This window comes from Pseudophryne corroboree, chromosome 3, assembly GCF_028390025.1.
Source record: "Pseudophryne corroboree isolate aPseCor3 chromosome 3, aPseCor3.hap2, whole genome shotgun sequence".
NCBI classification, from domain to species: domain Eukaryota; kingdom Metazoa; phylum Chordata; class Amphibia; order Anura; family Myobatrachidae; genus Pseudophryne; species Pseudophryne corroboree.
This window is the reverse complement of record NC_086446.1, coordinates 570,929,986-571,074,164: the sequence shown is the minus strand read 5'-3', so window position 1 is coordinate 571,074,164 and position 144,179 is coordinate 570,929,986. Positions and strand designations below refer to the sequence as shown.

The 144,179-nt window shown below is 45.7% G+C and overlaps 1 long non-coding RNA gene across 1 annotated transcript; it reads right to left on the bottom strand.

Moving 5' to 3' along the window:
- Window positions 1-34,639: 34,639 nt before the first annotated feature.
- Window positions 34,640-129,732, bottom strand: LOC135058030 (uncharacterized). Its single transcript, XR_010244545.1, has 4 exons — window positions 129,597-129,732; window positions 60,848-60,956; window positions 35,204-35,267; window positions 34,640-34,804 (listed from the first exon to the last, which is right to left on the bottom strand). It is a non-coding gene; the product is annotated as an uncharacterized LOC135058030 (long non-coding RNA).
- Between the last annotated feature and the right edge of the window lie 14,447 nt (window positions 129,733-144,179).

Sequence of the window (144,179 nt, the reverse complement as noted above, 5' to 3'; positions counted from 1 at the left end):
CAATAATTTGACCTCGAAGGACAGCCTTCGCTGCACCCCAGAGAATATTTGGGCGATCCCAGTGCTCGAGGTTATCGTCTAAGAAGTTAGCCCAATTAGTTATCAAGAATTTCCGAAAGTCATCGCAATTATAAAGATAACTCGGAAATCTCCAGTGTCTGGAGCCCCCTGACTGAAGAGTTCTCTGTAGCTTCAGTGTCACCGGAGCGTGATCCGAAATCAAAATATTATGGATATCCGCATGCGCGACCCGCGTGACAAGAGAGTCCGCAATCAAGATCGAGTCAATCCTGGACCAGGATCGATGAACCCCGGAGAAAAAAGTAAATGATTTGTCGGATGGGTTTAAGAGACGCCACGCATCAGTAAGCTGGAGGGAAACCATTAAAGTTTGAAGGTGTGACCAAGAAGGAGATTGGGAAGTGCGTGGGACAGGAGACTTGTCAACAGTGGGATCATCCACAGTGTTCCAGTCCCCCCCCAGGACAAGCTGGAAATTGTCGCATTGCAACAGCCTAGAACTCAATTCCCGGAGGAAGGCAGCAGTTTCGACATTGGGTGCGTAGACATTCACTAATGTATATTTAGTACCCCAAACTTCCACATCTAAAATTATATAGCGTCCCTGTGGGTCCCTAATAGAGTCCAAAATAGTGTAGTGTAAATTTTTACTAAATAGAATCGCAACCCCCCTGGTCTTCCGTATATTGTCAGCGGAAATACAGTCATCTAACCAAGGTGCCCGGAGAGCAGAGGAGGCGCCCGACATCCAGTGGGTCTCTTGGAGAAATATAATCTGTGGTTTAAACCTTTTTAGGTGCGTTAGAACCCGTTTACGTTTAATCGGGGAGTTGAGGCCGCCCACATTCCAGGACAGAATCTTAAAAACAGCATCCGATGAGGAGGTTTCTGTATCGAAGGTGGTCATTAGTCTGTTAACCTACACCCACCCGAGGGTGGCCAGCCAGAAGGAACATTATATCCCACAATTGCCCTCCCCCGTCCCAGTGAGCGGAGAGGGACAATCTGAACCACGGTGAACCATAGAGCTCAGCAACGGATCTGGTGAGGGAGGCACGGACCGGGTAAAACAAAACAAAACAAAACAAAAAAACACACATTGCTTCATATAACAATTTTCACCTTTTCCAACCCAAACTAGCAACAACGCAAGTGCTAAACCATCCCGTAGCACTGGCGAGGAACACATCAATAATAACTGTAGTAATTGACGTAGAGAAAAATTAACTTAAGCTGAGCAGCAGATAATGAGGCCTAATGCCCCAGTCATGTGTACATAAAACCAACCCAGTATATTAGGCAGGGCATACGAACACGCTGTGGCATAATGCCTAACACTTGTTTTACGGGTTCTCAGGAGTCAACATACTTCTGACATGGGCTTTGGCGGTAACAGGATCAGCAAATATCAGTGTGCGGCCATTGTCATGTACCCTCAACTTAGCTGGATACATTAACGCAAATTTAGTATTGCTCTCGTGAAGCATCCTGCAAACGTCAGAGAACTCCCTCCTCTTTTGCGCCACAGAGGCAGAGAAGTCCTGAAAGATTAAAATACGTTTACCATTTACTAGCAATTGCGGGACTTTCCGGTAAGAGCGCAAAACATGTTCTTTCATGCGGAAATCCAGAAATCTCGCAATTACAGGCCGTGGTCGCACATCAACATCAGGGCGAGAGGGACCGATTCTATGCGCTCTTTCAATATGCATTAGTCATGGGGGGTCTGAGATAGCTAGCGCTGAGAACAAGTCATGCAATAGAAAATCGGCCAACTGCCCATCTCTAATTGATTCGGGGATGCCCACGAAGCGCAAATTCGATCTCCTATCTCTGTTCTCAAGATCATCTATCTTTGCCTGCAGAGCAGCAATAGATGAATCCTGGGTGGCAGTGGATCGTTGGAGAGCATGCATCTGATCCTCCCCGTCGCTAACCCTTTGCTCTAAGGAGTTTATCCGTGAGGTGTTGTGATCGATCTTTATAAGTGTGGAATCTAGTAGTGTTTGTATCTGTTCCAATCTTTTGTCAATTAAAGGTATATTTTCAAGTTTCTTGTCAATTTGAGGCATGAGGAGTCGCGAGATCTCCTGTGCCATATGTAGTAAAGAGGGCTGTTCAGGCAAAGCTTCTGTTTCTTGAGGCCGAGCCTGAGAATTACCCACCCCCGGTGGAGAGGGGGGGTAAAGCTTCCCCGCATTATTTTTGTTTTTACTCATTCTTGTATTCACTGAGGATTGAGATGGTCTAACCGCCGTAGTTTTTTGGACAAATTTATCCATCACCCGGTCGTCAGACCGCTAAACAGAAAGGGTAGCAGGCTCTGATGCGAACACACGGTGGTATATGATAATGAAACACCTCACAGAAGAGCACAAGTTGGAAGAAATATCAGAGCTGCTCAGCGAAAAATAAAAAAATAAAAACATCAAGTTACATCTTAAGCATAATAAAGCACGTCATAGCCATGGCGTCCTGGATCCATCTAGTGGAAATTAAACTCAAAGCCGTACCCTATCCAGTTGGATATAAATAATCCTGTGGGATTAACCAGAGATAGTACAGCACAGCAAAAACCTAAAATATGTTAAAGTAATAACGATTTTCAGGCCTAAACAGTAAATCAATGGAACAATTAGAAGCAACAATGACTACGTTAGTAATAACAGATGTTTCACAGAATAAGGAACCTTGCAGCGCGCACTCAGCAGCAGAGAAATTATGTCAGCAGAGATATATTGCACAGCCGTAAACAGGCACCAGGTGGCAGCGGAGATCAGGATACACCGCAACTCAAAGATGGACCCAAGTGCAACCCACACCAATATATTGTCAATCCACGTATAGTATGGCCCCAGCAGCAGAGTCCCGCAACCCGCCACACAGTCAAAGTTATTATTGGTAGGTCTGTCAGCCGCCAATCAAGTGTAACTGCTGCGAGGGATACAGAATAGCAGGCTCTCTTAGCAAAGTTCCCCAGACCCAAACACCCCAAATGCTGTTCCCCACCTCACTCGTTTGGATGGCCGCTAGTAATCAACCTCCATTAACAGATGGAGTCGGCAGCTACCGCATAGTAGCCAGCAGGTGTCTCCCCAAAACCCTCGTCTCCGCACCCCCAACCCCAAGCGCGGAAGCTATTTTCCTTTCCGCTGTCACAGAACCGATCCCGGGTCCGGTAGCACCCGGGGAACAAGGGCCAGGGAGGTCGGGCCGGGTCCAGGTGTCTCTCAGCCACGGGTTACCTTCGGCCAGGATTTATGGGGGGACCAGAGGAGAGGGAAAGTCAAGAGGGATCAAGGAGTGGGGAGGGAGAGCAAGGAAGGGGGGGGGGACGGGAAACACACAAGGGGGGAACGGGCTAAAGAATAGGGAGAGTGTATGCAGTGTTAAGAGCTGTTAATGGAAAAGGGAGGGGAAAGACAAACAAAGTTAGTACCTGGGGGGAGAACAAGCAGCGCGAGCCGCGGGTGTCCGGATCAGGAAGGTGAGTTGTAATGAGCCTCATACATTCAGGCGCCTTGTGCTCGTATTCACGGAGACCAGGCTGATCCTCTCCGCAGAAGTCCTTGCATGTGGCCAGGTAACTATGCCGCCCAGCGCCGCTGTCTGTGGCCGTTCTGAAGCTCCCCCAGGACAGGATCGATGTCAGTCGGGTCGTGGCGCCGAAAGCCAGAAGGCAGTCACTCGATCTGAGCACTCCACCCGAACTCTGTCTCCAGCATGCGGTGCACAAGTGGTAAGGCCCGCAAGCAGGGAAGCCAACTCTGTGAGTAACGCCGCAGGGGCCACGTCCTCCGCCCGGGATTCCCTCAGCTCGTCCCGATCTGCATCCCGTTCCACAGCTCCGCCGCTCACAGCAGCGCTCTCTCCCGAGGCAACAGCCGCCGTACGGCAAGACAGTTATGTATCCAGCTAGCGATGGGTATCCTCAGGCCGTGTGTGTCCCGCTACACAGCCGACATTATCTTTCGCGCCAACGCCATGCTGGCCGTCTCTATCGATGGCCTGACTCCGGGGTAATCTTTTGTCCTCCACCACAATTTTAATATCCCCGTGGTCCCCAAGACATAGGCAACCTGAATATAATGTCCAGGTTATGAAATCAGTGCCCAAATTAGGGGATTGTGGAGGATTCTGCATCAGCTCAGTGAGCTGTATTAAAAGGCAGCCATACTCGCTGGCTCCACCCCCGGAAGTCCCAAGATATGTGTTTCTTCCGTAGTTGGGGAGTGACAAATGTTTCCCTGCAGGAGGTTGTAGACGAGTGGAGGCAAAAACTTTTGCATCTAGAATGGGGTGTGTTTGAGGAGGTTCTTCAGATTCAATGGAAGTAGTGGACCGTGACAGAGCATCTGCTTTTAGATTCTGTGAACCGGGCCTATAAGTCAGGATGAACGAAAAGCGGGAGAAGAACATGGTCCAACGAGCAAGATGCAGACTCGGACATTGTAGATCTTTCAGGAAGGTTAAGTTCCGATGATCTGTATAAATGGTAATAGGGAAGTTAGCTCCTTCCAGGAGGTATCGCCATTCCTCTAGGGCTAGCGTGACTGCCAACAACTCCTGCTCCCCGATAGTGTAGTTCTTCTCGGCAGGGAGAAACTTCTTCGAGAAGTAACCACAAGGATGGAGCTTATGATCTTTATACCTTTGAGAGAGTACCACTCCTACCGCTTCCGAGGAGGCGTTCACTTTGAGAAAAAAGGGGTTATTTATATCTGGTTGCCTTAATACTGGTGCTGATATGAATTCTTGTTTAAGCAGATGGAAAGCGGATTCTGCTTCTGGGACCAATGAGACAGGTCTGCTCCTTTTCGAGTAAGAGCGGTGATGGGGGCTACCAAGGCAGAGAATCCTCTAATAAATTTCCGATAGTAGTTAGAGAACCCTAGAAAACGCTGCACTGCTTTAAGAGAGGAAGGTCTTGACCAATTCAATATGGCTTGTACTTTCTCTGGAACCATCTGTAATCCGGAGCCCGAAATGATATACCCTAGAAAGGGAACTGAAACCTGCTCGAAGATGCATTTCTCTAGCTTGCAATACAGAGGATTCTCCCGCAGTCTACGTAGAACCTCTAGGATGTGTCGTCGATGTGTTCCAAGGTCTGGGGAAAAGATTAAGATGTCATCCAGATAGACCACGACAGATTGATATAGAAGGTCTCGGAAAATTTAGTTGACGAAATTTTGGAATACGGCAGGGGCATTACTCAGACCAAATGGCATGACGAGATATTCAAAATGACCATCCCTGGTATTGAACTTGGTCTTCCATTTGTCGCCTGCTCGTATCCTGATCAGATTGTAGGCTCCTCTTAGGTCTAGTTTGGAGAAGATGGTCGCTCCCTTGACTCGATCAAATAATTTGGAAATGAGGGGTAGAGGGTAATGATTTTTTACCGTGATGTTATTCAGGCCCCGGTAATCTATACAAGGTCTTAACCCCCCCCCATCTTTTTTCTGGACAAAGAAGAAACCAGCTCCGGCTGGTGAGGTAGATGACCAAATGAACCCCTTGGCCAAGTTTTCTCAGATATACTCGGACATAGCCTTAGTTTCAGGAATTGATAAGGGGTAGGTCCAACCTCTGGGTAGAGCTTTCCCTGGTTCGAGGTCTATAGGACAGTCCCATTTCCTATGGGGTGGCAAGATATCTGCTCCCTGTTTACTGAAGATGTTGGAGAAGGAAGCGTACTGAGGCTGAATCTGCGGGGGTGATGTGACAAGGGTTTATTGAGTGGTTTGATACACGGCAAACGAGGTCAAACAAGTCTTCCTAAAGGATAAGATTTGCATAGAGTACCAATCGATATGTGGGTTATGCCTACTAAACCAAGGGTAACCCAGCACAATTTCATGTGATTCCCTGGGTATAACTAAAAGTTCCAATTGCTCTTTATGAAGAGCACTGATACCAACTGAAATAGGAAGAGTCCGTTGAGAAATTACTCCACCAGGAATACGGCTTCCATCAACCGCAGATAATGAAATGGAATGGGACAAATCTCGCACAGGGATCTGAAGCTGCTGACCCAGATGGACTGTGATGAAATTCTCTGCTGCTCCTGTATCTAAAAGAGAGAGAATGGACTTAGTACCTTGCGAGAGTTCAATAGTGACTGGTAGAGTAGGTTCAGAGGAATTTTGAGACCGAGACAAGTCTCCTAACCTGGTGTCTCCTAGCCCAGTTAGGAGCGGGAGTTTCCCGGACGCTGTGGGCATGATGCCACCATGTGTCCCGGTGCCCCACAATAAAGACACAAATTTTCTCGCCACCATTTCTGGCGCTCCTCAGGAGTAAGTCAGGCCCAGTTCAGCTGCATGGGTTCGTCAGGTGAATCTACTGCTAGCGGAGGGGGTGCCAGAGGTACAGGGCGGAAACGATAGCGATCGCCCTTGCTTTTTTCGGCCTGCCTCTCCCGGAATCGTAAATCGACTGTTACATAATGAAATGAGATCATCCAGTTTTGGTGGTAAGTCTCGAGTCGTTAGATCATCCTTCAAACTGTCAGAAAGGCCACTCCAAAACGCTGCAACCAAGGCTTCCTCATTCCATTGTAGTTCAGAGGCATAGGTTTGAAACGGATTGATATACTGGCCGACTGGCCTATTCCCTTGGCGTAGACGCATAATCTCAATGGATGCTGATGTCGAGCATCCCGGGTTCATCAAAGATCTTTCTAAAAGTAGCTAGGAATTTTGGATAGTCACTCAGCAGAGCATCATCTCTTTCCCAGAGTGGTGAGACCCATTCCAGGGCTGCCCCTGAGAGTAAGGAGACTATGTACGCCACCTTTGCCTTTTGCGTTGGGAAATTGGCTGACTGTAACGTAAAGTGCACATCGCACTGATTAAGGAATCCACAACAGAGTTTAGAGTTCCCGTCAAACTTGTTGTGGGATGGCAAATGGAGAGAGGATGGTGATGACCCCAATGACGCCAGGACGGGCTGAGAAATTTGTGACTCCGGTCGACGGGCAGGAGTAGTATTCGCTAGGGAGGCTTGGATGGAATCCTGCTGAGTGGATATTTTTTGGAGGCACTGCGCCAAATGTCACTGTGAATTTTCCAATCCCTCCAGACGCCTTGCTATGCTGTGTAGGAGATCTGAGCCAGAATCCTGTCCGGCTCCTGGATCGATGTGGCCAGTGCAAACTGTCACATCTGAGGATTCTTGTGGATCCGGATTTGGGGAAGATGATTCTGGTGCACTTGGATCTCTGAATAACAAACGAGCGGGACGATGAAGGTCTTGCGCATTTATTACTTGGAGTAGTTTAACAGGGTTCGCCAAAGACAGTTGAATAGAGATACGATTGTAGGTTAGTGGTTGGCTGAGGATACCGGAACCATGACCAAGTACTTCAAAGGAGGAATGCCGAAGGCTGGTTACTGCAGCGTCCGGAACAGGTAGCTATGTAGGACACGGGAACAGAGTCAGCAGTCTGCGTAAGGCTATATTAGGAGGCTTGGGTAATTTGCTGTAACAAGAACCTGACACTGGAGACGCTGCGGGAGCACAGAGAACTAGCTTCACAGATACTGTGAAAGACGTTGCACTGGCAAATTCCCTTCTCCAGGCCTTCCTGTATTATAACAGCTGCTCGGAGCTAATTGGCCACAGGAAAGTGATAAATTGGTGAAGTGTGGGCAAGACAGGCTTTTTGCCCACATCCAAGATGGCTACCTGGAACACAGCCCAGCCTGTTCACAGAAGCCCTGGCTCCACAGCAGCACTGCTAAACCCTGCCGGAGGGACATGCTGCCAGTCTGCTGAGCTGCCAACTAGTGCCCCTGCCTGTCCTGCCAGCGCACCCTGCTCGGCGCCAGCAGCCCGCACCTCCGCCAGCTGGACCTCTCCAAAGGGACCGGACAGGTAAGAGCCGGCTCCCCTGCACAGTCTCCGACAGACCATAACAGTGGGTTATTGCTCATTAAAGACATCTGTCTAACACAATATTGTATGGGCCCTAGTAACAATGAGATAACATGGTTAAATCAAGGAGGTATGGTGGTGAAAATAGGATTTTAATTACCTACCGGTAAATCCTTTTCTCGTAATCCATAGAGGATGCTGAGGTCCAATTTAGGGCCTAATTCTGAATTGATCGCAGCAGCAAATTTGTTAGCAGTTGGGCAAAACCATGTGCACTGCAGGTGGGGTAGATGTAACATGTGCAGAGAGAGTTAGATTTAGGTGGGGTGTGTTCAAACTGAAATCTAAATTGCAGTGTAAAAATAAAGCAGACAATATTTACCCTGCACAGAAACAAAATAACCCACCCAAATCTAACTCTCTCTGCATGTTACATCTCCCCCCTTGCAGTGCACATGGTTTTGCCCAATTGCTAACAAACTTGCTGCTGCGATCAACTCAAAATTACCCCCTTAGTACCATGGGGTATAGACGGGTCCACTAGGAGCCATGGGCACTTTAAGAGTTTAATAGTGTGGGCTGGCTCCTCCCTCTATGCCCCTCCTACCACACTCAGGCTAGAAACTGCACCCGAGGAGACAGACATACTTCAAGAGAAGGAAATACACAGATAGTGGTGAGATTCACACCAGCTCACACATAACAAAAAGGAAAGCCAAGCTAACCAACTTGGAACGATTCAGCAACGGCTGAACCAACAAACTTAACCAAGTAAGAATGCAGGAATACGAAGCACTGGGCGGGCACCCAGCATCCTCTACGGACTACGAGAAAAGGATTTACCGGGAGATAATTAAAATCCTATTTTCTCTTACGTCCTAGAGGATGCTGGGGTCCAATTTAGTACCATGGGGATGTACCAAAGCTCCCAGAACGGGAGGGAGAGTGCTGAGGTTTCTGCAGAACTAATTGACCAAACTTTAGGTCCCCAGAGGCCAAAGTATCGAACTTGTAGAACATAGCAACCGTGTTCGACCCTGACCAAGTAGCTGCTCGGCAAAGCTGTAAAGCCGAGACACCCCGGGCAGCTACCCAGGAAGAACCCACTTTACGAGTAGAGTGGGCCTTAACAGATTTTAGACATGGCAAGCATGCTGGATAGTAAACCTGATCCAGCAAGAAATTGTCTGCTTAGAAGCAGGACACCCAACCTTGTTGGGATCATAAAGGACAAACATCCGACTTCCTGTGATGAGAAGTTCTCTTCACCTATATTTTCAAAGCCCTCACAACATCCAAGGACTTTCAGGTAATGGAGGAGTCAGTAGCCACTGGCACCACAATAGGTTGGTTGATATGAAAAGCTTACACAACCTTTGGAAGAAACTGCTGACGCGTACGGAGCTCAGCTCTATCCTCATGGAAAATCTTACATGACAGTGCCCCCAGTTCAGACACACGTCTAGCAGATGCCAATGCCAACAGTGTGACCGCCTTCCAAGTAAGAAACTTGACATCCACCTCCTGTAAAGGCTCAAAACAATCCGATTGCAGGAACTGCAGCACCACATTAAGATCCCACGGTGCCGAAGGAGGCACAAAAGGTGGTTGGATGTGCAGAACCCCTTTCAAGAAAGTCTGAGCCTCCAGGAGAGCAGCCAATTGCTTCTGGAAGAAAATGGACAAGGCCGAAATCTGGACCTTGATGGAACTCAAACGTAGACCCACATCCACACCTGCTTGCAGAAAGAGGAGAAACCGTCCCAGTTGAAACTCCACCATAGGAAACTTCTTGGATTCACACCAAGACACATACTTTTTCCAAATTCGATGGTAATGTTTAGACGTTACTCCCTTCCTAGCCTGTATCAGGGTAGGAATGACCCTTGTTAGAATACCCTTCCAAGCTAAGATCTGGCATTCAACCTCCATGCTGTCAAACGTATCCACGGTAAGTCTTGATAGGCGAACAGCCCCTGTCGAAGAAAGTCCTCTCGAAGAGGAAGAGGCCTCGGACCCTCTAGCAGTAATTCCAGAAGATCCGCGTACCAAGCCCTTCATGGCCAGTCCGGAGCAATGAGGATCCTTTGAACTCTTGTTCTTTTTATTAGCTTGAGAATCCTTGGGATGAGTGGAAGTGGAGGGAACACATACACTGACTGGAACACCCACGGAGTTACCAGGGCGTCCACAGCCACTGCTTGTGGGTCTCGTGACCTGGAACAGTACCTCCGAACCTTCTTGTTGAGGAGAGAGACCATCATGTCTATCTGAGGGACACCCCATTGGCTTGTCACTTCTGCGAACACCTTCGGGTGGAGGCCCATTCTCCCGGATGGAGATCGTGTCTGCTGAGGAAGTCCGCTTCCCAGTTGTCCACTCCCAGAATGAAGATCGCTGACAACGCCACCGCATGCTTTTCTGCCCAGAGGAGGATTCTTGTTACCTCTGACATTACCGCTCTTCTCTTCGTTCTGCCCTGTTGGTTTATGTAAACCTGCCATTACATTGTCCGACTGAACCTGAATGGCCTGATCCTGAAGAAGATGTGTTGCTTGTAGAAGGCCATTGTATATGGCCCTTAGTTCCAGAATGTTTATCGGGAGGGTGGATTCCAGACTTCATCACTTTCCTTGGAAATTTTCCCCTTGGGTGACTGCTCCCCAACCTCTGAGACTTGCATTCATGGTTAGAAGGATCCAATTCTGAATCCCGAACCTGCGGTCCTCGAGTAGGTGAGAAGTTTGTAGCTACCAGAGTAGTGAAATTCTGGCTTTCGGCGATATAGGCGTATCCCCTGGTGCATGTGAAGATGAGAACCTCGCATGGAATCTTCCGTACTGTAGAGCCTCGTAGGAGGCTACCATCTTCCCCAGAAGGCAAATGCACTGATGAACCGATACCCGGGCTGGTTTCAGGACATCCCGTACCATCGATTGGATCACCAACATTTTCTCCACCAGTAGAAACACCCTTTGCACCTCTGTGTCGAGTATCATCTCCAGGAAGGGCAGTCTCCTTGTTGGCTCCAAATGTGACTTTGGAAGGTTGAGGATCCACCCATGATCCTGGAGTAGTCGAGTTGAGAGAGCAATACTCTGCAACAACATCTCCCTGGAAGATGCTTTTATCAGCAGATCGTCCAGATATGGAATTGTGTTCACTACCCGCCTGCGGAGGAGTAGCATCATCTCTGCCATGACCTTGGTGAACAGATGTGACTGAAATCTTTTAGACTTGCTCCCACCTGCCTGACCTACAGGCTGGGAGGTACACCATCATGCAGAAGATTTTGAGGAAGCAGAACTTGGTTTCTGTTCCTGAGATCCTGTTGGTGCAGGTTTTCTGGATTTTCCCCGACCTCCCCTGAAGAAGGTGGAGGGGGGGGTTTGGATTTTTTAAATTTTGCGGTCCGAAAGGACTGCAGTGTAGACGTAGGATAAGATTTCCTAGTCAGTGGTGCTGCTGAGGGAAGAAAGGTCGACTTACCCGCAGTTGCCGCGGAAATCCACGCTTCCAGTGCGTCCCCAAACAGAGCCTGACCTGTGAAGGGTAGGTTCTCCACACTTTTCTTGGATTCTGTATCCGCAGGCCATTGGCGTAACTAGAGTCCTCTGCGTGCCGAGACCGCCATGGACGTAGCCCTCGCATTCAGCATGCCAATGTCTTTCATGGCTTCCACCATGAAACCTGCAGAATCCTGTATGTGACGCAAAAACAATTCAATGTCACACTTATCCATAGTATCTGTGTCCTTGAGTAATGTGCCTGACCACTTTACTATGGCTTTAGAAATCCACGCACAAGCAATGGTGGGCCTTAAAGCTACGGCATTAGCTGTGTTTAGTGATTTGAGCGTAGTCTCAATCTTGCGGTCAGCCGGCTCTTTCAAAGCGTTTGAGCCAGGGACAGGTAAAACCACCTTTTTTGACAACCTAGATACAGAAGTGTCTGCTATAGGGGGGTTTCCCCACTTTTTTCTTTCCTCTTTAGGGAAAGGGAAAGCAATAAGAACCCTTTTTGGGATCTGGAATTTTTTCTCTGGGCTTTGCCAGGAATTTTCAAACAAAGAGTTTAACTCCTTAGAAGGAAGGTAAGCGAGGATTTCTTACTTTCAGTAAAATAATATTCCTCTACCTGCTGAGGTACCTTCTCAGTAATATGTAAAATATCCTTAATGGCTTCAATCATTAGTTGCACCCTCTTAGCAAGTGATCCATCTCCCCCCTGCATATCCCCGTCACCGTCCCCTGTATCAGAGTCGGTATCAGTGTCAACTTGCATTATCTGGGCAAGTGTATGTTTTTGTGGGTATGTAGCAGGGACGTGCAGGCAGGGGAGGCAGTGCCTCCCCTGTCATTTATGATTAAAATAATACAAAGAAGATACTTATGACACATATTCTGTCATAAGTATCTGCTTTAGCCTTCATATTATTTAAATCATTTTTATCATGTAAAAAAAAAGTTTTAAATGTGTTCAGAGGCACCACTCTCGGTGCCTCCTGCTGTCAATATGGAAGGGCCGTAAACAGGGGGCGGGGCCAAACATCGGGCAGTAAAAGCCCATTGAAAAAAGCCCTGTAAGCGGCACCTCTAGAAGTACCTCTGTGACAGGGACGTGCTTTCAGCACAAATGAAACTACTCCCCTGTCACTAAGGCTGATGTGATTGGGTAGTGGGCAGGGACGGACTGGCAACCCTACTTCCCAGGGCTCACTGACACTGACTACTCCCCGAGCTGATACCTGCGGCAGCCAATGATGTCCGTCCCCTGCTCTCTTTACCTGGATGGCTGCTGGTGGTGCTTTCATGGCTGGCTGCATGATAAGGATTTTTTATTGTTTATGGGGGCTTGGCCACGGGTCCGTGATTAGGCCATGCCCCCGACCATGTCTAGGCTCCCCTGCCTGTCTGTTCTTTGCCTGCCTACTCCTGCGGAGTCCTTTGGGCCTGGGCTCTCTACCTCACTCCACACACCTCCTACCTATCAGTAGCAGCCGAACCTAAACCCCCCCTCTTCCTTGATGCTGCTGTTGGAAATCTCCCGTGGCCACTGAAAGCCGACCTCCCCGCGATCACCCCCTCCTGATACATTGCAACCGCAGGCAGCTTCCAGTCCATCCGTGTATCTCCACCCCCATGCAGGCATGAACTTTCCATGGGGCTTACCCGGCTTAGGCAGCTCCTGGCTGGCCAGGTGATGGGTCGTGTTCCTCCTTCATCCCCAACTCCTGACAACCGCAGCCACAGCCTGCAGGTAAGCTATACACCTACCACCTACCACTCCTGTAGCCAGTCCTCACCCCCATAGTCAGCCTGCAGCCATCTTCTGTAGCCAGTGTAGCCCCCTGTAGCCAGCCTCCATACCTCCTCCCCATAGTGTGCTCCCCTGTAGCCAACCTCAACACCCCCCCTCCCCATAGTGTGCTCCCCTGTAGCCAGCCTCCATACCCCCCCTCCCCATAGTGTGCTCCCCTGTAGCCAGCCTCAATACCCCCCTCCCCATAGTGTGCTCCCCTGTAGCCAGCCTCCATACCCCCCTCCCCATAGTGTGCTCCCCTGTAGCCAGCCTCCATACCCCCCTCCCCATAGTGTGCTCCCCTGTAGCCAGCCTCCATACCCCCTCCCCAAAGTGTGCTCCCCTGTAGCCAGCCTACAGCCCCCTCCCCATAGTGTGCTCCCTTGTAGTTAGCTTCCAGCCCCCTCCCCATAGTGTGCTCCCCTGTAGTTAGCCTCCATACCCCCCTCCACCAGGGGGGTCTTTAAATGTATTATAAAACCTGTGTTTTTTAAAAGATAATGGGGGTCATTCTGACCCGTTCGCACGCTGCGGTTCATCGCAGCGATGCAAACGGGTTGGAACTGCACATGCGCGGTGCACGCATTGTGCAGGCGTGTTGTTGCCTGGTGACGGCCATCGCTGGGCAGCGACGCCGCGTACGAGGAAAGTGGTTGCAGCGATTGACAGGAGGAAGGCGTTCCGGTGCGTCAACTCACCGTTTTCCGGGCGTGGAGATCCGAACGCAGGCGTGTCCAGGCGTTTGGAGGGCGGATATCTGTCGTCAAATCCAGGACCTTCATCGCTGGATCCGTCGCATAGGGTAACTGCAGGGCTACTCTTGTTTTACACAAAACTTTTTTAGCATAGCAGGGCTGCACAAGCGATCGCAGCCCTGCTATGCTATAATACACTCCCCCATAGGCGGCAACTAGTTGATCGCACAAACAGGAAAAAGTTGCTACGTGCGATCAACTCGGAATGACCCCCCATTGTGTGCTATTGCATATTTGTCTTGGTGTACCCTTTTATGAGCTATTTGAGCTCTTCCAAATATATGAAAGGGAGACACCATTTATTGCAGGTCCTACTGAAAAAGAAGTAAAATACAATCTATTTGAGCCGATTTGTATTCTTGTGAAAAAACTGAAAAACGGTACTTCATAAAATATTTTGTTCACCTATTGGTGTGTAATGGTGGAATTGCTAATTATTGGAGCACTTGAAATCTATGTATCTTTTTTTTAACATGATTTGTTAATGTTGGTTCGGTGGGATATGCACTAAGAGACACTGATTTTTAGCTGCACCTTTAATTTGTGTGCAAATTCTCTTATCCTTCTATTATATATTTTCTATTCCCCCATTTGTAACTGCATGTAGTCCCTTTTCCTTGCATTAACTAGTTCAGATTTTTACTTACAGTACATACTGGCTTATTGCTATATTTAGTGGTCTCCCCCTATTCCTCCTCCTTCTCCTTCCTTCTCGCTCATCTCTCCAGTCACCACCTATTCCACCTCTCTGCCATCTCCCTCTATTCCTCGCTCTCTCACTCCCATCTTCCTCTATTCCTTCTCCCTCTTCCTTCTCCCTCTATTCCTTCTTTCACTTCCGTCTCCCTCTATTCACTCTCTCTTCCTTCTCCCCCTATTCCTCTCTCTCTGCCGTCTCCCTCATTCCTCCTCTCTCCCTTTGCGTTGTCTCCCCCTAGTCCACTCTCCCTGTCTGCCGTCTCCCCCCCCATTCCTCCTTTCTCCCATCTCCCCATATTCCTCCTCTCTCTTTCCCATAAATTTATAAAAGTTGTCAATATATTAGCCTCCAGCTCATCACAAGTTTGATTAGCAGGGAGGCTGCGAGCATTGGCAGGGGCGGCGGCAGTAGCGGGCATTGACTCGGCAGCGGTAGGAGTCATCGCCGATACTCGAAGGACATTATGGCTGCAGTGCCTCACCAGCCACTAACCTCACCGCATGCCACTGGTATGTAGATGAAACAGTGGGGACTGAGTATGTCAAACCCTCCACAGATTTTCTCAAAACCTGCGTCTCTTTTTCATTATGTGACATCCTAGTTGAAATCTGGGATATCATTCCTCTTAAATAATCCACCCACGGGGTTCGGATTCGGAAAGCTGAGAAAGCATATTGCAGTCCTGAGTACATGGAAGAGACTCTTCAGGAGAAGATAAACACACTGCAGCACAGGACACAGAGTCCTTAGGCATGTTAATGTAAGATACACACCTACACACACACACAGGAAAATGTCAGACACAGTTTCCCCCCAGGAGTATCTTCAGAGAGTCACAGAGTATAAGGAGCCAGCCACAAAGCGCCCCAGTGGGCAGGTATTATGATAAAAGACCGGCGCTGACTAACCAACCTTAATAGATCAATTAGCACTACCAACACACTCCCCCCCTGTCTATAACACCCTGGTACCGCAGAGGATAGCTGGAGTTATGTGGAGTGCAGCGCTGCCTGTCAGCATTCTGTTCCTCAGATCTGCAGGGAGAAAATGGCACTGGTGAGTGCTGGATCCACTCTGAGGAGAAGCCCCGCCCCCTGTAATGGCGCATGGCTTCCCGCATAAATTATATTATACTGGCCTGAAGATTTTATTGCTAACAGTGGGATTAGCCTGTTAGCTGACTGACCAGTGTAGGGTATCAGCGCTGGCTCAGGACACCCCTCAAGCACTTACAGCATGTGTTGCTGAGGCTGCATTGGAGCGCAGCCGGTTAGAGCTGCGCTCCCACCCTTGTGCCACCATTCCCACTGGCGACCTGCTAACCGGGCTGCCGGCGCTGTACTCACCACTCTTCTTCTGGCTCTGTTAGGGGGTGGTGGCCGTGTTGTGGGAGTGAGCGGTCACCTCATGGGCTTGCGATCAGCAGCCTCAGGAGCTCAGTGGCCTGTCAGCGGAGATAGAGAACCATTAACTTCAAGAGTTGGTTCCTACTCCCCCCCCCCCAAGTCCCACGAAGCAGGGAGGCTGTTGCCAGCAGCCTCCCTGTAACCTAATAACTCTATTAAAACAAAAACAAAAAAATAAGAAAACTTCTAGGAGCTCCCCTAGCTGTGACCGGCTCCACATTTTCTAAACTGAGTCTGGTAGGAGGGGCATAGAGGGAGGAGCCAGCCCACACTATTAAACTCTTAAAGTACCCATGGCTCCTAGTGGACCCGTCTATACCATATGGTACTAAATTGGACCCCAGCATCCTCTAGGACGTAAGAGAAATAAAAAATTGGTACAGTATTTGTTTTATATATATTGGCCCTCATTCCGAGTTGTTCGCTCGGTAAAAATCTTCGCATCGCAGCGATTTTCCGCTTAATGCGCATGCGCAATGTTCGCACTGCGACTGCGCCAAGTAAATTTGCTATGCACTTAGTAATTTTACTCACGGCTTTTTCATCGTTCTGGCGATCGTAATGTGATTGACAGGAAATGGGTGTTACTGGGCGGAAACAGGCCGTTTTATGGGCGTGTGGGAAAAAACGCTACCGTTTCCGGAAAAAACGCAGGAGTGGCCGGAGAAACGGAGGAGTGTCTGGGCGAACGCTGGGAGTGTTTGTGACGTCAAACCAGGAACGACAAGCACTGAACTGATCGCAGATGCCGAGTAAGTCTGAAGCTACTCAGAAACTGCTACGAGGTGTGTAATCGCAATATTGCGAATACATCGTTCGCATTTTTAAGATGCTAAGATTCACTCCCAGTAGGCGGCGGCTTAGCGTGAGCAACTCTGCTAAAATCGCTTTGCGAGCGAACAACTCGGAATGACCTCCATTATTTTACAAAAATGTACCAAGAACTCTGTGAAGAGCAAAGTGAAAAGTAATGTCAGAATTGAGATGTCTTGTTATATTAAGCATAAGATCTGATTATGTTCTTAATCTTACCATTTGTCCCAAGTGTAGCAGATGGGGTGCATAGGAAGATTCGCTTTTTGTCTTTTTATTGAAACAAATTAAAGCCCATTATTCCCTATCCATCCCTTATAGTTTTGTGTGCTCTTCACTGATTCTGCATACCATTTGCTGAAATCTTCTGCATGAGTTCCTGACCAAATGGTGTATTGTTTTTTGGAGGTGTTTTTAGAGGTACTTTATTAGCATAATATTTACTCAGAACAGTGGAAGAGTAACAGGCTCACCCGATTGAACAGGAGAGATTATCCCACTTACTTGAAGTGGGAACTCTATTTCCCAATACACTGTATAGCCAAGTTGTTGAATACACTCTAAGTTAGAATGGCCCAGGCTAGATACTGCTGGCATTTCAAGTTATTTAACAGTTCAAGGAGGAGTCCACGTGGGAAAACCTATTCTGATGACATAAGATTTTTGATATGCTTGTACATTTGTCTGGGCTCTAAATTCAACTTTTTGTGATTTTTGCTACTTTGTAAGATAGGATCATTTGGATGCAACGGTTTACTATGTAAGCATGTCTGTGATGTTCAGTGTCTTGCTCATTTGGGAGGTATGTAAATGTCTATTTCTATGTCATATGCTAATGAGAGAGGGTAAGCACTTGGACAGTCCTCAGCCTGATTAAAAAAAAAAAAAGAACATTACAGTTTATCCTCCTGATCTCAATGATAATAGTAAAAGCATTAGGGCTAAAGTAATGCACTGAAGCATGTCTCAAGCTTAGCAGTCTGACACAAATACTAAGACCCAAGCCCTCCAAAGCTTTATTGAGAGAAGGACCTGTCTAGTTCAAGCTTGAATCCTTGGAGCTGTTTTACATAGCAGAATACATTTTGCTCGTGTGTGCCCTCTGATTGTTTGTGGATTAACGTTGTTTAATGTGAGCTTTAGAGAATGATGACCACTGGACTGTACAAGACCCTTCTTTTCCTATAGATTTGGAAGGAGTAAAGCCATGGCTAGGTTTTAAAAGTTGGACACTTTTTGGTGTCTAATGGTAATCATAATCTGCAAGAGATGTAAAATTGCTAATCTTGGGTCATAACCTAGTATTGTTAAGGGTTACAATAGAGCCAAATGCTTATTTTTAAACACATGGCGTTTAAAATAAATTAGCAAAATATTCTTTGTATCTTTTAGTTATATCTTATTGTTCAACTTTTTATTTATTGTGTAATGTGATACATGCTCGGACTGAGAACCTAACTAATTTTCGCATGATGTGCTGGAGATATAGCTCTGCCCCAATATCACTTGGGAAAAAAATAAAAAGGAATGGATGTTAAAAATTATTAAAATAAATTTCACTCTAAAAAGCCGTACTCATAAATTTCCATTTGCTACTTACCGTAGTTTGCTGGTATGGAATCATTATGTGGACTTGTGTAAACGTGGACCACTTTCTTTTATTCAGATTCTAAAGGGTATATTTACTATAGTGCGTCTTTACAAAAATGGATCTGTTGCCCATAGCATCCAATCTGATTCTATCTTCTAGAAGGTGCTTGATAAATGATAAGTAGAATCTGATTGGTTGCTAAGGGAATCTTCTCCACTTCTATAAAACTGCACTAGTAAATACATAATATAGATATATATTATATATAATTAGCTTTAATTTAAAGCTATGCATTATAGCTTTTTATTTTTGTTTGAATCATGATTAGACTATACACAAACTGGTTTAAAGGCATTTAGACGCTTGCATGAGGTAACGATCAATAGCCCCAAAATGGGATATGTCTGGTAAAAATGCACTCTAAATGAGAAACTGATAAAGACGGAACCTTAATTAATACCCCTTTCACCCCGCACAAATAACCCGGTATCGACCCGGCATATTGCATATTGCATTGCATATTGCATTGCATATTGCATTGGTTATAAGCAGTGTTATTCCCATGTTGAATACCGGTTCAGTGGCTCTGTTAACGGATTCCCGGGTCGAGCTGATCTGGGACCCGTTTACAAGATAGGGAGAGGCGGCGCTGAGATGAGCTCATCTCCCAGCGCCGCCTCCGCCCGATGCTGGCTCCGCCCCCCGCCGCTATGGCAACCGATACTGGTCTGGAAGCCATCAGAAAGAGATAGGAGAGTCTCCAATGCCGGATCCCACCCGGAAATGACCCGTTTCCAATTCCCGGGTGGGATCCAGCATTGGAGATGTGAAAGGGATATAAATTGTTGACTGGAACTCAGTCTGTGTGGGTCCTGGATCTACCATCATTGGAAAGCTAGTCAGGAGTCCTTACCAAGATAATATAATTATGAGTCATATTATCTTGGTAAGGTCTGGACCATCTTCTTTCTTTTACTGCCATTTTTATAAACACTGTGGGGTATATTTACTAAAGTGTGGGTTTTTAGAAGTGGAGATATTTCCCATAGCAACCAATCAGATTCTAGCTATTATCTTCTAGTAAGTGCTAGATACATGGTTAGTGCAATCTGATTGGTTGTCATGGGCAACATTTCCATTTCTAAAAACCTGCATGTTAGTAAATATACCCCAGTGAGCCATATCCCTGTCAGCAAAGTTCTCTATCTTCAGGGCCGAAGCAAAAAGCAAAGCCTTGTAGAGGATTAAAGCACAGCAAAGAATAGATGACTTGTCCAAGGTGGTGCTTTTCAACTTAAGGAATCCTAGAAGGCAATTTGGGTTCAAAAAAGGCTAACTATCCAATCACAAGGGGAACCAACACTGCAACTGTAGGAAAAGAATAAAATAACTCCAGTGTTAGTTTCCATCAAGCATCTTCATTATTCATGCTAAACAGATGACTAGGAAAGCTAGAATAGCTACAGTTGTCTTCAGTTATGATTTCTGCATACACTCTCACCTACATTTTGATTGCCAGTTACCCAATTTGTAACTTATTGGCTGCTAATCTCTGCATAATGTATATAATAATTTTATTTATATAGCACTTTTTTCCAGGATCACTCAGAGGTAGATGTTTTTTTACCTGCACGGATTGTGCGGGTACAGCGCGTCCTGCTTACCGAGGCGAAACAGGAAGCAATACCGACGAGATGTATAAACATCTTGTTTGCCAAGGTGGGGGCGTGAAAAGTCCCCTCTCCAACAATCCCTGCTAGAGGCCACAGCGCATCAGTCTAGCGCTGGTACACTGTGGGGGTTATTCAATTTGTCCCGTGGGTGCCGGGTGATAATTATCAGCGCCGGGGGCTATTTAATTGGCCCTGATAAGCCAGCGCGTGCAGCGGCTTATTGGAGGTTTTGCTTCGCCTGCCGCAAAATGCCCGATAACAGCCCTGTTTTCATTCGAAAACGGGGCTATTTCACCCGAATACACACAGGTTTCACTGAACCTGTGTGTTTACGGATGAAAAAGCAGGTTTTACCGGCCGAGCAAATTAAATAACCCGACCGCAGCACCCGAAGAAACATCGGGGGTTTTTACTCCCGATATCTCTTCGGGCCAAATTGAATACCCCCCTGTGTCTCTCATCTCAGCCAGCTCCAGTGCGCATGCGTGAGATCTCACATGCAACCCAGAGCCCAGCAGAGTGTCTGGGAATGGGCAATGACACCTGCAGAACTGATGTGTGCACGGATACCGCTTCTCCCTCATGTATTACTGTGCCACTTGTCCCCCATAACTGTAGATAATACATCTACCCTTCAAAGCTTTATGGATCCAAAAAGATCACATATTCTAGTTTGCATGACCTATCTCTATATAGAAAAGTTCCCATACCTTCATGGAACTGGAGATGTCTGATATACTGCTTACAGTAATATGCAGTTGAGTGCTACGTTTTCCACGTTATCAGCCCTTGAAAGGAAATCCAGGAGAATGTCTCCGTCCATGATAACGACTTGAATGGAGATAAAGTCGCTGGAGATAAAGTAACAGCCAATCAGCTCCTAACTACCATGTCACAGGCTGGGTTTTGAAAAATGACAGTTAGGAGCTGGCTGATTGGCTGGTACTTTATCTCCATCCACTTTATCTCCATCCACTTTATCTCCATCCAAGGCTTAGTAAATAGACCTATCTATTATCTACCATTCTGATAGGCTTCTACGGTGTGCATTTCTAAATCTTGTAAGTGCTGTAGCTCTGTTTCATAAGCGGAGTGTGTGAACAGTATAATAGGCTGAAGAAGAATTATCAGGTCATTTGGATGGATTTCAGTCTGACTTTTGTAATCATACAGACTCATCACAGACCGACCAGAGTTATTAAGAAAGACTCTCTGTTGTTGCCTCTCACGACTAGCAGTATTATTACATTTAATTATGCATCTTGGATGCTTTTTGTCACATGTACTATATGTTTTCCCCATTATTATTCTAGTTACTGATTGGCGTTAGCTGCTGTATATAGCAGCCTTCAGCAGGAGTATCTAGCCAGTTACAACATTTTCACGCTAGTGTTCCCATGCTTACTGTGTCTGCTGCTCTGCTTATGACCTAGACTCTGCACTTAAATACCACCATGATCAGCTTCTGCTCGTAGCCCTGACCTGCCCTGATCTCTGCACATGACCATAATTCTACTTTTGAATGAAACCAGAACCAACCTCTGCTTTTAACTAGCTCCCCATACTATAAAGAATCAAACTCAAACTACGCTCTCCTACAAAGCCCTCTTCATACTACTTCTCACTTCACCCTCATTTCCTCTCACTTTCCCTCCCACCATCTCTGCTTTGCCAATGAATGCCATCTCTATTCCTCTCTGATCACCACCTCCCATTCTTTCCTATAGGGTTTCTCGTGGGCTGCTCCCAACCTCTCAATGCCATTCCCAGGCTCAATTAGCCCTTCATCCAGCCTTCAAACATTTTTTTTAATTGCAACTTAGAGCCCCTCCAACTAACTCTTCAGCCCCTGCCTGCTTCTCCATTTCACATCTACCCTTATCCTCTATAAATTCTAAGATCTTGTGAGTAGGTCTCTTCCCCTCTCTGTTTTCACTACATAATTATTTTAACTGTATATTGCAATTATGTATAATTTTCTATGTACAGTATTTGTACTTATACTACATGTTCTATCCGTTTTGTACCATACTATGAAACACTTGTGCACCTTTTATATAATTGTCTGGGAGTTATGGTTCTAATAAGCTATAGCTCCACTTATTGGCTGATCCCACAATGCTGTAACACTTTTAATAGAATATGCAAGTCATTGCTGTAAATCAGCTTCTCAGCTGCTGGTAGTACCTTCCACTACACTTTCCTCCAGAGGAGGGACTAGGGGAGCAATCTCCATCCTAAGCGGTGTCAATAGAATCGGTGCTGTAACTGTATTACTGTGTGAGGAATATTATCAATCAAGGTGCAGCTTACTGTATGTTATAATCAACTTCTGCACTAGGGGTCCCAGTGACTGGCTATTGTGGTTGTCTGACAGTGGACCGGAATGTTTGTATGGAACTGGATAGTGCAAGGAAGCTGCTGTGCAATTCTAATTAAGCAGGATGCGTCTGTATGAGATAGACGCCTCCTGTTAGCTTTAGCGAGGATCCGAGTGCTGTGTCTGAGGACATAGCCTCGGATCACCATCGCAATCATCAGTCACGATTCACGATGGTTACAGGCACTGGCCTGCCTGCGTAAGCTGAAACGTATGCAGGCTGGCTGTAGGAACCAAACACCAGGGTCCATGAAGTCTATGTCCAGCGACGCAGACCATAGACTCATCAAACCTTCAAATCGATACAGGGTTCTGCCCCCCCAATGCTGATGGGACTGCGAGCGACATTGCAAGACCTGTTCTGCACATGCGTAGAACGGGTCTTGAGCCCTCGCAAACCTCCAAACATTGTATTTTTACTCAAACCATCAGGTTTGCTTACAGATATGTACTGAGCCCAGTGTACAGATCTCAATTTGGCTCAGGCTTGTCAGCAGTAGTCAGGAATGACTCCGATCACTCCTATGGATCCGCACTACTGGGGACATTTAGGGGCAGTTGTTCTTCCTACTCCTGTTGCAATGAATCGCTGTGTGCAATTGCGATTATATGCTAATATGGGCATAAGCTAACCCGTGCAAAAGAGCACCTATTGGGATTGCATCATTTGCCTATGGAGAGTAATAAAGTGGACAGAGGAAAATGTACCAACCAAACAGCTCTTGACTGTCTCTTTTCAACCCCAGTCTGTAACATGACAGGAGCTGATTGCTTGGTAGTTTCTCGCGTCCCTTTATCACTCCCCAAGCCATCTATCCCTGTGACTGTGTAGCTGCTGCTACAGGGGCCAGAGCTGTGCTCTGATTGGCTCCCAGAGTCAATAAAAAACAATCAGAGCTAAGATTCTGCTCTGTTGTCTAGCAACATCCAGGGAGAGGAGAGAGACCCTAAAAGAGGGCGTGGTCTCAACAAAAGGGGCATGGTTTCAAGGGAATACAGTACTCGAGCGCTTTACCTCTGGTTTTCATCACTCTGGAGGCATGCCCAATGCTTTGTGAGCCACTGGCATGCACCCAGTCCCTCTGTCTACTGGGGTTAGGTAACAGACTGCTCACCAAAAGGGCTATTGCAGTCACATCCAGGACAGGAGATGACTTGTACAGAAGATTTGGTGTTTGGGATCTGAAGAGACAGACCTCTATTTCCGGGGGTCATGCAGTTAGACGTAAACAATCTTTTACCAACACAGACCTCCTGTTATAAAAGAGAGAGTGATCCTGATTGGTCCTAGAGCACAGGCCAGTGACCATACTTTTTTTTTTTAGTCCAGTAATTAACTATACATTTATAAAAGGCCACCATAGGTAGGTTACATATAGATTAATAATACACATTGAACATCCACCAGGATTTGAAATAGCATATTTTGTGAGTGGGTGACCCAATTATCCTCACTATTCCCCTCAGTTTCTTATTGACATCCTTATTTATTGGGCCATTCCAGTGCCGGATACCCCCTACACACGTGCACATACACACCCTCCGTAAAATCTGCCATACACAGTGAGCCAGTGAATATTCTGGCAGTGAAAGTGGCTTCCTATTGGAAGTTCAAACTGCTAATCAAACGCCAGACAGGCAGTCTCCAGGGAAGGGGTGGAGATGGCGGGGGAGGAAGGGGGGTGTATTTGTATTAGCAGAGAGAGACTCTTTGCCCTTTCCGTCAGTCTGAAGTTCTTTACATTTGCATTTAAAAAGCACAAGATTCAAAATAAGCTTAACAGAAAAGAGATAAGTATTTGGGTTGTAATGAATTAGGAACTAAAGGTATGTCAGTGAAATGCTTGAGTAAACAGGTAAGTCTTGAGTATGTTTTTGAAAGATTCTATAGTGGGGGCCACTTGAACTGTGCGAGGAAGCAAAGCTGAAAGCTCAACTACCAGATGAATTCAGGGAGATTCTAATTGACAAAATTGCTGTGACCAAAGAAGCTGATGTGTAAGGTAAACCAATGTTTTCTTGTTTAGTTAACCAATTTAATTTTTAGTTTAGCGCCATGACTTATTTTTGGTGTAAACACATCCTCCCAATCTATGATGAGGGTCAAGTTTCCTCATTGTCTTGACGTACATAGGGCTCAGTGCTGTAGGTCCACATTATTGGGTATAGTGATGGAAGTAATCCTGTGAATAGTAATTATTCCTGATATTGCTGAGGGAGGAAGCACTGGGCAAAAGCTAATGATGTCAGGAAGGGAGGCTGAACAGCTCTTGGAGATTTCAAGGCATTAACAGGAGATGTGCTAATCTCCTGGCCTAATCTTTTCTCAGCATAATGTGCTGGTGTCAGTTTGCATTTACAGCTTGGATGCTCTCATAGCGAGCATTGTACGGATGTCTCTGTAGCAGCCAAACATAGTTTATAAATAAGTTACTAATTGCAATACAATTACTATTCAAGATTTTGCAAGAAGCTGAGGTCAGAAATGTTTGGGAAAGGTTTAGCAAAATTTTAGATCTGACGCTGAAGGATCATTCTTAGGAGACTAAATATGACTGTTTTTAAGTGTATAAATTGTAATAGACACAGCGTATAATACAAAGGAACAAATACTCAAAACATGCAAAACACATGTGCTGACCTTAGGATTCATTGCTTCGTAGACCCTAGAGAGATGGTATAAGCAGGATTCAGCATTAAAGCATATGCCCATCGAATTTCACTGTAACCATGCACCCAAAAGGACTATAGGTCAACAGTGAAAGAGAGCTAAAGGTACATTAAAACACTTCTGATAAATAACAATCTTTTAGGGTGCCCTAAAACAAAAAATAATGAGCATTGAGCCATAAATAAAGAACATGTGGTTCTTTGTCCCTTAAACTGCATGCTGTGGCCGCAGCTCTAGTAATTGGATTTTATACTATAGCGTTTGTTTTCATAATTTGAGCCACTGTCCAAGAAGAAGAGGGGCTAGAATCTATGTAAAAAAAAAAACGGCCACACTGGGTGCGCCACCCATCAGTAAGTTCCAATATATATAATTTATACTTGCCTAAATGTAATTACTTCTAAACCCTATGACAGCCACACTCCTTCTCTAGCTAGGGCCCACTACTAAAATTAAAACCTTCTCATACCCCCCTATTTAGTATTTTCATGGTAAGCTGCACATGAGATGATCATTACTAGACCTGTCACTTATAGAGTGGATATTTACATATTGTGGGCTGAACTAATGTGCACTTGGCAGTAACATCTGAGTCTGACTAGTATTCATTTGGTCTGACTACTACTCCCATGAATATTAGTTCAACATGTGACATTCCTGCTGACTTTAAGGGCTCTAGTTAAGAATGAGCACTCGCTAAAGGGATTATAACATTCTTTCAGTATTTAGCAAATAGCGGTAAGCATAGCTTACTGCTGTTGATGGATGTTCCATTTACACCATCTAAAGATAGCGTTAGTAGCATGGTCCCCATTGCCAGCAATGGAGACCCAGATTTCCAGACTTTGCTGAGTCCCTGCTTAGTGGAATTGCCATGCGCATGTGCAAATGGACATTGTGCATTAGGTAGCAGACCGTCAATGGCACCAGTAGGCTTTCCACAATACAGCAGAGTACACCACCACAGAGGTGGTCACCGGTGGGACCTTGCCAGACAGGTAAAATACCAGTAGCATATATGTTAGTATCACAGTTATACTAAACAAAATAGCAAAATGTGCCCCTGGCAAGAAGGTTTGTTATTAAATGGAGCCCTGAATCTTCTGCCTTCAAGAGGCTTCCCAGAGGCAAGCTAGAGATGGCAACTGAGTGGGGGTGGGGAGTGAAATCATGGTGAGGTGCAGAGGGGGGCGGAGCAATGAGGACCTGCTTGGCAGAGAATCTTCCCATCACTCCCCTCCCCCCAACCCCACCCTGTCCACGTCCTACCTGTTTTGCTAGAAAGTGGGTGGGATGCAGAAGGAAACCCTTCTAGATCTCAGGGGTCTTCAAGACATTCTAGGAGAATGTCCAAGAAAGGCCAGCAATGTTGGAATTAACGCCACCAGCACCTTTTTCATAGAGTGGAGTAGACACACTGTTACTCAGAGGCCTCTAGGTCTTTATGTGTGTCAGTATAGGTTTAATCAGTGGAGGATTTCCCACTAGGCATGTGAGGGATGCCACCTGCTGGGGGCGGCACGGCAATGAGTAAACCCCCCCCCCTCATCAGAAATGCTGGCTATCTCTCAGAGGGCAAGACCACAAATGGGCATTGCTACGACTGCCCCCCACCTCTTCTCGATCAGTCCTTGAAGCCTGAAGGGTCTTGTTCCTACAGTTTGCAGAGGTGTGGTTAGAGCTGCGGGGTTGCTGCACCGTCATAATGTCTGTTTCATCTTCAGCGCTCAGGGATCTCCCGGATAGTATTACACTTTTCCCTTGCAAAGCCGGCAAGAATAACACATTGGAAACACCCCATACACCAACCCCGTACCTGATCCAGAAGCCAGCGCCCGGCACTTGACGCGCAGGAGAATGGATGCCTACAGCATCTAACACTTCCCCGGCAAGAGCTCTGCTGGTGGCAAATACAAAGTGAACAATCAGTGCAACCTCATACTGCCATCCTGAACCGAATAACGTATTAAAATAATAATTATTTTATTTAATTATATATATTTATATATATATATATATATATATATATATATATATAAAAGACTCTGTGATAGTGTAGGACCTGCTTGAAGGTGGGGTACCTTGGCAATCGGTTTGCAGGCTTCCATGCATTGGCCAATCCACTAACTAAACCCCCATCATTTATTTATTGAATTGTTGAGGATAAGTGAGCTTACTTTGGTGAGTGCTGGGTTTTCTGTTTGTATATATGTGTGTGTATATATATATATATATATATATATATATATATGTATACACTTCTTTCTCCAATAGGACTCAAGGTGCTTGAGAAATAGTGTGAGCATAATACAATTCAGAAACTATGAACAAAATAAAGAGGTTTTGCTTTGCATGTAATACAGAGACCTTGGGGATAATACAAAGGGCGTGGCAGCCATTCTGGGTCATCAGTTGCAAGGATTATTCATCCTACTCATGAATGATCCAGATAAGGCAGCCATTTTAGGCACACTACATAGGATTATTCTAGGCAGAATAGGCAATGTTGGGACTGATGACACAAAATGGGAAATATTAAAATACTAAGCAAGATTCTTGCAAGTTTATCAGAAACATGCATTTGTACATGTAATTCTACATAGAGGTACCAGACAAGTCAGCCATGCTGGGTGCACTACATTAGTTACAATGTGTGAATCAGCAATATATGGAATAAAGAATAAAAAGATAAAATGAACAGTCAACTTACGTAGTCACTGCATAAAAAATTCAGTGTGTTGCTCACCCTGCCCTTGAAAGTACCAGGCAAGGTAGCCATCTAGAGTAGGACCCACTACATATGTTACAGTGGGCAGAATGAGTAATTAATAGAAGTGGAGCATGCAGTGGGTAATCAAAGAGAAAAGAAAAAGAACAGTTTATGTGGAGTCCATGATGTGATAGTAAGGAGAGTCAGTGGGGCTAATTCAGACCTGATTGCTGCTGTGCGTTTTTTCGCACAGCAGCGATTAGGTCTGAACTGCGCATGCATCGGCGCTGCAGTGCGCCGGCGCATGCCAGACAGCCGATGGCTGTCTCAGCCCTGCGATCGCCTCTGCCTGATTGACAGGCAGAGGTAGTCGCTGGGCAGGCCGGCGGCCATTTTAGGGGCGCGGTCTGGGCAACGCAGGCATGCCCGGACCGTGCGGGGGGTGGGTCAAGGCAGCTTTGTGACGTCACACGAAGCCGCTGCGTAGCTCCCTGCCAGCGCACAGGAACTGGGCTGGCTGGGAGCTACTCTTCAACTACAAAAGCATCGCCGATGTGCAATGCTTTTGTACTTGTGCGGGGGGAGGGGGGGTCAGGCCTGACATACGGGGCGGACTAGCCCTCGCATGTCAGGGAAGCTGATCATGGATGTGTTAAATTTAGCACATCTACTTATATCAGACTCCTCCTGCGGCATTACCATGCCAGTGCATGGCGGCTGCTTCCATGTATGCACCTCAAGCCACATCTGAATCTGATCCAGTGGCTACATGCTGTAGTTTGGAAATTTTTTCACGTTAAAAAAAAAAAAAAAAAAATGGACACATTTGCTCAGCAGATAGCCAAAAAAGCAACGTAAACTGTGTGTTTCTTTTAACACCTTCCTAATAAAGTACAAATTAAGTTTAAGTTTTGACTTAGGGTCATATTTATTAAACATGTGTCCAGCCCCGGAATATAAAGAATCTTTATTGTGGCAGTAAGGATTTTTTTATTTATTTACTGAAATGTGCCATACACACTGGGCGATTTTGAGCTGAAAGCAGCTCACTTTTGGTTTCAGCTCAAAACTGCCCAGTGTGTATGCCCCAGCGATGAGCGATAAGCGCTGATGCGCGCCCCTGCTTCATCGCCGGCGGCCGCCGTTCATCTGCTGGTATTACCAGCAGATGAACGGTGGGGTGAACGGCTTTCCATGGTGTCCTACTATGGAAAGCCGTTCACCCTCGCTGACATCGCTGGGCAGCGGGGAAAATCGTTCAGTGTGTATGCACTAGGCGATTTTCAGCCCAGCGATGTCAGCGATCATCGTTGTGCATAAACGCTGAGCAAAAACGCCCATTGTGTATGCACCTTTAGGTCCATATATGTTTGGCCACTGACACAATTTTCTTAATTTTGTCTCTGTACCCCACCACACTGGATTTGAAATGAATCAATGGAGATGCAATTGAAGGGCAGCTTTCAGCTTTAATTCAAGGGGTTAATAATAATTTATGAAAGGTTTAGGAAATGCAACCATTTTTACACACAGTCCTATATTTTCAGGGGCTCAAATGTAATTGGAGAAATTACCATAATTTTAAATAAAATGTTAATTTTTAATACTTTGTTGAGAACCCTTTGCAGGCAATGACTGTCTGATGTCTGAAACCCATGGACCAAATGCTGGGTATGCTCCTTTGTTATGCTTTGCCAGGCCTTTACTGCACCTGTCTCCAGTTCATGGGTCTTTTAGCCTTTAGTTTTGTCTTCAGCAAGTGAAATGCATGCTCAATTGGGATGAAATCAGGTGATTGACTTGCCCATTGCATAAGATTACACTTCTTTACCTGGGTTGCTTTTGCAGTCGAAGACACAGATTTCCTGGCTCTACAAGCAGGCAGGAGGCGGCCAGTCTGACTAAGCTTCGGCTTACTCATCTGGCAAATGATGGAAACATTGCGACCATCACGCTGGTGATTAGATGCTGCATCTTTGGACGTCTGCGTAGCTGGCAGGAGGCATCTTTTCTCTGCAGACACATCCTGCAGGATTAGCATAATAGTTGTACGATACTCCACAGCTACTTCTCTGCGGCTGTGTGATACTGTACAACTATGAATCAGGCCCTATCTACATTAGCAGGTGCTTGTCTTTTTCCATTTTTCACAGACATAGCACTCCATAGATACTCCATCTGAGATACTAAAGGGGGGTACTCACGGAGCGATCGCTGCTTAAAATCTAAGCAATCTGACTAGATTGCTTAGATTTTAAGCACGATCGCTCCGTGTGTAGCCCCCTTAGCGATAGCGATGCGCAGCCCCGCGCATCGCTATCGCTGCTGCTAGATTGGCCTGCATGCAGGCCAATCTAGCGGGTCGCTCACTTCACCCGCTGGGTGAAGTGAGCGGCCCCCCCGTCTCCCCCCGCCCGCTCAGCACAGATCGCGCTGTGCTGAGCGCCGGGAGAGATGTGTGCTGAGCGGTTCGCTCAGCACACATCTCTCTGCCATCGGCCAGTGAGTACTGGCCTTAACAGACAGACATCCTGTACTCCATTACAGAGAAAGGAGAACCAACTGAAGTTCAGGGGCTCCTGTAGCATACTTGTCGACCGGGCTGCCCCTTTGTCTGGGAGGGGGCAGCCTGGTCGGTGCATAGGGGGCGTGGCCGGAGGGTGCTGGGCTTGCCAGGGGCGTGGTTGGCAGGACAATGGGTGTGCCAGGGGTGTGGCCTTGAGAATGTGTCATTGTGGCTTGGCCTCCAGCTCTACATTGCTGTGGGAACAGGCCCTGTAGAGCCGCAGCGGAGCTATGATGACGCAATTCAGTGCAAATCGCGTCATTGCCTCCCACCGCCCACTTTTACTGAAAAGTGTGTGGGGGGGGGGCAGATTCAGGACACTTTCCTGCCTTCCCATGGGACCAGGAGGGTCACCCAATTTTCGTGAGCCTCCCAGTCATTCCAGGAGAGTAGGCAAGTCTGTCCTGTACGCACAGGTTAAGCAGCATCTCTCCTTACTGCTGAGCCAAAAACATGGACGATGCAATGATAGCTACTATCTGAGGAAGGCATGTGACTATCTTGTTGTACCACTCTGGGACATGGTGGAAATATAAAGGAAGGATAAAGGAAAATATAATGTAAAGACTTTTATTCTTAGATTGGAAATGTTCAGATTAATAAGCTGTATAAAAGCTGTAACTTCATATAAAACAAAGACCCACTGTACACAACAGCAACTGTGCTTTGGGTTAAATCAGCCCCTAATACGATTGGCTTTGACCATATTTGTTCCCTCTTTTTGTCACCAGTGAATTTCCAGTCTTGTTGCTCTGAACGTTTCTCCTGAAGTGTTGTCCCTTCACGGCTGGACCAGGGTTAAGTTGCTTTGGGTAATAATCTAACTAATGTCTGGTCTCCCTTATTGAAATGAGTTGGCCCGAAGGTTAGCAGTGCTTGGGAAGAGCATGCAGCCACAGTGTGCTCTGTAAACATGAAAAGCTTCCTTCTCCTTGCAGCTGCCTGTCGAGTGAAAGGTTCCACAGCTCACCCAAGAGACAACTGGGATTTTATTTGAGCTGAATAGGCGCCCACCAATATAGATGACATTTTCATTGCTGTCTAACAAGGGGAGAAATCCAATTACATTACAAAGGGGACTCACTAATAGACTATTTTCTGTGTGTGGGACTGTGTTTGTTGAGTAGAAGGCTTTCTAAAAAAAAAAATTAGATGCTGATAGCACATTGCAAAAGTAATCCATCAGAGGCACAAAATAGAAATAGAGAAATACTCTCACTCTGTATTGTGATGGTTTCGAATAAAAGATCAACATTGTAACATTTCAGGGACAAAGGGAGATATAAACTGATTATGGAAAACAAAAATCCTCAAAACATTGTTTTCGGTTATGTCATTTTTGGATTTCCCCCCCCCTTTGCTTATGTGTTGTAAATTATTATTGAAATTTGTACTCGTGAAGTAAATGTGTGCATGCTTTGACAGCAGATTTCTCTCTTATAGTAGACCAAGGCCCTCATTCCGAGTTGATCGCTCGCTAGCTGCTTTCAGCAGCAGTGCAAACGCTAGGCTATCACCCTCTGGGAGTGTATCTTAGCTTAGCAGAAGTGCGAACGTAAGGTTAGCAGAACTGCTCGTAAAAATTTTCATGGAGTTCCTGAGCAGCTCAAAACCTACTCCTACTGTACCTTGCGATCACTTCACCCAGTTTAGTTCCTGCTTTGACGTCACAAACACGCCCTGCGTTCGGCCAGCCACTCCGCTGTTTCCCCAGGCACGCCTGCGTTTTTACCTGTCACGCCTGCGTTTTTTAGCACACTCCCTGAAAACGAACAGTTACCACCCAGAAACACCCACTTCCTGTCAATCACTCACCGATCAACAGAGTGACAGAAAAGCGTTGCTCGACCTTGTGTAAAACTGCATAGTTTTGTGTGAAAGTACTCCGCGCGTGCGTACTGCGGCCTGTACGCATGCGCAGAAATGCCGCTTTTTCACCTAATCGCCGCGCTGCAACCGAAAGCCTTGTCCTTCTTTACACATCATTGACCTTTTGCAGGGTTGAATAGAAGTCAGGAGTAGTATATGTGGCAAAAATATATACAGTATATGCACCCATATGCAATGTTGTGCGCATCTTGTGGAGCGTCTGCCCCCTATCTCTATGCCTGATTTGCCACTAATCATCTTCAGCACGCACGTGCACTAGGCTTTACCAAGTGCAAGAACTTATATACTTATGCTAGTGTTCAGTTTCATTGACATGCCCTCACTAAGCCTTTTTTCCCATTACAATAACACTTCCTTCAGTCTAAGGGGTCAATCCAATTAGGTGTGAGTCTGAGGATGCGAGTCTGAGGATGCAAATTTATTTCATGAAACTCACAGAATTGTACAAAAACGGTCACCCAAGAATTTGCTAATCCAACTGGAAATGCCAAGGCGTGGTACTCGCTGTGAGGGTGTGCGAATCCTCTACAAAATGCGATCTGGGAGATGTGCATGAAAAAGTGGGTAGACCTTCCTGTGACAATTTTGTTAGCAGAATCATACAGAAGGCTGTTAGTGAGCATAATGCATGCTTCTAAAAGGTGATGCAGTCAGCATCCCGATGGATGGGATGCCGGCAGTCATGTGACCGACGTAGGAATCCCAACATCACTCAGAAGGCAAGCGCCATCCCAAAGGTAAGTATTGGGTAGTGTGTTAAGGTTAGGCACAAGTAGGGATTAGGATTAGGCACTGGGGTGGGGTGGGTGGGGGGGTTAGACCTAGTCGCCACCCCTCGAGGGTAAACCCTAGCCGCCATTCCCAGAGGGTTAGAGTCAGGGTAAGGGAGTGTTGGGGGGAGACTGCTTACCCTCTCCGTCCTCTGGATCTTCAGTGTCGGGATACCGGTGTCTGTCATGTGACCGTCAGCATCTCGACTACTGGGATAGCATACTTAACCCCCTAAAAGGTGTTAAATTATTATAATTATTATTATTATTATTATTATTATTATTATTATTTTTATTATAATTTTTTTTTTAAGTAATACAATGTCAAAAGCTTTTGAATTTGGATTAATTACAAAGGAATTAAATGAAAAATGCTTTTTGGGTAATTTGAGGCGACTCATTTTTTTCAATCAAAATGATAAAAAGCTATTCTTTTTTGTTGAAATTAATACTTTAATTAAATTTGGGGTGCATGATTTAACACAAAACTTGGTTTTAGGGTAATGTGCAGCCATTTTTTTTTAATCCCAAAAATGACATGTAATTATTGGACCAATTAAGCTAATTGAAATCTTCCAAGTACTTAAATAGTCATTGCGGGGTTGTCGTCCCTCTGTATTTGGCAGCAGCTATCACAATGAGAAGTCCAACCTCCTTCGAGGTTAATAATCAGATGATACTTGAGTGCTATACCTGTAGGTATTTCTAATGTGTTGACATGATTGTCTATGTGTGGGTTGAATGTATGTGCTATATTGTATTAAGATTAATCCATATGTTTATATAAGAGGGTGCTAAACGGTCCCTAAAGTTGAGTGTAAAACTTGAGGATTAATGGTTCCCATGTATACAGAGGAATAAGAGTATATACAAATGTGTGTAAGGGATCTCAGAAAGATATTAGCTGTTACGGATATCTATACTTAAAATTATGTTGTAATGGTTGTATCTGTACATAGAATATATATATATTTTTTATAAATGTACTACTTGGGACTGTATGAACTAGGGAGACAAAAAATATAGATTTTTTCGGAATATATGTTATTCTTACTGTTCATTCTGGAATCACACAAAAACTACTGGATACATTTGCATTGTGTTTTCAGTATTTTAAAGCTTAGTCACCTGGAAAGTAACTGAGTTGGGTATTTTCTCAATGTGACATCAGGGAGAGAAGAAATTAAGGAAAAACCAGACACTTGACACTCAGCTCATGTAGTGTGAAGGCTCCTCAAGCCAAAAATTACTATATGTATATAAAATATACTTCTAGGGACTGCTTATGAACTACTGTATGAAGACAAAAAAAAATTCATAGATGGGGTACAGTGTAAGAAATGCAATTGTGAAAGGTTCCCAAGGGAGCTAAGGAATGATTGGTATGTATATATCTCCAACCGCCTAACTTTTTAGGAGTTAATCACAACCATTTAGATAATAAAAATGTATTCACACAATGAACAATGTATAAACATAAAAATATGAATGACAGTCTGTGTGTCATCAATATTACATATTAAGATTACATTAGAATCTTTGACATTATTAAAACAGTTGTACTGATAATATTTGATTGTGGAGGATGTCACTTCTGGTTCAGTCTTTTTTCAGAAGTCTATTAAATCTGCTGATAACAGTCCAATGCGTTTCGTCCATAAGACTTCATCAGGGGTCTAGTATCAGGATGGTAAATAGAAGGTCAGTATAATTTAACCCGACATGTGGATAGTATATGATACCAAACTGTACATACATACCAATACATAGAATAAAATATTTCTATCGTAGATCTCAAATGTGGTCTATATAATATAAGTGTCCAACAAATGGAATATCTAAAAGATCATATAATTAAAAATGAGACCAATCGTTTAAACGCGGAAGAAGAGGATAATCAAGTAAAAATTACTTGACATTAATAATTAGTCATAATGTAACAGGCAGGTTACAGAGATTAAATAGACTACAGAAAAAAGAAATAAATTACAGAAAAAAGAGGAATAATGGGGGTAGGGTGATGTTAAACAGAATAGTACATATTACGTGATACATACATATTAAATGATACATACCAGTACATCTACTTTGAAGCATATAGAACAAAGTATAGTTCAAAACAAGTTGCTGTAGAAATGCCTATAACAGGAAATACACGGAATGACATAATAGATCAACTATTGATATTTTTACTCAGACGTACTAAAATGAGAACACTATGGTTCACAATATTATTAACATAGTAATTAAGCTTACAATAGATCAGTTCAAACCACTCTATTATTACAGCCATATTGCATAAAAGAACCCACTTGTATAGTAAGGACATGATACAAAGTCAACTTCTAATGCTGTCCAAAATATGGCAACAATTCCGTAGGGTGTGTACCATACTATCGTTACAATGTGACTACTTAATAATCGCATAAATGGTAACAAACCATAACATCAGTTTTAAGCGAAGGCATTAGTAAAACATAAGTATAGCAACAGTATATCAAACAGTATAAGGGACCATAAATGTAATGTACTCACATCAGTGATGCAATACCTGAGGGGTATATATACATCAGTCCCCAAAGGACTCCTCACCATTGCTGTTTGGAGGATATACACTGCTGGATGCCACCTGTTTCATGTCACACTGGGAACATTCTTTTCACTTCAACATACACCTTGCCTGTATGATGGTTTCTTGCAATATGGAACCGCTGAAGAAATATATCCTCTAAAGCAAATGTGTCACATACTGCCCTCTTCGTCTCTCAGGCACACTATCTTCTTTTCCTTGTGTTGTCTCTCAGTTACACCATCACCTCCCCCTGCATCATCTCTCAGCCACACCATCACCTCCTCTTGCGACGTCTCTCAGCACACCATCACCTTCCCCCATGTATTGTCTATCAGAACATCATCTCCCACCATGTGTCATCCCTCAGTGCACTATCACCTCCCACCCTACGTTGTCACTCAACACGCCATCACCTCCGCCTGCGTCGTCTCTCTGCACATAATCTCCCACCCTGCATCATCACTCAACAAGCCATCACCTACCCCTGCGTCGTCTTTCTGCACATCATCTCCCACCCTGCATCATCACTCGGCACACCATCACCTCACCCTGTAATGTCTCTTAGCACACCATCACCTACCCCCTGTGTCGTCTCTCAGTACACCATCATCTCCACCGGTGTCGTCTCTCTGCATATTAGGACTAATTTTATCTGTTGTGAATGTCGGCTGTTCTGTTTATTCCTCTTTTTTTTTTTTTTTTTTTAACTAGAGTGCATGATCTACCCACCATAACCCTTTATATCCTTAGCCATTGGGAATTTATGTAGCCCATTCTTAAAAGTAATGACAGAGTCCGCCATTACTACTCTCTCAGGCAGGGAATTCCAAATACATATTGTCCTTACTGTGAAGAAACCTTTCCGTTTCTGTGTGCGAAATCTCCTCTCCTCTAACCTAAGCGGATGTCCACGTGTCCTTTGTGTTGATCTTACAAAAAACGAATCCTCTGCAAGCTCTGTGTATTGACCCCTTATATATTTGTAAATTTTAATCATGTCCCCTCTTAATCTCCTCTTTTCCAGTGCCTAGCCTAGCAAGCCTTTCCTCGTATTCTAGCGTCTCCATCCCCTTAATCCAGGGATGGGGAACCTCAGGCCCACAGGCCGTATAAGGCCCGCGAAGTCACTTGATCCGGCCCGGCCAGGCTCACCTAACCAAGGGAGATGCCGGGCGCCCACTGAGATTTTGTTACCACCCCTCAGCTCCGGCTTCCGGCTCAGGCAGTGTACATGTGCGGCGCTATGGGAGAGACATCATGACGTCTCTCCCTTAGTTCCGTGGAGCAGGCGGCCAGGTAGAGGGCAGCGGTCCAGAAGCAGGAGCTTGGCTGGTGAGTAATGTGTTTTTTTTTCTTTTAATGTTTGTGTGTGTGTGTGTGTAAGCAGCGCTACTCGGGGGCACATCTAATGGGGCATAACAACTGACTGGGGTCATATATAATGGGGCATAACAACTGACTGGAGGCATATCTAATGGGGCATAACAAGTGACTGGGGGCATATGTAAAGGGGGCATATCTACTGGGGGCAGGCTAATTTTTAAGTTGATAATTTTTGTATGGCCCCCGAAGGATTTTATAAATATCCAAATGGCCCGTCGTAGAAAAAAGGTTCCCCACCCCTGCCTTAATCAATTTGGTCACCCGTCTCTGAACCTTTTCTAGTTCCAGGATATCCTTTTTGAAGTATGGTGCCCAAAATTGTGCACAGTACTCGAGATGTGGCCTCACTAGGGATTTATATAATGGGAGTATAACACATTCATCCCTTGCATCAATTCCCCGCTTTATGCATTCTAATACCTTGTTTGCCCTCTTTGCTGCAATTCTATTGTGGGTACTACAACTAAGTTTGTTATCTATGTGAACACTTAAATCTTTTTCCAGTACAGAATCCCCTAATTTTACCCCATTTAGTATGTAGGTGGTATTTTTGTTCTTGCTACCAAAGTGTATTACCTTACACTTGTCTGTATTGAACCTCATTCCCCATTTTGCTGTCCATGCTTCCAGTTTAAATAAGTCATCCCTGTCAGGTTGTCAGGATTCTGATTTAGTCCTGCGCATATGCGCTAATGTTTAATAAACATAAAAGTCACAGAGAAATGATATAGCAGTGGATGATAACTTAGAACCGGCAGTACAGATGAAATAATAAGCAGTAACTGAATCCAAGGTAATAATCAAAAGTCTCTGGCAACACAAATATAGAAGATAACTTGATGACTGAATGCAAATGGTTTCAAGCAAAACAAAGTCTCTGATAACACAAATGAGGAATGAAGATAACCTGATAACTGAATGCAAACGGGTTTGAAAAGTATAAGGTCACTGGTAACTGTGATTGATGCAAACAGAACTTCGGTATTTGTAAGAAGCACACAGTCTCTGTAACATAAAAGTTCTTTTAGCCAAGCAAGGCCCAGGCAGGAGACAGTCCTAACTCAGCATGTTTGTTAAGTGCTGGATGCAATACACAGAATGGAATGCTGGTAACAAGGTGCATAGATTAGGCAATGAATAACACCTGAGGAGAGTCTCTTACTGCTGATGAACTGTGGCTGGAGTCTGGAGCAAGCAGGAGAAATGCAGAATGATGTATGGAATGAAATGATGAGAGGAACCATGGGGAACCACTGGAGACAGGAACACGGGCAACCACTGGAGACAGGAACACGGGGAACCACTGGAGACTGGAACACGGGGAACCACTGGAGACTGGAACACGGGGAACCACTGGAGACTGGAACACGGGGAACCACTGGAGACTTGACACACCAAATGTGACTCGTTGTCCGTGGCGAGGAGAATGAGCCAGGAACTGGAGTTTATACCCCTTGCTCTGTGATGATTGGATGAATCTCTGTGAGAACACACCCTCCAGGATTGGGTGCCCAGATCAGCTGAGAGTTAACTGGAGCTGGTGATTAACCGAGAGAATAATTCTGTAGACAGTTAATGCAATGCACTGCTGGTTGCTGGCTGGGATCAGTAGTGCCTCGGGAGTTAATGCTGTTTAACTAGAATCACTGTGTACTCCAGGCTGCTGGCTGAAACCAGTGGTTACCAAAAGATAGAACTGGTTAGGTGGAGCACAGTGAGCTGCAGGAGACTGAAGACTGGAAATGCTGGGACCTGTAGTTCCACAGGTCCAATTCACAGGAATACTCTGAAAACAGAGGACTGAAGCCAGGAGACGCCTGTTCACTGGAAGTGATGCAATGGAGAATGTGGATTCCTGACAGTACCCCCCCTTTTATGGGTGGGCACCGAACACCCACGCTGGAACTTGGAGGATCCTTGAAAAAGAACTTAGGAATACACAAAAGCAGAGGTCCTCAAAAGTCTTCCCAACTTTCATCTTCAGAACAAGTAGACCATTCATGGTCATTTGAGACAGAATTTACTTCCTGGGAGAAGGCATAGCTCGGAAGGATAGAACCCCCCATAAAGTAACTTGAGTCGTCATCAACAAACTCACTTTCAGAGTCAGAGTCCAGGTCTAGTGTGGTCATGGGAGCCTTTTGTTTAGGAACAATAGAATCTGAGACAACCTGTGGACCAGTGAATTTGAAGCTATATGAGACACCAGGACTAGGGTTAACGGCAGCATAGCCAACACTTACGTCAACAGATGGTAGACTTTGAACTGGTTCTGGAGCTCTCCAATTCCTGTAATTCTTGAAATCTCTGTATCACTGACCTGGTTGAAGGGTGTTGTGGACTCGGGGCTTCTTCCGGTGACAGGGAAGAGAAACCGCTACTGGGTCGCAATAGAGATGGCCGGATGTAGGTCTTCTTCATACAGGATGAAGACGGTAAGCAGGAAGCACGGAGGAATGATGAAGGTCTCCTGAAAAACAAGACTAGTAAAAGTGCTAAGTGCTGAGGTACAGAGGTGCTGGTATTATTGAGGTACTGAAGGCACTGAGGTGCTGAGACACCGAGGTACTGAGGTGCTGAGGTTCTGTGGTACTAAGGTGCCGGAGTGCTGAGGTTCTGAGGCACTGAGGTACTGAGGTGCCGAGGCACTGAGGTGCTGATGGCGCTTAGGCGCCTTGGTGGCACGGAGGTGCGTGATGGCGCTCGGGCGCTTGGAGGCACGAAGGTGCGAGATGGCGCTCGGGCGCTTGGAGGCACGGAGGTGCTTGATGGTGCTCGGGCGCCTTGGTGGCACGGAGGTGCGTGATGGCGCTCGGGCGCTTGGAGGCACGGAGGTGCGTGATGGCGCTCGGGCGCTTGGAGGCACGGAGGTGCGTGATGGCGCTCGGGCGCTTGGAGGCACGGAGGTGCGTGATGGCGCTCGGGCGCTTGGAGGCGTGAGGAAACACTGAGACACTGGAGACACTGGGGACACTGGGGACACTGGAGACACTGGAGACACTGGAGACACTGGTATACTGGAAAGCACAGCGGAAACAGGAACAAGGGAGCTCTGGAGATCACTGCTTCTGACAAGCAGAATGATGATACACAGGCGCCGGCTCCCTGCAGATGACGTCAGCCCCGCTCCGCCTACCTAATCTAGAGCAGCATGGCGGCGCCCTCGCTCCGGGAGCCGCCGGAGAGACCCGCCGACCCGACGCCGGACCCCCGAGGCCGCCGGAGGGGAGAGACGCCAGGCCATCCAGGACACCCGCAGAGGCAAGCGCGGCCGCCGCTGCCCGCGGGGTGTGACACTCTGATACACTGATTCAACAGAACCTGATCATGTTTGGAAAGAGTTGAGTCGAAAAACTGAGAACTGGAAGACTGATCAGAAGACTGAGCAGATGTTGAATCCGGGGTGTGACAGTACCCCCTCCTCCAGGAGTGGCCCCTGGACACTTTCCGGGTTTAGTTGGATGTCTGGAATGGAAGATTCGAACCAGTCAGGGAGCCATTACCTCAGTAGCATTGATCCAACTTCTCTCTTCAGGACCATAACCTTTCCACTCTACCAAGTACTGTAATTTTTTATGAAAATAACGAGAGTCAAGAATAGCTTTGATTTCAAATTCTGTCCCAGCTTCAGACACTGTAGTAGTTGGCCTAGGAGATGCTGAGTGGAACCGATTTAGAATGAGGGGGCGGCGGAGAGAGACGTGGAAGGAGTTTGGAATTCGAAGGTGGGAAGGCAACTCCAATTTTCAAACGACCGGGTTCAAGACTTGCCGCACTGAGAAAGGACCAATGAACCTTGGGGCAAATTTCATGGTGGGTACTTTCAAACGAAGATTGCGGGTAGAGAGCCATACCTTGTCACCAACCTTATATTGAGGAGCTGCTCGTCGTTTCCTATCCGCAAAGAATTTATAGCGACCGGAAACCCTCTTAAGATTGGCATGAACTCGGCTCCAAATTTGAGTGAAATGTCGGAGAGTTGAGGCTGCAGCAGGAACTTCTTCTGGAGGACAAATGGGCAACTCCGGAACTTGGGGATGAAATCCATAATTAATAAAGAATGGAGACTCACCAGTAGAAGAATGATAAAGATGGTTGTGGGCAAACTCAGCCCACGGCAACAACTCCACCCAGTTATCTTGAGAAGGGGAAAGGTAAATACGGAGAAAAGTCTCTAGATCCTGATTGACGCGTTCAGTTTGCCCATTAGTCTGTGGATGGTAAGCAGAAGAGAATTTGAGCTTAATTTGTAGAGTTGAACAGAGGGCTCTCCAGAATCTCGCTGTAAACTGTACTCCCCGATCTGAGACTATTTCCAGAGGTAACCCGTGCAGGCGGAAATGCTCTTGGATAAATAACAGGGCCAACTTGGAAGCGGAGGGTAATCCGGTCAACGGAATAAAATGTGCCATCTTAGAGAATCGGTCAATGATCACCCAAATGGTGTTATGACCCTTAGAGAGCGGTAATTCAGTAACAAAGTCCATCGAGATATGAGTCCAAGGCCTTTTAGGAATGGATAAAGGATGCAACAAACCCGCAGGCGGCAGATGTGGAGTTTTGTGCTGAGCACATTGAGGACACGAATTGACATACTCTTGAACATCTTTTTTCATAGTGTCCCAGCAGTATGATCTTCGCAGAAATTCCCACATTTTCTGAACTCCCGGATGACCAGAAAACTTAGAAGTGTGTGCCCACTGCAACAGTTTCGGTCAAAATTTAACTGGTACCGACATTCTTCCAGGAGGAGGACCCAACCTAGTGGGAGCTGCAGAAATAGAGATGGGACTGAGGATTAATGCCTTCCCCATCGTATTCTCCTCATCGGAAGCCATCACTGAACGGGATAGGGCATCCGCCTTGGTATTTAGAGTTCCAGCCCGATACTTGATGATAAAGGAAAATCTGGTAAAGAAGAGCGCCCATCTTGCCTGACGGGGGTTCAAACATTGGGCCGTCTTTAGATACAGTAAATTCTTGTGGTCCGTAAAAATTGTAATTAAGTGTTTAGCACCCTCCAGAAGATACCTCCATTCTTCCAACGCAGATTTAATTGCCAGTAGCTCTTTGTCTCCGATGGTGTAATTTAGTTCAGCAGGGGAGAACTTGCGAGAATGAAACCCACACGGATGCAACTCCCATCTGAGGCGTATTGCGAGAGTACAGCACCTATGCCAACCGTGGAAGCATCAACCTCCAAAAAGAATGGTTTTAGGAAATCTGGCTGCTGAAGTACGGGAGCAGATATAAAGGCGGTCTTCAACTGTTTGAACGCTGCTACTGCTTCAGAAGGCCAATTGCTTGGGTCAGCCCCTTTTTTAGTCAGAGCCGTAATAGGTGCCACGATGGTAGAGAAACCTCTTATAAATTTCCGATAATAATTTGCGAATCCTAGAAATCGTTGCACTGCTTTTAAAGGAAAGAGGTTGAGTCCAATCCCGGATGGCCGAAAGTTTCTCCGGATCCATACGCAATTCAGTTCCAGAAATAATGTAGCCCAAAAATGAAATAGAAGGAACCTCAAAGGTGCACTTGGAGATCTTGCCATAAAGATGATTCTTGCGCAACCGAAGGAGTACTTCCTTAACCTGTAGTCGGTGCTCAGAAAGATTCTTTGAAAAAATCAAAATGTCATCCAAATAGACTACTACATTCAGATACAACATATCCCGAAAGACTTCATTAATGAATCCTTGAAAGACAGCGGGGGCGTTGCTGAGGCCAAATGGCATTACCAGGTACTCATAATGCCCGTCTCTCGTATTGAAAGCCGTCTTCCACTCATCTCCTTGACGAATACGTATCAAGTTGTATGCTCTTCTTAAGTCAAGCTTAGTAAATACTCGAGCTCCACGCACTCTATCGAAAAGCTCTGTGATGAGCGGCAGAGGATACTTGTTTTTAATGGTGACTTCATTTAAACCACGATAGTCAATGCATGGTCTCAGCCCTCCATCTTTTTTCTTTACAAAGAAGAAGCAAGCTCCCGCTGGAGAAGTGGAGGGACGGATGAAGCCCTTCTGCAAATTCGACTTAATGTACTCAGACATAGCTTGTGTCTCTGGAACCGACAAAGGATAAGTGCGACCTCGGGGCGGTATTTTCCCAGGAATAAGCTCAATGGGACAGTCCCAAGCCCTATGCGGAGGTAATTTATCAGCCGCCTGTTCCGAGAAGACATCCAAAAACTCTCGATAAGCCTCAGGAACTAACTCCACGTCCAACTTGGCCGATGCACGGAGTGGAACGACAGGAGTAAGACAATTCAATCGGCAGAAAGGACTCCAAGAAATTATTTGTGTCGACCCCCAGTCGACATGAGGGTTGTGTAGCCTGAGCCAGGGAAGACCCAAAACGAGATCATGAGACATTTCCTGAATAACTAGAAACTTCAGTTGTTCATGATGTAAAGCTCCCACTTGTAGCTGAATTGACTCAGACTGACTCGTAATCAAGGCGTTAGGAATTTGAACCCCGTTAATGGCTGTAATAGTAATAGGTCGCTCGACCAACTGTAATTTCAAACCCAAACTCTGGGCACAGGAAAGAGAAATAAAATTCCCAGCAGCACCTGAATCCAAAAGAGCCATAACGGTCTTGACTTTTGTTTTAGTAGACAAAGATACTGAGAGTAAACAGTCCACTTCTGGAGAAGATTGAGAAACCACACCCAGCTTGACTTCCCCGGAACAGGCTAGGATTGCCCGTTTCCCGGGCGAGCTTTGCAAGACTTGAGGAAGTGATCCGCGGCTCCACAGTAGAGGCAAAGTTTGTTCTCACGCCGACGCTGTCGCTCCTCTGGAGACAGTCGAGACCGATTAATCTGCATGGGTTCGTCTGGAGCTGTCGTAACCGATGGTTTAGATGGAGGAGCCCGGAATCTGCACCGATCAGACCGAGAACGTTCGCCAACTCGTTCCTGCATGCGGAGATCCACTTTCACACAGAGCGAGATCAACTGTTCCAAATAATCTGGCAAATCTCTTGTAATCAATTCGTCTTTAAGACGGTCGGACAGCCCGTTCCAGAAAGCGGCCCGTAAGGCATCATTATCCCAGCGCAATTCGGAAGCTATGGTCTGAAAATGAATCACATACTGACCCACTGAACGAGAGCCTTGTCGAACTCTGAGAAGATCTGAAGAGGCAGCGGCCGTTCTGCCAGGCTCATCAAAGATCCTGCGGAAAGATGAGATGAAATTAGTGTAGTTGGAAACCAAAGGATCAGATCGCTCCCATAAAGGAGACACCCATTCCAACGCTGAACCCTCAAGCAAGGAAATAATGTATGCTACTTTGGATCGATCCGTGGGAAAATTGTGTGCGAGGAGTTCAAACTGCACCTCGCACTGGTTAAGAAAACCACGGCAATTCTTCGGGTTGCCGTTGTAGCGAGAGGGAGTGGGAAGCTGAAGGCGTGACCTGGTACAGGACACTGCGTGAGCATTAACAGGAACGACTACCGGAGAGGGTACTGGAGCTGGAACTGGAACTACTGAAGCCAGGGAAACCTGAATTTGATCCAACCTGCCGGATAGTTCTGGGAGATACCGCATCACCTGGTTTTGCGCCGCTTCCTGACTCTGAACACGGGAAACCAGATCTTGGATGGCACTTGCTTCTGGGTTCCGATTCCCCGGGTCCATGGCGCCTGTGTATACTATCACTGACCTGGTCGAAGGGTGTTGTGGACTCTGGGCTTCTTCCGGTAACAGGGAAGAGGAACCGCTACTGGGTCACAATAGAGATGGCCGGATGTAGGTCTTCTTCATACAGGATGAAGACGGTAAGCAGGAAGCACGGAGGAATGATGAAGGTCTCCTGAAAAACAAGACTAGTAAAAGTGCTAAGTGCTGAGGTACAGAGGTGCTGGTATTATTGAGGTACTGAAGGCACTGAGGTGCTGAGACACCGAGGTACTGAGGTGCTGAGGTTCTGTGGTACTAAGGTGCCGGAGTGCTGAGGTTCTGAGGCACTGAGGTACTGAGGTGCCGAGGCACTGAGGTGCTGATGGCGCTCAGGCGCCTTGGTGGCACGGAGGTGCGTGATGGCGCTCGGGCGCTTGGAGGCACGAAGGTGCGAGATGGCGCTCGGGCGCTTGGAGGCACGGAGATGCTTGATGGCGCTCGGGCGCCTTGGTGGCACGGAGGTGCGTGATGGCGCTCGGGCGCTTGGAGGCACGGAGGTGCGTGATGGCGCTCGGGCGCTTGGAGGCACGGAGGTGCGTTATGGCGCTCGGGCGCTTGGAGGCACGGAAGTGCGTGATGGCGCTCGGGCGCTTGGAGGCACGGAGGTGCGTGATGGCGCTCGGGCGCTTGGAGGCACGGAAGTGCGTGATGGCGCTCGGGCGCTTGGAGGCACGGAGGTGCGTGATGGCGCTCGGGCGCTTGGAGGCATGGAGGTGCGTGATGGCGCTCGGGCGCTTGGAGGCGTGAGGAAACACTGAGACACTGGAGACACTGGGGACACTGGAGACACTGGAGACACTGGAGACACTGAAGACACTGGTATACTGGAAAGCACAGCGGAAACAGGAACAAGGGAGCTCTGGAGATCACTGCTTCTGACAAGCAGAATGATGATACACAGGCGCCGGCTCCCTGCTCGGCGTCTGGCTTTGAACCTCCCGCCTTAGTCTGATTGGCGGAGCGGGCAGATGACGTCAGCCCCGCTCCGCCTACCTAATCTAGAGCAGCATGGCGGCGCCCTCGCTCCGGGAGCCGCCGGAGAGACCCGCTGACCCGACGCCGGACCCCCGAGGCTGCCGGAGGGGAGAGACGCCAGGCCATCCAGGACACCCGCAGAGGCAAGCGTGGCCGCCGCTGCCCGCGGGGTGTGACACTCTGATACACTGATTCAAGAGAACCTGATCATGTTTGGAAAGAGTTGAGTCGAAAAACTGAGAACTGGAAGACTGTTTAGAAGACTGAGCAGATGTTGAATCCGGGGAGTTAATACTTTCAGAAGTGTTGCTGTAGGATGGAGACACAGAAGTATATGCAACTTTCAAATCTAAAGTCTGAGAACCTTGACTTGAATTTGCAGCTTGGAAATCTTTAATAACTTGGTCTAATGTATCCTGATTTTGCACAGACAGAGATGTTGGAGAGAATTTAGCAGTAGACAGACTGTTGACAAATTGGCCACAATGCCCAGATGACTTTGAATGCATTACTTTTGGAGCAAACTCCTGTTTTACTGCTTTGCAGAAGGCGGGAAGATCACTCAGTAGTGGATCTTTAGATTCAATGAGAGGATTCGCCCAGTCCAGTGCTCTACCTTTGAAGAACAGGAGGAAGTATCTGATTGCATTGGCTGGAGTAATACTCACTGAAGATTCTGACTCAGTAAAAGCGAGGTATTGGCATGGAACTGAGCATAGTCACCATCAAAGTAGACTGGAGCTTGTGTATCTAGTGGACACTTGGAAGGCTGAATGTCAGTTGAAGTCTCGGAAGACCATATAGGACACTTGAGAGTAGAGAACTGGAATAAGCATTCAGAAGCAGGAGTAGAATCAACTTGAAATGCTCTAGGATGGAGAGAGGACGTCATCTTCTGGATTGACTGACGGGAATTCTCAGCTGAGGTTGACTGAACGCTAGAAGCTTCATCTTGGGGCGAGATGCTTAGAGCCTCCATCTGGGTTGAGGCAACTGCAATATCTGCAAGAACTGTAGACTCTGGACATAGCGACAGGAGTTGCTTACTTGAAACACTGGAGAGAACCACACCGGGTTCAGAGGAACTGGAATTGGCAGGGACAGATGGCAACTTTGGACAAACGGATGGAACCGGGATTTGTACAGGACTACTTGAATTGACTTGAACTGAAGGAGGCTGATCTGGACAGACGGATGGGACCGGATTGGGTCCAGAAAAGCTTGAACTGGCTGGAACCGGAGGAGTCTTCGGACTGACGAATAGGACCGGATTTGATCCGAAGAGACTGGAATCGGCTGGAACCGAAGGAGACTGATCCGGACAGACGGATGGGACCGGATTGGGTCCGGAAGAGCTTGAACCGGCTGGAACTGGTGGAGTCCTCGGACTGACGGATAGGACCGGATTTGATCCGAGGATGCTGGAATCGGCTGGAACCGAAGGAGGTAGCCCATCATTGGAGCCACTCAGGCTGGCTGGAACCAGTGGAGACTTTGGACCGATGGCTGGAACTGGGCTAGGTCCATTGACACTTGACTCTGTATAGACAGAATCCGGATGTTCTGATGATCCCTCTTGGAGTGGTATTGAGCTGGTAGCACTCTCTGAAGTTGGCAAACAAAAGTTCATGTCTGTATCTGTGGCTTTAAGAATTCCTCCTGGGATCTTGGCCCTGGATTCCTCTCTTGAGGCTGAAACTCCAAAGACCCCTCCTGGGGTTAATAGATCAGACACACTTCTTTGAGTTGCATGCCCGGATGCCACTTCTGGAAACTGAACATCAGATACCCCTTCTGGGGTCACAACATCAGATGCCCCACCTGGGGCTGTAGACACAGATGCCCCTTCTTGGGCTGTAGACACAGATGCCCCTTCTCGGGCTGTAGACACAGACGCCCCTTCTCGGGCTGTAGACACAGACGCCCCTTCTCGGGCTGTAGACGCAGATGCCCCTTCTCGGGCTGTAGACGCAGATGCCCCTTCTCGGGCTGTAGACACAGATGCCCCTTCTCGGGCTATAGACACAGATGCCCCTTTTCGGGCTGTAGACACAGATGCCCCTTCTCGGGCTGTAGACACAGATGCCCCTTCTCGGGCTGTAGACACAGATGCCCTTTCTCGGGCTGTAGACACAGATGCCCCTTCTCGGGCTGTAAACACAGAAACTACTTTAGTTATGGGTAACAGATAGTCTCTGTTGATTTCTGAACTTGGGATTGGGTCTATTTGTCACAGGACCCCAATCGTAGACTTTTTGGACACTCCTGTCCGGGGTAAAGGAACTTGAAACTGTAGAGGATACGTTGGAAGGTTTGCAGGTGAAAACACTGTGATGTTGGGACCTGTCACCAACTTTTGAGTTGCGGAAGGAACAGTCCTTAATAAGATGACTAGAACTCCCACAGTAAAAGCAGAGGTGAAGCTGCTTGCGATGTCGGCGTTCAGCTTCCGTGAGTTTGGAGCGCGGGTAGCTCTGGAATCTTCCCTCTCTTTGCACAGGAGGAGAGACTTTAGTATTAAGGAAGCTTGACACGGAGGTCGCAGTAGTCTCAATAGATTGAGCAGGACTCTTCACTGTGTTTAAAGCACCACCCAGGATTTCCAGCATTATCGGAATGATTTTTGATAGAAGACTTTGAAGTTGTTCTAATAGCTGATAAAGAGTGCTTATTGGTTCTGATTTCACAGCAGACAACAGAGGAGTCCTGAAACTTTCAAAAGAGGGAGTCGCTCTCTCAGGAGAATTAGTTGTGAAGGAAGTGCCATAGGATTGACTTGAGCAAGGTCCATCCACAGGAACGTATTGTGCAGGGGAAATTGGAATGACTGAAGCAGGAGTGATTTGAACAGGAACTGGAGGAACAACAGAAGTTGGAAGGGATTGCTGCAAGGTATCCAAGCGGGTAGAAATTCCCTTTAGACACAGGATCACTTGCTGTTGTGCAGCATCGTAGCCATTGAGTCGTGACACAAAACTCTGGAGTGACCCTGACCCCACACTCTGACCACCATCCGGGTCCATGGGCCTCGGAAAAACTGTCAGGTTGTCAAGATTCTGATTTAGTCTGTTCCCGGAGGGGGCACTAGTGGGTCAGTGTTGGAATGACGTATGAAACGTGGAGACTGAATAAAGTCCTGCGCATATGCGCTAATGTTTAATAAACATAAAAGTCACAGAGAAATGATATAGCAGTGGATGATAACTTAGAACCGGCAGTACAGATGAAATAATAAGCAGTAACTGAATCCAAGGTAATAATCAAAAGTCTCTGGCAACACAAATATAGAAGATAACTTGATGACTGAATGCAAATGGTTTCAAGCAAAACAAAGTCGCTGATAACACAAATGAGGAATGAAGATAACCTGATAACTGAATGCAAACGGGTTTGAAAAGTATAAGGTCACTGGTAACTGTGATTGATGCAAACAGAACTTCGGTATTTGTAAGAAGCACACAGTCTCTGTAACATAAAAGTTCTTTTAGCCAAGCAAGGCCCAGGCAGGAGACAGTCCTAACTCAGCATGTTTGTTAAGTGCTGGATGCAATACACAGAATGGAATGCTGGTAACAAGGGTGGTCATTCCGAGTTGTTCGCTCGCAAGCTGCTTTTAGCAGCATTGCACACGCTAAGCCGCCGCCTACTGGGAGTGAATCTTAGCTTAGCAAAATTGCGAACGAAAGATTCTCAAAATTGCGAATAGAAATTTCTTAGCAGTTTCTGAGTAGCTCGACACTTACTCTGCCACTGCGATCAGTTCAGTCAGTTTAGTTCCTGGTTTGACATCACAAACACACCCAGCGTTCGCCCAGACACTCCCCCGTTTCTCCAGCCACTCCAGCGTTTTCCCCAGAAACGGCAGCGTTTTTTCACACACACCCATAAAACGGACAGTTTCCGCCCAGAAACACCCACTTCCTGTCAATCACATTACGATCACCAGAACGAAGAAAAAACCTCGTAATGCCGTGAGTAAATTACCAAACTTCTTAGCAAATTTACTTGGCGCAGTCGCAGTGCGAACATTGCGCATGCGCAATTAGCGGAAAATCACTGCGATGCGAAGAAAATTACCGAGCGAACAACTCGGAATGAGGGCCAAGGTGCATAGATTAGGCAATGAATAACACCTGAGGAGAGTCTCTTACTGCTGATGAACTGTGGCTGGAGTCTGGAGCAAGCAGGAGAAATGCAGAATGATGTATGGAATGAAATGATGAGAGGAACCATGGGGAACCACTGGAAACAGGAACACGGGTGTCAGGTTCGGTCTGGTTTGTGTCCCCGGAGGGGGCGCTAGTGAGTCAGTGGAGGTAGGATGGAAGAAGTGAGGAGACTGGATTGGATTCCCGCGCATGTGCGCAATGTTATTTATTAACATAAAAGTTCACACAATAAGGCAGCAGAATAACGTGCAGGAATAAACAATAAAAAGTATGTAATGGAAATGGTGCAGCTTGGAAGCTGAGAGTCTATGGAAGGAATGGTAATATGATAGTATGATGGATAAGTCCACTGGTGTGGAAACCAGAGTGGTTTAAAACCTGGTAGCAGATGCAGGAGACTCACGTGAATGTTCACAGTGCAGTTCGTTAAGCACAGGCAGCTAGCAAGCTGCTTCACAGGTGAGATGATGGAATGCACCTGGAGAAAGTCTCTACTGCTGAGGCTGAAGCACACTGTGGTTGTAGATAGGTGTGGAGCCAAATACAGATGCAGGGGTTGCTGATGCTTGTAGTTCCACGGAGATGTAGGAAGGTAACCAGGAACACGGAGGAACAGGAAGGTAACCAGGAACACGGAGGATCCAGGAAGGAAACCAGGAACACGGAGGATCCAGGAAGGTAACCAGGAACACGGAGGATCCAGGAAGGTAACCAGGAACACGGAGGATTCAGGAAGGTAACCAGGAACACGGAGGATCCAGGAAGGTAACCAGGAACACAGGGGAACTGGAGACTGGAACACAGGAACTTGCACACTGAATGTCGCAGGAGAGCTGGAGTGGTTGCTGGAACTTGTAGTTCCACAGGAACACTGGAACAGCTGGAAACTGGAACGGAACTGGAACAGCTGGAAACTGTAACGGAACTGGAACAGCTGGGACCTGTAGTTCCACAGGTCCAATACACAAGGATATCTCTGTAGACAGAGGATTGCAAACAGGAGCCGCCTGTTCACAGAATGTGACGTGTTGTCCAAGGCAAAGAGACTGAGCCAGGAACTGGAGTTTAAACACCTTGGTCTGTGATGATTGGATGATCTCTATGAGAACACACCCTGCTGGATTGGGTGTTCAGATCAGCTGTGAGTTAACTGGAGCTGGTGATTAACCGGGAGAATAACACTGTAGACAGTTAATGCTATGCACTGCTGGTTGCTGGCTGGGACCAGTAGTGCACCGGGAGTTAATGCTGTTTAACTAGAAGCACTGTGTACTCCAGGCTGCTGGCTGAAACCAGTGGTTACCAAAAGATAGAACTGGTTAGGTGGAGCACAGTGAGCTGTGGGCTGCAGGAGACTGAAGACTGGAACTGCTGGGACCTGTAGTTCCACAGGTCCAATTCACAGAGAATACTCTGAAAACAGAGGACTGAAGCCAGGAGACTCCTGTTCACTGGAAGTGATGCAATGGAGACTGCGGATTCCTGACAACGGGGAACCACTTTAGACTGGAACACGGGGAACCACTGGAGACAGGAATACGGGGAACCACTGGAGACAGGAACACGGGGAACCACTGGAGACTGGAACACGGGGAACCACTGGAGACTGGAACACGGGGAACCACTGGAGACTTGACACACCAAATGTGACTCGTTGTCCGAGGCGATGAGAATGAGCCAGGAACTGGAGTTTATACCCCTTGCTCTGTGATGATTGGATGAATCTCTGTGAGAACACACCCTCCAGGATTGGGTGCCCAGATCAGCTGAGAGTTAACTGGAGCTGGTGATTAACCAAGAGAATAATTCTGTAGACAGTTAATGCAATGCACTGCTGGTTGCTGGCTGGGATCAGTAGTGCACCGGGAGTTAATGCTGTTTAACTAGAATCACTGTGTACTCCAGGCTGCTGGCTGAAACCAGTGGTTACCAAAAGATAGAACTGGTTAGGTGGAGCACAGTGAGCTGCAGGAGACTGAAGACTGGAAGTGCTGGGACCTGTAGTTCCACAGGTCCAATTCACAGGAATACTCTGAAAACAGAGGACTGAAGCCAGGAGACACCTGTTCACTGGAAGTGATGCAATGGAGAATGCGGATTCCTGACAATCCCCCTCCAAATTTATAACCTTACACAGTTTGGTATTGTCTGCAAAAATTGACACTATGCTCTCAAGACCTACTTTTAGATCATTTATGAAAATGTTGAACGATAATGGTCCAAGTAACATACCCTTGTGGAATGCCACTTAGTACTTTAGTCCAATTCCAAAAAGTACCATTTACCACAACTCACTGCTCCCTATTATCCAATCAATTTCTAACCCAAGTGCATATTGTGCTTCCCAGCCCCAGTTTTTGTAGCTTTTACTTAAGTCTCATGTGCTGTACTGTGTCAAAAACTTTAGCAAACTCTATTAAGATTTCATCCACCTCCTTACCATGATCTAGGTTTGAGCTGTTTCATAAAAGCCTAATAAGTTTGTTTGGCATGATCTATCCTTCACAAATCCATGTTGGTTCCTGTTAATAACCTTATTGGCTTCAAGGAACTTCTGTATACAATCCCTTAAAATACCTTCCAGTACTTTCCCCGCTATAGATGTAAGACTTACTGGTCTATAATTACCCAGTCCAGATTTACTTCCCTTTTTGCATATCGGCACAACTTCAGCTATATGTCATTGAGAACCATGCCTGATGTAAGTGAGTCAACCTCCCCCCTTGTGTGTCACCTCCCCTCTTGTAATCCTATCACTGTGACACCTCTCCCATTCCTTCCCCCTTACCATCTGGGAGGCAGGAGCTAGGAACCGGGAGCAGTTGGGGACTGTGTGCGTGGTCCCGTGCTGAAATGAATGCATAGCCCAGGGAGGTACAGACACCTCTCTCCCATCCTGGCACAGAAGGGGTCAGTGGTCTCTCCCACAACATGTTCCACCACTGGCTCCCTCCTCCCCAGACTCCACCGTCTACTCCCCATCTCTTCTCCCATGCGTTGGGAGCTGATGCTGCTGCTGTCAGGTAGACTGCACCACACCTGAGCACACTGTGCTGGCATGTGTGACTCCCAGACACCTGGAACCTGGACTGCAGCCCCGGCACAGCAATACGTCCACACCTGGTTTGGCGCTCTGTTCATTAGAAAGGAAGCATGCTCCAGGCAGCAAGCAGACATGGTGGAGGGCTGGCGGGTGGACGGCTTGGGGGCACCGCGATTGTGGCAAGTGGGGAGTACAGACGGAGTTCCGGTGGCAGCGGTCACAGTGGTGTGAGTGAGCCGTGCAGGTGCCGGTGGCTCCCCCCTTTGCTGGGCCTACCATGGTGCCCAGGGCATGTGCCCTGCTCTCAGCCCCTAGTTACGCTACTGGTGGATGGCATCAATATTTATTGGTGGGGTCCCTTACAAATATGTTGCCCTGGGGCCCCCATAAGCCTTAATCTGGCCCTATTCTTCATTGCAAGCCAGGAGCAGGGACTGCTTGAGGCTGGCCAAGCAGCGGGGTGCTCAGGGAGCGTGACACTGGTTTCCGGGGTCACGCTCCCTCCCAGCAGCAACACATATATTGGGACGGAGGCTGGGAGCTGCTGCTGCACGTAAGGGTGGGCGGGCGGAGCAGGTACGATGCGCTGGCCGGTGGCACACCCCTCTGCTGGGCCTGCCACAGTGCCCGGGCACATGCCCTGCTTGACCCCCCTTAGTTACTCCTTTGACTATAATAAGTAAAAACTACTAAATAAAATATTTATAAAAAGTGATCAGGTAGCCAAGATACAATTAAAATCATGTGCATTTTTTTTTATAGATAATAGTATATAAGTCTTAAAATTGCAGTATATCATATATCTTGAGACAATTTTTTTTTATAATTTATACATAAAAATAATATATAAAAGATGTTAGTGAATAAAAAAATCAAGGATGAGTAAAAAGTTAGGAGTTTGTTTAACTTTGTACAGAAGGTCAGTGAGGCACACCCAAAGCGTTTTGTCAATGAGACTTCATCAAGGTGTCTTGATGAAGTCTTATTGACAAAATGTGTTGGTAAATATGTACACAAAAATTTAAAAGTTATAAAAAAAATTATAAAGTCTGCATAGATGAAACGCATTGGCCATTCCCCATTTATCTCCTGCATTACAGATAAGCTACCTCTAGATTCCTTTATATGTTGTTCCTGTTTCATATAACTTTTTATAAATTATATAATTTTTCATAATATTTACATTTTACATTTTTATGTACACATTTACAGAATAAAGAAATTTTGTGAAAAATTTGTACAATATAAAATATACAATATTAGATGGCACTACTGTCTTTGTAAAATTAGTTCCCTTGAGCAATAACAGACATCCACAGTCAAAAGCTAGTGTACCAATACGGAAAGTGGTTCCTGTCTATTCCAGTGGTTCCTGTCTGTCCCAATCCTGTGCACCAAATAAAGTATACTACAATATAAAAGGAGTCTTGGCACACTGCTGTATGGTGTTTAGATGGTTATCCCAGAAGCACTATGGGCAGGATGTACTGTGCATTGCATTATGGATGTGATACTGTATTTCACGCCACTTAATGGGTACGTACTGGCGGTATTAATTAGAATCCGATGAGCTGTCCTTTACGATACAAGGATGAGTTTATTACCTAGGAATCCTCCTGCCAATGCACCGTGGGTGACCATGGGAGAGATCTGATTGGATCCCTCTCAGAGGAAAATGCGAAGAGAAGCCCATAGGCTTCAACTGGGCAACGTTTATCTATAGATGTCGTTGCCTACTGGGCCCAATCTCCGTAAAGATTTACATTCCAGAATTGATACAAATAGGAAATGTGTCCAGAACTCCCCAAAACATCAGTTTTCAGAGTTTTGGCTGCATTTTCCATTTAGTACATTCTGCCCACAATCAGGAAGTGGTCCTAAAGTTGATATTACTGCGGTGCAAGTACAATATACCTCGTTACTTATTGCTCCTTAGTATTGCATTGCTCCTTAATATAGATGTACTGTATGCAGGTGAACTCATAGAACTTGCTCATTGCACTTTCAAGTCAACCCCTGTGGTTATTGCTCATGTCCCTTCAGTGGCGGTATTCCATGCATGCCTACCATTGTATTTACCCACCATACCGTTCAAGCCCCAGTCTGATGCTACCCTTTTCACTTCAACTTGTGTTTATGTGCTGGCCCTGAGGCACTTCAGTACAGGGTGTGGGAATGCTGTAGCACATACTTGCTCTGGTCGCCATGGCTCGCACACACCTCAGGATGGGATGACATATTTATTGGGGTGTGGGTCATTAGATCGACAGTGTCTAGGTCGACCACTATAGGTCGACAGTCACTAGGTCAACAGGGCTGGAAGGGTGACAGGGTTTCTAGGTCGACATGTGCTAGGTCGACAGGTCAAAAGGTCGACATGAGTTGTTTGTTGTTGTTTTTTGTGTTGTTTTCTTCGTAGAGTGACCGGGAACCCCAATTAGTGCACCATGTCCCCTCGCATGGCTCGCTTCACTCGCCATGTTTCGGGCAAGGTGCCTCGCTCCGCTACCGCTTCGCTTGGCACAGATTACCGTTCCAATCGTAGTCCACGAGGATCGTTAAGTATGAAAAAGTTCAAAATAAGAAAAAAAATGTGAAAACCGCATGTCGACCTTTTGACCTGTCGACCTAGCACATGTTGACCTAGAAACCCTGTCGCCCTTCCAGCCCTGTCGACCTAGTGACTGTCGACTTATAGTGGTCGACCTAAACATTGTCGACCTAGACAGTGTCGATCTTCAGACCGGATCCCATTTATTGAGAGGTATTTTGGATTTATCTTCATTGATTTTTAAAGTTTTTTGTCATTTCCAAATATACTAGGTTTCTTCAGAAGCGGCAGTAACAAATATTGAGGTTTAATTAAAGTAAGAAGAATATTATCTTCATACACAGAGATTTTATATACTTCAGAGCCTGTTTGGATTCCAGTTTTATATTGACATTTTTGCGAGTTCTCACAGCTAGTGTCTCCAAACTCTCCAGCTTCTTATCTGCGAAACTCTGGAGAATTTAATGTTATATTGTAAGCTAGTTAGTTGGACCCGGGAATGCGGTGTGAAAGGGGGTATTAGCGTATCTTACTCCTGCAGGTAATAAAAACTTTAAACATGCCACTTACCGACATGCTTAAATTATAACGCCTGCACACATGACTGGTGACATTGTCAGTGTCGACCACCTGAGCACAATCCTGTGACCTAATATAACATTTTTACAAAAATCTGTTTTACATTTTCACCATAATTACATTATTTTGCTTGTTGTTATTATATTATTACTGTTTAGTGCATTGCATATATTTACGTATAGCTAACGACAAATATTGCTAACATCATAACTATTCTACTGGCGCCCTCATGTGGCAGCAGAGGAATACGGCTCAATATTACAGAAAATACAGTATTAAGGCTTTTCTCTAATAAAAATTGCTTGGCATAGCTCAATTTATGGTTTAAATACTGCAAGTGCTGAGTGGGTGATTGCGAAGGCATATACAGGTTGAGTATCCCTTATCCAAAATGCTTGGGACCAGAAGTATTTTGGATATCGGATTTTTCCGTATTTTGGAATCATCGCATACTATATTGAGATATCATGGCGCTAGGACCCAAGTCTAAGCACAGAGTGAACTTATGTTTCATATACACCTTATACACACAGCCTGAAGTTCATTTAATACAAATTTTTTAATAACTTTGTGTATTAAACAAAGTTTGTGTACATTGAGCCATCAGAAAACAAAGGTTTCACTATTTCACTCTCACTCAAATAATTCTGTATTTCGGAATATTCTATATTTCGGAATATTTGGATATGGGATACTCAACCTGTATATAATTTGAAGGGGACCTGATTGGAAGAGAAGGACAGTTGCAGTTACCACCTTTTTATATTGGGCCTTATATCTTCAAGGAAAGATAATGGCTCTGCACTGACCAGCCAGTCTCGTGTTCCTTATAGCAAGAGGAACCCAAAGTGTGTGGCCTCCCTGTTGTAATCTCATTACAATAATCTCACTGCAGAATAAAACCTTGCTTTGTACTGCTTCGCAAAATGAAGGGCACAATTGCCTCTTTTCTAAAATGTTAGCGGAAATGCATTCAACCCAACTCTTACTCTTCGTCTGTGCAAACTTCTGGTGGTCCACAAATTTGTTTCACAAATCTTGGTTGTACAATATGTGAGTAAACAGATCACTCAAATAAAATTTGTCCACACTAACCTTTCTAATAATGTGTACAAGTTCCGAAAAATTATATCAGTCTCTAAAAGCTAATACAGTGTTTCCAGATACAGGTTAAGTATCCCTTATCCAAATATTCCGAAATACGGAATATTCCGAAATACAGACTTTTTTTGAGTGAGAGTGAGATAGTGAAACCTTTGTTTTTTGATGGCTCAATGTGCACAAACTTTGTTTAATACACAAAGTTATTAAAAATATTGTATTAAATGGCCTTTAGTCTGTGTGTATTAGGTGTATATGAAACATAAATGAATTGTGTGAATGTAGACACACTTTGTTTAATGCACAAAGTTATCAAAAATATTGTCTATAATTACCTTCAGGCAGTGTGTATAAGGAGTATATGTAACATAAATGCATTCTGTGCTTAGATTTAGGTCCCATCACCATGATATCTCATCATGGTATGCAATTATTCCAAAATACGGAAAAATCCAATATCCAAAATACCTCTGGTCCCAAGCATTTTGGATAAGGGATACTCAACCTGTAATTAAAAAAAGGTTCCCACCTTAAGTAATAAAAAATGATCAAAAAGTCAGACTGTTTTGCTGCTGAACTCCTCTAATGGACAGATAAGCGTTTGAACTTTTAAATTCCTGACGCATGTTTTTTGGCTATTTTATATTTATTGGGACGGTTTGCTGCTGTGTCCCCTTTTAGATGGACAGATAAGTCTTCAAATACTTTTTATCTTGTACGTGTGTTGTCTAGCCATTGTATGTCTTTTGTATATTAAATTGTTACTATGTTTTACTTCTAAATGTCTGGGCTATCAAATATGTCTAATTGGGAATAAGCATGTTCCCTAATTTATTGCCCTCCACTACTAAATTACATTTTTTTGTGAGAACGGTACACACTATGTTTTGTTATGTTTTTTCTTTACATGTAAATCCTAAATGATGAACATCTGTTGGAAATTCTTGTAAAACCAGATAAGTGCTCTTGGTTATAATCATACCCACCTGGTCATTTCCCTTTTTATCTGTTATTGCACTCACAAGCGCTTATTTTCTCCACTACCTATCTTTGTTTATGTGTATACCATACACAAATTTTGTATTATGAGCGGCTACTCTTAAAAGAGTTGAGGAGTGTTGTCCATAACGTCCTATCACTATACATCGGTACTAAAGCGCCTAGGTCTCTGCTATTCTATATATATACATATATATATATATATATATATATATATATGCAGCAGTACTCAGGGATGAATAAAGAGACAAACTCCGATTCTGATGACAGAACAAGAGAGTTTTGGGTATATTTTCTAAGGTGCAGGTTTTTAAAAGTGGAGAAGCTTATCTAGCACCTTCTAGATTGGTTGATATGGTCAACATCTCCACTTCTAAAAGCACACACTTCAGTAAATATACCCCTTTGTCTCTTTGTTTAACCCTGAGTACCATCTTAACCCCTCCCGTACAAGCCACGGCGTCCTAGGTTGAGCCTGAAAATGGGCTTTTTGGATGCATTTACCCTTTAGTACATCCCACCCACAACGTGCACTCATTTGAACAGGGTGTCACTACTATTCAAACTTTCGGCACCTTCAAAATGCTGTTTTATTATTATTCCGATTCACACAGCATATAATGTAAAACAGTCTGGGGCTGATTCAGAGCTGGACGCAATGCCGATGTTAGCAGAGTTGAGTCATTTTCTTGTATACTGCACATGCATCAGAGGTACACTGCGTACGCACTGCGATTGATTACCTATGGCTATCTCAGGGAGGATATATGTATACCTATTTCACCATTGGTTTGGTGTTTTGTATAAAGACTCTGCTACATACTTACCGACAGCTGAAGTCTTCTATCCGGTAGAAAGCCTGCAGAGGGGATGCAGGTGGGGGTGGCGGGGCAGTTCTGGGCTAGTCATGTCATTAGGCCCCACCCCCTCATGGTAAAAACCAGCTATTTGCGCATATTTCAACAGGAGACAGTATAAGCAAAGATTGAGAATATTTGTGAAGCTAATAAAGTTCTTGTTATGGACAAGTTCTACCCAAAAGTTACTCAACAATCTTGTCAGAACCTGTTCCTATCATTTTCAGTTAATAATGAGAAGCTGGAAATGAAGCGTGATAGTGCCATGCACAGAGGAGTAACCAACCTCTCTCTGTCACATTACAGCTGCATGCTGTACAGATGTCTGAAAGAATATATACCATTTAATAATCAAAGTTACTTTTTGTTACACTTTCAGGATCTTATTAAATATTTCTTATTTTTATTCTGTACAAGCAAGCTAACCTGTCTTTCCCAAGCATTTATCGTGCTTTCCCTTAATAGTATTATTAGGAGAAATAATAGCTCTGGGAAAAAAATACCTGCGTCTCGCTAAGGGCCCAGGCTTTCGGCAGATGCATATGCGCACCCAAACTTTATGCACAAGGCTCCTGGCTGCCCGTGTCCCCTGACGACACCACACTATTATTTATTTATACATGTAAATATACATACCTCCTAACTTTCCCGATTTTTGCGGGACAGCGTCCAGTTTTTTTTGGGACTGTCCCACCCGCAGGCCACAGTGTCCTGCGGTGTGTGTGTGTGTGTGGGGGGGGGGGGGGGGGGGGAATCACAAGCCTGTGATCCGACTTGTGACATCTTTTGACTTATTTCTTTAGTTTGATTTGGTGCTGGTGTGTTTGGTTTTGTTAATTTGTCACTGTATTGACTCTCATTTTGGTTGTATATTTTTTTAGAGCATCTCCTAGTAACAAGCACATAGACGCCTGGTCGCTTGTCTGATGCCGCTGAATGACGTCATGACTTGGAGCCCAGGCTTAGGGAGTAATTCAGATCTGATCATTGGGCTGCGTTTTTCGCTGTCCTGCGATCAGATAGTCGCCGCCTACAGGGGGAGTGTATTTTCGCTGTGCGTTCCTATGTGTTAGCAGAGCTGCTAAAAATCAGTTTATGCAGTCTCAGCGCAGCCCAGGACTTACTCTTCCAGTGCGACTGAATCCTGCTAATCGTGACCGGAGTCGATGTCAGACACCCTCCCTCAAAACGATTGGACACGCCTGCATTATCCAGACACACTCTGTAAATGGTCAGTTGCCACTCACAAATGGTCTGTTCCTGTCAATCACCTTGCGTACGCCCGTGCAAATGGATCCTTCGTATCATCCCCTCGCTGACCGGCGATGCCCATTGTAGCTGTCCGACACGCCTTCGCATTGCGGTGCATGCACAGTTTGGAACTGATCGCCCGCTATGTATACACAGCAGCATTCAGATCTGTATTACCCCCCTTAGTCAGTACAGAACAGGCGGGTATCGGAGGCGCCGGATAGGCGAGTATTATTATTGAATTGCTAATGAACCAATTGTCTTTGCTGTTATATAAGTGTTGTTTGTGAAGTGTTTATGTGAAACGCCGTAGGACTTAATAAAGGAAGCTATTTTAAAACTACTACAAAGCCTGTTTGAGTGCCACTGGAATTTCTTACCTGTATGGGGTCTGCCAGTCAGTCTCACGGAGGGCACCGCAGCAAGCTCTATAGGAATCTACATCAGAATGCCGGGTGTTGGACTCAACTCAGTCTGTGTATATCGACGTTTCAATGTTTATATTAAAACATTTTCATCAGCGCAAAGACAAAATTACATACAGCTTACCTTATTACCCCCGCCAAACTGTCCATGTTGCCCAGCGTCCACCACACCCGCTCAGTAAAGATGACGTCATCACAGGTTGCCAGCCCACGGCGTCACGGAGAATCCCCACCTGTTAGGTGATTGAAACAAAAAACAAAACCTTTACAAAAGTGCAAACAAATACATAGTATCAAAACTATGTTACACAGTAACACACTATCCTCTGCTGGTGCATCAGTTAATACAGTTGCAATAAAGAAACCAGCAAGATGTATGTATAAGGAACTGACTATGGCAAAAAATTCTCATCTATATACAAAGGAATACATTGTCTCACAAAGTACAGGTTACATTAAAAAAATGCACCTATAATGAATGAAGAATTCAATAATTTCATATAAATAATCCAACATGCGTATCATCTGAGATGACAACACATAAAAACAATCAGATATCCCTTCATGGTGACTAAATTTATAATCTCATACAAATATTGTATAAGAGACCAGTATCATGATTCAGTAATCTTAATTCAATAGCATCATGATAACTTGTCACAAACATGCTCCTCATAAACCCTCACAAGAAACATGAAAGTCCAGACTGTTCCTTTAAACCTCTAGGTTATAGTGTATCTAATAACAAAATCCATTTTGCCTCAGCTTTTAATAAAAGTAATCCTCGATTTCCTCCACGTGTTAAAGGAGGAATGTGATCGATAATGCAGTGTTTAAGTACCACCAAGGTATGTCAGGCATTTAGAAAATGTCGGGCAACGGGCTGATCACTATGCCCCATCGCCAACGCTGCCCTAATGGATGTTTGATGTCCCGCCATCATCTCTTTGAAAGTTCCATCGGTCTTCCCCACATAGTAGAGACCGCAGCTAACCCAGTGTTTGATCTTAAAACGTTTCCCAATGTATGGGTGACAAAAACTGTCGCCGGCAAGCATATGGCTACAGGTTGTGCACCCGAAACACAGAAAACAGCCTGGTTTGGATGTATTGAGAAAATCCTCCACAGAGGTGCTGTTGGTTAAGGGAAAACATACATTGGTTTTTACCAAATGATCTTGGAGCTTCTTGCCCCGTTTGTATGCTGGCATTAATCTAGTATTAGATAAGGATGAGAGATGTTTGTCGGATTGCACAATTGGTCAGAATTTCTTACTAATACATCTTATATTGTTGCTTTGGGTATTAAATCTGTTAACCCAAATTAATCTATCCTTATCTGACTTTTGTTCTGATGTACATAAAGTAACTGAGCATGGCATCTAGAGTTTTTTTTTTTTTTTTTAAACTTCTAGTTCAGCTAATGAATAACCCCTTGCAGTAAATTTGGTAATAATGGTGTCCAAAGTAGACTCAGTTTTTGACTCATCGCTTACAATACGTCTCGCTCTCAACATCTGCGAGTACGGAAGTCCCTTCCGTAAGGGTAAGGGATAGTGACTGGATGCAAGAAGGATATTATTCCTGTCAGTGGCCTTAAGAAATAAATATGTACAGATTTTATTATTACTGATTTCAGTGTGTACATCAAGACAGTCAACCATAACTGCGTCAATGTGGCACGTAAATTTAACTGGTGAAGGTGACTCATTGTGTTCATTGAGCAGTTTTTCCAAACACTCCTGTGGTCTTGTCCAAAATAACAGTAAATCATCTATGTATCTAAAATGAACCAAAATTTTAGAACTGATGTCTGTTGATGAAAAAAATAATTGATCTTCTACCTGATACATAAAAGAATTAGCAAATGACGGTGACACATTACTGCCCATAGAGCATCCTTGAAGCTGTAAAAAATAATTGTTGTTAAACAAAAAATAATTACGTTCCAGGGTTAATTTTAATAAATGTAGAAACTATTCAATATCTGGGCCAACATATGCATCATTGTTGGTAATAAGTGATCTCACAGTCACAGTAAACCCGCCTCATGGGGGATGCAGGTGTAGAGATTACTTACATCAATGGTGGCCACATACAACCTGAGGGAACAAAATCAATAGTTGATAAATTATTAAGCAATGTAGTGGTGTCTTTAAGGCAACTGCTTCTAGCCTGAACACCAGGCTGTAAAAAGTGATCTAAAGGGGGCGTGGTCTGGGTGCTGAAGGAGACAGACGTGCCTAGTGTGAGCTCCTGAGAACCATAGCCCAAACTGCTTTTTTTTCAGCCTTCTGCACCTCCCAAGCCACCCTATTCTCACTGCCGCCCTCCTTGCACCCCCCAGCTGGGACCCCTGAAGTGCCGCGGAATCGGGGAGCAGTTTTAACTGCTCCCGCGGATTGCGGCCTACGGGGCTAGGAGAAGCCGGGACCTCGAGTTGGGCCTTGGGCCGGAAGCGGCTCCGGGACCCACTACACAGGCCGCGGACGTCACCTGGAGCTCCGTCCTCTCCGCGGACGTTGGCCGCCGGCCACGACTAGCAGTGCCTCCCTGTCCCCGGCCCCAACAGATGTATACTCGCCCGGCGGAGACCCAGCAACCCGGCGAGCGAGACGGCGCGGGAAGACGTCCGGCGGCCATATTGGATGCACCAAAAGGTACTGAGATTTCACTGCTGCCAGGCCACTGAACAGAGCTACGGCCCCTGGACTGAATCTCTGAGGTGCCTAAGTTTGAGGGGAGGAGGGGAGACCCATGAGGCTGGGCCAGACAGGCCTTAGTGCACAATAAAATTAATCATAGTGCTCCCTTCACCCATCCATCAATCAATCCATCCATCCATCCAGCCATCCATACATCAAATTAGGCATCTGCGGTGGCTGATACCTTGCTTGGTGGCCTGGGGTCACGCAGATACACCCCCATTGGGCCATATCGGATATACTACCACTGCAAGTGGACAAATGGGTCCCTAACCTCATACATGCCTACCTGATGCCACCCTAAGACCACGTGGGGGCTTTTGCACGGCGACGACCCTCATGCTTCATAGTGCCGAGGATATATGAAAGGGTAATTCTATACCGCTTTATTTAAAGACCGATCTCATGGTGAGAGGGATAAAGAAAAAGAAAAAGGCAAAGACCAAGCCGGACGCGATTCCACTCCCCGCGAACCGACGCTCATCAGATTTACGTCAATTCCTAACTTCCCCAACCTCATCCCCCGCTGCTTCTTCTACTGTCCCGACCTCCCCGAGTTTACACGATCCGGTGGACAACATGGCCTTTCCTGGGACTCCGGTGCCCCCACAGACCCTCTCTCTGACTGCAGAGATAAGCTAAATATTGTCTCATGTACGGACACTTCCTACGAAACAAGATTTCTCAGCCTTGGAGACTCGCCTACTTTCCACCATTACTCAGGAAGTGACAGCGCTCCGACAAGATATGTCTCAAATCGCGACACGAGTGGATGTCCTGGAACGCCATGAATCGTCTGCAGTGGACTCTCTGATCAAATTTCGGGAAGCGCTATTTCACCAACGGGACGATATCTCTTTCCTAAAATCACGCATTGAGGACATGAATAATCGCGGACGGCGAAATAATATTAGAGTCAGGGGCCTGCCTGAGAGCGTCCAGCAAACGGACCTGGTAGCCGCCTTATCTAAGATATTTGGGGAACTTATTGACCTGGATCTGAACAAGGACATAATATTCGATAGAGCTCACAGAGCCCTCCGTCCTCGAAGCTTACCCTCCGACAGACCACGGGACGTGATTTGTAGGCTCCATTATTATGTCCAAAAAGAGGAAATATTGAGGTCGGCCCGTCAACTGGACAGCATTGACTTTCAAGGCGACAAGATTCAGATATTTCCTGACCTTGCCTGGTCGACCTTACAACAACGTCGCGCCTTGAAACCTCTCACAGACTCTCTCAGGAAACTCGAGCTGAAATACAGATGGGGCTTCCCTTTCTCCCTCCAGGTCTCTCATGGCGGTAAAATCGCAAGTCTCTCTAGACCGTCGGACTTACAGGCTTTCTTCACGATCCTGGGAATCCCTCCGGTTCCAGTGCCAGACTGGGACGCCTTTCACCACCTTCCGGACTTGCCTGTTGTACTCCCTCCAGATGACGCGTGGCAGCAAGTTCGTTCCCCACGGATGCGGGGATCCACTCTTGGCCCACGTCCTTCGAAACCTCCTTGAATGAGAAGCCTCGTCCCGAGTGGACGTAAATTTGCTTGTTATTTATGTTATAAATTGAGTCTTTCTCTCTCTTAAAAGTGCAATGTGTTGCTCACGGACGAGATCGTTTTTTTTGTTTTGTTTTTTTTTGTTTTTTTGTTTATGTAGATGGATAATAGTGTACAGATGCTATAGTTTCATGAAACCCGGTTTGATAATTTGAGGATTATCTGTACGCTCTTATACCAATATATATACTTATATATTTGTATGCTCTATTTTGCATGTTTCGCATGTGCCTAGTGCACACCTCGGTATATTTATCTAGTTTCTACCTTGGGAGTGGTCGCTGTCCTGAGCCCCCCGCAAGACCCCACTATGCTGCATCCCCTGTTTCTTTGGATCGGGAGTTGGCAGGATTCCGCTCCTGTCCTTTTTGCAGCAGTTCTTTTTGTAGTAACACCACTTCTGTTTAATGTCAAAGTACTTTTTGGCGGGGATTCCCACGCCGCAGCTTTCTCTTTCTATTTCCTTGCCTTTCCTTTTTTCCTATCTCCCCCCCCTGTTATTCTTCCCTCACCTTTTCCAGGGTCTGCCGAAGAGAAGACTAATGTGAAGCGATTAGATCCGTCTGATAATGGGGGTGAGTGATCTACACGTAACTACCCTTAACGTCAAAGGGCTGAATGTCCCTGAAAAAAGGTCTAAACTTCTCAAATGGCTTAGAGATGAGAAAATAGACGTTGCTTTTATTCAGGAAACACACTTCAAGATAGGACACGTGCCGTCCCTAAAATGTCACTATTACCCGCATGTAATAATTCGGCTGGTAAGACACTAGGCGTAGCCATATTACTTGCCCGCCACCTGCCTGTCCTCAATGTTGCCTCCCACAGAATAGCTGAGGGTAGGGGGTTGTTGGTGAAATGCGACATATATGGCCAACGTTTCTCTTTTTTGAATATATATGCCCCTAACGCTAAACAACCTTCCTTTATATCCTCAGTTCTAGAAGCCGCGGAACCTCTTTTAGAAGGGGTGGTAGTGATGGGAGGTGATCTAAATTGGACCCGGGATCCCCACCAGGACAATTCTAAAAAGATTTCCTGCAGGCCAGAGGGGGAGCATAGGGGAATGAGACGTGCCCTGCTCGACCACCAGCTGATCGACACATGGAGATTGACACACCCTACTGATATAGACTACACCTATTTCTCACACCCACACCAGACTTATTCCAGGATTGATTACTTATTTTTGAGTCACCGACACTTACACCTTCTGTCTGATGCCTCTATAGGACAGATTGTATGGTCCGACCATGCCCCAGTTAACCTCACCCTACGCTTACCTCCCAACGCACATCGCCAATGGTCCTGGCGTTTTAACGACACTTTCCTGCAAGACGCAGACTGTAAGTCCCGAATTGACAACGCTTTGGACTCTTACATTTGTACCAACGACTTAGATGACATTTCCAAAGTCTCAGTATGGGAAGCTCATAAATGTGTCATCAGGGGGGTTTGTGTTCAAATAGGATCCTTCCGCAAAAAGCAGAGAGAGAAACTCCGAGAGGATTTACTGTCTAAGATACAATCTCTCGAGCTTCTACATAAAAAATCCCAAACCCCACAACACTACGCCGATCTCGAAACTGCTAGGGCGGCTCTGAATAAGTTACTCTCTGATAGAGTCAAGTTTTCTTATCGGAAGTGCCGCAGCAGATACTATCAATGGGACAATAAGCCTGGAAAATTACTGGCCAAAGCACTTAGAGAACAACGGGCTCTTACTTTTATTCATACAATTAAAAACAATCATGGCCAACCCCAACACCAGACACCCCACATAGCCAGGGCCTTCAGGACATATTACTCCACTCTGTATAACCTCTCCGGCCCAACCGGTAGAATTGACAGGTCGTCCCATCAAAAAGCCATAGCTGACTACTTACGGACCTTACATTTCCCCACACTAACCGCAACGGACGTAGAAGATCTAGATGCCCCGTTTTCTGCTGAGGAGGTTCAGAAAGTTATTGAATCCTCTCCTAATGGCAAGAGTCCCGGCCCCGATGGATATACTATTGCCTATTACAAAGCTTTTAAAGAGAAATTAATACCTATACTCACAAGAGCCTTTAACACCATATCAGATCAATCGCCCTTCTCCCCACAATCTCTCGAAGCCCATATTGCAGTTCTACCCAAAGAGGGTAAAGACCCCAGTCTTTGCTCCAGCTACCGGCCAATCTCACTATTAAATATAGATATAAAGCTTTTCGCTAAATTGATTGCAAATCGCCTTAAACTATTGTTACCTTGCTTGATACATGGAGATCAAGCTGGATTTGTTTTAGGCCGAGAAGCTAGGGACAATACCTCTAAAGCAGAGGCGTAACTAGGGTTTTTGGAGCCCAGGGCAAGATCAATAATGGCGCCCCCCCCCCCCCCCCCCCAAAAAAAAAAAAAAAATTTCTAATAAAAAGAATAAATTAATAAAATGATAATAAAAAAAAAAAAAAAATACAAAAGGAAAGTATGTGCAGACGCCACCGGTGTCACTGCATATAAAGATGTCAGGGTGTGTATGTATGTGTATGTAGGTGCAGTGGTCGAAGTAGAATTTTGAAGGTGGAATGAAAAAGTTTAGATAGCAATTATGCGCGCGCCGAAGGCACGCGCGCGCTCCGGAAAAGGGGCGCGGTCACTCAAAAGGGGCGTGTCCTTTAGTGCATTAGGACCCCTTATACTATCTAGTACTGGTGCCCCTTTCACATTATAGCACACGGTATGAGCCGAAATTCACATTATAGCACACAGTATGAGCCGAAATTCACATTGCCCCACACGACATGAGCTGAAATTCACATTATGGCACACAGTATGAGCCGAAATTCACATTACCCCACATGGTATGAGCCAAAATTCACATTACTCCACATGGTATGAGCCAAAATTCACATTACCCCACATGGTATGAGCCGAAATTCACATTACAGCACACGGTATGAGCCGTAATTCACATTACAGCACACGGAATGAGCCAAAATTCACATTACCCCACATAGTATGAGCCGAAATTCACATTATAGCACACGGTATGAGCCAAAATTCACGTTACAGCACATGATATGAGCCAAAATTCCCATTATAGAGTTAGGGGATCCTACCCCCAGAATTAACATGGCCTGTGGGGCACTATGATGAGGGAGCCCACCCCCTTAATAGACTAATTGCAGAGTTTGGCAGCGGAAGGGCTGCAGCGGTTTCTCACCCCAAGCTGCGGCGCTTCTGCCACCTCCGACACTCCACATCTTCGGCACCACCCGGGATGCAGAGCACCGCACCGGGTATGCACCCTTTTCAGTGTGGTCTGCTGCGCTCTGAAGGGGTTCTTGTTTCATTCTGCAGGATTCCGATGTGCACCTTCCTCCCCGCTGTTACTGTCACGGTAAGCATTAGTATCGTTTACCGCAGAGGCCATTTTCTGAGGCATATGTGTTAAACCTCAGGAACTGAGATGCCCTTCTCACCATACAGCTGTGTGGCCGAGCCGGGCGGGGGGACAACCAGCAGCAGCATGCCGGATATCAGCAGCAGAGGGTGCGGGCTGTACATACTTGAGGCAGCTGGATATTCAACAGTGCTGAAAGCCTCCGGAGCCCGCACCCCCGGAGCTGCAGTACACCGGCAGAGGACACCCATCCTCCGAACCCTGCGTAGCCCAAAGCCGGACATCAGCAGCATGTTGAACGCGGAAGCAGAAGCTGCTTATTGCCGGTCAACGTGCTGCTGATCTCCGGCTTTGGGCTCCGCACGTGCATTACAGCCCCCACCCTTGGCTGCTGATATCTGGCATACTGCCCCTGCTGCTGGCTTTCCACCCGCCCGGCTCGCCCACCCAGCTGGATGGTGAGTGAGAAGGGCATCTCAGTGCCCGTGGTTTAATACATATCTCTCTTCGGTAAATGGCCATTAGTACATCCCACACACACTGATTACACACACACAGACTGGCCACCCCCAAATCCTACACACACCCACTCAGACTACACACACACACATTCTCATACTTTCCTCTCCCCCACACACACACACACTGGACTGCAAAAATTTACACACACTGACACTGTTCCACACACACACAATTAACACACACTCACACTGTCCCACACACACAATTAACACACACGCACACTGTCCCACACACACAATTAACACACACGCACACTGTCCCACACACCAGTGGCGTGCGGTGAGGTCAGTGGCGTGCGGTGAGGCACTACAGCATAATGTCTGCCGAATCCTGCCAATGAGCCCTACCGCCACCGAGCCAATGCCCGCCACTGCCTCTAAGCCGATGCCCACTGCCACCACCAATGGCTTACAAACTGGCCCACCATCAACTGACCCAGCCCTCCGCCACTAATTTGCAACTCAGTCCAAAGCCGCCAATGCCCGCTGCATGCCTGCTCATCATACTTGTGATATATTGTACAATTTTATAGAAAAAAATAATAATTAGTGTTTGGGACTGGGAAGGGAGTGGGAGGAGGACATGAATGCAATTTTGTTGTCCAGGGCTTCCATTAACTTAATGGAGAAGGGTCTGAATGGGTTAAAAATGTCCAAAAAAAACTGCGTGAGGTCCCCCCTCCTAAGTATAACCAGCCTCGGGCTCTTTGAGCCGGTCCTGGTTGTTTAAATACTGGGAAAAAATTGGACAGGGGTTCCCCGTATTTAGACAACCAGCATCGGGCTCTTAGTCCGGTCCTGGTCCCAAAAATACGGGGGACAAAAGATGTAGGGGTCCCCCATATTTTTAAAACCAGCACCGGGCTCCACTAGCCAGGGACATAATGCCACAGCCGGGGGACACATTTATGTAGGTCCCTGCGGCCGTGGCATTACCCCCCCAACTAGTCACCACTGGCCGGGGTTCCCTGGAGGAGTGGGGACCCCTTAAATCAAGGGGTCACCCCCCCTCCAGGCACCCAAGGGCCAGGGGTGAAGCCCGAGGCTGTCCCCCCCATCCGTGGGCTGTGGATGGGAGGCTGATAGCCATGTAAGTAAAAAAGAATATTGTTTTTTGTTGTGGAACTACAAGGCCCAGAAAGCCTCCCCCGCTTGCTGGTACTTGGAGAACCTCAAGTACCAACATGCAGGCAAATAACGGGCCCGCCGGTACCTGTAGTTCTACAACAGAAAAAATACCCAAATAAAAACACAACTCACACACCGTGACAGTAAAAATTTATTAAAACACACTGACACACTCACACATACTTACCTATATCCCACGCCGGTCACGTCCACTTGTCCAGTAGAATCCAATAGGGGAATCTGTAAAAATGAGAGACAGATTACTTACCTACATCCCACGCCGGTCATGTCCACTTGTCCAGTAGAATCCAATAGGGGTACCTGTAAAAATGAGAGAGAGATTACTTACCTACATCCCACGCCGGTCACGTCCACTTGTCAGTAGAATCCAATAGGGGTACCTGTAAAAATGAGAGACAGATTACTTACCTACATCCCACGCTGGTCACGTCCACTTGTCAGTAGAATCCAATAGGGGTACCTGTAAAAATGAGAGAGAGATTACTTACCTACATCCCACGCCAGTCACGTCCACTTGTCAGTAGAATCCAATAGGGGTACCTGTAAAAATGAGAGAGATTACTTACCTACATCCCACGCCGGTCACGTCCACTTGTCAGTAGAATCCAATAGGGGTACCTGTAAAAATGAGAGACAGATTACTTACCTACATCCCACGCCGGTCACGTCCACTTGTCAGTAGAATCCAATAGGGGTACCTGTAAAAATGAGAGACAGATTACTTACCTACATCCCACGCCGGTCACGTCCACTTGTCAGTAGAATCCAATAGGGGTACCTGTAAAAATGAGAGAGAGATTACTTACCTACATCCCACGCCGGTCACGTCCACTTGTCAGTAGAATCCAATAGGGGTACCTGTAAAAATGAGAAACAGATTACTTACCTACATCCCACGCCGGTCACGTCCACTTGTCCAGTAGAATCCAATAGGGGTACCTGTAAAAATGAGAGACAGATTACTTACCTACATCCCACGCCAGTCACGTCCACTTGTCCAGTAGAATCCAATAGGGGTACCTATAAAAATGAGAGACACATTACTTACCTACATCCCACGCCGGTCACGTCCACTTGTCCAGTAGAATCCAATAGGGGCACCTGTAAAAATGAGAGACAGATTACTTACCTACATCCCACGCCGGTCACGTCCACTTGTCCAGTAGAATCCAATAGGGGTACCTGTAAAAATGAGAGACAGATTACTTACCTACATCCCACGCCGGTCACGTCCACTTGTCCAGTAGAATGCAATAGGGGCACCTGTAAAAATGAGAGACACATTACTTACCTACATCCCACGCCGGTCACGTCCACTTGTCCAGTAGAATCCAATAGGGGCACCTGTAAAAATGAAAATGATACTTACAAACTTCAATCCACTAAGGAGAGAGAGAGAGAGAGAGAGAGAGAGAGAGAGGGGGGGGGGGTAGGAGAGAGAGAGAGAGACTAACCTGCTGCTGCTGCTGGGGAGACCGGCACACACTGCAGGGCCACGACGGGAGGACGGAGCCGGCGGAGCAGGGGGAGAGCCGCACAACACCGCTCCTGTCAGCAACAGCGGAGGAGGACGGGGGCGCACACTGCAGACACCAATCACCGCCGGGACAATTAACACACGCACACTGTCCCACACACACAATTAACACACACGCACACTGTCACACACACAATTAACACACATGCACACTGTCACACACACAATTAACACACACGCACACTGTCACACACACTATTAACACACACACGCACACTGTCCCACACACACACACAATTAACACACACACACACAATTAACACACACGCACACTGTCACACACACACATACAATTAACACACACGCACGCACACTGTCCCACACACACACAATTAACACACACACACTGTCCCACACACGCACAATTAACACACTCACACAATTAACACACTCACACTGTCCCACACACGCGCAATTAACACACTCACACAATTAACACACTCACACTGTCCCACACACACACAATTAACACACTCACACAATTAACACACACTCACACACACACACTGTCCCGCAACCCCCTCTCCCGACAGAAAAAAAACTAAAGTCCACTCCGCTCACCTGGCTGTTAAACCCGCTCGGCGCTCACTAAAGCCGCGCAGGCGCGCGCGCGTACCGTCGCGATCGCGCACAGTACAATGTGACTGTGTAGGGAGAGGGAGGGAGGAGGGGGGGGGAGATGAGCGGAGGCTCCTGGCTGCCGCTGCCTGTCCAGTGTGACAGGCACAGCAGCCGGGAAGACAGGGAGAGCGCCGCAGGTAGCGTCGGCGGAATCCCTGTTGCATGGGGTGAGCGGGCCGTGCCGGTGGCGCCCCCTCTGTTGGGGCTTCCACAGCGCCCAGGGCACGTGCCCTGCTCGCCCCGTGCTAGATACGCCTCTGCTCTAAAGTGCTCAGCATGATTCACTATGCCGGCCAGCTTTCATCCCCATCAATCCTACTGTCGACTGATGCAGAAAAAGCTTTTGACAGAGTAGACTGGGATTTTTTGACCGGTATATTGAGGCATCTGGGACTTGGTAACGTCTGTCTTCACAGAATCCTATCCCTCTATACCTCTCCGTCCGCCAAAATTAGGATTAATGGCTCCCTTTCTGACCCCTTTCCAATTTTCAACGGTACGCGACAGGGATGCCCGCTATCCCCATTGCTCTTTGTCCTTTGCATGGAAACATTAGCCCGAAGTATTAGGGCTAACCCAAATATCTCGGGCTTGTTGGTAAGGGGGACCGAATACAAACTGGCATTATATGCCGATGATCTACTCGCAATAATCACGAATCCGGTCACCTCTTTGCCAAACTTAATGGCAGAGTTTGAGAAGTTTGGAGCCCTCTCTAACTTCAAAATAAATTATTCCAAATCTATTGCCATGAATTTAACTACTCCTCCTGCTATAGTAGAAAGCCTGAAACAGGCCTTCCGCTTCACCTGGCATGATCATAAATTAAAATATTTAGGGGTGTTACTGACCAACGATTTATCCAAAGTGTTCTCCCTAAATTTTAAACCCTTATTGACTAGGATTCGCTTAGACTTCCTGAAATGGAAGAAACTGAGACTGTCCTGGTTCGGAAGGATCAACGTAATTAAAATGAATGCCCTCCCAAGGATTTTATTCTTTCTCCAGACCCTTCCGATACACATCCCCCTGCTCTGGCTTCGCGATGTCCAGAGGCTTATCCGTACATTTGTATGGGGTAGTAATACACCCAGGTTTAAACACGACATTTTGTTTAGGAGAAAACATCAAGGGGGGCAACAACTCCCACATATCCCTAACTACTACCACGCGGTACACCTGAATAGGATTCTGGAATGGACGCGTGCCAAAGACCGCAAACAATGGGTCCTCCTAGAGGAGGGCTGTCTCCCACATTATATTGAAATCGCACCTTGGCTTCCTACCCTCCCGAAGGTATCACACCCCACGGTCTCTCCCACGCTCAAATTATGGGCCACGCTGATCCCAGAGTCACATATCCTCCAAATGGTCCCCCTTAACCGGGATGCGGTCAGGATGCCACCGGACGGAATCCCGGCGGTCGAAATACCGATGCCGGAATCCCGACCGCCACAATCCCGACATATTCTCCCTCCGTGGGTGTCCACGACACCCATAGAGGGAGAATATAATAGTGTGCCGAGCGTAGCGAGGCACCGTGCCCGCAGCGTGGCGAGCGAAGCGAGCCCGCAAGGGGCTTCATTCCGCTCACCACCCCTGTCGGGATTGTGTGGTCGGGATTCCGGCGTCGGTATTTCGACCGCCGGGATTCCGACCGGCGGCATTTAGTACTGATCCCCCTTAACCTCCTTTCTCTATAACTCCGAATTTGCCCCTGGCTTTCAAGGAACTGCTTTCGCCCCATGGGCAGAAGCCGGGATCTTTAGAGTCGGTCAGCTGGTGAGCTCGGGTAGGGTGCGCTCTTTTTCAGATGTTCAATCCTCTTGGAATCTACACAGTGCTGAGTTTTGGAGGTACCTGCAGGTCCACCATTTCATATCATCTCCTAAGAACTTCTCTGACGTAACTAGGGACCTCACCGGGTTTGAGAAACTATGCACCTCCCCCAGTTCACCCACGCATACTATTTCACAAATCTATACGATGATTATGGAAAACTTTTTCCCACAACCTCCTACCTTCCTGGCTTCCTGGGAGAAGGAATTGTCGGGGCTACCTACTCAGATTAACTGGGAGTCCGTGTTTAAGAACGCTCAGGCGAGTTCTTTATGCATCTCGACATTAGAGACCCTTTATAAACTTATATATAGGTGGTATAGGACCCCTCGTGTTCTCAATAAAATGTTCCCCTCTCTTTCGAATCTGTGTTGGAGATGCAAAAATGCCCCAGGGAGTTTTATACATATTTGGTGGGATTGTCCTCTCATAACTCCATTCTGGGCAGAGGTATTTAACTGCACCGAACAGATAGTGGGAGATGAGATCCCGAAAGACCCAGATTTCTGGTTCCTTAATCACCCCCCCGCAGGGTCACACTCCTACAAACATTCCCTGTTAAGACACCTTAGCAACGCAGCTAAAGCGGTGGTTCCAATCCTTTGGAGATCCACCTCTCCACCCTCGATTAAAATGTGGTTCACAAAGATTGATCACTTTTTAGACATGGAGGACCTTGTCTCCTTCTCATCTGGGAAAACAGTTAACTTCATAGCTATTTGGTTTCCCTGGTATGACTTTAAGGACACACCGCTGTATCAGTCCTATATTACGACATAACCCCCCTCATGTTTGTAAACAGGCTCATATTCATACCTGTATCATTATTCATACCCATACTCATATTCCGACAATGATGTCTCTGTAATATGGCCCAGACTCATGATTGGTGGGGGACGCCCCACCGTTCCCCAAATAGTCTGCCCTTACTGCGCAGACTCTCACACCTGACTCTGCCCACCCTAATTTTCCCTTACTTCTCCTCTCTTCCTCTTCTCTTCTCTCTCTTTTTTCTCTTTCCCATTCATCTATGCTGTTGTGTTAATATGTTCTTCTTTTATAAGCTTTAATGTTGTCAGTAATGCAGTCAGATATTTTTCTACTAAGGGCGCTTTATGTGTAGTGTACTGACGACTATATGTTATGCGATATTTTTGTATGCCCTCCTTTTGTTTTTGAAAATATTTCTGTAATGTGTTTGACTGATGCTCTAACTAATAAAAACAGTTTACACAAAAAAAAAAGTGATCTAAAAAAATAGAGACACATATTGGTATAACGACCCCCTAGCTGAAGTAATGGGTCGAGCTGGAGGAGTATGGCAATTTTTGTGTATTTTCGGTAGAAAATATAGAATAGGTGTTATCGGATAAGAAGTAGTCAGTGCATCAAATGCCAATTGTGAAAGTCTGTTGTCAGCAAGGGCAGCCTTTAAGATGTTATCCAGTTCTTCCTTGAATTGTTGAGTAGGGTCAGAGGATAGTCTCTGGTAAGTATCCGTGTCCGCAAGTTGGAGATCAAGTTCCTTAACATAGTCAGCCGTATTCTGAATGACTATGGCCCCACCTTTATCGGCCAGGTGGATTACCACATCATCATATTTAGATATTTTAATTAATGCCTCCCATTCAGGTTTGGAAAGATTGGAATGTCCTTCCTGTTGTTGTTTACTGCTTTTAAGGATTTGATGGTCGTTCGTCATACAATAAGTTTTAATTGCTTGATTGTGTGAAATTGGGTCAAACTTAGATTTGACTCTTAAAGAAGGAATAGAAGTAGATGGAGAAAAGTAGATGGATGTGAATTAAAATATTCTGAGTCTCAACTGGCATTCTAATTTAAATTGTTCAACCCTCCACTCAGATGGATTCAATTTGGTTGTAGGAACAAAATTTAGTCCCATGGATAGAATTTTATTTTCCACTGGGGAAAAGGTACAATTAGAGAGGCTAAATATTATTTCTGTTTGGAGTATTGATGATGTTTTGCATTTTGTCCTCTGCCTCTGGCCCCTCGCCTTGTGTAAAGCCTTCGGGGTCAGCAATTTGGGCTCTGGTGCATACCCCTAAAGGGGGGTTACCTGAGATTGTGTCTTGGAATTCAATATCCCTTGCAGATGCTGTTCCATCTGTAGATATTTCCATATCTAATTGCGCAGTATTAAACCGGTTAAATTGTAATTGTTTCGGTATCATTTTCATTGTGAAGGTGCCCGATATCCACGGGTACACCTGCCTTTTGGCATAATCATTGTTGACTTTATCCAGTTTGTTTATCGTATATTTTATCAGATCCTTCCAGTATTTTTCAATCTGGGTGGACAATTTTTCAAGCCAACTGCTGGAAACATCAGCCTCTAATGTAGATCTATGGGTAGTTTCAAACACTTCAATCTGTGAGCGTATGTTCAAAAATTCACGAGTGACCTCCTCTATGACTAAAAGTATAAGGTCATAGGAACATTTATTGAGGATCAGGATCCATTTCTAACAAAAGGAAGCGTTAAACCGCCCATTGGTAGGAATGTTTTTAATACGAAAACCGCAGGATATCTTACCCTAACGGTGGTAGTCAAATAAGGTCACCCCATGGTAGTAATAAACCCCTTCTTTGCGTTTAAGTTTCATTCAGGGTGAGATATATCACAGCCATTTTGCAGCATAACCTCAAACAAATTGCATGAAATGAGAAAGGACCACTCCCACTTGGCACTAGTCTGTCACATCAAAATTCATAAATTTATATATGAATATAGCTCAACTGTAATTATAGAATGAAGCATGTACCAAGTGTTATATTAAAAACAACCGGATGTTTTAATTAAGACAAACACTTAATAAAATTGGTCAAAAATTCAAATGGTGAAACAATTCCTACCAAGATGGTGATGGGAGCCGCAGGTATAACATGCAAGGTATTCCCGGGAAAAACACCCTGCATATGGCTCCGTGGGGTTGAAAAAGGGACTTTGACGTCCCGAAATGCGTCAGTATTTGCCTGCCAGTGCCCCCGAACTTCCAAGTACGTTTGGACTCAACATTTTATTGGGAAACAAACCCCACGGAGCCATATGCAGGGTGTTTTTCCCAGGAATACCTTGCATGTTATACCTGCGGCTGCCATCACCATCTCGGTAGGAATTGTGTCACCATTTGAATTTTTGACCAATTTTATTAAGTGTTTGTCTTAATTAAAACATTCGGTTGTTTTTAATATAACACTTGGTACATGCTTCATTCTATAATTACAGTGGAGCTATATTCATATATGAATTTATGAATTTTGATGTTACGCCAATCTGTTTATGGCATATTGGGAATCGACCACCATCCATTCTGGCGTAACTTGGGGTAAGCAAAAATTGGAGCCGATATATTGACGATGTTATTTTTTCTTGGACGGGAGAAAAAGAAGAACTGGACTCCTTTTGTACTGCTTTGAATAATAACAATGTCAATCTACAATTCACCTTCACCATTAGCCAACTTGAAATTTATTTTTTGGATTTACAAATATATATTAAAACTGGATCAGCTATCGGCACAACAAACGATGGCAATGGAAAGATCCACACTGATAGAAGAACAAGCAAAGCCTCCCAGTGCCTCCATGGACATACAGTGGGCATTTCTTTCAAGCTTTGACTCTGATCACAAACTTTTTGAGCAAATTATAAAGAAACATTGGCACATACTGTTGGGCGACCCTGTATTGAAAGAAATTATTCCATCTAGACCAAAACTCATCTATCGTAAAGCCCTGAATTTAAGAAACCATCTAGTAAGAAGTGCTTTACCCTTTAAAACATCTAATCCCATAAGGACATTAGGTTTTTACCGTTGTGGGACTTGTATTGGATGCAGAAACATCAAATCCAAAAACTCAGAATTCACTGAAGTTACAGTTAATGGTTTGCAGATGAAAATCCGTGATTTTATCACCTGTAATACAACCAATTTTGTTTATATGATTACATGCAAATGCAGGAAAACTTACATTGGTAGGACATCTAGATCATTAAAGACTAGATTTGGGGAACATCTCTGGAACATTCGAAAAGGTTTAACTACCCATCACCTTTCAGAGCATTTCAAAACTGAACTACAATGTTCCATGAATTCTATCTCCAATTTTATAGGCTTGATCCATATCAAAGCGACATGGAAGAACCGCAACTTAAAGATTAATTTAGCGAAAGCGGAAATGTAAACCATCTATAACCTGCAAACTCTCTCTCCCATGGGTCTAAACCAGGACTTTGAAATGAAATGGTTTTTATAATATTTTTATAATATTTTTTATAATTCTTTAAAATAATTTTTATACTTATTCATCATCTCCCATTCTTTCTTGAATTTTTATAGTCATCCATTAACTCGAGTTCTTTTAAAATTGCCAAAAATTATTAGAATTGTTTTTTCAAAAAAAATTGTTTTTATTTTGACTTTTACTGATCATTTTTGTTTTGTTTTATATGTAACTACGTTTGGGACAAAAATATGAAAAATATCTTCCAATGCTTCACCCGGAAATCATCTATTGATTTTGAGAAGAACTGTGTCCATCTGAGCTAGTGGGACCTATTCACGGGTGACTTCCGGTAAATGGAATGCATACCACTTCCGGTCGGCAAATGGAATGCATAATAACGTCACTTCCGGTTCCGGTAGACGGCATACTACTTCCGGTCAGCGAAAGAACCGCATTTTGACGTCACTTCAGGTTCTGGCGGGTGCCGGACAGGAAGTCTCAAAATTGAGACATTTGACTAATTGTTAGCCCTATATAAAGCCACACATCTTGCACTGGAGCCACACAATCTTGAAAAAGGGACTCTGACGTCCCAAAACGCGTCAGTATTTGCTTGCCAGTGCCCCCGAACTTCCAAGGACGTTTGGACTCAACATTTTATTGGGAAACAAACCCCATGGAGCCATATGCAGGGTGTTTTTCCTGGGAATACCTTGCATGTTATACCTGCGGCTGCCATCACCATCTTGGTAGGAATTGTTTCACCATTTGAATTTTTGACCAATTTTATTAAGTGTTTGTCTTAATTAAAACATCCGGTTGTTTCTAATATAACACAGGCATGTCCAAACTGCGGCCCTCCAGCTGTTGTGAAACTACATATCCCAGCATGCCCTGACACAGTTTTGCCGTCAGAGAATGCTAAAGCTGTGTCGGGGCATGCTGGGATGTGTAGTTTCTCAACAGCTGGAGGGCCGCAGTTTGGACATGCCTGATATAACACTTGGTACATGCTTCATTCTATAATTACAGTGGAGCTATATTCATATATGATTTTTGATGTGACAGACTAGCGCCAAGTGGGAGTGGTCCTTTCTCATTTCACATTTATTGACTTATTGGGCCCATTTAGGGGAGCCCTATGACCACCTCCAGGCCAGCTTTGTTTTTACAGCGCAGTATTCTATCTCTCCCTTTTTCAAACAAATTGCAGTTGTCTGAGGTTTTACTGCATTTATATAATTCTCCATATTTAACAGCAATCCCCATAGGATTATATGGCCATCATTCGAGGGCTTTGGCTCTAGAAGTGTCTGAGCTTCTTTCACATCAATCCACAGAGAGGCTGATGGCCACACATATACATTTCCACCAATGGTTAGGATCCAGAGGCGTAGCTAGGGTTTTTGGAGCCCAGGGCAAGATGGAAAATGGCGCCCCCCCCCATAAAAAACAAACAAACAGCAAAAGAAGCATGTGCAGGTGCCGAAGGTGCGCGCGCTGAAAAATGGGTGTGGACACACACCAGAAGGGGTGTGGCCACGCACCAGAATGGGTGTGGCCACTGAAAATGGCCCACAGTGCCAGTTACATTGCCCCACAGTGCCAGATACAATGCCCCACAGTGCCATATACATGCCCCACAGTGCCAGATACATGCCCCACAGTGCCAGATACATGCCCCACAGTGCCAGATACATGCCCCACAGTGGCAGGTACATGCCCCACAGTGCCAGGTACATGCCCCACAGTGCCAGATACATGCCCCACAGTGCCAGTTACATTGCCCCACAGTGCCAGATACATGCCCCACTGTGCCAGATACATGCCCCACTGTGCCATATACATGCCCCGCAGTGCCAGAGACATGCCCCACAGTGCCAGTTACATTGCCCCACAGTGCCAGATACATGCCCCACTGTGCCACACACACATATACATATATATATATATATATACATATACACACTGCTCAAAAACATAAAGGGAACACTTAAACAACACATCCTAGATCTGAATGAATGAAATATTCTTATTAAATACTTTGTTCTTTACATAGTTGAATGTGCTGACAACAAAAGCACACAAAAATTATCAATGGAAATCAAATTTATTAATCTATGGAGGTATGGATTTGGAGTCACACTCAAAATTAAAGTGGAAAAACACACTACAGGCTGATCCAACTTTGATGTAATGTCCTTAAAACAAGTCAAAAGAGGCTCAGTAGTGTGTGTGGCCTCCACGTGCCTGTATGACCTCCCTACAATGCCTGGGCATGCTCCTGATGAGGTTGCGGATTGTCTCCTGAGGGATATCCTCCCAGACCTGGACTAAAGCATCCCCCAACTCCTGGACAGTCTGTGGTGCAACGTGGCATTGGTGGATGGAGCGAGACATGATGTCCCAGATGTGCTCAATTGGATTCAGGTCTGGGGAACAGGCGGGCCAGTCCATAGCATCAATGCCTTCATCTTGCAGGAACTGCTGACACACTCCAGCCACATGAGGTCTAGCATTGTCTTGCATTAGGAGGAACCCAGGGCCAACGCACCAGCATATGGTCTCACAAGGGGTCTGAGGATCTCATCTCGGTACCTAATGGCAGTCAGGCTACCTCTGGCGAGCACATGGAGGGCTGTGCAGCCCCCCAAAGAAATGCCACCCCACACCATTACTGACCCACTGCCAAACCGGTCATGCTGGAGGATGTTGCAGACAGCAGAACGTTCTCCTTGACATCTCCAGACTATGTCACATCTGTCACATGTGCTCAGTGAGAACCTGCTTTCATCTGTGAAGAGCACAGGGCACCTGTGGCGAATTTGCCAATCTTGGTGTTCTCTGGCAAATGGCAAACATCCTGCACAGTGTTGTGCTGTAAGCACAATCCCCACCTGTGGATGTCGTGCCCTCATACCACCCCCATGGAGTCTGTTTCTGATTGTTTGAGTAGACACATGCACATTTGTGGCTTGCTGGAGGTCATTTTGCAGGGCTCTGGCAGTGCTCCTCCTGTTCCTCCTTGCACAAAGGTGGAGGTAGCGGTCCTGCTGCTGGGTTGTTGCCCTCCTACGTCCTCCTCCACATCTCCTGATGTACTGTCCTGTCTCCTGGTAGCGCCTCCATGCTCTGGACACTACGCTGACAGACACAGCAAACCTTCTATCCACAGCTCGCATTGATGTGCCATCCTGGATGAGCTGCACTACCTGGGCCACTTGTGTGGGTTGTAGACTCCATCTCATGCTACCACTAGAGTGAAAGCACCACCAGCTTTCAAAAGTGACCAAAACATCAGCCAGAAAGCATAGGAGCTGAGAAGTGGTCTGTGGTCACCACCTGCAAAACAACTCCTTTATTGGGGGTGTCTTGCTAATTGCCTATAATTCCCACCTGTTGTCTATTCCATTTGCACAACAGCATGTGAAATTGATTGTCAATCAGTGTTGCTTCCTAAGTGGACAGTTTGATTTCACAGAAGTGTGATTGACTTGGAGTTACATTGTGTTGTTTAAGTGTTCCCTTTATTTTTTTGAGCAGTGTATATACACACACATGTGCTAATACTAATATACTGTATATGTACACGTGCTAATGCTAACTAATATATATATACTGCACGCATCACCTGAGCAGGAAGGCCACCAGCAGCAGCAGGGACAGGGCGGCCAGTCTCCGGCGCTGCTCCTGCCTCATAGCTCCGGCTCCAGCTGCTGCCCCAGCACCGATGAGTGACCAGGATCAGCGCCGCTTGGTTACCGCGGCAACGCCACTATGTCTCCTCCCGGCCCTCCGCGCACAGCAATGCCGGGCACTGATTGGATGCTTTACAGGGAGACATGACGTAGCTCCGCCCCCAAAATCTCAGCTGCCACTACAGCACCTTGTGTGTTCATCACCCGACAAAGTGTCTCCAGCTGGCGCTCACAGCGGCGGGCGGAGTAGCGGCGCTGGCGGCAGGCAGCATGCGGCGAGTGGGCCGTGTAGGTGCCGGTGGCGCCCCCTTCTGCTGGGGCTGCCACGGCGCCCAGGGCACGTGCCCTGCTCGACCCATGCTAGTTACGCCTCTGTTAGGAACCCAGAGGTCAATGTATCTCAGGCAACTGTGTATTGCAGAGGTGTCCTGGCATAAAGAAGAAGTTGCATAGCAGCGGATGCTCTTGTGGGTAAGTATGTGGAGATGTTATAAATGCTATCTTTAATACAACTTACAGTCAGTGTTTCAGGCAACCCCTAACCTTGGGTATGACTATTTATTTATTTATTACCAGTTATTTATATAGCGCACACATACATACATACATACATACATACATTCATTCCATAGTGCTTTACAGAGAATATTTGGCCATTCTCATCAGTACCTGCCCTAGTGGAGCTTACACTCTATATTACCTATCACATGTACACGCACACACATTCACACTAGGGTTAATTTTGTTGGGAGCAAAATAACCTATCAGTATATTTTTGGATTGTGGGAGGAAACCGGAGTACATGGTGGAAACCCACGCAAGCACAGGGAGAATATACAAACTCCACACAGTTAGGGTCATAGGGGGTAATTCAGACCTGATCATAGCAGCAAATTTGTTAGCAGCTGGATAAAACCATATGCACTGCGGGGGGAGGGGGGGGGGAGGAGAGATAAAACATGTGCAGAGAGCGTTAGATTTGGGAGGGTTGGTTTGTTTCTCTGCAGAGTAAATACTGGCTGCCTTATTTTTACACTGCAATTTAGATTTCAGTCTGAACACACCCCACCCAAATCTAACTCTCTGCACATGTTATATCTGCCCCCCCCTGCAGTGCAACATGGTTTTGCCCATCCCAAATTTGGCCAACAAATTTGCTCCTACGATCATGTCTGAATTACCCCCATGGTGGGAATGATCGAACCCTCGACCTCAGTGTTGTGAGGCAGAACTAGGTCTGCATTATATACACTTATAAAAACACAAATGCATACAGTATTACTATATTTCTGAAATGATCATATTTATACACTATAATAATACTTTATTTTTTGTTTTCTCTGTTTAGTATATATTGGTATTATAGTTCATTTGTAATTGTTTATGAAAATCACATCTAACAAGCTTATATGCCTGAATACACTTAAGGGGAGATTTTTTTCCGGAGATGTGTGCTGAGCAATCTATCACAGAACACTCAGCACACATCTCACCCCTCGCTCAGCACAGCGCGATGTGTGCTGAGCGAGGGGGGCTCATTTCACCCAGCGGTGAAATGAGCAATTTACTAGAAATGTTTGATCTTTATCTCCAAAGTCCCTCCCAGAGCGACTGGCTCTTGTGATAAATTCCCAGCAAATGTTTTACTGCATCTCCATTAGAGCAATAGATAAATGGTCATTAATTAAGCAACCAATCCCAGCCTACAGTACAGCAATGGCATGACCATTACAGCTAATTGGATAAGCAGAGAACACTCAACGCTTGTGAAGACTGCTTTTAAATCTTTTTACTGGGAATTGCAGGGACTCGTTGGGAAAACATTGGCTTGTACACAATGAAGCACAACTTTCTTGAATGAATATGGTCATATATGTGCTCACTGCTCCTGTGAATGTCACCTGTAAGATACACAAAAATTTCCTCCAAAATAGGTCTATACCATTTGCCAGGCAATGTACTGTATTACACCCACACTAAAACTCCTTTTCCACTAAAGCACGGGTCGCAGCCGTGTCGCCTGACACGGCTGCGACCCGTGCTACAGCCCCTTTTGAACAGCGCTCACCAAACCGGCATATTGCCGGGTTGGTGATTCTACTACTGACGCGGCAGGGGCGGTGCTGGGAGATCACATGATCTCCCAGCGCCGCTCTCCCTATACACTGTGAATGGGAGCCGTGTCGCCTCGACACGGCTCCCGTTCACACTAGACAGCTAGCCGGGTTGAACACGTGTTCAACCCGGCTAGCTACCCGGGTAGGATTCCCGGATCACTTGATCCGGGAATTTGCCGGGGAACCCTTTTCCACTAGGGCAAAACACGGGTAAATGCGCGCCCCCGCACATTTACCCGTGTTTCTAAGAGCTAGTGTAAAAGGGGTATAACAAACAACAAGCGTAATGCCTCAACAGCAATAAACTGCCCACTTATGCAGCACAACAAGCTGTTCCTAGGTGTAGTGGGACAGTCCATCTACTAAACAATGCAACATAACACCATGCAAACATAAGATAGCAGATACAGTGACCACGCAGGGATAGTAGAGAGCAATGCACAAACAAATCAGCATACAGTAATACACCCAACAGCATACCTGTAACAAAGAAACCTATTTGCAGGATGACTACTGTATAGTCACCTTTTCATTTTCAGTTTTCCAGATGGAGAACAGATGTAGGATTGCAGCCATTTTATTTTTCAGATTTCAGACTCATACATGCCTTTTATATGCCAAGTACTCCTCATGCACCTTATATGCCACGTCAGAGCCTCTAAATTCCCCTTGGTATGCCTCAGAGCTCCTTCAGGATTTTATATGCGAGCCCAGTATCCCCTGATGCTCCTTTATATGCTTTAAGGCCACCTCATTCACTTTTATATGCCAACAGGGCCCTTGGGCACAGTGCCATCTTAACAGCAGTGTAGGCCCCTGGGCAAAGCAATACACTGGCGCCCCTATCCATCCTCCAGTGGTAGGTGTGAGGGGTATCAGTTGCAGCTTTGAAGTCCCGTGGGTGGTAGGGGGTGATCTATCTTCCCCTCAGCATGTAGAATCTGGAGCAGTAATTTCTGCTAATTACTCCTTTACTGCACAGATGGTGGGAGATGGGGCGGAAGGGAGAACACTAAACTGTAGAAGGGGCATTTGGCTGAATGTAGTAGCCGGTACATGGTTTCCAGAGTGGCAGGGAGTGTTTAATATGTACAGGATGGGTATATAGTGGAGTGGGCTTAATATTCATCATTTCCGGTGGGAGGGCAACTTGCTTAACTGCAGATATCTCCAGTTCCTGGATATGGATTTCTTAGCTTTCAATGGAATAAAAACACTAGAGAGCCCCACCTTTCAGGAGATATTGGGGACTAGAGGTTCAGAGTTCAGGAGCCAGAGCAATCCACTGATGAAAATATAAAACTGCATACCAGATGTATGGAGCTGGAGCAGGGACCAGCTGCTGGAAGGCTGATATATCTGGTTCTGGGTACAGTAGAGAGAAACTGCCAGTATCCACTGAAAGGGGAGAGTCCCAGTTTTTGGAGAATATCCTAAGAAAAATTCTAAGTCAGACAGAACCTGAGATATCTGCCTGGGAAGAGCAATTAACAGGCTAGGATGGGAACTACTGCTTTGAAGTTGGATGTCCCTGGAAAAAGGGGACCTTCAGCTATCAGCCTAGGAACCTTATATTCCTGGGGCCCTTGGGCAACTGCCCATTGAGCAAATTCAAAAAGACTGCCTTGCTTGGGCACCTTTATATTTCATCAGTGTCTCCTTATGTACCTCTATATGCCATCTGTACCCTCTTTATCACCTTTATATTTCATGAGTGCCCACACATGCCCCTTTATATGCAGAGCTGGTGCAAGGCTTCTCGGCACCCTAATCAAAGCTTCAGCCTACTGCTTTCCCCCCTAACCACATCCCAGCCCCTCAGGTGAAAGTGCAAAGGTGGTATCTTGTAAGTTTTACAGCTGCTACCTGCATTAAGTAAAAGGATGTCTTTTATTTTAGGGATAGGCAGACTAATGGTGCCCCCCAGACCCCAGCACCCTAGCCAACCACCTAAAGCTGCCAAATGGTAGAGCTGGCCCCATTCATTTGTTGTGTGTGTGGTCATATTATTATTATTTACAGTACTTGCATAGCGCAGCTTTTTCCGTTGCGCTTTACATGCATATCTGTGTGTGTGTGCTGGCTTCTGCTTCTTTCTGCAGTCAGACCCCCTATCCCAGAGCCATGCTGCCATTTTGTGTTCCGATCACTAACCTTGTATTCCATTTTTTCAGCAGACATCGTGTTCTATGTGTATAAACATTCAGAATGCATACAGAGTGTCCAAATGTTAGTTCCAAAAACTAAAACGGTTACTTATGATGTTAATGCCTATGTCAGAATGCCCTGCCATCTTGTAAATGTGTCACTCTGCGTAGTCCCTGCTTGTGTGCACCCATGTTTGGCTCATGAGCCCACTGGACAGGGACCCTACCAATACACCAGCAGTCTCATTCTCACGGCCCTATAGGGGCTATTTTATTCTAAGCTTTTGGATGCCACTAATTAATTGTGCACTCTGTTAACTCTGTGTTACAATACCTGTGCTTTTGCTGATACTGCCACCTCTATTATTTAGCACGTGGCCCCACCACGGACTGTGCCCAGACCATATCAATGTTTTCTGTATTTGCTGCTTTTTACCATGCACTTTTGCGCTGCTGTAAGTATGCCGGTGTGCTATACCTCCACTGATGTGCATCCTCCATGGGTAGGATGCACTTTATATTAATCTAATCACACAGGATATTTCATACTGCCACGCACCTTTAAGTTTTCCTATGTACAGTATATCTTGGGTCCTTGTATGGCTCACCTCCCACAGTGTAACCTCCGTAGTGCACCCAACGTGGCTGCCTCATCTGGTATGGTTTGAAAAATACATGACCTGTCAGTTATGTTGGAACCCTACTCTAAGCGTTAGGATGCTGCAATCACCCAATCTTGTGTCATCTCTTCTAGGGGTAGACTATTCCTCCCAGGGTAATCCTACGTAGTGTCCCGAGATGGCTGCCTCACCTGGTACCTTTCGTGGGTGGAATATATAACCCATGGAAGTTATAACTCAAAATGACTGCCCAAAACCCTGAAATATGCTTATTGTGCTTTCTATGTTTCTGTTTTTAATTATTTCTGTGTGGTTTTCTATATTCTGTAATACCAATTCCTTGTACAGTGTACCATGTTTCTGTTGTCTCTAGAATGACTTTGAGTCCTATGGGAGAAAAGCGCTATATAAATAAATTTATTACATATAATATCTATATATATAAAAGGCAAATACCACTGACACATCCCAAAATCTCCTGAACATAAGGACTAGGAACTTGAAATTTGGACAGTAGCTTGCGTTTGTTACATAGGCACCCACTAAGAAGGTGAAAAAAAAAACAGATTTGAGGACTGCGCTTGTTTGCCTCACTTGATAGATCAAAGCTGCTAGGGAGACGAGAGAGGATCTCCACTAACCTCTCCGTAACTATATGCGAGAAAAAATAAAATAAAATATCTCCCAGCGCTTAAGTTTAACAAGTGAGTTCGGTATATTTCCCCTTAGAGTAATCAGAATATATAAATGAATCCAATAAAGGAGTGCACCTCCTACCCCGTTCTTTAAACCCTCCTTGGCGTCTGTTATCATGGCGACCGGGATCCCCTTGTGTACTGCGTCACGTCACTTACGGTAAAAATCTTCCGCCTGTAAAGAACTCCGCCGCTTCCAGCGTTATGTTGCTATGGTAACTTGAATCTTCTCAATCACTGTTACGCCTTGCGTCACGTCACTTCCATTCCTCGTCTGGGTTGTCATGGTTACTTGGACTCTTTCTGTTCACAGCGTTTTTTGTCCAAGTGACTTATCAGTGTCTCTTAGTGTCAATTCCGTCCTCTTATCCTAGGTAGATTTGGTAGTGTCCTTAGCTTAAGCTATTATAACAACCCCTGCTGTTCCAAAGTCCCATCATATTCGGAGTTATAATAATATACAGAATTATTATATACACATATCCTCCTTTGTACTTAGCATGTGGCACTCCATTGTTTCTTATTTCGGCAATCAAAATGTCACATTCTGATTGTCCAGAAATATCACATACAATAACATAAAACAACACAAAACAGTGCCTATGTATAACGTCATAATAAATAACACCCCCCTCCCCATTTTAAAAATGCACTTCCCTAATCTTTGGTTTCTATAACTTATTCTTTTAAAAATGGATTGAGTTCCCAATCTATATTCAATTCTTTTGGTAAAAGGGTCTCCAATTCAAAAATAGTTCTTGCTTCTTCCTTCAGGAGCGCACTATCCCAGTCTGCCCCTCTCCATGACTTCTCTACCAATTTAATTCCAATGAACTCTAGGGCTGTAGTGTTACTTTCGTGGACTTTAGAAAAATGTTCTGGAATACTGTGATTGTCCTTCTTTGTCCTAATATTATTCAAATGCTCATTTATTCGAGTTTGGAGACAGCGGTAGGTCTTCCCTACATACTGAAGCCCACAGGGACAGGTCAACAGGTAGATCACTCCCTTCAAATTACATGTGATCTTGTCCTTAATTCTATATTCTTTTCCTGTGCTGTTAGATTTATACTTCACTGTCGGTTTCATTGATATATTTCTCATTTTTCTACAGACCACACAGTTATTGCACCTGTAAAATCCCGGCTCCATATCCTTTAGCCAAGTTGTTCTTTCCTTCTTATCACTCTTGCAGTAACTTCTCACTAAGCTGTTCTTTAGAGTGGGTGCTCTTCTATAGATTATTATAGGTTTTTCCGGTAAGATTTCCTTTAACTCCTCATCTGCAGTGAGGATGTGCCAGTGCTTATATATGCTCTCTTCTAAAAGTCTCCGCTGGCTTGAAAACCCCGTCAGGAACATCACATCTTCTTTTTTCCTCTCATCTTTAGCTTTATATTGGAGGAGATCTGTCCTACTCATTTCATCCACCTCATCTTTATTCATCTCCAAATCACTCTTTCTGTAGTTCTTTTCTCCAAATTTTTTCATGAGATACGTCACCTGTAAGTTGTAGTCTGCTTTCTTAGAGCAATTTCTCCGTATTCGTTTCATCTGGCCTTTAGGGACATTTGCCAACCATTTTGGGTGATGATTGCTCTTAAAATCTAAATAACTATTGCAGTCCACTTCCTTATTGTATGTTCTTGTTTCAATTCGACCATTCTCAATAAAAATGGTCAAATCTAGAAAATTAATACTTGTGTCACTGATCTCACTTGTGAACTCCAGATTATATCCATTTATGTTTATCTTTATGACAAATTGTTCCAGATCTTCTTTTGTCCCATTCCAGATGATGATCACATCATCTATATACCTTGCCCATAATATAAGGTTAGGAAGGTACTCATTATTCGCTCATATAGATTCATTTTCCCACTGGGCAAGGAAGAGGTTGGAAATTCGTACCCATCGCGGTTCCCTGGGTTTGTCTAAAATACTTGCCCCCATGCCAGAAAAAATGATGCTCTAGTGTATATTTGATACCTTTCATTAGGAAACCAATTTGATCTACTTTCATATTTGACTCATTTGTAAGGATTTTCTGAACATTTTCTATTCCCTGGTCATGCCGAATTGAGGTGTAAAGTGATTTGACATCACATATTGCTAGTAAATTGCCTTCTTCACATTTCATCCTGCTTAGTATATCCAAAATTTGCATAGTATCTTTGATATAACTTTGTTGTGTAGTAACTAGCTTTTTAAAAAAAACATCAATGTAGCATGAAAGATGAGACGCTAGTGACTGAATCCCTGCCACTATCGGTCTTCCAGGGGGGTCCTTAAATCCTTATGTATTTTTGGCAAATGATAAAATAATGCCACTTTCGGATGTTCCGGGTATATGTATTTAAATTCGTCCTTGGTGAGTATTCCCTTTTCCAGTGCCTCCTTCAGGATCCTTTCCAGGTCCTTTTTATACTCCTCCATAGGATTTTTCTGTAGTTGTTCATATGTACTTTTATCTTCCAATAGGCTCATACATTCCTTTTTATAATTTCTTTATCCATGATTATAATAACCCCCCCCCCCCCCTTTATCTGCTTGTTTGATTACAATCTCTTCATTTTGTTTGAAGCTCTTCAATGCTTTTTTCTCTCTTATACTTAGATTCCATTTCCCCGTTCCTTCCACCTTCTCAGGGATCCTTTTAATGTCTTCTTCCACTAGTTTCTGGAAAGTACTCAGAAGGTGACCTTTCAACTGTGCAGGGTAAAAAGTGGATTTTCTTTTGAGGCCAGAGTGTTCATATGATTCTGACTCTTTCTTTCTCCATATTCTTCTCATGTTCACTTCTTCTGAAGAACTTTTTCAATGTAACTGTCCTAATGAATTTTTGGAGATCTACTATTGTGTCAAATTTATTGAGAGTGTTTGTTGGGGCAAATTGAAGTCCTTTCTCCAGGACTTTTACTTCTGAAGGGGTCAGTTCATAATCACTTATGTTGAATATTCCCTTCGTGTTACTTTTTTGTTGTTTTTCTTTTGTTTTTTCTTTAGCCCGGTTCTTTGCTCCTCCCCGCTTTCCCCGTTTCTGGACGATGAACTTCTTTTCCGTCTTCTTCTTTTTGTTGTGGAATCTGGGGTTTTCTTTGGAATGGCTCCAAGATTCTGTGAGGAATTGTTCTTCTGTGCCAATTCTAAAAAAGCATCCAAAAATGCTTCTGTGTCATCTATCTCCACATCTTCCTCTTCTTGCCGATCACGGTTTTCCAATCTATGACCTTTTCTTCCCCTATTATCCAGACGTTCCATAAGGGTTCGAGCCGATAATTATTATTGAAACTCCTAATAAGGGTCTCAGTAGTAGGGTACTCTTCCTTCTTCGACTTCTTTTCTTGATCCCTCTTTTTCACTCCTTCTCGGCCCATTTCTTGTTGTATTCTATCCTTCGTCCATTGATGATTTTCTCTTTCCCTTATATTTGTGTCTGTCTGTGTTGTTCTCCTCCCTTGAGGTTGGTCTCTAGAATATCTGTACTCTCCCATCTGTCTCTCATTCTTCCTTCTCCATGTTTCTCCATTATTCACCCCTCTGGTGTTCTCGGTACCATACATTCTTCTTGTTTCTCTTTCTGAGAAATTTTGTGGTCGAGATTGATAATAGTTCTTCTCCCCTCTAACTGGCTCCTCATATCGCCTTCGATCCTCAAAATACAGTCTTTTTCTTTCCTCCCTTCCAATCTGGGGTCTTCTTTCTACTTTCCAGTTCCTAATATCGCCTTTATAATTTTCATAGTCTCTAGCAAATTTCTTCTTTTTTTGTTCAATTATTTCTTGTTCAATTTTCTGTAATTTAATATTCGTAAGATTTTCCAAATTTTTAAAATCAGCTAGTTCTTCCATTGGTTTAAATTTCCTTCTTATATCCTTAATTTCCCCCTCTAGATTCTTGATACTTTCTTCTCTATCTGCAATAATTAATTTCATTAGATTCACTGAACAGGTATCAAGAATATTATCCCATCTTCTTGGAAAATCCTCGTTTTTCGATATAAATGATGGTGCTTTTATTATTCTCAGACCTCCTGTAGTGTCTGTCAGGCAGCACACGGCAGTGATACAATGTAGCGCCTATGCGCTCCATTGTAACCAATGGTGGGAACTTTGTGGTCAGCGGTGAGGTTACTTTTCGGTCAACCGCTGACCACAAAGTTCCCACCATTGGTTACAATGGAGCGCATAGGCGCTACATTGTATCACTGCCGTGTGCTGCCTGACAGACACTACAGGAGCACACAGCCAATCAGGAGGGTGCCACGACGTGGCGCTCCCTGATTGGCTGTAGGAACCCTCTTAGACAGAAGTCAGGGGGGGTTCCTGGCAGTCGGGGAAAGGGGTCCCATGTGAAAACATGGGGCCCCTTTCAGTGTGTGGTCGGGTGTCCGTTTTTTTATTTTGCAAAGTACGTGGATTACAAAAAGAACAGAAGAGGACCGATCTACACTGGATTATGTGAGTAAAATTTTTCCCACAGGTACCCCATGGATTCTACATGGAGAAGAGGACCGACCCTTGTGTGAACATAGGTAAGTATGTATGTTTGGTGGTGTGGATGTATGTAATAAACTTTTACTTTCAAGGTGTGTGTCTCCTGTTTTTATTGGGGTATTCTTTTAGTAGTAGTACTACAGGTACCAGCGGGCCCGGTTTTCCTCCACATGCTGGTACTTGTGGTTCTCCAAGTACCAGCTTGCGGGGGAGGCTTGCTGGGACTTGTAGTACTGCTACTAAAAACAATATTCACATTTTGTGAAAAAGGCTATCAGCCCTCCATCCGCCACCCTTGGATGGGGGGGGGGGGGACAGCCTCGGGCTTCACCCCTGGCCCTTGGGTGGCTGGAGGGGGGACCCCTTGATTTAAGGGGTTCCCACTCCTCCAGGGTACCCCGGCCAGGGGTGACTAGTTGGGTATGTAATGCCAGGGCCGCAGGTACCAATATAAAAGTGTCCCCAGGCTGTGGCATTATGTACCTGGCTAGTGGAGCCCGGTGCTGGTTTCAGAAATACGGGGGACCCCTACGCTTTTTGTCCCCCGTATTTTTGGAACCAGGACCAGGCGCAGAGCCCGGTGCTGGTTGATTAAATATGGGGGAACCCCTGTCATTTTTCCCCCCATATTTTTTCAACCAGGACCGGCTCAAAGAGCCCAAGGCTGGTTTTGCTTAGGAGGGGGGACCCTACGCATTTTTTTTCAACAAATGTAACACTTTCCTACCGCTTCCCACTGATAAACATGCACGGATCTCATGGATCCATGCATGCCTATCAGAACACGGTAAAAAAAAAAGCAGGTCCGTTTTATTTTAGCATTTTTTTACGATTTGTATTTTTTCACGGCAGTGTTTGGCTATTGCCGGCAGTGTTTGTGAATTACACTTTTTAGTAAATTACCGAGTTCTACCAAATTACAGGCGTATTTGACCAATGGTGTATTCATTCGTAATTTTTTTCTTTGAGTTCCAAAAAAATACGAATGCCCTCATCACTGCCGTGATTTGAGTTTAGTAAATTCCCGAGATGACACTTTGAAGAAAAAACACCATCTCAGTCAAATGCGGGAGCTTAGTAAATTTCCCTATTGGTCTGGCTGTACTCTGTTTACTTCTGGAGATACAGGAACTGGTATTCCCCAGCAAAAGCTCAACTCTCCTGAAAGGAATCAGAGTTTGTTTGGAGATTGTAGCTGTGGACTCTGAGTGGGTTATCGCTGTAATAAGCGTAACACAGACTATATATGTTTTATGTTGGTTTGTTTTGTTAAAGTATACCGGTATTAGGATCACAACTACACGATTTTAGATAGAAATAGAGTTAGAGAAAATTTTCTTTTATGATGTGTTTTTAACACTATATTCTGAATAAAGAAAATATATTCATTTGAATACCTTTATTGGATTCATTCATATATTCTGATTACTCTAAGGGGAAATATACCGAACTCACTTGTTAAACTTAAGCGCTGGGAGATATTTTATTTTATTTTTTACCCAATAAGAAGGGATTTTTTCTAAATTCCACCCACAAAGGGGTTAAAAGGGGTGCGATGATTATTGGGAATTCCCCACTCACAGAGGAGAGTTAAGACAGCTCACCCAGCCAGGGTTATAAAGAATGCTTGGTGCTGGTAATACCAAGTCGCGGACTGGAGAGGACACAATGCTCTTTCTTGTCAGTGGCAGTTGCAGAGCAGTCCATTATTCAGATAGGGGAGCCACATCAACTGCCACCCCTAAGCACTGTCAAACATCGCTGGGTGTGGCCTGACAAAGATTGGCAGCGGCGGGCGGAGCATGTCCTGTTGTGAGTTTAATTGCTGATCTTCTGTGATAAACTAACCAGATAACTTTAGGTATATCCTGTTGTCCAGCAAATAAGACACAGAGACTACAGATTCCCATACAGTAAGATCCATTAATTGTTTTGGTGTGTTCTCAGACGGTTTGATGGAGGGGCACTTTGATGCTACCAGTTCTCAACAACATCCTACTACAAGTGAGCCCATTTTAAAAGCACTATTAAATTTGCTTAAATACCAGCGCTTTTCTCCTTGTAGTTATACTTGAACTTCCTTAGTGAAGCACGGTTATTCAGCTAGTGTGTATATATATCCAAATGCCCGGCACTTAGAGGTCTAAATCCCTTGAAATACGTCCTTTAATGAATCCTCTGTTTTGAAACATAGGATTCAAGGACATTTTTGAAGTGATTTAACTGGTGAGTGTGGCCGCCCACAAATGTATGTATGTATGTATATATATATATATATATATATATATATACACATATACATATATATATATATATATATACACATACACATACACACCCATCAGCCATAACATTAAAACCACCTGCCTAAAATGTGCCTTATTGAATGCACGCTCTGTTTGCAACAAATTAACATCCATCCATGACCTCTTCATATCTCACAACTTTAATCTGCTGGCTATAACAGAAACATGGCTCACACAATCAGACACGGCCTCCCCTGCAGCACTGTCACACGGTGGTTTCCACTTCACACACACATCTAGGCCTAATAATTGTAAAGGTGGTGGGGTTGGAATCTTACTGTCACAGTTTTTCACATACACTGTTCTACCTCAGGTTCCATCACTCGCATTCACATCATTTGAAGTTCACTCTATCAGGATTTTCACCCCCTTCTCTCTGCGTGTTGCAGCTATCTATCGCCCTCCTGGGCAACCTAAACAACAATTTCTAGAAGATTTTTCTGCCTGGCTCCCACACTTCTTATCCTCTGACATCTCCACCATCATTATGGGTGATTTCAATATAGCACTTGACAGTCCACAATCTGTTCATGCATCCAAACTAGTGATGAGCGGATTCGGTTTTACTCGGTTTTACTCGGTTTTACTCGGTTCTCAAAACGGCATCTTATTGGCTCACGGATGTCACGTGTTTTGGATAGCCAATAAGATGCCGTTTTGAGAACCGAGTAAAACCGAGTAAAACCGAGTAAAACCGAACCTCGCTCATCACTAATCCAAACTCCTCTCTCTAACCTCCTCTCTTGGCCTAACCCAATGGTCCGACTCCTCTACTCACCAGGAGGGCCACTGCCTTGATCTTGTGTTCACCAGGCTCTGCTCAGTTTCTCAACTCATTAACACTCCTTTCCCTCTCTCTGATCACAACCTGATCACCTTCACAATCTCTTCTATTACTTTAAATTCTAGGACACTAAAGCCAAGCAAGCCTCCTCTAACACGCAGAAATACTAACAATATAAATTTTCAACAACTTTCCACTTCTCTGCAACAACGTCTCTCACCAATCTCTACATTCATCACACCTGACACTGCTGTATCCCACCTGCACCAGACCCTAGAGAGTGCCCTTGATGAAGTTGCTCCAGCTACCCATCACACTCCACGTAGGCTTAGATGCCAACCATGGCACTCTAAATCAACAAGACACCTACAAAAACTGTCACGTAAGGTAGAACGTCAGTGGCGGAAATCTCAGAATCCAAGTGACTTTCTCACATATAAGACTACCTACCACTCCTATCCTCAGGCCCTGGACACTGCCAAACAAACATATTTCCAATCTCTCATCTCTTATCATGCCACCAACCCCAAATGACTTTTTAATACATTTAAATCACTTCTTTACCTTCCCTCACCTCCCCCCCACTAGCTACTATCAGTGCACAAGAACTTGCTTCCTACTTCAAGGATAAGATTGATAAAATTTGAGATGAAATGGTATGCTCTAACACAGCCAGTGACCTGCTCAAATACCTATCTGAACCCTCTGGCACTTTCTCTTCATTTGATCCCACAAGTGAAGATGAAGTATCAACACTCTTTTCATCCTCCTACTCCACTACCTCTCCTCTTGATCCTATACCCTCACAGGTCAGCAAAAGTTTGTCTCCTGTGCTTATCCCAACCTTAACTAAAATCTGTAATCTCTCTCTCTCTACTGGCATATTTCCATCTCTGTTTAAACATGCAGTGATTACTCCCATTCTGAAAAAACACAACTCTGACCCAAACACACTCTCTAACTACCGTCCCATTTCTCAGCTACCCAGTCCCTCCAAGCTACTTGAGAGACTTGCCTACACTCGCCTTACACACTTTCTTAACTCCCACAACTTACTGGACCCACTTCAGTCAGGCTTTCGTGCCCAACACTCCACGGAGACGGCACTGACCAAAGTAGTGAATGATCTGGTCACTGCTAGATCAAAAGGCCATTACACACTACTTATTCTTCTAGATCTCTCTGCTGCTTTTGACACTGTTGACCACTCTCTTCTCATACAAACACTAGAGTCCCTAGGTCTTCAGGACACAGCCCTTACTTGGTTCTCATCCTACCTATCTAATCGATATTTCAGTGTTCACTTCTCTGATTCTACCTCCTCTTCTCTACCTCTATCAGTTGGAGTACCGCAAGGCTCAGTCTTAGGTCCTCTGCTTTTCTCAATCTATACCTCCTCTCTTGGTAAACTAATCAGCTCCTTCGGATTTCAGTATCATTTGTACGCTGATGATACTCAAATCTACCTATCCTCCCCAGATTTATCACCATCTGTATTGGCTCGTGTCACTGGATGCCTGTCTGCCATTTCATCTTGGATGTCATCTCGCCATCTCAAACTCAACATTTCCAAAACAGAATTAATTATTTTCCCACCAGCTAAGGGTAGTTACCAACCTGATATTGCCATAACTGTTGACAATGCAACTATCCACCCTACCCCACAAGCTCGCTGCCTAGGTGTCATCCTTGACTCTGAACTGTCGTTTGTTCCACACATTCAATCTGTCTCTAAATCATGCTACATGCACCTTAAAAACATATCCAAAATACGCCCTTATCTTACACAAGACACTGCAAAAACTCTGATCCATGCACTCATCATCTCCCGCATTGATTATTGTAATAGTCTCCTTACTGGTCTTCCCAAACATAGGCTCTCACCACTTCAATCCATTTTAAATGCAGCTGCGAGGCTAATCTTCCTCACCAGACGTTCTTCATCTGCTGATCCGCTCTGTCAGTCCCTCCATTGGTTACCGGTATTCTACCGTGTCAAATATAAAATACTTTTACTTACATACAAGGCTATTACCCAAACCATCATACATCTCCTCATTCATCTCAAAATATCTCCCTACCAGACCCCTCCGCTCTGCACAAGATCTGCGTCTCTCATCCAGATGTATTACCTGTTCCCACTCAAAATTACAGGACTTTACCCGGGCTTCACCCACTCTGTGGAATGCCCTCCCACGCACAATAAGACTCTTTACTAGTCTCCAAACCTTTAAACGTTCCCTGAAAACTCATCTCTTCAGAAAAGCCTACCAAATTCCTCACCCACACACATAACCTTCAATGCTTCCCTATCCAGTTACATTCCCACTGCACAGTCCCCATAACCTCACATTTTGTCTTCCAACATTGCTAGGTGATCATATCATACAACCCTCTAAGAACCTAGCAATCTGGGGAAACGTTATGTAACAGGTTGCATCTATCCTTGTGTATCAATACCTATTTCCCTATAGATTGTAAGCTTGCGAGCAGGGCCTTCCTACCGCTATGTCTGTCTTTGCCCTGTTTTGTTCTATAACTGTTGTTCTAATTGTAAAGCGCAACGGAATATGCTGCGCTATATAAGAAACTGCTAATAAATAAATAATATTGTGAAAGTCCCTCTTGTGCCGCCAAAGCAGTTCTTAGCCATTGAGGCATGGAAGGTGCCTGTGGTATCTGGCACCAAGACGTTAGCAGCAGATCCTTTAAGTTCTGTAACTTGCAAGGTGGGGGCTCCATGGCATCCCACAAATGCATGATCAGATTGAGATCTGGGGAATTTGGGGGCTAGGTCACCACCTTCATCTCTTGGTCATGTTCCTAAAACCATTCCTAAACATTTTTTGCAGTGTGGCAGTGTCATTATCCTGCTAAAAGAGGCCACTGCCATCAGGGAAATTGTTTGCCATGAGGGGGTGCACTTGCTCTGCAACAATGAATAGGTAGGTGGTAAGTGTCTGAGTAGCATCCACATGAATGCCAGGTTTCTCAGCACAACATTGCCCAGAGTATCATACTGCGGCCGCCAACTTGCTGTTTTCCCATAATGCTGCCTCCTCTGCAGTTAAATGATGCACATGCACCCGACCGTTTGGTTTGGTGCTTTCAGCATGAATATAATACATTTAAAAAAAATTTAACTTTATTCCAATAATCATTAAAAATATAACCTGATTTTTCACTTCTCATAGTTGTTACATAATTCAGTATATATCAAGATACAAAAGTTTGTGCAGTTTCTGCACAGCCCAGGACTTACTCAGATGCTGCGACGATCCGGGCCGGCTGTGACATCAAGAACCCTCCTCCGGAACGGCTGGGCACACCTGCGTTTCTCCGGACACTCCCAGAAAACGGTGCGTTGCCGCCCTGGAACGCCTTCTGCCTGTCAATCTTCTTGCGATCGCCAGTGCAATCGCTTCCTCGTTAGCTTCATCACTGCCCGACGGCTAGTGACGCGCCTGTGCATTGCGACTCGTGCGCATGCGCAGTACAGACCTGATCGCACGGCTGCAAAAAAATGCAGCGTGCGATCGGGTCTGAATGACCCCCTAAATAAGCTAATTGGAAACTTCCAATTGCTTAATTAGTTATTAGGGGGAGAAGGGTGACCAAACGATTATGACTGGGTCCCCTACACTTGTAGCTTAAATTAGGGATTTTAATTTTTTTTTAGACCTGCTTAGGGGTTGTGAGAAAATAGCTGCAGAAATTCCTATAGAGCGTACTGCAACTGATTTTCTGCCTGGCACCTAACCAGGAAAAACCTTGAAGCTCCTGGAAAAACCCTGCATCACTGGGTTCCTTAAAATCCCGCCGGCAATTGAATATGCCCCATAGAATTGATGAGAGCACTGATGCTGCAGCCAATGTTCCCACTTATGTACATGAGCAGCAGATGTGAGACGCCAGCAGTGTATGCACAAGATAGTGACTGTACAATTAGCATATTTTCAGAAGTACCCTAAGAGCAGTGTTACAGCTGCGCATGCGACTGTAGGCATTTCTGAATCAGACCCAAAGATCTGACCCATCTCTGGAACATTTCACCCAACCCATTGGACATCAAGATGCACGGACAGTATAATGGTTAGCATTACTGCCTCACAGCATTGATGTCATGGGTTTGATTCCCACCATGGCCCTAACGGTGTGGAGTTTGTATATTCTCCCCGTACTTCCATGGGTTTCCTCCCATAATCCAAAAATATACTGTACCAGTAGGCTAATGGGTCCCAACAAAAATAAATAAATTAACCTTAGCTTGAATGTGTGTGCATGTACATGTGGTAGGGAATATACACTGTAAGATCCAATGGGGCAGAGACTGATGTGAATGCCAAATATTCTCTGTAAAGCGCTGCGGAATATGTGTGCACTATATAAATAACTGGTAATAAATTAATAATAAATAAACCCATGGCTAATTCACATGGGAAACCTTCAAATAGGTGGGGGTAATTCCAAGTTGATCGCAGCAGGAAATTTTTTAGCAGTTGGGCAAATCCATGTGCACTGCAGGGGAGGCAGATATAACATGTGCAGAGAGAGTTAGAATTTGGATCAACTTGGAATTACCCCCAGGTGTTCCATACAGCACTGTACAAATTCTGTAAGACATTTCAAGGAATGCATATCTTCCCAATGGGCTCATAAAAGTAGTCAACATTTATGACTCTTTGTCCAGGGGAATCTGCCAGAATGCACAATTGACATGTTAGTAATCACCTGTTCAACTGTTTTCCGTTGGGGGCGAGGATAAGTAAGGGGCTTGTTGAAATGGGACCGTATACAAATACGGATAGACCCATCTTTACTGACAATCACCACCATAGCATAAGCCCATGGTGTGGCTTCTTAGATGCGGTCCAAGTGTGGTCATGCGATTTAGTTCAGCTATAACTTGTCTTTAATTGCTAGGTGTATACACTTCAGAAAACAGATGGTTGGAGCTTGTGATATCTTACAGGAAGCTTGCCTATAGAACTATTGTCATATAGGTCAGCAAGTTCTGGGACAGCCACGTGTACCACATGTATGTCAGCACCCAGTTTTGTCAGGCCTAGCCTGGTGCTATCTGGCAGACCTAGTAACATTTGATTTCAATGACGACAATATGAGAGGTTAACGGACAGATGGTGGCTTTGATTGTAATCACACCTCGGGTTCTGACCACCTGACAATGACAAGCAATAAAGTTCACAGCGTTGGAGACATCAAACACAATATTTGCACTTGGAGCCTGTGTCAGTTTTGATTTTGATGGCATTAGGAGTCTCTCTGTCAGTCAGGGTGGTGAAGATTTTGCCATTCTCTGTTCTAAGGTCTACACTTTCTCACTGGAAGTCCTTGACGAAGAAGGTGGCTGGTGTGGACTCAGTTTCTTTAATTCTGTGTGGGACTGTCTGGCCATGGAGTGCAGGACTGTCATCCTGTCTAGGCTTTTGTTTGCATCGCCTTTGTCATGACTGAGGTTTTGTGAACCCGGTGTTAGTGAAGTCTGTTCGGGCGACTGGAGGACTATGTGAATATTTTCACTGACCTGGTTTGGAGGTGTTGTGGGCTCGGGGTTTCTTCCGGTGACCAGGAAGAGGGACCGCAGCAGAGATGACTGAATCTAGGTTTTCCTCATGCAGGATTTGGTCGGCAGACAGGAAGCAGGTATGGATGCTGGAGGTCTCCTGAAAGACAGAACTTGAAAAGGGTGCTGAGGAAAGAATTAGGGAGTACCGGATGCTGGAGACACCAACTACGCTTGTGAGCACTGGGTTTTTGGAGGCACTGAGGTGCAGAAGTGCTTGGAGGCACTGAGGTGCTTGGAGGCACTGAGGTGCAGAAGTGCCTGGAGGCACGGAGGTGCAGAAGTGCCTGGAGGCACGGAGGTGCCTGGAGGCACTGAGGTGCAGAGGTGCTTGGAGGCACTGAGGTGCTTGGAGGCACTGAGGTGCAGAGGTGCTTGGAGGCACTGAGGTGCAGAGGTGCTTGGAGGCACTGAGGTGCTTGGAGGCACTGAGGTGCAGAAGTGCCTGGACACACGGAGGTGCTTGGAGGCATGGAGGTGCTTGGAGGCACGGAGGTGCAGAGGTGCTTGGAGGCACTGAGGTGCAGAGGTGCTTGGAGCCACTGAGGTGCAGAGGTGCTTGGAGCCACTGAGGTGCAGAGTTGCTTGGAGGCACTGAGGTGCAGAGGTGCTTGGAGGCACCGAGGTGCAGAGGTGCTTGGAGGCACTGAGGTGCTTGGAGGCACTGAGGTGCTGAGGCACGGAGGTTCTTGGAGGCACGGAAGTGCTGAGGCACGGAGGTGCTGATGCACGGAGGTGCTGAAGCACGGAGATGCTGAGGCACGGAGGTGCTGTGGCACGGAGGTGCTGAGGCACGGAGGTTTTTGGAGGCACGGAGGTTCTTGGAGGCATAGAAGCCACAGGGATACGGGAGCTCTGGAGATCACAACTACAACAGCAGTAAAACTGAAACACGGCAGCTGTGGTTTTCAATGGAGACTATGGAATACAGTACTGTGCCTTTAAGATAAACCACTACAGCTGTGCCTTTACATTGAGACTTATGGAAACAGTGAACTCAGTGGCAACACAAAAGTAAACCAAACAGGGTAACAAGGGAACAGTTTCCACAGAAACTTAGGTACAAAGGTTACCTTTAGTGAGCTCAGCTTTAAGACTCACACAGAGCTGTGTGTGACACGAGGAACTGGCCCAGTTTCCAACTCAGCCTCCTGACTTATACTTCCTGGTCCTTGGTGATTGGTGAGCAGGATTAGGTGATGCAGAGAGTCTCAGGCTGGCAGAGGATTGGACAACTCTGGCTCAGGTGAACAGTCACTGTCATGTGACTACTCTAGACTAGGCTGTGATGTAGAATGAGGCCTAGCAGGCAGAGAGAACACTGAAGCCTGAACTTCTGCAAAACATAAGATGCTGGCTTTTAGGCCTAAACTACAGATTACTGAATTCAGCCTCACACAGGAGCTCACCACAGGTGGAGCTAATTAACTATTACCTTTCAGGCAGAGAACTCAGGAAAACTCAGTGCTGACAAGCTGTTTAACTCAGTGAGTAAAAAGACACAGGATCCGGGACAGATGGCAGGGGTAAGTCACCAAATATGAAACCTACAGTCCGGATTGTGACAGTATCCCCCTCTTCAAGGGTGGACTCCGGACACCCATCTTGAATCTTAGAGGAACTTGAGAAATTCATACAGAAAAATTTAGGACCTTCGTTGATGCCTCTTCTTCTTCTTACGGAAACATTTGGTTTTGACCAAGGACAGTGGAATCTCCTGTAAAGAAAAACCTTCCTTAGAAAACATGGGGCCTCCCATAAAAGGAGTAGCATCATGAACTGGATCAAATTCAGAGTCTGAGTCCCAGTCTAATGGAAGATATGAATCTCCCTTAGATACACAGTTTGCAGATGAAAAGGAGGTGCACTGGAGTTTTAAATTCTCGGGGCTAGGAGAGACTCCAACATGAGCAATTTTAATGGTCGGATTCTTACCGAAGGAGATTCTTAGATTATCCCTGGGAGGACAGCACAAACTTCCTTCTGCATTCCCTTTAGAGCATGATTTTTTTACCGAGTCAGATTCCAAAGGTTTAGGACCAAATTCTTTAACCACAGCATTACTAAAAGTCTGTAAGTCATGGAACACCGGATCATTACTCTCAAAAAGCATGTTGGCCCACTCCAAAGCTCTTCCTCTGAATGCCAGGAACAGATATCGAGTAACGTTGGAAGGAGTTACTGCACCTGAAGGATCAGACTCCATCCGAGAGAGAAATTGTTCAACCAGAGCGGCATATTGCAATAAATCTCCATCAAAGTAAATAGGTGGTAAACCATCAGACGAAAGCTTATAGGCTGAAACTGGAGAAAACTTTGGCTGGACGAGTAGGACTGGATTGGATCCGAGGATACTCGAGTTGGCTGGAGCCTACGGAGACTGACCAGGCTGGTCCTGGAGTATTGCTGGACCGGCAGGAGCCCCCTCTTCACGGGGCTGGGCTGAGGCAAGAGCCCCCTCTTCACGGGGCTGGGCTGAGGCAAGAGCCCCCACTTCACGGGGATGGGCTGAGGCAAGAGCCCCCACTTCACGGGGCTGGGCTGAGGCAAGAGCCCCCACTTCACGGGGCTGGGCTGAGGCAAGAGCCCCCACTTCACGGGGCTGGGCTGAGGCAAGAGCCCCCACTTCACGGGGCTGGGCTGAGGCAAGAGCCCCCACTTCACGGGGCTGGGCAGCACTCTGTAGACTCCCTGGCTGGGCAGCGCTCTGTAGACTCCCTGGCTGGGCAGCGCTCTGTAGACTCCCTGGCTGGGCAGCGCTCTGTAGACTCCCTGGCTGGGCAGCGCTCTGTAGTCTCTCTGGCTGGGCAGCGCTCTGTAGTCTCTCTGGCTGGGCAGCGCTCTGTAGTCTCTCTGGCTGGGCAGCGCTCTGTAGTCTCTCTGGCTGGGCAGCGCTCTGTAGTCTCTCTGGCTGGGCAGCGCTCTGTAGTCTCTCTGGCTGGGCAGCGCTCTGTAGTCTCTCTGGCTGGGCAGCGCTCTGTAGTCTCTCTGGCTGGGCAGCGCTCTGTAGTTTCTCTGGCTGGGCAATGCTCTGTTGTCTCTCTGGCTGGGCAGCACTCTGTAGTCTCCTTGGGCTGAAGGCACGGACGCCCCTCCTTGGGCTGAAGGCACGGACGCCCCTCCTTGGGCTGAAGACACGGACGCCCCTCCTTGGGCTGAAGACACGGACGCCCCTCCTTGGGCTGAAGACACGGACGCCCCTCCTTGGGCTGAAGACACGGACGCCCCTCCTTGGGCTGAAGACACGGACGCCCCTCCTTGGGCTGAAGACACGGACGCCCCTCCTTGGGCTGAAGACACGGACGCCCCTCCTTGGGCTGTAGACACGGACGCCCCTCCTTGGGCTGTAGACACGGACTCCTCTGTGACTCTAAATGGCTTAAACATTCTTCTCTGGACACCTAACTTGGGATAAGGTCTTTTAATCACTGGACCCCAGTCATAAATTTGAGTCTCTTTCAGAGTAGCCATCTTGATACCCCCATCAGCAGTAGCAGGATCGGCTACTGTGGATGACTTGTAGACATGAGCACTGTGATACTGAGATTTGTCACCATTCCCTGGCTTACGAAGAATGCAGTCTTTAACAAAGTGACTGGAATTTCCACAGTAAAGACAGAGGTGTAGCTCCCTACGCCGCTGACGTTCAGCTTCAGAGAGTTTGGGCTGTGGATAGCTCTGATGAACAACTTTTCCTTGCACAGAGGAAGAGACTCTATTAACTGGATGGGACAAAACAGGATCAACAACGTTGGTAGTATTCCTGAAGAGATCAGGCATCACAGAAAGAATACTAGACAAAAGTTCTTGTAACTGTAATAACATCTGGTAGAAAAACTGCAGTTGGTCAGGAGTCTTAGTGCAGAAGGTCAGAGAATCTCTGGAGAAAGAATTCCGCTGCAGACACTGTGCTAATTGATGCGGAGTCGACTCCAGACCTTCCAAGCGTCCTGCAATATTGCTTAGGAGGTCCTGCGTCAGACAAACACTTTCGGCCAGGTCCATGTGGCCAGTTCCTACTGTCATGACTGAGGTTTTGTGAACCCGGTGTTAGTGAAGTCTGTTCGGGCGACTGGAGGACTATGTGAATACTTTCACTGACCTGGTTTGGAGGTGTTGTGGGCTCGGGGTTTCTTCCGGTGACCAGGAAGAGGGACCGCAGCAGAGATGACTGAATCTAGGTTTTCCTCATGCAGGATTTGGTCGGCAGACAGGAAGCAGGTATGGATGCTGGAGGTCTCCTGAAAGACAGAACTTGAAAAAGGTGCTGAGGAAAGAATTAAGGAGTACCGGATGCTGGAGACACCAACTACGCTTGTGAGCACTGGGTTTTTGGAGGCACTGAGGTGCTAGGAGGCACTGAGGTGCAGAAGTGCATGGAGGCACTGAGGTGATTGGAGGCACTGAGGTGCAGAGGTGCTTGGAGGCACTGAGGTGCAGAGGTGCTCGGAGGCACTGAGGTGCTTAGAGGCACTGAGGTGCAGAAGTGCCTGGAGGCACGGAGGTGCTTGGAGGCACGGAGGTGCATAGGTGCTTGGAGGCACTGAGGTGCAGAGGTGCTTGGAGGCACTGAGGCGCAGAGGTGCTTGGAGGCACTGAGGCGCAGAGGTGCTTGGAGGCACTGAGGCGCAGAGGTGCTTGGAGGCACTGAGGTGCTTGGAGGTGCTTGGAGGCACTGAGGTGCTTGGAGGCACGGAGGTGCTGAGGCACGGAGGTTCTTGGAGGCACGGAGGTTCTTGGAGGCATGGAAGCCACAGGGATACGGGAGCTCTGGAGATCACAACTACAACAGCAGTAAAACTGAAACACGGCAGCTGTGGTTTTCAATGGAGACTATGGAATACAGTACTGTGCCTTTAAGATAAACCACTACAGCTGTGCCTTTACATTGAGACTCATGGAAACAGTGAAATCAGTGGCAACACAAAAAGTAAACCAAACAGGGTAACAAGGGAACAGTTTCCACAGAAACTTAGGTACAAAGGTTACCTTTAGTGAGCTCAGCTTTAAGACTCACACAGAGCCGTGTGTGACACGAGGAACTGGCCCAGTTTCCAACTCAGCCTCCTGACTTATACTTCCTGGTCCTTGGTGATTGGTGAGCAGGATTAGGTGATGCAGAGAGTCTCAGGCTGGCAGAGGATTGGACAACTCTGGCTCAGGTGAACAGTCACTGTCATGTGACTACTCTAGACTAGGCTGTGATGTAGAATGAGGCCTAGCAGGCCGAGAGAACACTGAAGCCTGAACTTCTGCAAAACATAAGATGCTGGCTTTTAGGCCTAAACTACAGATTACTGAATTCAGCCTCACACAGGAGCTCACCACAGGTGGAGCTAATTAACTATTACCTTTCAGGCAGAGAACTCAGGAAAACTCAGTGCTGACAAGCTGTTTAACTCAGTGAGTAAAAAGACACAGGATCCGGGACAGATGGCAGGGGTAAGTCACCAAATATGAAACCTACAGTCAGGATTGTGACAGCCTTGAAGGGGGCGTAACTTGCCGCAACCATTGCAGCGCTTATTGTACATGTAAATTTAAAGTGCTCTGAGCAATGGTGGCCACCACAATTTACATAGCGTTGTTGTGGCTGTGCTCGATGATGGGTGTTGCATTCTTAAATTCTTGCACATTTTTCATGCAGCTTACATATATGGATGGCTCAATAAATGTGCTTTTCTTGTAGGTGCATGCATGTAGTGGTGTTACATATGCTACAAACTAGTCTGTCCCTTTATAAGTTCATCGGTGAATGCACCGTGATCCTACTTCAATGCTAACAATTCTAGGAATGAATGCATTCAGCACGGTGTATAAAATGTGTCTGTCCATGATGTCGTGATGATGTCTGACCATGGATGAACATGGGTACTTGGTTCATATCTATAGAAACTACACCAAGATTCGCCCTCCTGCCAATAAAATGGTTAGTCACAAAACAACCCTGTCTTATCCTCTTGTTGGCTGTGGGCTTTAACATAATGAACACCATTCCCGTCAGTGATTGGAATGGTGCTGTATCTCTACATTCATTCACTAACCTACAATGAAGTCATCTCAATGGTAAAAGCTTAGTTAAATTATAATTTGACTTTTTTTTTTTTTTACAGTGTCATGTATTTTACCTTTACTAGGCCTAATGCAGTTCTAATAATTGAGTATTAAACACTCCTGACTGGGTGCATTATGTGTATCTGGCACTGTTGGGGGCATACTGTGTGGCATAATGTGAGATTCGGCTCATACTGTGTGGCATAATGTACATTTCAGCTCATACTATGTGACATAATATGCATTTTGACTCATACTTTATGGCATAATGTGAATAAGGGGCACTACTGTCAGTAGCTGATGAGCATGGGGACATGTGTGACAAATGCTGGGTCCTGCAGAGAAGGAGTCTGATGACATAGAAAGAGGCAAATGTGGCTCTGAAGGCACATGTGTAAATTTTAAACTTTACTTATGTTACATTATAACTCAAGATGTCTCTCCCATAGATCCGTTGAGCGGCTCCGGCGGCCATAGGCGAAGGGCAGCAGCGGTCGGGAAGCAGGAGCGGAGATTGTAAGTATTTTTTTAATGTTTTGTAAACGGCGCAACTAGGGGTCACAACTCTACAGGGGGCACAGTACTGGGGGCAGTACTACTGTGTGGGCACAGCTACAGGTGGCATTACTGACCACGCCCCTTCTCCATGAAGCCATGCCTATCTCTCAAAGATGTAGCAGTGGTTGCATCAATAAAAAATGCTATTAGAGATTATTTGCAAAATTTGTTCAAAAACACAATCTTATGCAAATCCATAGCAGCCACTTTTGCTGACATTGTGTATCACCTTCTGGGCAGTGGTTATAAATAACCCTCATTGTGGCTTCATTCAGAATAGAAAGGCTAATGCAATCTTACTGAGATTTACTGGTGCATGATGCAGGCCTTATCAGTCTCCCAGATCTTTCACACTCTCTTGCATTATCTTTATAGGACAGAAGGTGGCAGTGTTAGCAATGAAATAGCAGTGATGCAGAGCAAGTCCTAGCTTACAGGTATTAATTATTGTTTTCACGCTCAGTACATTAAGCTGCTGGAGGATCATACAGAGCCGGGAAGCAGAAATCTGACACTATTCATGATTAAGGCATATTTCACTGAGCAATACAGTATTTGTCTGAATGCATTCAGAAGACCCTCCAATGTGACCCCTTCCAACCTGTTCAAATGCTCTTCTCATGAGCCTCACATCTAATGTGCTATATTGTTCTCTTGGTTGATTTAATTCTCTGATTTTAATGTAAGACTCCAGCACAGCTAACTGCAATAGAAAATTAAGTGGGAAGATTAGGCGCAGATCATTTTGGACTGGACGAGCGGGGTCATGGTGGATGGTCTGTATCCACCTGGGTTCCAGCTTCATGTTATCTGATTCTTTTTAAAGTAGTTAATGTCCTTGCCTAATATATTTACTCTAAAATGGTTAACTTATTGACAATACTAACCTCAAGATCTAAAGACTTTACTGTACGGATCTCAGCCTATGAAAACTCTGTAAAGTCTGCAGCTAGTTGCATCTACACAGGGTCGTAAGTTTATACTAGGGACAAATTTACTAAAGCTTCTAATACGGAGAATTGGTGAAGTTGCCCATAGCAAATAATCAGATGCTGTCTATCATTTTCGATTACTTTTTATAAAATGATAGTATCTGATTGTTTGCTATGGGCAACATCCCAATTCTCTGTTTTAGAAGCTTTAGTAAATTTACTGCTAGAAACCTGAAGGCGAGATTTTTGAAGCTGCCCCCTTTGCATTCTATAGCAACACTCCCTTCTCAACAGGAGCCACACACTCTCTCCAGGGGCAACAAGACAGGGGAGAGGGTACAAAATACATGGAATCAGGGGCATTTTAAGAGAGGAGGGACCTGCGTGCAGCCTATGTTGCGGGAAGGGGGGGGCAAGTATACTCTATGGGTGCAGTGTGGGCCCCCCGGACCTAGGGGCCTGCACCCATTATAGAGACACCAATGCATGAAATAAATGGACTATTATTTGATAGTAAAGATGAGGTCACAGCTTTCTTTTCTGGGTTTTTTTGTTACTGAATTCAGATATTTCACAGAGTGATATGTGGATCCTACAACAGCACAGAGCTATATACACTGCTCAAAAAAATAAAGAGAACACTTAAACAACACATCCTAGATCTGAATGAATGAAATATTCTTATTAAATACTTTGTTCTTTACATAGTTGAATGTGCTGACAACAAAATCACACAAAAATTATCAATGGAAATCAATTTATTAATCCATGGAGGTCTGGATTTGGAGTCACACTCAAACTTAAAGTGGAAAAACACACTACAGGCTGATCCAACTTTGACGTAATGTCTTTAAAACAAGTCAAAATGAGGCTCAGTAGTGTGTGTAGCCTCCACGTGCCTGTATGACCTCCGTACAATGCTTGGGCATGCTCCTGATGAGGTGGCGGATGGTCTCCTGAGGGATCTCCTCCCAGACCTGGACTAAAGCATCCGCCAACTCCTGGACAGTCTGTGGTGCAGCGTGGCATTGGTGGATGGAGCAAGACATGATGTCCCAGATGTGCTCAATTGGATTCAGGTCTGGGGAACGGGCGGGCCAGTCCACAGCATCAATGCCTTCGTCTTGCAGGAACTGCTGACACACTCCAGCCACATGAGGTCTAGCATTGTCTTGCATTAGGAGGAACCCAGGGCCAGCCGCACCAGCATATGGTCTCACAAGGGGTCTGAGGATCTCATCTCGGTACCTAATGGCAGTCAGGCTACCTCTGGCGAGCACATGGAAGGCTGTGCGGCCCCCCATAGAAATGCCACCCCACACCATTACTGACCCACTGCCAAACCGGTCATGCTGGAGGATGTTGCAGGCAGCAGAACATTCTCCTTGGCATCTCCAGACTCTGTCACGTGCTCAGTGAGAACCTGCTTTCATCTGTGAAGAGCACAGGGCGCCAGTGGCGAATTTGCCAATCTTGGTGTTCTCTGGCAAATGCCAATCATCCTGCACGGTGTTGGGCTGTAAGCACAACCTCCACCTGTGGACGTCGGGCCCTCATACCACCCTCATGGAGTCTGTTTCTGATCATTTCAGTAGACACATGCACATTTGTGGCTTGCTGGAGGTCATTTTGCAGGGCTCTGGCAGTGCTCCTCCTGTTCCTCCTTGCATAAAGGTGGAGGTAGCGGTCCTGCTGCTGGGTTGTTGCCCTCCTACAGCCTCCTCCACATCTCCTGATGTACTGGCCTGTCTCCTGGTAGCGCCTCCATGCTCTGGACCCTACGCTGACAGACACAGCAAACCTTCTTGCCACAGCTGGCATTGATGTGCCATCCTGGATGAGCTGAACTACCTGAGCCACTTGTGTGGGTTGTAGACTCCGTCTCATGCTACCACTAGAGTGAAAGCACCACCAGCTTTCAAAAGTGACCAAAACATCAGCCAGAAAGCATAGGAGCTGAGAAGTGGTCTGTGGTCACCACCTGCAGAACAACTCCTTTATTGGGGGTGTCTTGCTAATTGCCTATAATTTCCACCTGTTGTCTATTCCATTTGCACAACAGCATGTGAAATTGATTGTCAATCAGTGTTGCTTCCTAAGTGGACAGTTTTATTTCACAGAAGTGTGATTAACTTGGAGTTACATTGTGTGGTTTAAGTGTTCCCTTTATTTTTTTGAGCAATGTATACACACACACACACACACACACACACACACACACACACACACGTCTGGCTACAATGAGTATAAAGCGTAACTTGCTGTTAAAAGTTGCTGACCTAAACTGAAAAAAGAATTTCAACTCACTGCATATGACAGATACAAGACGATAAGGTTCTGTATAGTTAAAGCCATAAAATATAAGACATAAGTAATCTTAAAAACACTGTGGCCGGGGTATAATAAAGTTAGATGTTTTTATAAAGGGGAAATCATTTAAAAGGCATTGCTTAGCTTTGTAAATGATCACCTCTTTAAAAAACATTGGAGATTGGCCGAACTCGGAATTCATTACATCCCGCCCTATAATTCTCCCTGTGTTTGTGTGGGTTTCCTCCGGGTTCTCCGGTTTCCTCTCACAATTCAGAAATATACAGGTAGGATATTTGGCTCCCAGCAAAAATGAACCCCAGTGTGAACCCTAGTGTGTGTGTGTGTGTGTGTGTGTGTGTGTGTGTGTGTGTGTGTGTGTGTGTGTGTGTGTGTGGACATGTGGTAGGGAATATAGATTGTAAGCTCCACTGGGGCAAGGACTGATGTGAATGGCCAAATATTCTCTGAAAAGGGCTGCGGAATATATGTTCACTATATAAATAACTGGTAATAAATAAATAATAGTTTATCATTGTAGTCCTAAATAAAATACTGGATAAAAAATGCAATTCCTCTGCCTACTAATGTGCTCTAGTGACCTTTTGTATGCAGGATGGTGATAAAGAAATTCCAAGACGCATTTTATGGAATATGAAACGAGCATTTTAAGCAGGCCAGGAAGAGGTCCATAGTATTCCTAATGTTGTCAGTAATCATGGTTGAAAATACAATACACCATCTATGACGGGAATAGATTACTCTTACTGAGAAGGATAGTGATATTCTAGGTACACAAAATAAATCCCCTCCAAATTCTGGAACTAAATGAGGCTATATTTTTAAAGACTGTAGATTATCCCTGCCTGTGCCCTCAACATCAGTTGGCACCACCGATAATACCCTAGAGCAGGCTTTTTCAACCAGTGTGCCACCAGTTGCAAGGTGTGCCGTGGAGCCAGAGCAGCTTCCTGCACCTTCAGAGTGAACTGTTGGCCCGGGCTCTTCTTAGAGGATCAGTCGTGCTCTGGCCGTGATGTATGCCTTGAAGACGCGGCGGTGTGATATAATAGGTCACGGCCACCGCGTCTCACCACCCAGCCAGCCCACCCGCCTGCATAGACATCTTCCAGTTCCTGCTTGCATACACAGCTTTCCTTGCCCACCCACATCCACACCTGCCCGACCGCCCGCTGCTCAGTATTCGCAGCACTCCACTATGAACAGTCCCCGCCACTAAGGGACAGGGAGGACAGCTGACTGGTAGGGGCTAATATTTGTTATTTTTTTTTCTCTTGTGGGGAACAATAGGATTTATGTGGGGAGAATAAGGATTTCTGGATTTATGGGGGGAACAATGTGAATAATTCATGTGGGGAGCAATAGGATTTCTGTAGGGAGCAATATGATTTATGTGGGGAGCAATGTGATTGTTTTTTCTGTGTAGGCCAATGTATGTGTGGAATTTTTTTTACTATGAGGGCCAATGTGTGTTTTTTGCTGTTGGGAACTGATGGTGTGCCTTGGCAATTTTAAAATATTGTTCAGTGTGCCGCGAGTAAAAAAAAGGTTGAAAATCACTGCCCTAGAGTATCAGAATTTTTTCACGGCACCCCTAGGCCAAAAAACAGTCTTATTGAGACTATTTCAAAAGAAATATTATATTAAAGTACATAGGTTTTTATATATCATCCTTATGGTCAGTTGTGTAGTGAGGGACAAAATTTGCTTCTGTTTGTCCACTTATTTATGATGAGCAGCCACCAACATTCATTTTGCCTACTACGTTGACCATAAATAATTTTAATCAGTCCTGGCCCACAAATCCAAAGCACCCCTGCAAGTGTCCCGAGGCACCTCAGGGTACCAAGGCACACAGTTTGAGAACCGATGTTATAGTGCATAGATGGTAAATTCATGTATTATTATTATTATTATTATTATTAACAACAAGATATTACAGACCGGGGAAGTGTAGCCATGGTTTTCATCTCTGCAACTGCCTGATTAATGCAATTTTTGACATCACATGTATGAAAGTTCCCATAATATACATTTTGCTATGATCTATTTCATCAACATATGTTTTCCACTTATATCCTCCAGTAATTGTATTTGCCTGCATCAGAAAATTATTTCAACCAATGCAAATACAACTGAGTAACGAATGAGAATATCGATAGCAGTGCAATGTGTTCCTAGTGATATAATGCTATGAAATATGTAGAATCACCTGAATGCATGTAAATGAGATGGGCATGTCTGGATCTGCAATTCTATATTTTGTTGTTTGGTCACTGTAAAATTCTGTAATGTGTAAGTATATGTTTTTTGTCGTCTGTACATTGTTTACTGTGTTCTATGTTCATCCCTATGCAGAGCTAAGCCTGAGCATAGGCCATATAAGAAATTACCTAGGATGCAATTGCTACAATGGGGTGCCCAGGCCAGCAGACACGTCTCCACCCCACCCAGCCACCCTCATATCTCCCAGCAGCTGTGGAGATAGAAAAAAAGAGATTAGTTCAGGCACAAAACTGCTTTGCAGAGCAGGAGTACATGGGCGCATTTAACATTAATCCTGGAGGTGGCTTTGAAGAAGGTAGCAGTCGCAACAGTGGGGTTACAGCCGCGTCGGCTGAAGGAGCAGGAAGCAGCAGTCCCCATGACTTATCACCCCTAGGTCAGAGTTCTACTTTCATCTGCTTCATCCCTTGTTCCACATGCACCCTTGGCACAGCATTCAACAGCCAATGGGGCTTTTTATTCCAGAGACACGTTTGCAAATGGAGCTGTAGCTGCAGGAGGGGATCATTATGGCTTGTTTGGGCACCCAGCAGACAGCTTCCATTTCCATCACCAAACACCAGCTATAGCATGATAAGCGCTTACAGAGACACCTGCTGTTTCTCAGGAATCCACACGTATCTTGCTGCAGCATCACAAAACCCACTGGGTGTACAACTAAGGCAATAGCTGCCCAACAAGGTGTTCAACAAGACAGCAATGCTGGCTGGTGGCCAGTCCCTAAATTGCTGCTCAGTTACACAGCCAATATGGGAACAAATATGGCAGTACACCAACCATCATCACCGTCACCACCACCCAGGGGCCTTCTACAGGTACATGAGATGGCAATGAATCAAACAGGAGCTCATCTGTAGGTGGATTGCATCAAAGCAGGTCAGTAATCCCAAGAAAAGATGCAATAAGACTTTAGGCACCATGCATGAGCGGGTATATATTAGTGATGTGCACCGGACATTTTTCGGGTTTTGTGTTTTGGTTTTGGTTCCGTGGCCGCGTTTTGGATTCGGACGCGTTTTGGCAAAACCTCCCTGAAAATTTTTTGTCGGATTCGGGTGTGTTTTGGATTCGGGTGTTTTTTTACAAAAACCCCTCAAAAACAGCTTAAATCATAGAATTTTGGGGTAATTTTGATCCCATAGTATTATTAACCTCAATAACCATAATTTCCACTCATTTCCAGTCCATTCTGAATACCTCACAATATTATTTTTAGTCCTAAAATTTGCACCGAGGTCGCTGGATGACTAAGCTAAGCGACCCAAGTGGCCGACACAAACACCTGGACCATCTAGGAGTGGCACTGCAGTGTCAGACAGGATAGCACTTCAAAAAATAGTCCCCAAACAGCACATGATGCAAAGAAAAATGAAAGAAAAAAGAGGTGCAAGATGGAATTGTCCTTGGGCCCTCCCACCCACCCTTATGTTGTATAAACAGAACATGCACACTTTAACAAACCCATCATTTCAGCCACAGGGTCTGCCACACGACTGTGACTGAAATGACTGGTTGGTTTGGGCCCCCACCAAAAAAGAAGCAATCAATCTCTCCTTGCACAAACTGGCTCTACAGAGGAAGATGTCCACCTCCTCCTCATCGTCCGATTCCTCACCCCTTTCACTGTGCACATCCCCCTCCTCACAGATTATTTATTCGTCCCCACTGGAATCCACCATCTCAGGTCCCTGTGTACTTTCTGGAGGCAATTGCTGGTGAATGTCTCCACGGAGGAATTGATTATAATTCATTTTGATGAACATCATCTTCTCCACATTTTCTGGAAGTAACCTCGCACGCCGATTGCTGACAAGGTGAGCAGCTGCACTAAACACTCTTTCGGAGTACACACTGGAGGGGAGGGGGGGGGGCAACTTAGGTAAAATAAAGCCAGTTTGTGCAGGGGCCTCCAAATTGCCTCTTTTTCCTGCCAGTATACGTACGGACTGTCTGACGTGCCTACTTGGATGCTGTCACTCATATAATCCTCCACCATTCTTTCAATGGTGACAGAATCATATGCAGTGACAGTAGATGACATGTCAGTAATCGTTGGCAGGTCCTTCAGTCCGGATCAGATGTCAGCACTTGCTCCAGACTGCCCTGCATCACCGCCAGCGGGTGGGCTCGGAATTCTTAGCCTTTTCCTCGCACCCCCAGTTGCGGGAGAATGTGAAGGAGGAGCTGCTGACGGGTCACGTTCCGCTTGACTTGACAATTCTCTCACCAGCAGGTCTTTGAACCTCTGCAGACTTGTGTCTGCCGGAAAGAGAGATACAACGTAGGTTTTAAATCTAGGATCGAGCACGGTGGCCAAAATGTAGTGCTCTGATTTCAACACATTGACCACCCGTGAATCCTGGTTAAGTGAATGAAGGGCTCCATCCACAAGTCCCATATGCCTAGCGGAATCGCTCTGTTTTAGCTCCTCCTTCAATGTCTACAGCTTCTTCTGCAAAAGCCTGATGAGGGGAATGACCTGACTCAGGCTGGCAGTGTCTGAACTGACTTCACGTGTGGCAAGTTCAAAGGGTTGCAGAACCTTGCACAACGTTGAAATTATTCTCCACTGCGCTTGAGTCAGGTGCATTCCCCCTCCTTTGCCTATATTGTAGGCAGATGAATAGGCTTGAATGGCCTTTTGCTGCCCCTCCATCCTCTGAAGCATATAGAGTGTTGAATTCCACCTTGTTACCACCTCTTGCTTCAGATGATGGCAGGGCAGGTTCAGAAGTGTTTGCTGGTGCTCCAGTCTTCGGCACGCGGTGACTGAATGCCGAAAGTGGCCCGCAATTCTTCGGGCCACCGACAGCATCTCTTGCATGCCCCTATCGTTTTTTAAATAATTCTGCACCACCAAATTCAATGTATGTGCAAAACATGGGACATGCTGGAATTTGCCCAGATGTAATGCACGCACAATATTGGTGGCGTTGTCCGATGTCACAAATCCCCAGGAGAGTCCAATTGGGGTAAGCCATTCTGCGATGATGCTCCTCAGTTTCCGTAAGAGGTTGTCAGCTGTGTGCCTCTTATGGAAAGCGGTGATACAAAGCGTAGCCTGCCTAGGAACGAGTTGGCGTTTGCGAGATGCTGCTACTGGTGCTGCCGCTGCTGTTCTTGCTGCAGGAGGCAATACGTCTACCCAGTGGGCTGTCACAGTCATATAGTCCTGAGTCTGCCCTGCTCCACTTGTCCACATGTCCGTGGTTAAGTGGACATTGGGTACAACTGCATTTTTTAGGACACTGGGGACTCTTTTTCTGACGTCTGTGTACATGTTCGGTATCGCCTGCCTAGAGAAATGGAACCTAGATGGTATTTGGTACCGGGGACACAGTACCTCAATCAAGTCTCTAGTTGCCTGTGAAATAACGGTGGATACCGGACACACGTTTCTCACCGCCCAGGCTGCCAAGGCCTGAGTTATCCGCTTTGCAGCAGGATGACTGCTGTGATATTTCATCTTCCTCGCAAAGGACTGTTGGACAGTCAATTGCTTACTGGAAGTAGTACAAGTGGTCTTCCGACTTCCCCTCTGGGATGACCATCGACTCCCAGCAGCAACAACAGCAGCGCCAGCAGTAGTAGGTGTTACACTCAAGGATGCATCGGAGGAATCCCAGGCAGGAGAGGACTCGTCAGACTTGACAGTGACATGGCCTGCAGGACTATTGGCTTTCCTGTCTAAGGAGGAATTTGACACGGAGGGAGTTGGTGGTGTGGTTTGCAGGAGCTTGGTTATAAGAGGAAGGGATTTAGTGGTCAGTGGACTGCTTCCGCTGTCATCCAAAGTTTTTGAACTTGTCACTGACTTCTGATGAATGCGGTCCAGGTGACGTATAACGGAGGATGTTCCTAGGTGGTTAACGTCCTTACCCCTACTTATTACAGCTTGACAAAGGCAACACACGGCTTGACACCAGTTGTCCGCATTTCTGTTGAAATAATTCCACACCGAAGAGGTGATTTTTTTTGTATTTTGACCAGGCATGTCAATGGCCATATTCGTCCCACGGACAACAGGTGTCTCCCCGGGTGCCTGACTTAAACAAGCCACCTCACCATCAGAATCTTCCTTGTCAATTTCCTTCCCAGCGCCAGCAACACCCATATCCTCATCCTGGTGTACTTCAACAGTGACATCTTTAATTTGACTATCAGGAACTGGACTACGGGTGCTCCTTCCAGCAATTGCAGGGGGCGTGCAAATGGTGGAAGGCGCAACCTCTTCCCGTCCAGTGTTGGGAAGGTCAGGCATCGCAACCGACACAATTGGACTCTCCTTGGGGATTTGTGATTTAGAAGAACGCACAGTTCTTTGCTGTGCTTTTGCCATCTTAACTCTTTTAAGTTTTCTAGCAGGAGGATGAGTGCTTCCATCCTTAGGTGAAGCTTCACCACTAGCCTTGAACATAGGCCAGGGCCTCAGCCGTTCCTTGCCACTCCGTGTCGTAAATGGCACATTGGCAAGTTTACGCTTCTAATCAGACGATTTTGATTTAGATTTTTGGGTCATTTTACAGAGCTTTATTTTTTTGGATTTTACATGCTCTCTACTATGACATTGTGCATCGGCCTTGGCAGACGACATTGATGGCATTTCATCGTCTCGGCGATGACTAGTGGCAGCAGCTTCAGCACGAGGTGGAAGTGGATCTTGATCTTTCCCTATTTTACCCTCCACATTTTTGTTCTCCATTTTTTAATGTGTGGAATTATATGCCAGTATCAATAGCAATGGCCTACTACTATATATACTGCGCACAACTGAAATGCACCACAGGTATGGATGGATAGTATACTTGACAAAACAGAGGTAGGTAGAGCAGTGGCCTTCTGTACCGTACTGCTATATATTATATACTGGTGGTCAGCAAACTGTGCAAAACTGAAATGCACCACAGGTATGGATGGATAGTATAACGGACGACACAGAGGTAGGTAGAGCAGTGGCCTTCTGTACCGTACTGCTATCTATTATATACTGGTGGTCAGCACTGTACTCCTACTATATACTACAATGCAGCACAGATATGGAGCGTTTTTCAGGCAGAGAACGTATAATACTGGTGGTCACTGGTCAGCAAAACTCTGCACTGTACTCCTCCTATATAATACTGGTGGTCCCCAGTCCCCACAATAAAGCAGTGTGAGCACAGATATATGCAGCACACTGAGCACAGATATGGAGTGTTTTTCAGGCAGAGAACGTATAATACTGGTGGTCACTGGTCAGCAAAACTCTGCACTGTACTCCTCCTATATAATACTGCTGGTCCCCAGTCCCCACAATAAAGCAGTGAGCACAGATATTTGCAGCCACCTGAATAAAACTGAGAGGACGCCAGCCACGTCCTCTCACTATCATATCCAATGCACGAGTGAAAAATGGTGGCTACGCACGGCTCCTTATATAGAATCCGAATCTCGCGAGAATCCGACAGCGGGATGATGACGTTCGGGCGCGCTCGGTTTAACCGAGCAAGGCGGGAAGATTCGAATCTGCCTCGGAACCGTGTAAAATGGGTGAAGTTCGCGGGGGGGGGGGGGGTTCGGATTCCGAGAAACCGAACCCGCTCATCACTAGTATATATATATACACATATACACACACACACACACACACACACACACACACTAGTAGGAGTCGAGCATGCCATTGAAGAAAAGGAGTAAATGGATATAGAGGTTTATGGAAAATGCCCATACTGTAATCAGCAAAGGACACAGTTTCCCAGTTCCTCTGTAAGTAGCCCTGCAGTTTTCTGCTGAGCCGCCACAGAATATGTCAGAGTCAATCCTAGACTGCACTATCGCTGTTTTTTTCATAATTGAGGTCAATAATATAACTTAATGTTCAACATTAAATATAAAACAAGTCAGAAATAGCCATTTATTATAACTTAGCAATCATCTAATTACAAGCTTATATTTACGATTCATTAATAGATTTATTTACCTGATGTGTGCCACCTAATGAGACTTGTGAAATCAGTCTTGAGTATTGATAAGCTTTCTCTATAATGTGGTTTCTATAGTGATGACACAGCTCTCTCTACACTTGTAGCTACAGTATTGGGCACTGCTGGGGAGAGGGAAACTGTTGTTTTGCTTCATGTCAGTCATCACTTCAGTTTGTTGCTATTTTATATTTTTTCTAAGAAAAGCACCTGTTTAATGGCTGATAAGAATTGTGATCAGTGAAATGACATGCAGGTCATGACAATCTGGTTCCAACTGCCTGTTAAGCGCACCTGTGGCATCTGTTGTCCAAAGCTGTCTGTTCAGTATTAGTTACATATAGGTGGTCATTCCGAGTTGATCGCTAGCTGCCGTTGTTCGCAGCGCAGCGATCAGGCTAAAAATCGGCATTTCTGCGCATGCGTATGGGACGCAATGCGCACGCGCGATGTACTTTCTTTTTTTTTTTGAAATAACGTTTTATTGATTTTGTAAGCATAAATATAGACAAGTACATCGTTGTAACAAATAGAAGGTATGTCAGATAACAATAGGGCCTTATAATCAGATAAGGGAGGCGATCAAAAGACATTTCAGTCAGTAGTTATCACATATGCCTCCGTATAGACAAGTTACCTAAATTGTTACAACTATCCATTAGAGTAAGAGAATAAAAGAAAGGGGGGAGAAAGAGAAGCAGGGTGCGTGTAGAAAAGATTACAACGTAGAGAAGAGAAAACAGCGGGAGGAGGGGGTTGTAGGTTACGGGGAGAAGGGGGAGAAAGAGGGGGAGGTCGGCCAGTCTGAGCCATATATAAAGTAAATTTGTGGTGTAAGTAAAATCTAGATTGAATGATAGATATTTAGGATCAAACGTTAAATACTAGACATTAAACAATAAATATTAAATGGTTGTCAATGGCGGTTCAGCATTAAAGTGTAAAGTCCAAGGTGTCCATGTCTCTGTAAAGGATACTGAGGAGTCTCGGAGGAAAGCAGTAATTCGCTCTAGCTTATACGTGTACCAAATTGCGTTAATAGTAGCGGTCAGAGTAGGAGGGGTCGCGGATTTCCAATTAGAGGCTATTTGGCACTTAGCCGTGTTCAGTATATGTTTAGTTAGGGCTCGTTGGCAGCGTTAGGAATGGGGCGGGAGAGCAGTGAGTAAAGGGGCGAGTCAGGGACGGTTAAGTGCGTAACCTCCAGAATCAATCTGTGAACTTGTCTCCAATATTGGCGGATCAACGGACAAGACCACCAAACATGCAGCAGGGTCCCCCGGCATCCACATAATCTCCAGCACTCATCCGAGCACGTGGGATAAATAGAATGTAGTCTAGTAGGGACCAGATACCAGTGGTAATATAATTTATATGAGTTTTCAGCTATACGGACTGAGATGGAGCTTTTGGTGATTTCCTGTCTAATCTCCTCCCATTCCTCCACGGTTAAGGTCTCTCCCAACTCTCTTTCCCAGGCCAGTTCGTGACTCTCCTTGGGTGGGACATTGTGTGTCAGTAACACTTGATAAATGCGCGAAAGGAGTCCTTTCGTTGGGTGTGAGCCGCGACAGCATATTTCCAAAGGGGTGGCTATGATAGGATGGATGGGTTTAGGGATTGTTCCGTAGAAGTGTCTGATTTGTAGAAACTGATAGAATACCGAGTGGGGGAACGAGAAGCGGGATTGTAAATTTGCAAAAGATGGGAATGAGGAAAGAGGAGCAACGTCCTGTAGAAAAAGAATGTTATGCGCGGTCCAATGGTAAAATGCAAGGTGGTTATTGCCTGGCGGGAATTGCGTATTATTCCATAGGGGAGTTAGGTAGGGGCGGTGGGAACGGAGTTGATAGAAGAGAGTACAAAAATCCCATATTGACAAGGAAAAGCGTATTGTCGGTAGGAAGAGATCAGAGGTGGGGCGGGAGCGGGGTGGGCTCCATAGGAGAGTTGAGGGTGAGAACATATGGAGAGAATGCGCCTCGAGTGAGGTCCACGTTCTCTGCGCTGGAGGTGAGTGCCAGAGAACACAAGAGGCCAGATGTGTGGCTCGGTAGTATCGGATGAGATCTGGTACTCCAAGACCGCCCTCCGAGCGGTGTTGTTGGAGCAGTCGAATCTTAACTCTGGGTTTTTTCCCGGCCCAGATGAAGCTAGATATATCTCGTTGGAGATTCTTCAATATTTTAACTGGGATGTGAATAGGTAGGGTTTGCCATAGGTACAATATTCGTGGTAGTAGGTTCATTTTGACTGCCGCGATGCGGCCAAACCAGGAGATAAATAATTTGTTCCAGGCAGTGAGATCGGCTTTGAGTGAGGATATTAACCGTGGGAAGTTAGCAGCATATAACGATGAATAGGATTTGGTCAGATAAATGCCTAAATATTTGAGTTTAGAATTTTGCCATTTGAAAGGATAGAAGGTGCGTAAAAGACTAAGCTCCCGTGGAGTGATATGTAGATCTAAAACCTCTGTTTTGTCAGAATTTAGTTTATAGTTTGAGATGGAGCTGTAGGTGTGGATCTCCTCAAAAAGGTGTTGTAGGGAAGTGTATGGGTCGGTCAGGGTCAGGATGACATCGTCTGCATATAATGCAATTTTGTATTCATGGTTGTCCACTGAAATACCTGAGATATTGGGGTTCAGCCGGATTTTCGCCGCCAGCGGTTCCATTACTAGGGCAAAAAGTAGGGGGGAGAGTGGACATCCCTGACGGGTGCCATTTCTAATAGATAGTGGCGGGGAGGAGAGACCATTAACTAGGATAGACGCTGTTGGGTTAGAGTAAAGCGAGGTGATGGCATTATAAAATGGGCCTTGAATTCCCACAGCCTGTAGTGCTTGCTGCATGAAAGGCCAGGCTACCCTATCAAAAGCCTTCTCCGCATCTAGAGCCACCACCAGAGTTGGGGTGGAGTCCCGATGGGAGAGGTGAATAAGATCTATAATGCGCCGAGTATTATCGGCAGCTTGCCGATTGGGAATAAAGCCCACTTGGTCTGGGTGGATTAATATGGGGAGGTAAGGGGCGAGTCGATTTGCCAGGATTTTAGCGAATAGTTTTAGATCTGTGTTTAATAATGAGATGGGCCTATAATTTTTCATTTCCAGGGGATCCCGATCAGGCTTGGCAATAACTATAATATTAGCTCTGGTGGTAGCTGCATCTAGAGAACTCCCTTCCATCAGTGAATTGAATAATGAATGTAGCATAGGAAGAAGGGCATGGGAAAAAATTTTGTAATATATGGCAGTATATCCATCCGGACCTGGTGCGGAAGAACGGCGAAGCTGGCCAATTGTGATAAGAATTTCCTCGTGAGTAATGGGATCGTTAAGGGTCTTCAGGTCCGCTGTGGATAATTTTGGTAAATGACAAGAGGAGAGATATTGTTGAATAGTTGATATGTGGTGTGGGTCAGCAGTGGCCTCGGTGGGAAGGTTATAGAGGGAAGCGTAATAATCCTGGAAGAGAGAAGCCATCACCTTAGGGTCGCATGTTGTGGATCCGTCAGGGCATCTCAGAGCCAGTATTCGATTGAATGTGCGTTTCTCGCGCAGTCGACGGGCTAATAAAGTATCTGCCTTATTCGATTTTTCGTAGAACTTTTGACGGATCCACAAGAGTGACTGGATTGTTTTCTTTGTGAGAATTTGGGACATTTGCCCTTTCAGGGCAAGTATCTTAAGATATAGTTTGCGTTTGGGGAACCGCTGATGGCGAAGAGTCAAAGAGGCTAATTCAGTCTCTAAGTCTGCGATCCGTTTAGACTCAATTTTCCTCTGGGTAGACGAGAGGCTTATGAGGAGACCTCGCAGTGTAACCTTAAGTGCCTCCCATAGTATTGCTGACGATATGTCGGGGGAGACGTTGTCGGCTAAGAAGTGGTGAATTGCAGCTTCTACTTGGGACACATTAGCAGTTTTAAGGAGTAGGGACTCATTAAGGCGCCATTTGCGGGGAGTCGAAGGTTTATGAGAGCAAGTAAAATCAAGTGATATCGCATAGTGGTCAGACCAGGTGATTGGAACCACCTGGGCGCCCAGAAGGATTTGGGTGGAGTCCCGTCGTGTTGTGGGGAATAGTGCGTATAGCCCTTAGCGGACGGGTAAAGCGTTTTCCACGCATCATATAAATTGTGTGCGGTGACGCAGGACTGGAGGAGTCTAGACAGTTTCACGTGGGGAGAGGGTCCTCCGCCTGGGCGGGATCTGTCAACATGGGGATCCATTGTAGCATTACAATCAGCGGCCACAATAACCCAGGAATTTGAAAATTTAGAAAGGTGGTCGGAGAATGTTTTAAAAAAGGAACCCTGCTGCATGTTTGGAGCGTAAACCGACTCTAGAGTAATGGGGGTTTGATTAATGGAGCCGGAGAGGATTACAAATCTGCCATGGTCATCGAGAACTGTGTCCTGGACAGCCAGGGGTAGGTCACGATGGATTAGGATGGCTGTGCCTCTGCGTTTGGCTGACATTGTGGAATAAAAGGCATGAGGGTAGCGTTTGGAGCTTAACGAAGGGTGAGGGGCCCTAAAGTGGGTCTCCTGTAAAAATATGATATCCGCTTTTTGTCTGGCAAAAAACTGAAATGCCATGGAGCGCTTGGTCGGGGAATTAAGGCCATTGACATTAATGGATAAGACTTTTAAAGTCATGGGGGTTGAAAGATAGCACGGCTCAATAGGGAAAGTGGCCTCAGACTTGACCGACCATGGGGCATTGAGAAGGGACAGAAGAAATAATAGAAACAGGTAGGGAAGATCGTGAATACGAACTTAAGGGATAGACCCTTTCCTAAAGACGGGTTGGGTCTAGAAATGAAGGGGCGGACACCAAGCGGGTCGCCTCTTCGGGGTGTGGGGTTGCGCCAATAGTGGCACATCACAATGAGAGTAAGGAGCATACAGGAGAGTAAAAGGAAAAAAAGAGAGGTACATTCTGCGAGCCAGGTTAAGGGGAGTGGGAAAATCAGATAAGGGAGTAAGAAGTAGTAAGAAGAAAGGGGAAGACATTGCTATCAGTAGTTATGGTAACAGTAGCAGTAGCTTTATATGTAGTTCAAAACAAGACATCTTAAATATAACATAAATATAACTTGCAACATTGCTCTGATGAATCAATGGTGGTAGACATCAGCAAAAATAGTCACAATCGTCACACCCAGAGCCGGCACCCGAGCGGCCCCCTCATGATCAAGGGATAGTTTAGCCTTACCAATTCAAGGCATAAGATCAACTCAGGAAAGAGGGACCACCCAGAACCGACACGCCGGGAGCGACGGTCGCGTACAATCCATCTAGCCACCGTACCTCTATGTGGTAAACAATATTAATGAGGAAAAGAGAATCTAGCATAACATAGTGTAAGTATTAAGAGAACATTTAGATATGCAATGGTCATCTCTTCTATAGTGAGGGTCAAGGTGGGTGGATATACATTGAAATCTAAAGAAACCAGTGGCAATATGTTAAGAATCTAGAATCTGGAGTGGTTAAGCTGGTTGTAGAAGGCTGTATCGCTCTCCAACGTGGGGCGGCAAAACAGCCGTTCCATCCCAACACAGGCAGCTATCATTAAGATGGGGTCTTCATGTAACGACATGTAGGAATCAGGCTAAAATATCCTAATTTGCTAAATTCGCAAAACCTGAAAAATAAAACATGCAAAACAATATATCACTAAGCCGCTATGCTGGTAAAATGAGGAGGGACCAATATGCAATGTCCATTATATCTACTGATCCGAAGGGGTAGTTCCATTCGCTCATTTAGTAGACCATTCGGGGGTAGGAGCCCCTGGCCTTTTAGGGGAGGTGATAAGAGGTTGATTCCGAATTTCATCCGGAAGAGACTCTGATATACCCAGGGACCTGAGGAGGTCGTAGCCCTGGGTGGGCGTTTTTATCGAATGATGAGAGCCATCCTTTGTGACATGTAATTGGAACGGGAAGCCCCACTTATACTTGATAGAGTTATCATGAAGGACTTTGGTGATAACGGTAAGGTCTTTGCGTTTTCGGAGTGTGGACGGGGCCAGATCCTGGAAAATCTGTAGCTGGGTCCCGGAGTAGAGGACCGTGATGTTCTCTGGCCGCCATCATGAATTTCTCTTTTGTTTTATAATAGTGGAACCGTAGGATGACATCTCTCGGGGGTTGAGTGGGTGGTGGACGTGGGCGCAGTGCTCTATGTGCTCTGTCGAGAAGGAGGAAATCTTTAGAGACCTCAGGAATCATGGACTGTAGTAGGCCCTCCAGGAAGGCTGGGAGGCCCTCCATAGAAACGCCCTCCGGGATATTGCGAATCCGGACATTATTCCGTCGATTCCGGTTGTCCATATCCTCCAAGTGATCCTCCTGTTGGGCCATATCCGCGCGAATCTCCGATAATTCCTGTTTGACCACTACCTGGTATTGACAGACCTCGTCTACTTTTCGTTCCAGGGAATCTGTGCGGGTGCCAAGGTCAGCGAGTTCAGTTCTGAATTCAGCTAAGACTCATTTCCGTTTGAATGGTCTTAGTGACGATTGCAACCACGTCTTGAGTCGTGAGACCTGTCGTCGGAGAAGGAGCATCGTCGACATCCGACATAGGATCTACGGTGGGGGAGCCGCGCGGTATAGCGCCTGCTTTTTCCCATGCCCGGAGAATACTAGGTTTAGCTTGAGCAGGGGTTTTACGGTTTCTCTGTGACATAGTGGAGTGAGAAAGTAAACGGGTATCTATTGATATTATCGGTTCAGCAAAGCTGATGTCACAGTTGCGAGATGGATTGATGTCGATTCCCAGCGGCTTTATAAGTATTATTGATAGTGGGCCCCTTATCGTAATCTGGTCGCAGAATGAATTAGCATAAGACAGGTATCACATGATCCTCACAACGTAGTTGGCAGGATAAGTAGCAATGAGGTGTGAGACAAAACCTGCGTTATATAGTAAGATAGGTAGGTTGGTAGGTAGCCCCCACTTGTGTCTATCACGGCAGCTAGGCAATGGGGAAGGGGGGGTAACACGTTAGCGCAGCCACGGACCAGCCAGTGATCGGCCGCAGTGTAGTAGGGCTGGATACAAAGCTGTGCGGTTTAACGGTTTATTTATATAGTGTAATAAAGCTCTGTTCCAGTCGTCTGGGCCTTGGGGGGGAGGGGGGGGGGATGGGGCGCTGAGTCGCTGCTCTGTGTGGCTAAGGTGAGCTCCGTAGCTCAGATAGTTGTGGCCACCTGTGTTGCCTAGCAGTGGGCAGTGAGGGCCGCAGTGGGGTCCTTGTTCAAGGGGCCTCCTCCGTTATCACAAGGCTGGAGGCGGGAGGTAGTTGGCGGCCGGCGCCGTGATCGAAGATCAGCGGCGATGGTGCGCCCAGCAGCGGCGGGACCCGGTCCTCACAGCGGTAGGAGGAGTAGCGGACGAGGGGAGGGGGGAAGCAGCTTACCCGGCCGGAGTCCCGTCTCTTCCCGAGCTCCGCGGCCGGAGGCAAGATGGCCGCCGCCCCATCCCCGTCTCGGCAGGTCGCGTCACCCGCCCCGTATCCCGTGGCTCAGGGACTCGGTAAGGCAGGTGGAAGGCTATGGGAGCAGTCAGGTTAGTCGTCCGGTGCCTTTCAGGGGTCCAAGGGGGCCTCGCGGAGTCGGATGTATGGTTCTGGATGTCCCATCCGGCCACAGCTCAAAATCCAGGTCCCGGCTCCACACCGAGGGGAAGGCCGCAACCCGCAGGAGGGCTAAAAAGCGCTCCCCGATTCCGCAGGTCCCCCTCAGTGGCTGCAATAGGGTGTAAGAGGGTGTCAGAGGCTCTCCTGGGCTCTCAGGAAGGGGATAGGAATCCGTAGGGATTTATATTATAAAGTGCCCTCTGGAGCAGCACAGAGTTGCTTCCTCTCACTCTGAAAGCCAGGCCACGCCACGCGCGATGTACTTTCACAACAAACGATGCAGTTTCACACAAGGTTTAGAGACGCTTTTCAATCGCACTGCTGGCCGCAGTGTGATTGACAGGAAGTGGGTGTTTCTGGGAGGTAACTGACCGTTTTCGGGGAGTGTGTGTAAAAATGCAAGCATGACAGATACAAACGCAGGCGTGCCTGGGGAAACGTGGGCTTGGCTGGCCGAATGCAGGGTGTGTATGTGATGTCAAAACAGGAACTAAGTAGTCTGAAGTGATCGCAAGCTAGGAGTAGGTCTGGAGCTACTCAGAAACTGCTTGAAAATATTTTGGTGCCGCGCTGCAATCCTTTTCGTTCGCACTTCTGCTAAGCTAAGATACACTCCCAGAGGGCGGCAACTTAGCGTTTGCACGGCTGCTAAAAGCAGCTAGCGAGCGAACAACTCGGAATGAGGGCCATAGTTCCATAGTTTAATAGAGTGGTCCATGAGTCATGATAATGAGGGCAGTGGGCTGTCTGGAGGTCCGGATATAGTGATGGCCAATATCTGTGCCCTTCCTGAGATGGACCCTTATGACAAGAATAAGAGGTGAGTATCATCACAGTTCAGAGCATACTTGCCTACCTGACCCTCTCCATGAGGGAGACAATGGCCCTCATTCCGAGTTGTTCGCTCGCTAGCTGCTTTTAGCAGCATTGCACAGGCTAAGCCGCCGCCCTCTGGGAGTGTATCTTAGCTTAGCAGAATTGCGAATAGAAATTTCTTAGCATGTTCTGAGTAGCTCGAGACTTACTCAGCCATTGCGATCAGTTTAGTCAGTTTCGTTCCTGGTTTGACGTCACAAACACACTCAGCGTTCGCCCAGACACTCCCCCATTTCTTCAGACACTCCCGCGTTTTACCCAGAAACGCCGGCGTTTTTTCGCACACTCCCAGAAACCGGCCAGTTTCCGCCCAGAAACACCCACTTCCTGTCAATCACATTACGATCACCAGAACGATGAAAAATCCTCGTTATGCCGTGAGTAAAATACCTAACTTTTGTGTAAAATAACTAAGCGCATGCGCTCTGCGAACCTTGCGCATGCGCAGTAAGCGACTAATCGCAATATAGCGAAAATCGGCAACGAGCGAACAACTCGGAATGACCCCCAATGCTCTGTTCCTGGACTTTCCTGGTAATGTATGATTGCCATCACCTGTGGTGAGCTAGTTAATGGATAAGAAAGGTGTTTCACCACAGGTGATGGCAATCATACATTACCAGGAAAGTCCAGGAACAGAGCATTTTCTCCCCCAAGAAGAGGGTCAGGTAGGCAAATATGGTTCAGAGGGAATAACTCACACTGAGATTGTTGAACAATATGGAATTTAATAGCACCCTAAAGAGATGCCAAGCATTAGAAATATGGAACTCACACTAACTTCACCAATAGCACCCCCAGCATAGAAGGTCAGTTATAATAAATGTTCTGAATGCTATCGAGTAGGTTTTGACATGTGCAGATGACTGTGGGGGTAATTCAGACCTGATCGTAGCGCAAATTGGTTAGCTGTTGGGCAAAACCATGTGCACTGCAGGGGGGGGGGCAGATATAACATGTGCAGAGAGAGTTAGATTTGGGTGGGTTATTTTGTTTCTGTGCAGAGTAAATACTGCCTGCTTTATTTTTACACTACAATTTAGATTTCAGTTTGAACACACCACACCAAATCTAACTCTCTGCACATATTATATCTGCCCCCCCTGCAGTGCACATGGTTTTGCCCAACTGCTAACAAATTTGCTGCTACGATCAGGTCTGAATTACCCCCTAGGAGTTATTGTATGCCAACAGAAGTTTGTTTGATATGACCTAGCAACAGGCAGAGGTGATGCAGGGTTCAACTATCAACTGTATCTTGCATAGATAAATGTATTGGCACTGAAAAGAACCATGCACCCCAACAGTGAAGAGGAGGGAGTGCTAGGAGTAGAACCTCCATAGTTCAGGAAATGGGGAGCACGGAAGGAAAGTTGTAACTTTTCCAGTATTTGCACTATAAAGGTGGAAATTAGCCTAGGCATTTAATTATGTATGTAAAAGCCTGTGCTACAGTAACAGTAACATGCTGAGGGTTTAGTATTTTTATGTGGTTAAAACCAAATAACTCCAGTCACTTACTGTATTTATTATATTGAAAATGTACATCAAGGGCCGTTAAATCTAAAATTCATGATACGTTATATAAAAGAAAGATACTAACATCATTTGAAAATATACAGTACGGATGGTGTAATGGTTAGCATTACTGCCTCACAGCACTGAGGTCATGGGTTTGATTCCCACCATGGCCCTGTGTGGAGTTTGTATATTCTTCCCATACTTGTGTGGGATTCCTCCGGGTAATCCAGCTTCCTCCCACAATCTAAACATATACTGGTAGGTTAATTGGCTCCCAACACAAAAAAAATTAACACTTGTGTGTGCACGTGTACATGTGGTAGAGAATATAGACTGTAGGCTCCACTGGGGCAGGGACTGATATAATCTCTTTAAAGCGCTGCAGAATATGTGTGTGCTTTATAAAAAGTTGGTAATAAATAATAATAATAATAATAATAATAATAAAGTTCCTACCCTTGACAGGACTTGATATTAGCCATCACATATGCTGTACTCTCGAATGTTTGATGTCAGCCATTTTGTGTACAGAAAAGCGTACTGAGAACTGGTCCTGGACCATGTTCTACATGAGGTTGTTTGTTCCTCCTGCCCCTGCCCGTCACCTATCCTTGTAAAATGCAGAAACCTCAACTCTCTCCTTATTCTCGGACTGACAATTATCAGTACTGTAGCTCACCTGAGCCTCAGGTCCTGAGGTGGAGTCTGACAATGGAATCCTTACACTATCACCAAATTCCACTGGCAGTCACCTCTGCCCCTTACAGCATACCTCCCAACATGACGCTCTCCAGGAGGGACAGAATGCTCTGCTCCTGGACTTCCCTCTTAATGTATGATTGCCATTACCTGTGCTGAAACATCTTTCTTATCCATTAACCTGTTCAAAACAGGTGTCGGCAATCATACATTAAGAGAAAAGTCCAGGAGAAGAGCATATTGTCCCTCCTGGAGAGGGTCATGTTGGGAGGTATGCTCACAGTGACATGATTGGGAGGGGATAGGTAAGTGTATAACCTAAATCACTTCTCTGGTGTATGAGCACCAGTTACAGAAGTTTATCGCTGATACTTGGAGGCAACGTTTCCAACAAACCCACTTTCCTTTATCACTGGCACATGTAAGTGGCCATGGACTGCCTCTAATTTCACAGGAAGCTTGTGTACAGACTACAAAGACCATGTGCTTTAGGCCAGAGGGCCCCATTATTCTGTAGGGGCCCTGACTCCACCTGGCACCCAGAAGAAAACTCTTCCATTGCTTCTAGTACTTACGCCACCGATGAGCACATCAATGAGAGCAATGATAGAATAAGGGGCTGATGTACTAAGCTTGGAGAGAGATAAAGTGGTGAGAGACAAAGTACCAGCCAATCAGCTCCTAAAAGTCATTTTTCAAACACAGCTTGTAACATGGCAGTTAGGAGCTGATTGGCTGGTACTTTATCTCACACCACTTTATCTCTCTCCTAGGCTTAGTACATCTCCCCCTAAGTTTGATATCCCTAACACAGTGGTTCTCAAACTCAGTCCTCAGGACCCCACACAGTTCATGTTTTCCAGATCACCTAGCAGGTGCACAGGTGTCATTACTCACTCACACTTTTTAAAAGATCCACAGGTGGAGCTAATTATTTCACTTTTGATTCTGTGAGGAGACCTGGAAAACATGAACTGTTTGGGGTCCTGAGGACAGAGTTTGAGAACCTTCGCCCTAACATCACCTATACTCTTCTCAAACGCTGGCTTAGTAATGAATACTCACTGTTCACTTCTGCTTATGAACTTCCTCCTTTTGTGGAGGAAGCCTTCTAAAGAGTGGAGTAGTTGCCCATAGCAACTAATCAATTTCTACCTATAACTTTATAGCATGTACTTGATAAATGCTAGCTTCAAGCTGATTGGTTGCTATGGGCAACTTCTGCACTTGTCCACTCTATAGAAGGCTTCTTTCTGAGAAGTGAAGGAAACTATCCATTACCACCAGCTAGACTCTGGGGATCCGGATTGAAAGTCGACAGTAACTAGGTCGACAATGTCTAGGTCGACCACTATTGGTCGACAGTAACTAGGTCGACAGGGTCAAAAGGTCGACAGGGTCAAAAGGTCGACATGTTCTAGGTCGACAGGTCAAAAGGTCGACATGAGTTTTTTACAATTTTTTTCTTTTTTTGAACCTTTTCATACTTAATGATCCACGTGGACTACGATTGGAACGGTAATCTGTGCCGAGCGAAGCGGTAGCGGAGCGAAGGCACCATGCCCGAAGCATGGCGAGCGAAGCGAGCCAGGCGAGGGGACGCGGTGCACTAATTGGGGTCCCCGGTCACTCTACGAAGAAAATGACACCAAAATAACATTAAAAACTCATGTCGACCTTTTGACCTGTCGACCTAGAACATGTCGACCTTTTGACCCTGTCGACCTTTTGACCCTGTCGACCTAGTTACTGTCGACCAATATTGGTCGACCTAGACATTGTCGACCTAGTTACTGTCGACTTTCAATACCACACCCAGACTCTGTGGCAGGAATGCTCCATGTCTGACTGCAATGTGCGTCATTGGAATTCCTGTAAGAAAATATCTCCACTCACAAACCTAATTTTATTCCAAAAATCTTTATTTTTTTTTAAGCTCCTGAAACCCTTAAATGTGTATTTAGGAATCTTTATTAGTAGTTATTTTAAAAAATATCATAGGCTTTTGTAAATTACAGTACTGCCCATGATCTGCTGGTCAGCAACTAACATAATTATACCGTGGCCACAAACACAGGCTGACGGAAATTCCTATTGTGAAATGGCATACTGAGTAACCAAGATTGAATTTAATAGCATGTAATGTGCACTCACCAATTGTACTAGGCCTGGGCCAGATACCACTATACCACAGAGCTGACTTGTTGGAGCAAGCTGGCTCAGGAGTGCAGCTCGTACCGAGAAATCATGAGTACTGATCTATAAGTGTAGATCTATTCAAGAGGATTACAAAAAGAAACGTCCATTTACAGTGCTACCGAATACTGTACAGTACTGTGGGGGTCATTCAGATCCCGCCGCTGTAGCGGCGCGCAGAGCAGTTTGCCGGTGAAGGAAAACTGCACATGTGCAGTGCCCGCACAGCAGCTGCACGGGGACACACATTGCGGTCACATCACCGAGGATGCATTCGCAATTTAATTGCAATCTAATTGCGGATGCATCGGGGGGAGGGGGTACCGCCTCACACATGCTGGGTGGCCTTGTCCTGTTCTGGGCATCCCATAGCATGTGCAGAGATGAACGCCACCTGTGTTCATCTCTGAATAACCCCCTGTATATTTTGTTCTTTACAGGTTAATATTAGTATACAGTAGGATATTATTCCCACAATATAACTGGTAATTTATGTTAGATGCTTGGCTGACAGGGAATCATGGGTCTTGTCTACAGTTATAATATACTCTCCTCTATTTAAATAAAAACTTTATTTTATATATCTCCTATATAATAGCCCTATTCTGTGACCTTGTGATTCATTTGCTAACGCTGGGCGGAGTCACAACAGTGGGCGGAGTTATTCAAATGAGTCACAGAGATCTGGCCAAATCTACAGGAGACTAGGAGCAGAAGCAGATAGCATGGACATTGGGCATGTCACAGACAGGGCTGCATACCTCCCAGCTTTCTGCAGGAGCTTTCTCCAGGCAGAAGGAGGGAAACACTCGGCGAAAAGGGGGCGTGGCTTCACGAGAGGGTCCCCGTTTTCGTCAGTGAGGGGGCATGCCCAGCGCTCTGTGAGCTGCTGGCATGCCCCCAGGAGCTGATTATGAGTCCGGGGGGCCCAGGGCACTTGAGACAGGGGTGCCCTATCTCATTGCTGTGCCTGCTGGGGGTTGGGGGCGTGGCCTAATCGCGGACCGCGCGGCCACGCCCCCTTATGCAAATTCCGATTTTTGTTTTTATTTTTTTTATGGGATTTTGGCCCCTCAGCTAGGGCTAAATCCAGAGGACGTGGTCGCTCCCCCTACACACCCGCACAGGGAGAAGAAAGCAGGGAGACTGCTGCCTCCCTGCAACACCACAGACCTGCCAATATGCAGCAACGTGTGCTGACTGTAGCACAATGCTGCCACTGTTGCTGGCAGGACGGGGGGGGGAGCTTCTGAGCTGGGACAGAGCTACTCCAGCCGGGGGGGGCCTCTAAAACTGTGGGGCCAACGGTACGTATCCCCCGCCCCCCCCCCCCCTTAATCCGGCTCTGCTGCTGGAACCCCCCCATTAATCCGTACCCCCTGATGCTCCCTCTCCCTCTGTCTCCACTATTCACCGCTGCTCTGCTAAGCAGAACAGCGAGTACAGGAGCTTTCCAACTGCCCCCCCCCCCCCCACCGCAGGACACTGCGACCCGCGGGTGGGACAGCGGGACAGACCCCAAAAAATGGGACTGTCCCGCGAAAATCGGGACATTTGGGAGGTATGGGGGTGTGTGGGGGGTATGTCATACAGACAGACGGGCACCGGCTCACTGTGTGCTTGACCCCCCACATCGGCATACTCAGCAGGGTCTCTCTGGTGCGGAGGAGCGTCACTTTCTGACACACTCCACGCTTCTTAGCTGCAGTTTAGTGAGGCACCTGCCGCTGTGCAGGTTCCATACTGCCTCTGTTATCTCCAGCCCCGGCAACCCCACCGCTAGCTGCAGCGCTGCCACCCGCAGTGGAGTGCGCCCAGCTCATTCACACACTTTAGCTGGCGGGTAGCGCTGCAGAAATCCGAGCTGCTTGCAGGCTCTGACCCACTCCTCCCTCCAGCCGCAGCGTTTCCTGGGAGCTAACCAGTCACTCCCAGTCTCCCCTTACCACAGTGCCCGGAAGCCGTGAGGTCCGCGCCACGTGCATGCTATGACCCCCTCCTCCCTCCAGCCGCAGCATCTCCTGGGGGCTAACCAGTCATTTCCAGTCTCACCTTACCACAGTGCCCGGCAGCTGCGCGAGGTCTGCGGTGTGTGACTGAGGAGGGGGGGGAGGGATGCGGACTGGCAGAGAAAGCAGGACTCCAGCCTGAGAGAGTCAGCCATGCCAAGTCTCCAGCAGCAGCAGATCCCAACAGGTTGGAATGGAACAGCAGCAGCCAGCAGCAGTGACTCCGGTAAGACACATCTGTCTGTCACCACTGTTTTGTCCCTAATACCAATCTCTCCCGTGCCCTGTGTTCTGTCATGTCCCTGGCCTTGCCCTGCCACCCTTATTCTGGCCCTGTCACCCTTATCCTGGCCCTGTCACCCTTATGCTGGCCCTGTTACCCCTATCCTGGCCCTGTCACCCCTGTGCTTGCCCTGTGAACCCTATACTGGCCCCGTCACCCCTGTCCTGGTCCTGCCGCCCCTACCCTGGCCCTGTCACCCCTATCCTGTCCCTATCATTTCTGTCCTGGCCCCGTCACCCCTGTCCTGGCCCCGTCACCCCTGTCCTGGCCCCGTCACCCCTGTCCTGGCCCCGTCACCCCTGTCCTGGCACCGTCACCCCTGTCCTGGCCCCGTCAACCCTGTACTGACCCTGTCACCCCTGTCCTGGCCCTGTTACTGCATACCCTCCAACTACCTTTTATGGCATGTACAGTACCCGCAGCGCCTCCAGACCTCTCCCCAATGCACCACACCTCCGCACCTTCCCCTCCACCACATGCGGCACACCACCCGTGGCTCCCACTCCTCCACCCCTTCACCACCCACAGCACCTCCAGGCCCCTTCCACCATTCACCCCCCTTATACATCTCCCCCCACACCTGCCCCCCTCCACCCGCAGCATCTGCAGACACCCTCCTCCATCAGCGGTCCCCCCCTCACCCACCCCTCCCCCACCAATGGCACCCCTGCACCTGCCCCTCCACCACCTGCAGCACCTCCGGACCTCCTTTCCCATCCGCCGCAACACCCGTACCTGCCCCTACCCTACCCATGGTGCCTGCGGTCCCCTACCCAACCCCCGGCACACCCGCCCCTTCCCATCCCACAGCACCTCCGGAACCCTTCACCCATCCACAACATCCCCACACCTGCCCCTCTCCCACCCGTGGCACCCCTGCCCCTCCCCCACCTCCGGTGCCTCCGGACCCCTCCCCCATCTGCATCCCCCACTCCTCTGCCCCTCCCCCACGCGCAGCACCTCCCGAACCTTCCCCATCCGGGCCCCACCCCCACTTCTGCCTCCCCTCCACCCGCAGCATCTACAGACACCATCCGCAGTCCCCCCCGCACCCGCTACATTCTGTACATCGTGCCCTGCAGGTGCTGTTCACGCCGTCGCAAGGGGCTGCGCCTCCTTCACCATCGCACGCCCTTTCATTGTGCAATATTTAACCACTAACAAAGGAATGCAGGTAATACTCCATATAATACAAATATTAAACCCCAGAAAGGCATGCAAGGGTTAAGGGGGCGTAGCCCCTTGCGACGGTGTGTAGAGCGCCCGTAGGGCGCGATGAAGCACCTAGTATATATATATATATATATATATATATATATAGAAAAAGTAGATAAGATCAGAGCGACCACCGGTGGTAAAAACAGTATAAAACTAGAGATAAATATTTAAAAGAAAAGACGGGATTTATTTATAACGAACGTAATCAGTTAAAAAATATTTTTAGACACACATGGCAACATATAAAAAAATGCGTATTTTCCTAAAAACGTTTTTTTGGGTAAAAAATAAACCATAAAAAATTCAGAAAAAAGGCATATAAAAAGATACAAATGTGTACTTAAAGACAGGTCCTCATAGTCATAATATAAGTACAATGCGAGGCAATAGTGTCTAAAACTAGTTAAAAAAGAGAGGTGATGAATAGAGTAAACAGCTTATCTTGAGGATTTTCAGTAATGACAGGAATCACCCAACGCGTTTCGTCTGGTTTGACTTCATCAAGGGGTAGTGAGCACAGTGGGACATGTCATCTATTTATACCCCTATGGGTCAGGAAGTAATTGGTGACATCACTTCCTGTGACAGGATGTACAGAATAAACAGTAAGTTACTATGTTAAAAAATACAGTATAAATGATGTCTGCAGTGAGAGATGTTAAAATCATGTAAAGTGCCTGAGTTGCGCCAATATATTGAGTCCAGAATCTTTGTATAAACCAAAATAGTTTCATATTTGTTGAAGTCCGCTTTTGACGCAATTCGCGTCATTTCCGCCCCACTTCCGGTGTCCGTGGGTCCTCTCCGCGCATGCGCCGGTTGCTTTGAGAGGAAGTGCGGCGGCCATTTTCTTGGAGTCCGTTTAAAGAGACAGCTGTCTATGCTGGAAGCAGATGCCGGCGGCCATGTTTTCACAGTTTATATGTGTATATTTATGCAGTTTAGATACGCTGACTCCGTCTCCACACAGGAAGACACACATGTAAATAGGAGAAACGAGAGTCAGTGAAGCTGCAGATAATTCTAAAAACATGGGATATTGATGTCTCATTTATAGATAACACTGATTGAATACAGATTGTGTTTGGACTATGCATTATGACACTATTCACTAGAAATTAAAATACTTCAATTCAACTATTAAATGATAACTATTTTGCGGCATCAGATATATTCTGTTGGTCTGCATAGGTTAGTAGCACATAAATTAAAGTTGGATGGAGGGAAGTTATGCGGTGAGATCTGCGTTATGATTAGATTTATAGATATATATGCATAATTTAAAAAGCTATATAAATAAATTTAGTTTAAGTGAATGGATAAAAGTATAAATACATAGAGAGCGTAATTTAGATGGGGTAGGGACGACGGGGGAGGGGAAGATGGGAGGAGACGGAAAAGCAGGAGAAGGGAGATTGCAGAAAGAACACCAACCCATGTTCCAGTTGTTATTACAGTACCCGCTCTTCTTGAGATGTTACCATACCCAATACTGGCCGGGCCAACACTGCTTGGCTTCCAAGATCGGACGAATTTGGGCATATCCAGTGTGGTATGACTGTAATCTGAGGTCAGGGTGGTGAAAGAAGTGGTCCAGAGGTTGGGGAGCCCAACGCTCCGTGTTCCAACCCTGACTAAGCTGGAAAAAGGGGGATACGGATAAAATTGCAAAGGAGGGAATGCAAGCTTACGTTTAAAGAAAGGGGGCTATTTCATAGCCTTCATTCAGTCCATACGGATGAAGGGATTTCAATTCATGTATCCAGAACATTTCTCTCCTTGACAGGAGGTTGGAGAGGTCCCCCCCTCTTTCTCCTAATGCCACCAGTTCCAGGCCTTTGAACGTAAGTTCTTCCGGGTTAGAACCGTGATGTTGTAAGAAGTGTCTGGAAACCGCGTGTGTTTGGACCCGGTTCTTTATATTTCTTATATGTTCCTGTATACGGATTTTCAGTGGTCTTTTAGTCTTTCCGATGTACTTCATCTTGCACGTGCATTCCAGAAGGTAGATAATGGAGCATGTATTACAGTTAATAAAATGCTTGATTTTGTACTCCTTGGTTTCACCTGTGTTTTTGAAGGTTTTTCTATTGGGGTTCACAAATTTGCAAATGTTGCAGTGACCACATTTAAAACATCCCACACATCTCGGTAGTGTGTTTCTTGGGGTGTCATAGTTCCTTATCATGCTTGGTGCTAAGAGGTCCTTTAGATTTTGTGATTTCTTGAAAACCACTTGGGGTTCGGTTGGTAAATAATCTTTGAGAATAGGGTCCATTAGTAATATGTTCCAATGTGATTTGAGTGTTTGTTTGATCAGGTTGTCATGTTTACTGTAGGTGGTAATGAATCTAACCGTGTCTTTAGCAATTTCCTTGGGTTTATATTCCAGGAGTTTATTTCTTTCCAGGGTTTTTGCTTTTGTATTTGCAGCTGTTGTGATATGTTCAGGGTATCCTTTCTCTTTGAATCTCTCTGTGTAGACTATCATTTGGGCATCACGATCATCCGTCCTTGTGCAGTTCCGTGCAATCCTTGTGAACTGGGAAAGGGGAATATTATTCTTCCATCGTTTAAGGTGGTTGCTACGGTAGTGAACGTAGCTGTTTGTATCCACCTTTTTAATGAAATTCTTCGAAATGATTTCCTTCCCTTGATGAGTCAATATTAGATCTAGGAACTCTATTTGTTCCGTACTATTGTTGGAGGTGAATTTCAAGTTCCTGGTATTGTCAGATATATATGTGAGGAAATCATTGAATGAAGTTTCATCTCCGTCCCATATAATTAGGATGTCATCAATATATCTTTTATAAAAAATTAGTTTTGCGTTGAAGGGATGATCCGTGTAGATATACTCATCTTCCCAGTGGCCCATAAAGAGATTGGCGAAACTAGGCGCGAAAATTGTTCCCATCGCTGTCCCGCAGGTCTGGAGATAAAATTGGTCCTGAAATTTAAAATAATTGTGTTTCAAAATAAAATTCATAATATCACAAATAAAAATCCGGTGATCGTCCTTAATAAAAGGGTCCTTCCTCATAAAAAAGTTGCATGCTTGGATCCCTTGGTCATGTTTGATGCACGTATATAGGGACTGTACATCTACAGTAGCCCACCTGTAAGTATCCTTCCATATTTGTGATTCCATTAGGTTCAGAACTGATGTAGTGTCTTTAAGATACGCGGGTAGGTCCATAACATATTTTCTGAGGAAAATATCCACGTATTCCGACAGGTGGGATGTTAGGGAATCAATTCCTGCCACAATTGGCCTCCCTGGTGGGTTGGTCATTGATTTGTGCACTTTTGGGAGGACACAAATCAAACATGACCAAGGGATCCAAGCATGCAACTTTTTTATGAGGAAGGACCCTTTTATTAAGGACGATCACCGGATTTTTATTTGTGATATTATGAATTTTATTTTGAAACACAATTATTTTAAATTTCAGGACCAATTTTATCTCCAGACCTGCGGGACAGCGATGGGAACAATTTTCGTGCCTAGTTTCGCCAATCTCTTTATGGGCCACTGGGAAGATGAGTATATCTACACGGATCATCCCTTCAACGCAAAACTAATTTTTTATAAAAGATATATTGATGACATCCTAATTATATGGGACGGAGATGAAACTTCATTCAATGATTTCCTCACATATATATCTGACAATACCAGGAACTTGAAATTCACCTCCAACAATAGTACGGAACAAATAGAGTTCCTAGATCTAATATTGACTCATCAAGGGAAGGAAATCATTTCGAAGAATTTCATTAAAAAGGTGGATACAAACAGTTACGTTCACTACCGTAGCAACCACCTTAAACGATGGAAGAATAATATTCCCCTTTCCCAGTTCACAAGGATTGCACGGAACTGCACAAGGACGGATGATCGTGATGCCCAAATGATAGTCTACACAGAGAGATTCAAAGAGAAAGGATACCCTGAACATATCACAACAGCTGCAAATACAAAAGCAAAAACCCTGGAAAGAAATAAACTCCTGGAATATAAACCCAAGGAAATTGCTAAAGACACGGTCAGATTCATTACCACCTACAGTAAACATGACAACCTGATCAAACAAACACTCAAATCACATTGGAACATATTACTAATGGACCCTATTCTCAAAGATTATTTACCAACCGAACCCCAAGTGGTTTTCAAGAAATCACAAAATCTAAAGGACCTCTTAGCACCAAGCATGATAAGGAACTATGACACCCCAAGAAACACACTACCGAGATGTGTGGGATGTTTTAAATGTGGTCACTGCAACATTTGCAAATTTGTGAACCCCAATAGAAAAACCTTCAAAAACACAGGTGAAACCAAGGAGTACAAAATCAAGCATTTTATTAACTGTAATACATGCTCCGTTATCTACCTTCTGGAATGCACGTGCAAGATGAAGTACATCGGAAAGACTAAAAGACCACTGAAAATCCGTATACAGGAACATATAAGAAATATAAAGAACCGGGTCCAAACACACGCGGTTTCCAGACACTTCTTACAACATCACGGTTCTAACCCGGAAGAACTTACGTTCAAAGGCCTGGAACTGGTGGCATTAGGAGAAAGAGGGGGGGACCTCTCCAACCTCCTGTCAAGGAGAGAAATGTTCTGGATACATGAATTGAAATCCCTTCATCCGTATGGACTGAATGAAGGCTATGAAATAGCCCCCTTTCTTTAAACGTAAGCTTGCATTCCCTCCTTTGCAATTTTATCCGTATCCCCCTTTTTCCAGCTTAGTCAGGGTTGGAACACGGAGCGTTGGGCTCCCCAACCTCTGGACCACTTCTTTCACCACCCTGACCTCAGATTACAGTCATACCACACTGGATATGCCCAAATTCGTCCGATCTTGGAAGCCAAGCAGTGTTGGCCCGGCCAGTATTGGGTATGGTAACATCTCAAGAAGAGCGGGTACTGTAATAACAACTGGAACATGGGTTGGTGTTCTTTCTGCAATCTCCCTTCTCCTGCTTTTCCGTCTCCTCCCATCTTCCCCTCCCCCGTCGTCCCTACCCCATCTAAATTACGCTCTCTATGTATTTATCCTTTTATCCATTCACTTAAACTAAATTTATTTATATAGCTTTTTAAATTATGCATATATATCTATAAATCTAATCATAACGCAGATCTCACCGCATAACTTCCCTCCATCCAACTTTAATTTATGTGCTACTAACCTATGCAGACCAACAGAATATATCTGATGCCGCAAAATAGTTATCATTTAATAGTTGAATTGAAGTATTTTAATTTCTAGTGAATAGTGTCATAATGCATAGTCCAAACACAATCTGTATTCAATCAGTGTTATCTATAAATGAGACATCAATATCCCATGTTTTTAGAATTATCTGCAGCTTCACTGACTCTCGTTTCTCCTATTTACATGTGTGGCTTCCTGTGTGGAGACGGAGTCAGCGTATCTAAACTGCATAAATATACACATATAAACTGTGAAAACATGGCCGCCGGCATCTGCTTCCAGCATAGACAGCTGTCTCTTTAAACGGACTCCAAGAAAATGGCCGCCGCACTTCCTCTCAAAGCAACCGGCGCATGCGCGGAGAGGACCCACGGACACCGGAAGTGGGGCGGAAATGACGCGAATTGCGTCAAAAGCGGACTTCAACAAATATGAAACTATTTTGGTTTATACAAAGATTCTGGACTCAATATATTGGCGCAACTCAGGCACTTTACATGATTTTAACATCTCTCACTGCAGACATCATTTATACTGTATTTTTTAACATAGTAACTTACTGTTTATTCTGTACATCCTGTCACAGGAAGTGATGTCACCAATTACTTCCTGACCCATAGGGGTATAAATAGATGACATGTCCCACTGTGCTCACTACCCCTTGATGAAGTCAAACCAGACGAAACGCGTTGGGTGATTCCTGTCATTACTGAAAATCCTCAAGATAAGCTGTTTACTCTATTCATCACCTCTCTTTTTTAACTAGTTTTAGACACTATTGCCTCGCATTGTACTTATATTATGACTATGAGGACCTGTCTTTAAGTACACATTTGTATCTTTTTATATGCCTTTTTTCTGAATTTTTTATGGTTTATTTTTTACCCAAAAAAACGTTTTTAGGAAAATACGCATTTTTTTATATGTTGCCATGTGTGTCTAAAAATATTTTTTAACTGATTACGTTCGTTATAAATAAATCCCGTCTTTTCTTTTAAATATTTATCTCTAGTTTTATACTGTTTTTACCACCGGTGGTCGCTCTGATCTTATCTACTTTTTCTAAATTTCTTTTATCCTACACACGTACAAGTGTAGGTTCTATTTAAGATTGAGCAGACGCCCCATAAAGAAAGGGGAGTGGTATCATAGAGATCAAACATTTCACAGGGGAATATAATAGACATACTGTGAAAAACTATTTCTACTATTTTTTTTTTGGCGCTGTTAGTTCATCCCATATACACATATATATATATATATATATATATATGATAGTTTACTACATGTAGTAAAAGAAAGGCACTTTCCACCAGACTTTTGAGGTCAAACGTGTTCATTGAAGTTTATTAGCATGCACATAGAGGTGTGTATGTGTATATATAGAGATTTGCGGGGGATACTGAAACTTCTAGTGGCGGCCAGTCCTCTCAAAGTGAGACCGAGACGAACAACAGATCCAACACTGGTAAACCCCCTTTAGGGGTCAGTACTCGCGCTCAGCGAGAAACAAGAGGAGACCTTTTACCCGAAGAGGAGGACAGTGGCAAAGGATCCTCAAAACGCAAGAACAAGGCTGCAAAGAAGAAATAGTCTTTACTCTTTCCAGCAGAACCTTATTGCCTGAGGAGAGAAAATTATTGAACAAAGGACTCTCCTTTGTACCGTCCTGTCAGTTCAATGATTTCCAGTGGAAACTTGATGCGTATCGGTTTAATAGAAAGTTGAGATTGCGTGAACACTTTGGGGTATCTGAACAATCTGATTTGGACATTGTTAACCCATTAAATAAAATCAAAGGGACATCAAATTTTGATCCAGTCAGTATGAATACCTCCTTGGGATGCTTTAATCGATCACTTGACAAACAGGTTAGTGGATCAATTCAGTCTTTTAGGTCGGGTAGTCCCAACATGTCTAAATCTGAGTGGGATACTTTAAAAAATCTCAGTCGTGATAGGAGCATTGTTATACGCCCCGCCGATAAGGGGGGTGGGATTGTCATTCAGGACCTATCAAAATACAAGGAAGAGATTTACCGACAATTAGAAGACCCACAAGTTTATCTTGAATTATCAGCTGATCCGACTTCCAGGTTTGAAATAGAGCTAAGATCGGTACTGGAGGAGGCTACGGCTAATGGTATCATTACAGGGGCAATGATGAAAACTTTGATTCAGCAACACCCAGTGGCACCTGTGTTATATACGTTGCCAAAAATCCACAAACATCCTACTGCCCCTTGGGCCGCCCGATTATAGCTGCCAGGGAATCCATATGTTATAAAATCTCTCAATATTTGGATGTTTTCCTCCAACCTGTTGTTCAATCTCAAAAAACCTATTTGAAGGACACTACCTCATTGATTATACGCCTGCAGAGTTTACCTGTTCTCCCTTCTAATGCGTTTCTCTGTACTTTGGACATAGTGAGTTTATATACTAACATACCTCACTCAGGGGGTCTATCAGCCGTTGCGACACTGTTGTCGTCTAGTCCACTGTACACTGGACCAGAACTGTCATTCTTCATTAAACTATTAGAACTCACCTTGAAAAGAAATTATTGCCTGTTTGATTCACGCTGGTTTGTCCAGCAACAAGGTTGTGCGATGGGGTCCTGTGTGGCCCAAGCATTCGCAAACAGTTATATGTTCGAGGTGGAGCGACAGGCCTTCTTTGACGATACAGAAGTTGCAGAAAAGGTACCGTTCTTTGTTCGTTATATTGACGACCTGTTCCTCATTTGGCTAGGAACAGAGTCTGAGTTTAAAGATCTGATGACAAGGGTTAATTCAATGGATAACACCATTAAATTTACTTACTGTATGAGCACCCAGTATGTAAATTACCTAGATGTTCAAATCTCCCTACAAGAGGGGAATATTCATACCTCATTGTTCAAGAAAAGTACAGACCGTAACACTATTCTGCATGCCAGTAGCCAACATCCGGCCTCCACGAAGAAGGGACATCCATTTTCTCAATTTTTGCGGATACACCGGATCTCGGATGAGCTAAGCAATACCACTAATGAGATAGATACGATGATTCATCAATTCCTGATTAGAGGATACAAGTTGGATGACCTAATGGAGGCCAAGAGGAAGGTTCTGGAGATTCCACGGCCTAAGACCCTAATTTCCACTAAATGCAAGAAGAAAGCAAGCAATGTGGACATTATTCCATTTGTTCAACAGTACAACAATGCCAGTCCTATGATTTCGAGGGTGGTTAAGAACCTGTGGCCAGTCGTGACCTCAGATCCGGATCTGAAGATGCTCAACAAGTCTAGACTGTTGCCAAGTTATACCAGAAATAGAAATTTGAAAGACTGGCTAGTTAAAAACAATGTCTCTGCTGCATCAGTGGGTGGTCCGATTACCTTTCTGTCCAGAAAACCAGGGTGTTACCGTTGTACGGGCTGTACCACCTGTAGTTTTATGGAGTATGGGGACTCGTTCGCCCATCCACATTTGGGGGAACGGATCGCCATACGCCATATCTTGACCTGCAGCAGTACTTATGTCATTTACATTATTCGTTGTCCCTGTGGTCTCCTCTACGTGGGGAAAACCACTAGACCACGGGTTCTCAAACTCGGTCCTCAGGACCCCA